The following is a 144,179-nucleotide window of genomic DNA, read 5'->3' on the forward strand; positions in this document are numbered from 1 at the left end:
GAAAAGGCAGACTCCCATGGCTAAGCACTGAGCTGAACTCAAGAAAGCCAGTGACAGAGAGGGAGGACTGATGACCAAAGGCATTAAGACTGGGCTGGTTTAACCCCTAGAAACAGCTGACCTGACAAGGGTTAGCTCTTGAATCCCAGACTGATGCCTGGGAATCCAGCATGGGACTGATCAAGACCTCATGAATGTGGGTGTCAGTGAGGAATCCTAGGAAATCTATTGAGCCTTGGGTATTTATCCTGGGTATACAAATGGACTTTGAGCACCCTTCCAACAATGAGAGATGCACTCTCACCCTGAACTCTTGGGGGAGGGTCTAGGCCCTGCCCTGGATGAAATGACAGACTATGGACACCCCCATGGAGGGCCTCACCCTCCCTGAGGAAATGAGGGGATATGGGGGGGGGATTGGTGGGAGAGCGCGAGAGGAGGGGAGGGAAATGGAGAGGAACCTGTAATTGACATGTGAAGCAGCCTTGTTTCTAATTTAAATTTAAATTAAAAAATAAAAATATATATAAAAAACTGTGGCGAAATAACATAGCCAAATACAAATATAACCATTATTAATACATAACAACAACATAAAGTATTTGGATGTCATTTGATTATAAATGATTACAGTGTATTAAATATATCAGTAGTCACTATGCATGCAAATGGATTACAACAATAATTTAAATACACATAATAGAACTGCACTCAAGAAACTTAGTTGTATGCATCTCCAAAGAGCCACAGGTAAAATATGATGATAAAGTGAAATGGAAAGGTAGAAATGAGATAATAAAAAGATATTAGCCTAGAAATACCTGATATAACAGTGTTAGTATCTAATTAAATCAGATTGAGTTGAAAAACAATATGAGAGGCAAAAAAGATCACTAGTTAATGACTAACGAACTTGGACATACACACCTGCCATAACACTAAATTTTAATACTTCTCTCTTTAACTGACAAATCACATCAATAAAACATTATTTATAAAACCTTGCACCCTGATCTAGGCATAGTGGTGCACCCCTGTAATCCCAGCACTTGAGAAATGAAAAAAGAGGATCAAGAATCCAAGGTCACCCTTGGCTATATTGCAAGTTCAAGACCAACCAGGCATAATGAGATCCTATATGCAAACAAACAAACTCTTGTACTGGTAACTAGAAATCTATACGAATATGGTTATAAAATGGCTGAATTAACTACTTCTTAGTTCTCTGATAAAATACCTGAAAAAACAACTTAAATATTGATTCTGGCTCAGAGTTTCAGGGTTCAGGCTACTATTGTAGGAATGTCATGGTAGCAGCAGTTTGAAGCAGCTGGTCATATTCCATCTGAAGTCAGGAAGCAGAGAGAGATGAATGCTGGTGTTCAACTTATGTTCCTCTTCCAGCACATGGGATGGTGCTGCCTGCATTAAACATTGGTCCCCCTCTTAACTTAAACCTCTGGTAAAAACCCATGTATACACCCAGAGTTGCATTTCCATGGGGATTATGAATCTTGTTGAGTTATCAATCAAGATTAACTATCAAGGCTATTAACAGTTTCAAATAATACATACCATTCAAAAGAATGCAGTCAGACCAAATTCAAGTACACCAAAAATTAATAGGAAAGAGGTTACAGCCTAATACATTTAAACTCTATAAATGCATAACTAATGTATTAACATAAAACTCCTTGTGATAATGCAATATACTTAGAATAATGATAAAAGTGCCACATATCAAAGCACAGAGATGCAAGTAAACTCTTGGTAGCTACAGATTTGGTTTTTTAATGAGAAAACAACAGAATTAAAATGAATAAATTTGGGCTGGAGAGATTGCTCAGTGGTTAAAAGTGCTTGTCACACAATCATTAGATTACAGCACGCACACAACATGTCAGGAACTCTACATACTCATGTAACCCTAGCTCAAAGGAAGACAGAGACAGGAGACCATTTAAGCATGCTGGTTTCTAGCCTGGCCAAGAAAACATGAGCCCCAGGTTCAGGAAGAGGCTGACTAAAAATAAAAATTATAAGAAGAATGTGATAAAAGAGAATTTGATGCCTCCTTCTGACCTCTATGAGCTCATGAGCACTTGTACCAGCACATATATGTCTACATATACACATATACACACATACTCTCTAACAAATAGACAAATATCTAAAAATAATTAAGAAAATTGGTGACTTTAATGGTTCAGAAATTGTACCTCTGTATATGTATCAGAAGTCATCACACCAAGGACCAAGAAAACTGAGTCAGAGGAAGAATAGAGGAGAGCAAGAAAAGAGATACCATAAAGGGAGCCATTATATTAAAGAGAAATCTGGCACTAGGGAAATGTCCAGAGATCTACAAGGATGACACCAACTAGCAATCTAAGCAATAGTGGAGAGGCTATCTTAAATGCCCTTCCCTGATAATGAGACTGATGACTGCCTTATATGCCATCCTAGAGTCTTCATCCAGTAGCTGATGGAAACAAAAGTAGACACCCTCAGCTAAACACTGAACTGAACTCCTTGAATCCAGTTGCAGAAATGAAGGAGTGATGAGCAAAGGGGTCAAGATGTGGCTGGAGAAACCCACAGAAACAGCTGACCTGAACAGGCAGGAGCTCATGGACTGCATGTAGGCTGATAGCTGGGAAACGAGCATAGGACTGTTTCAGATCCCCTGAACGTGGGTGTCAGTTTGGAGGCCTGGGCAATCTATGGGGCCTCTAGTAGTAGATTCGTGTTTATCCCTAGTACACAAATGAACTTTGGGAGCCCACTCCACATAGAGGGATGCTCTCAGCCCAGACACATGGGGAGGGTCTAAGCCGTGCTCCAAATGATATGACAGACTTTGAAGATACACTATGGAAGACCTCACCCTCCTTCCGGAGCAGAAAGTGAATGGTATGGAGGTGAGTGGGGAGCAGGAGAGGTGGAGAGTGAGAGGGAGAGGGAACTGGGATTGACATGTAAAACAAGCTTGTTTCTAATTTATAAGTAAATAAATAAATAAATAAAGCAGAAAAGAACATGGTTACATCATTGTAGCATGATTCACAAGAACTGACGTATGAAAACAACTTAAAAGGTCCTTGACACAGATAGAATGTTACTCTGCCCTAGACAAAGGAAAATCTGCTCTGATTGCAGTATTCATGAATTAAGGTTATTGTGCTAGAAGAAGTAAGACAGTCACAAATTCTAAAAGATAACAAATACTTCATGATTCCACCTGTGCAGTGTATCTACAGTAGTCAAACTCTTAACATACATGAAGTTAAAGGGCTGGAGAAGTGTCTAGGTAGGTAAGAGTACTCCCTGCTCTTCAGAGGATTCAAATGTTTCCCAGAACTCACAAGGGTCACAGTCACAATCAGATGTAGGATCTGGAAATCTGATGCCCTCTTCTGGCCTCGAGGGACACTGCATTCACATGCACAGATACACAGAGAGATAATACACATACACAAATACATGAAAAACAAAATAAACATGAAGTAGAATGCTAGTGGCTAGAGCCTAGGAGAGTGAATAAAATAGGAAATAACCAATGTTATAGTGTTTGTTTTCCAAAGTAAAAAAGTTTTATATATTTTACATACCAACATGTGTACAGTTCACACTACTTTGCTGTACATTTAAAAATTGTTAAGATGACAAATTTGTATATGTATATGTGGTATCTATACATATAGGTATATGTGTGTGCGTGCATGTACACGTGCGTGTGTGTGTGTGTGTGTGTGTGTGTGTGTGTGTGTCAAACAAGCTATGTAGAAAGTAAAAGGAAAATGACAAGGTAATCCTGAAGAAACAGGAAGGGATTTTTATTCAGCTAAAAACCAAAGGAATGAGGAATTAGGTGGAAAGTATCAAAGAACCTCAATGCTCAGATCTTTGAAAAGATTACCAAATAATCTGCTGTAATACAAACCAAAAGTAAACAAGAGTAGATAAACTACAACAGTGGGAATAAAATAAAGTATGCACTTGTAAATTGAGGTGTAAGCAGTCATAACAATTAATTGCCTAAAAGAAATACAGTAGAAAGGGGGATAATTTCCTACAAAGTACAGTTATAAAGAGTAAGATAAACTATGAATTGTTTCAGATTTTGCTGAACTTAGTTATTTAAAGAGTAGTTTTTACCACCATCTCTGTTGACCAAAACTTAATTGAATAAAAAATACACTGAAATTCTTATAAAAGAATTCCAAACTCAAATCCTACTCAATAGAGCTAGTCTAAAGGTTATAAATAATAAAAATAAGATGATGAGCATAAGACATCTGATGTCTAAAACATGTAAGCCAAGAATCTTACACTTAGCTGAATTGTTATTCATTTGTAACATCAAAAAATGAATTCTTAAACATACAAAAACTTATGACAGACCACTTGTTCCATCTCTGAAAATCTCTCCATATTAAAATAAGTTTTAAGATGTCAAATAATGAATTATTGATAATAAGGTAACTATCACATATTGAAAATATAGCCTTTGCAAAAATTTTTCTTTTTTTTTTATTTTAATTTTAAATAGCTTGCTTTACATGTCAATCCCAGTTCCCTCTCCCTCCCCTCCTCCCGCACTCCCCTTCCACCCTCCCTCCCCCCCTATTGCCAAATCCTTCCACATAGGGGATGTCTAGAGTCTATCATTTTACTCTTGGTAGGGTCAAGGCACTCCCCTAAGAGTCCAGGCTGAGAGAGCATCTCTCTTTGTGCTATAGGCACATGAAGACAGATTGTATACCAGGGATAGACACTGATCCACAGCTCAGAGCCCCATAGGTTGTCCAGGCCTTCTCACTGACACTCACATTTAACACTTGTGTCACTATTTATAAGACTAAACATAATTTTAATGTATTTCAGTGAATCTGCAAGATAGTCTATCTTTTATTGAAAGAAAATCTCAGGATCTGAGAGGTTAAACCACTTGCAAAGTATCATATAATAAAGCAGAGATTTAATGCTGGATTTTATCTTTTGGTTTAAAGTTCATGTTGAAATTATTTGCGATACAGGTAATTCTTATACCTATCCTGAGCCACAGGTACTGCAGCATATTTCTAGTAAAGGATGCACAACACTAAAATAGCCAGCACTTTGATCCATCCTGCAGATGACTCTCATTTTCAAAATCCGTCAGCCATCAGCATGACATCACGGATACCTGAAGTGCTTGATGTACATTGTTAATTTTAAAAAAACAAAAAATATAGTCTTTAGGAAACAATGCCATCATGGGACAAAAATGTCTGATTTCATACTTCTCTGCTTCTCCTACCACAGTGTTGACCTCCTCTTCCTTTCTTCCTCTTGCTTCTCTGATATAGTTACTGCTTTCCTTTCTTCAGCTTAGTCTCAAAGTGACAAAAGAGGACAAGAAACAATAGAAATCAGAAAAGATTGCACAAATCTGGATAATAGAGCATCAGAAAACTCATTCACCAATTTTTCTAAGGCCTCTCTCCCCTTCTTTCCCTCTCCTCTGCCTTCCTCTCCCCCTCCTGTTTTCCTCCCTCTCTCTGTCTCTGCAGCATTTTCTCCTCTCCCTCCCCCTTCTTCACTCCTCTCCTTCTCTGTACCTTTCTTTGTTCCTCCTCAGTCACACTTGCTTCTATCAGCATCATGTTTTCTGATTTTTTAAACATAGCTTCTAACTATCTATTAACACAATAACTGGATCCCTGTGAGACCTGGAGGTCAGTGATAGCTATCTCAGTCATCTGACTCTTGTCAAATATTGAAAATCTGCATAACTGTCAACATGTCAACTGTATACGTAGAAGAAATTCACCCATCCACAACTTCAAAAGAGGTAGTATCCCTTGCCAGCATCCTGAGGATCTTCCCTTCATCGTGGACTACAGAAGGATGCCAGATCTGCATTTTCCATAGCAATACCATGTTAAGGATACTTGGCTGGGATTGGGTTGTGTTATAAAAATATGTTTATTATCACTTCAAAGTCTACGTTTTTTTCCTCTGATTCACTCTTTTGCATAAAATTATCACTGCAACATCACGGTTACTATCTACATTGGGCATCATGACTCAATCAGCCCTAATATGATTAAACATGCATGTGCCTTTTTTCTAGAAAAAATTCAAAATGATTGCCATATCAGTAGTGTATATGCAGATAGATTTATTTCACACCTTTTTTATTCTTTTTTTAAACAAAAAAATTATAAAAATTTTTTCACATTACTACAAGCTCCCTCTTCTCCTCCCCTACCCCTACCAACACCCCCAACACCCTCCAATTCCCAACCCTATCCCCCCTCCACCCCCCAGGGAGGATAAGGCCTTCCATGGGGAATTTTCAAAGTCAGTCATGTCATCGCAGGCAGGGCCTAGGCCCTCCCCCATGTGTCCAGGCTGAGAGAGCATCCCAAAGTCCATTTGTATGCCAGGGATCAATACACTTCAGTTGCAATAAAGCTAACCATCATTTTCCATTTCATTAGAGTCTCTTCTTGAGATAAGTTTGCCACTGTTCTTACTTTTGTATGTGTTATTGAAGTATTAATATTTTTGTCCTGAAGAAGTGAAGAAGCATAGTAAATTTTCTGAACTCCCCTTACTTCTTTTTAAAAATTAGGATATCCTTTCTAAATGTTAATTTTAACAGTTTATCATAACCAGACAATTAAAAGTCCACCCCAACTCAAAACTGTAATCCTATTCCAATAAATTTTTGTGCCCTCTCTTGAAAGTCATTAAGCGTTATCAAACGAGTCAGAATATATATCTCTTTGAACACACAGGAAAAATGTTGTTCTGCATTTGGATTTCTGCATTTGGAGGGAATGGTTTTGGTAACCACACATTATTGGTAGTGAGCTCCCAGGTGACTAGTTTCCTAGACCACCACTTACATTAATAACTGACAGTAGGGCCCTCGGGGCTGACCACAGCACTGTGGGAATACACACTGCAACAGAGTGATTTGATACAGTGTGATGTGCTAAAAACATTTCAATCACAAATTCTACAGGAGGTCAGTGCAGCTTTCATGCAGCCAACTGAGAATATTGGGTTATTGCAACCATATCTTTATTCAAAGCCAAGTGAACTCACTTGTTTTTAATAAATACGCTATTTTATCAAACAAATTCTTACACTTTGATTCCTTAGAACAACTTCTGCAATACTTTGTAGGTGAGATTATACATTTGCATAATTGCTTCTTTGAAGTTAAACTGTCAAGGCTGCAAAATTAATTAAACTGATTTTCATTGAACTCTAACCATTATGTAAAACAACCCCTTTCTTCTCACAAAAATATCCCTTTCCTGGAAATGTACTTTCTGGCTATATTTCCTTTGCTAATTGATCCTGGTCATTTAATTAAATAACTTTTATGAAGTTAAAATTATAAAGATTTAATTGACTTTTGCTTAGCTTCCAATTACAACTAATTTGTTTCTATTCAATCTCATTAAATACAATTACAGTCGGACTAATGGTAATTACTCCCAATAGTTCGTTTATTTTAAAATAAGGACCCTGTCCTTGGTTCCTTTCAAATAATTTTTCAATGGGGTTAGATAGGGTCTCTTAATTATATTAGTACAAATGACTTCCTATATGCATCAATAACTTTGGAGTTAAAATTAAGACAGAGCCATGTAACATAGCAAAGTTAGCAAAACCCTGGTTACAGTTCAGTAGCTGTGTAGTTAGCTTCCCAGTACTCATCATTAATATCAATTATAATTAGTAGACAATTACATATTTGCAAATTTTGTTACACTAAATATGAAAATGTATATGAATAAACACAATTTGAAAAAATGGGAGGATATCCATAGCAGTATTTGGAAAATGTGATGTTTTATCAAAAAGTGTTTCTTTCAGGTTTGAGAGCTGGCTTAGCTCTCCTACATTCACATGCCCATTCCTCTAACACACACACACACACACACACACACACACACACACACACACACCATACACTCACACACACACACTTAAAATTAAAAACATAAACAAACAGTGCTTTCCTGGGGCAAATTCTTTTTCATGTTGCTTTTCAGATATCTATTTCCATTTTGATAAATCATTGTAAAGTTTCAAATTAATAGTAATTATCCACTTTAGCAACCAAAAATCACATATATAACAGGCATATGCCTTTAATTCCAGCACTCAGGAGGCAGAGACAGGCAGATCTCTGTGAGTTTGAGGTCAGACTGGTCTACAAAGCAAGTTCTAAGACAGTTGTTATACAGAGATATACTGTCTCCAAAAAAAACAAATAATAGTAATAATAATAAGCAAGGTAGAGCAAAATTTGATAAGGGGGAACAGAAAGTCTGGGCTTATCATGTGATACAATTTCTAAGGAGCTATAAACCTGAGTCTATTATCCCAAAAGGGAAAACAATGACAGACCAAAGTATCAGTACTACTGAAATACAACTGAATGAATCAGTGAGTTTATTGGGTGTTATTTAGAGAAACAAGGATGACTCAAAAGTATCTATATTACCAAAAGCCCACTCCAACATGAATGACAACTCACAAAAGCTAGGACCCTGGAGCTCACTGTGTGACTTGCAAGCAACAAGTCTGAGACTTCTTTACTCAGTAATCCTTACTGCTTTTGTATAACTTGAGGAATAAAGAGACTTGTAAATTTGGCACATTTCAGAAACATCCTGAGACTTCTGAGTTGTTTACTTCCCAAATCATATGGAACATTAAATACTTAAAAATAACTATTGAAAACAAATGGATTAAATCATGATCTGGGTCTGTACTGGAAGAACAAAAGCACATTTTCCAAGACAAATACAACTTCAATCAGTAATTATTAAAATAAAAGGCAGAGGCCGGGCAGTGGTGGCACATACCTTTAATCTCAGCACTCGGGAGGCAGAGGCAGGTGGATCTTTGTGAGTTCGAGGCCGGGCTGGACCGACTGCCTCAAAAACAATACAGAGAAACCCTGTCTCGTAAAAACCAAAAAAAAATAATAATAATAAAATAAAAGGCAGGGAAGATAGTGATGAATGCGGATACCCTTGTCTTGTTCCTGATCTCAGTAGGAATGCTCTGAGGGTTCCCCCATTTATCACGATGATGGCTATTGGTTCATCATATACAGCCTTTATTACATTGAGGTATGTTCTCTCCAACCCTAATCTCTCAAGGATTTTCATCATGCAGGGACATTAGGTTTTGTAAAATGCCTTTTCTATATCAACTAAGATGCTCATAAGATATCCATCCTAAAGCCCATATATGTGGGGAATTGCATTTATTGATTTACATATAGTGAATCATTTCTACATCCCTGGAATGAAGCCAGCTTGGCCATGATGATTCGTTTGGATGTGTTCTTTAATTCAGTTTGCAAGTATTTATTGAAAACCTTTACCTTGCATTCATCAGGTAAATTTTCTTGTTGTCCTTGGATTTTGATCCAGTTTGGGAATCAGAGTAACACCTGCTTGTAAAAACTTTTGAAGTGAAGCAGGGCAGTGGTGATGCATTCCTTTAATCCCAGCACTCGGGAGGCAGAGACAGGTAGATCTCTGTGAGTTCGAGACCAGCCTGATCTACAGAGCAAGTTCCAGGACAACCTCCAAAACAATACAGAGAAACCTTGTCTCGAAAAAAAAGCATTTGGAAGTGCCCTTTCCTTTTCAATTTTGTAGAATAATTTAAAACTATTATTGATAGGCTGGTAGAATTATTTGCTGAATCCATATGGCCCTGAAATTTATTTAGTTATTTTAATATCTGCTTCTACTCTATTGCTTGTTTTAGATAAGCCTAAACTATTATTATATTGTACATGTAGCTTTGATTGCTAATGTGGATAGTCCTTGTTAATCTGAGCCTTTATATGCTTTAAAGGGGAAATAAATATTTAAATATAACCCATCTTTTTAGGTTTTTAGTTTAGTGGAATATAAAAAAATGATGTTTGATACAGGATTTCTTTTTGTGGCTTTGGAGCCTATCGTGGAACTTACTCAGTACAGCAGGCTAGCCTCAAACTCACAGGAATCCACCTGCCTCTGCCTCCTGAGTGCTGGGATTAAAGACATGCACCACCACTGACCAGCTACAATATACATTTTTAAAGTATATTATCATGAATCTCTGAGAATCTCTGAATTTCCAGGGTATCTGTGGTCATATTTCCCCTTTCCATCTCAAATATATTTATTTTATTTGGGTCTACTTTATCTTTTGGTTAATTTGGCAAAAGGTTTGCCAATCTTGTTTATCTTTCCAAAGAATAAACTATTTGTTTCATTAATTCTTTCTGTTTTTTGCATGTCTATCTCATTAATTTTTATGCTGATATTCATTGTTTTTCTCTACCTACTGCTTTGGTGTTGCACATGAACTAACTGTCCTACAAGAAGCTATAATGTGCCAAATAAAGTGGCCAAGTATGAGAAACTTCCCCTCAGTTATTTGGGGGCAAGTTTTATAGACCCCTAAAACCAATGCTATAGCCATTGCTCTTTATTGCCTACCCAAACATGATGGTAAGGCCCCATTACTAAAGCTATAATATATGTTGGTTATAGGACTGGAGAAATAAAATTCATTCTAACCTGTAAAATTCCTCCCTGCTGGCTAAATTTCATACTAAAACAAAACTCTGCTCAGGATGTTGGTAGAGAAAAGTCTTTGTCAACAATCTCACCCAGATGCAAATGCTTTAAGTTATAATGATGACCAGACTAGTAAGATATGCCATAAGTACAGTAGTGGCATGAATTTCATAGGAGTAACCAATTACTTTCTGACTGGATTTAAGGCATGCTACAAAGGAAGTCATGCTACAAAGATGAACAAGAACCTATGACCAGAGTGTTCATAGGCCATAAGGGAAAGCCTAGTACCACTGTGCTAAATGGAATATTATCAAATTGCCTTCTAAATAATTATGCCTACACTCATAGATTAGTACAACTCTCAGTCCTTAACAAGTAACTTTCTTTTTGCAGTGGATGGTGATTAGTACCGACATTCACACTAGTCAAAGTACAGAGAATAAGTGGAGTACTTTGGAGCACTCAGTTACAAATGGGACATCTGTATCTCTTCCTTTCCACATGGTTTCAAGGAACTTTGTGGAAGAGGGGATGGAAAAAATGAAAGAGACCCCTAAATCCAATACTATAGCCATTTAAAGAGAACTAGGGCAAGACATTGTCCCCTGCTTATGACAAAATCACTGCATTCGGGAACTTAGAACAGCACTACTTGCCTGTATCAGACCACACAAAATCAAGCCAGTCATCATTACAGCATGGATAGGGAAGGAATACTTGAGTTTGTGCCCTAGATGAGGAGTTATAAACAATTTACAGCACCTAGGGGAGAATAAACTATCTTTGGGGATGTGGCCCCTTTTAGGTTGCCCATGATTCAGTAGATGGCTCTGAATTCCAGTTTGTATGGGTAATACAATTAGACCCTAGCCAATGGCTTCAGAACCGGATCTCTACATTTTCGTGGTAGTAATCAGTCTATTGGGTGTAATCTCAATGTTAGTGTGTGTGTGCAACATTGTAAGCAGTCTATCTAAATACTCATCATAATGGCCTTAATAAATAATTAATTCTAGTATTTAGCAGTTGGAGACTATTAAACTCTGTTAAATATTTCTGAAGCTTATTCTACCTGAGTGTAAATTTAAAATGCTAATGACTTAAGAGATATAAAGCCTATTTACAACCATCAGTGCTCTGTTATGTCAGAAGACTGTAAGGCTCACACTAAAAACTGGATCATGTAAAATTGCCCTGCTTTTCTTCCCAAGCTGTACTCAAAGAATTAATTGTTCAATTTATAGAAATTTTCACTTTCAAACATTAAAACACCTTCCTATAAATGCAGTTTCTAAAATTACATGTTTCAGATATGTGCAAATACTAATTACATTTTCATTTAACCAAGAATTATGAGTAATAGCAGCTTCACAATCAATTGCAACTCTTGTCTAACATATTTACCTTTTGATCATTTTGGCTTCAATGCAGTCATCAAAAATTTCAAGGAAAAAAACATATAATATAGAATCAACATATAGGATACTCATAAACAATCAAAGGCTTAAAAAGGTAATCTAATAATCTCTGGTACTGCAATAAAAAAGACATCAGGTTTAGCATCCACATTAATGAAAAATCATAATTCTTAACCAGCTGCTGACCTTTGAAGTTATGCTGTTTACAAGCAAGATATAAGCTAATTCATGAATAGAAATGATATTCATATGAACATCTCTGCTAAACTCTACCTGACCTCACTGAGAAAGAAAACAGAAAGAAGTGCTGGTATCAAGATGAGCACTTTCAATATGATGTTTGGATCTCTAAGAGGTAAGAGAGTACAGAACCCCACTATGGTTCTCACTCATCTATATTGATCTCCAAGTAGACCTATAGTGAAGAAAAATAAAGTACTAACAGAGTTTCCATGCATGTATTTTCCTTAGTTTCACAGAGAGATGCACCACACTGCTGCAGGCCCAAATGCTCTCAATGGGATTTCAGATCCTCATGCCATTGATTGTAAGAAGCAAAAGGCAATGGAAAACCACCACTAAAACTACAAATGACACATGGTACCAATAGCTACAAGGACAATATCATAAGTCTGGGCATCAAAGGCTATACTTGAGTCTCCTGATTTCTTTGTGGACTGCAAGTTGATTTCCACCTAACCCCAGGTACAACAAAATAGAGGAACATCTAGACTCACTATAAGCCCAGGATACAGTCTATCATGAAAGGTTCTGCATGAACTGGAATAAAATGAAGCCCTGGAATGGTTCTTTTACCATTTAAATGACAAGTACATGGAAGTAAAGTCCTTGACAATTGACGCAACAATATCAGATAGGAGGAGGCAAGCAAGGACAAGGGAACCACAGTTAAGGCAAGGAAGCAGCATAACTTCTCTCTTCTACCCAGTCTGGTGACAGAACAAGAATTTCATGGATGCCATGACTAAAGCTTACAGTTCAAAGATGTATTTTTAATTGGCAAGTTCAGACTTATAGAGTCCTCATATTAGACTCTCCCAAATAGTATCTATCAGGGTCAGCAAGTAATCAGTTTGGAAATTTCACACACACACACACACACACACACACACACACACACACACGCAAACAAGCATACCAGTGAAGCAACACCCAACTATCTTTCCTATGAGGAAAAAAAGAACAGTGGTGGTATTCTGTAAAGCTTGTGGCCAACAACAAGAAAAGAAGCAGGACATACCTGACACTGGGCTGGTTATTTGGTAGCCTATGGAATCCAGGAGAGGCATACCCTACGATGTTCCAGTTTGCATTGTGTTGCAGTGATATACACCATGACCAAAAGCAACTTGGAGAGAAAAGAGTTATTATTTTTTGGCTTACACTTCAGGCTACAATCCATCATTAAGGGAAGTCAGAGCAACAGCTCAAGGGAGGAACCTGGAAACAGAAATCATAGAGTCATGTTGTTTACTGACTCACTCCCTGGCTCATGTTCAGCTAGCTTTCTTATTCAGCCCAGAAACATCTGCCTAGGAATGGTGCTGCCCACAGTGGAGTGGGTCCTCCCATATCAGTCATCAATCAAGACAGTCTCTCACTTACATGTCCACAGGATGATCTGATCAATGCAATTCTTCAGTTGAGGTGCCCTCATCCTACATGATAAATAGACATTGACAATAAAAACTTAACTAGCACACCCTGTTACAAGGTAACTCCATTTGAACTCATTTTGTATATGTATATGTGCATAATTTAGGAAGAATCTGTAGTAGGATTCCACATGGCATTTTCAAAGGCCTTTAGTGCTTGTTGTCACCTCTCCCTGCCCTTCCATCTACCTACTCTACTTAATCCTTCCTGTTCCATTGTTCTTGTTCCTCCCCAAATCCCTGTTGTACATATGAACTCACAGCAGTTGTGACTACATGCACAAGATATAACATGCTCAAGGCAGCCAAATCACAGCATGGCTAGAGGAGGGCCCCATGAATTCCCATCCCTAGCCAAGGAGCTATTGGCAATCGTTAATCAATAAGCACTTGCTGGGGAAAGGAGAATTAGTTTCTTTAGGAATACAGACCTTGAGAGACTACCTATATTGTAATAGATGGTACCACTGCCGTTTATATACAGATCATTGGGTCTTAAAAGTACACATGAAGTTGGAGGGGTAGTGATAAGGGGAATAAAAGAGGAATTGTAGAGTAGAGGATTTGGTGGATTTGATCAAAGCATATAAGATACATGTATGAAACTCTCAAACAATAAAAAATAATTTTAAAAGGAATGAGTAGTCCTTAAGATCCCTTGCCCTAATGAATAGCATAGATGTCCACTAACGTATAAGTAAGAGTTTATTCTGTAATTCCAGTATTTGAGAATCTGAGGCTGGAAAATTGTCATGATTCTGAAGCCAGATTTGGCTATCTAATAAGTTCCAACCATGTGTGGGTCATAGAGTAATATCCTATCTCAAAACAAGCAAAATTACCAGGAAAAGCACATCTCTCCCACCCACTATTTTAAGTAAAAGCCATTGCAACCTATAAGCTGAAAAGAGAACCCTTACCACACATTAAAGCTTTCTATGCCTTGATCTTAGGACTTCTAAAAACTAGAACTGTGTTTACAAGCCAACTAGTTTATGACATTGTGCTTTAGTAGCCTGTGGCCTGACTGAAGACAGAACACAAGAAGCAAAACACATTACTGTCAAACAACACAAGTCAAAATTGGCACCAATTCATTCTTCAACATGGATTTCAAAGTATAAGCAGCACATTGAACCCTTCACCAGTGGAGGAAATACTTGAGAGAACACTGTAGGTTACATAAAGCCATGAGTATTCTAAAGAGAAAGGGAAATTTAAAACACAGTAGAGGTAGTATTATTGTCCTAGAATATCTGTCTTTGGGGTGTTTAAAGTGTGGGGGTTTGAGTAAGAATGGCTACCATAGGTTCATATATTTTAGTGCTTAGTGTCCAGTTGTTGGAACTGTTTGGGAAGGATTAGGAGATGTGGCCCTGTTAGAGGAGGTGGATCACTGGGAAGAGGGGCTTTGAGGTTCCAAAATCCCAGGCCACTCAGAGTTAGCACTCTCTCTCTCTGCTTCTCTGTCTACCTCATGCTTGTGGATTAGATGTAAGCCCTTAGCCACTGCCCCTGAGCCCTGCCTATTCTACTTCTTTCCATGTTCCCCCTCGATGATGAGCATGAACTCTTAACTCTCTGGAACTGTGATGTGAAACTAAATGCTTTCTTGTATAAGTTGCCTTGGTCATGATGTTTTGTCACAGCAATAAAAAAGCAACTAAGACATCATGAAAGCTGGAAAATACACCATGAGCAGAGACAAGGAGAGCCGTTTGCATATTTTTTACTATGTGAAACAAACATTATTCCCTGCATAGATTCCCAAGAGAGTCAGAAAGCAAATTGCCCTGTAGATATTAGCTTTATGCTTTTCTTCCTGAGTTAGCCTGAGGAGTTTTAGGTAGGCAGATGGATGAAAATGGACTGCGTTTTGTTTTTTGTTTTTCTTTCTTTTTTATTTTTTTATAATTAACCCTGGGAATAGGAATGAGAGTCTTAGAACAATGTAATGGCTCTATGGAGAAAATTCAAATGTGAGTTACCTAGAGATCAATATTTATGGGTGTTGAAGTTAATCCCACTGGAATACTCTGAGGAGCTGGGTAAACTAGGCTTGATCATTTTCCAACTTGGAGATGTATCTATCCAACACTGGCCAAAGACCTAGCTGTGCAGCAATACTCAACCTTGGTTGTTCATTAGCATCATCTGGGAAGCTTTTAAAAACCTAATTCAGGCTGCAAAGCAAACCAATTAAATCATAGTATCTGTAGGTGGGATGCAGAGTGTGGTATAGTTTAATCCAACCTTGGGGATGTCAATTTCATCATTCTGGAGATGCTGCCTGAAAGAGTAAAGTTCTTACACTTTGGATGCAAGTATTTATGAGTACCAGGAAGGAGTAGCAGGGTTTACACACCACAACATCAGGAAGCCTTGAGGTAAGTGAGGAGAGAGTACCTATATGTAGCTAGAATAACCGTTTAATGTGTGTAGAGGACAGACATAGAAGTTTGGTATACTGTCTACACTTCACCCCCAAGTGTAATTTAGAATGTAATTTAGAATGATTTCATTCTAAATGTAACAGAAGTTTAATTGAGAAAAGTTACTACCAAGGAATGTAAATGTTAGCCACCTAGAACCTAACCTATCCATACTTGTCCCTGATGATCCTGGAACTCTTGTTATGTAGATGTTGCTGCATGATCTTTTTAAAAAATTACCCAAGGTTACTTTAAATTTCAGTGTATCTATTGCGGGAAATATATTGTTGCCCTTAATTATCACCTCAATTAATGAGGTCTTTTCAAAATTCTGGCAGGATGTCAGAGAGTGTAGCAAAACAAGTGCATATCACTGTCATGGACTCTAAATTTTCTCTCCACTAAAGTTCCATTGACTTCATATTCTGTACCAACTTTCACATTTCACTTTTTCTCACAAATTGGTCTGAATTTAAAGCTAAGCTGTGAACAACTTTACTGTCCTCTGTAGTGCATAGACACTCCCTGCTTGATGCAAACCATGAAACTGACGAGGCCTGAAAGTGGCTTTCCTAAAACATACAGCAAGTTAATAGGGATGACAGACAGGAAGCTGAGACTAGTGGTGTACATTTGTATCTGCAGTTACTTCCTAGGAAAGTCACAAGTTCAAAGCCTGCCTGGGCCTGACAGAGTGAGTGCAAGATCAACCTGGGGATACAGCTCAGTGGTAGAAGGATTTGCCTCGTGTGTGCCAAGCCCTGAATTCAGTTCCTACAACTACAAAATAGAAGCTTATTGAGTTTTCGTCTTTCATCACTTGGCCAATTCCGCATTCCAGTCTACCTACCTACTAAACAATGTTAGATACTAGGCATCAAAAGCATGCTTATGATGTGAAAGAGACATAACAAATATGTCATTAAAATTATCACTTCCCATATTTTGAATATTCTTTGACTTAAATGAAAAGAAAACTACATGTTGCCATGATGTGTGATGAGAACACTTGAAACAAAATAATTGTATTGTCTATAATTACTTTGAGATTTCAAGTGCTATAAAGGTCATAGTTCACAGCAAAAGAGAAGGATGAGCCTATTTATATTCTGGTGATCTAAGACTACCAACTACTGACGGTCAGCAATGGGGAAAACTCATTCAAGCTTAAGCCTCTACCTGCTCTATTTTAAAACATAATTACAGTTCTCTTTCATGTTTATTTATATTCAAGTAGAAAATGTTGCTTGTTTAATAGTTGCTATTATTGTTGCTTTATGTGTTTATCTTTTTTCTTTGTTGTTGTTGTTGTTGTCATTTTCATTTCCCAGGCAAGAAAGCAAACACTGTAAAAAAACTGCATATCAGGACCCTGTACCATGGCTCTGTGATGACCATAAACTTTGAAACAGATGCTTGTCAAAAGAAATTGTATTTGCTTGTTGGGCTGTAGAATATGTGTTTAATAAGTAATTGAATTTTCTCACTTAAGCTGTAAATCAATTTGTCAGTTTCCTTGTGATTCACTCTGTAAACAAACTTACTTCATGCTAATTAACTTAGCCAGTCTTTTCACTTAAGAAACGTTCTGTGAAAATTTATCCCAACAAACCTACTTACAATCAAGGTTACCTTTAGCAGATCATGGGTCAACCAAAATACACAGCTTTCTTTCATCTAAGAGTAGAGAGTGGGAGCTTAAATTTTGTAAGAGGGTTCATCTTTGCTATTACAGTATTTTTAAGAAGCAAAATCAAGCATCAAAGCTACCAACTTTGTGTGATTTTCTTATTACCAATATTTTATCTCATAATTGTGGAAGTGCTATCAGATTTTCTATGCCATCTGACTTTCATAATCATGCTGTGAGTGAAGAATTTACCAATGCAGAAACTGAGACCCAGTCAACTACATACTGAATGTTGCTCAACTTGAAAGGTAAGGATGACCAAGCAAGTCTACCTTGTTTAGAACTTCAGTCTGAAACTTTGGGATCTCAGGATTCAATGGCACTGATGTCTACCTCTTCATCCCCCATATCCCCCATATCCATCTCCAACCATGGATCCTGCTTTTCAGTCCCTTCACCAAATTCCTGACTCAGAGCACAAAACAAAATAGAAGCTAATTATGTAAACATTATCGACCATTCCTCATGGTCTGGCTCACAAACACTCAGCAGGAATCTGTTGATCATATGTATCTCATTTCTAGGTGCTGATCACCAATCAATGGTCATTAATATCCCTCAATATCAACGGCCTCAACTTGCCTATAAAAAGACACAGACTAGCAGAATGGATACGAAGACAGGACCCTTCCTTCTGCTGCATACAAGAAACACATCTCAACACCAAAGACAGACGTTATCTCAGAGTAAAGGGCTGGGAAAAGATCTTCCAATCAAACGGCCCCAAGAAACAAGCGGGCGTAGCAATCCTAATATCTAACAAATTAGACTTCAAATCAAAATCAATCAAAAGAGATGAAGAAGGGCACTTCATATTCATCAAAGGAAAAATACATCAAGATGAAGTCTCAATTTTAAACATCTATGCCCCAAATACAAAGGCACCTACATTCGTGAAAGAAACATTACTAAAGCTCAAAATGCACATAAAATCTCACACGCTAATAGTAGGAGACTTCAACACTCCGCTCTCACCACTAGACAGGACCTCCAGACAGAAACTTAGCAAAGAAACAAAAGAATTAATAGAAGTTATGACCCAACTGGGTTTAACAGACATCTATAGAACATTCCACCCAAATACAAAGGGATATACCTTCTTCTCAGCACCACATGGAACCTTCTCTAAAATTGACCACATAATAGGAAACATAGCAAATCTCCACAGATACAAAAAAATTGGAATAACCCCCTGCATCTTATCAGACCACCATGCATTAACATTAGAATTCAACAATAACACAAATCGCAGAAACCCTACAAACTCATGGAGATTGAACAATGCACAATTGCACCATCCCTGGGTAAAGGAACAAATAAAAAAAGAAATTAAAGACTTCCTTGATTTCAATGAAAATGAAGACACAACATACACAAACTTATGGGACACTTTGAAAGCAGTGCTGAGAGGAAAGTTTATAGCACTAAGTGCCCACATGAAAAAACTGGAGAACAGTCATACTAGAGAATTAATAGCACAGCTGAATGTTCTAGAACAAAAAGAAGCAAACTCCCCCAGGAGGAGCAGACGCCAGGAAATAATCAAATTGAGGGCTGAAATCAATCAAGTAGAAACCAGGAAAACACTGAGAAGAATCAATGAAACAAAGAGTTGGTTCTTTGAGAAAATCAACAAAATAGACAAACCTCTGTCCAAACTAACCAAAAGACAGAGAGAGAACATGCTAATTAACAAAATCAGGGATGAAAAAGGGGACATAACAACGGGCTCTGAGGAAATCAAGAGAATCATCAGGGCATACTTTGAAAATCTGTACTCCACAAAATTTGAAAATTTAAAGGAAATTTCCTGGATAGATATCACTTGCCAAAACTAAATCAAGAACAGATAAATAATCTAAACAGACCTATAACCCCTAATGAAATAGAAGCAGTCATCAAAAGTCTCCCAAATAAAAAAAGCCCAGGCCCAGATGGCTTCAGTGCAGAATTCTACCAGAAATTCAAAGAAGAGCTCATTCCAATACTCGTCAAAGTATTCCACACAATAGAAGCAGGAGGCTCACTGCCAACCTCTTTCTACGAGGCTACAATTACCTTGATACCCAAGCCACACAAAGACACAACTAAGAAAGAGAACTATAGACCAATTTCCCTCATGAACATTGATGCGAAAATACTCAATAAAATACTTGCAAACCGGATTCAAGAACACATCAGAAAAATCATCCACCATGATCAAGTAGGCTTCATTCCAGGAATGCAGGGATGGTTCAACATTAGAGAATCTATCAATGTAATCCACCATATTAACAATCTGCGAAAGAAAAACCACATGATCATCTCACTAGATGCTGAAAAAAGCCTTTGACAAAATCCAGCACCCCTTCATGATAAAGGTCCTAGAGATATCAGGGATAACAGGAACGTACCTGAATATAATAAAAGCAATATACAGTAAACCAACAGCTAACATCAAACTAAATGGAGAGAAACTCAAAGCAATTCCTCTAAAATCAGGAACAAGACAAGGCTGTCCACTCTCTCCATATCTCTTCAATATTGTACTTGAAGTTCTAGCTACAGCAATAAGACAACAAAAGGAGATAAAGGGGATACAAATAGGAAAAGAAGAAGTCAAACTTTCACTTTTTGCAGATGATATGATAGTTTACATAAGTGACCCAAAAAACTCCGCAAGGTTACTCCTAGAGCTGATAAACACCTTCAGCAATGTGGCAGGATACAAGGTAAACTCAAAAAAATCAGTGGCCCTATTATATACAGAGGATGAAGTGACTGAGAAAGAAATCAGAGAAACATCACCTTTTACAATAGCCAAAAACAGTATCAAATATCTGGGGATAATGTTAACCAAGGAAGTGAAAGACCTGTATATCAAGAACTTTGTGTCTTTGATGAAAGAAATCAAAGAAGATACCAGAAAATGGAAAGATCTCCCATGCTCTTGGATTGGTAGGATCAACATAATAAAAATGGCAATCTTGCCAAAAGCAGTCTATAGATTCAATGCAATCCCTATCAAAATTCCATCACAATTCTTCAAGGACCTGGAAAGAACATTAATCAACTTTATATGGAAAAACAAAAGGCCCAGGATAGCCAAAACATCCCTATACAATAAAGGAACTTCAGGAGGCATCACCATACCTGACTTCAAGCTCTATTATAGAGCTATAGTCCTGAAAACAGCTTGGTATTGGCACAAAAATAGGCATGTAGACCAATGGAACCGAATCGAAAGCCCTAATTTTAACCCACACACCTATGAACACCTGATTTTTGACAAAGAAGCTAAAACTGTACAGTGGAAAAAAGAAAGCATCTTCAACAAATGGTGCTGGCATAACTGGGTACTGGTATGCAGAAGACTGCAGATAGATCCATGTTTATCGCCTTGTACAAAACTTAAGTCCAAATGGATCAAAGATCTCAACATACATCCAGCCACACTGAAACTTTTAGAAGAGAAAGTGGGAGATACTCTTCAACGAGTTGGTACAGGACACCACTTCCTAAACATAACACCAGTGGCACAGGCACTGAGATCGACAATTAACAAATGGGACCTTCTGAAACTAAAAAGCTTCTGTAAGGCAAAGGACACAGTCAAAAAGACAAAAAGGCAGGCCACAGAATGGGAAAAGATATTCACTAACCCTACATCTGACAGAGGGCTAATCTCCAAAATTTATAAAGAACTCAGGAAACAAGTCTCCAAAACACCAAAGGATCCACTAGAAAGGTGGGGTACAGAGCTAAATAGAGAATTCTCAGTAGAGGAGGCTAAAATGGCCAAGAGACACTTAAGAAAGTGCTCAACATCCTTAGCCATCAGGGAAATGCAAATCAAAACAACTCTGAGATACCATCTTACTCCTATCAGAATGGCTAGAATCAATAACACCGAAGACAATTTATGCTGGAGAGGATGTGGAGAGAGAGGAACACTCCTCCACTGCTGGTGGGAATGCCGACTCATACAGCCTCTTTGGAAATCAGTATGGAGATTCCTCAGGAAAATGGGAATTAATCTACCACTAGACCCAGCAATTCCACTCTTAGGCATTTATCCAAATGAGGCAGGTTCATACAACAAGGGCATCTGCTCCACTATGTTCATAGCAGCATTGTTTGTAATAGCCAGAACCTGGAAGCAACCTAGATGCCCCTCAACTGAAGAGTGGATAGAGAAAATGTGGTACATTTACACAATGGAGTATTACTCAGCAGAAAAAAACAATGGAATCTTGAAATTCGCAGGGAAATGGATAGCACTGGAAGAAACCATCCTGAGTGAGGTAACCCAGTCGCAAAAAGACAAACATGGTATGTACTCACTCATATATGGATTTTAGATATGGATCAGGATAGTGCCAGTCTGCACTTCCACAGATAGAGAGTCTGGGAAACAGGAAAGAACCTAAAAGATATGCATATATGCATAGTACCCAAGAGAAGAGGATGGAGACAAGATCCTCTGAATGGATAGGGAACACGGTGAGGGTGGGGGGAGTGGGACCTGGGAAGAATAGAGGGGTAAAGAGGAAGGGAGTTGGTCATGGGGGAACAGGAAGTTGAGGGGGTGGGGGTAGAATAGGGGGAAGAGGGAATCATAGGATCGAAGACAGATCAGGCACCAGAGTGACCTCCAGTGATCTAAAGGTATAACACCAATTGGCCAGCTAAGCAATAGTGGAGGGACCACCTCGAATGCCCATTCCTGATAATGAACTTGATGTCTATAACCATCCGGGAGCCTTCATCCTGTGACTGATGGAAGCAGAGGCAAACACACAATTAATCACTGAACTGAACCCAAGGAACCCAGTGACAGAGAGAGAGGAGTGATGAGCAAATTGGCAAAGAATGGGCTGGCAAAACCAGCAGAGACAGCTGATCTGAACAGGGGAGTGCTCTTGGACCCCAGACCGACAGTGGGGAGGCCAGCATGGGACTGATCTGGACCCCCCAAATGTGAGTGTCAGTGAGAAGGCCTGGGCAACCTATGGGGCCCTGAGCTGTGGATCAGTGTCTATCCCTGGTATGCAAACTGTCTTCATGTGCCTATAGCACAAAGAGAGATGCTCTCTCAGCCTGGACTCTTAGGGGAGTGCCTGGACCCTACCAAGAGTAAAATGACAGACTCTAGATATCCCCTATGTGGAAGGATTTGGCAATAGGGTGGGAGGGGGGGAAGGGGAGTGCGGGAGGATGGGAGGGAGAGGGAACTGGGATTGACATGTAAAACAAGCTATTTAAAATTAAAATAAAAAATGATAAAAAAAAGAAATAATGAACATACATTGGCTTAATTCTCTTATATATTCATACTAATTACGCTTAATATTTGTCTCATTTTTAGTTTGAGTTATGTTCTAGATAAGAAGTAGTTTTGAATTTTGCTACTTTAATACTGTCCTGATTTAAATCCCCTCATTCATGATGTTAGATCCTTGAAAGATCCGTCCAGAAAACTGTTTTACACTAGAATTAAAATGGTTCCCCCAGCTGGGCTGGATGGTGCATGCCTATAATTCTGGCAACTGGGAAGCTGAGGCAGGGACATCATGCATTTGCAGCCAGCCTGTACTATATAGCAGGACCCTGTTCCTAGAAACAAACAAACAAACAAACAAACAAAAAAACAATATGCCTCTTCTTGTCTCAGTGATCCCTCAGACAGAAGTGTGACAAGGCTGTCACAGTGAGGGCCCTTCCTAAGGCCCAGAACCTTGAATTTGGATTAAACAGACAAGGAGACTACCCAAGCTATGCTCACCGCAGGCTCCAGGTTGATTTCCTCTTCAGGATAAATGTAGAAGTCTTTAGTCCATGATTGCTCCTGATCTGTTTCCAAGCTCATTTCTGTTAGGTCTCAGGAAGCACACGTGTCCAGAAATGACAGTCTTGGCTCAGCTTCAGCAGGACTATAGAAGAATTTCTGATGGTTAGATAAAAGCCAGCATTCCTCAGGACATATGGCTCTCCAATGACATATACCTGTGATTGAATATGAAAGTTCATGCTGGTCTCCAGGCTCCCCAAGTCTTTGTTCCCAAGTACTTTGAAAATCTCAGAGCCCTCACGCTAGTCTCCTGGCCCTTCTCACCTCCCACACTCCTCCTGCACTATGCAACCAGAACCTCACTATCTTTATAATGGCAAGTACGTATGCCCCATGCCCCATGCCTGCTAGTCTCCCTTTCAGATAGCCCTAGCCATGTCCATTCTGCTGCTTCTCTCTGCTCTGAACTCTGCCAGATGCCTCTGGATGCTTTTCCTCTCTTCTCTACACTAAAACCTTCCCCCCAGTCATGGAGCAGCTATGTCAGTCTTCCCTTTACTGTGGCCCTCAAATACAAGCTTTTCTGCTTCTAGTTGATTCTTTGAGCCGTGTTGGCATCACCTCTGCCAATCTTTATAAAAATATCCTCTTCTCATTTGGGTTGTCATCAAATGTATCCAACCAAATAATTCTAAGGGACTCGTCTGGAAAACTGTACTAGTCCCTGAGTCTCTCACTTTTTCTTTAGAAAGAAAGCTTCGGGTTCTACAAACATATGGAGTTTGGTCTCTGTTAATTATTATTAGACACTTTTTTATTTTAATCAAGTGTGAACGTATAACATATATGTACCACATATTACTTGACAACAATAGTAAATAACCATGTTTATGTATAAACTATACTGTAGTTTTCATTGCCAGAGTACCTGAATTTACTTAAACAAGACACTTGTAACAGGCAGCAACCTTACACATCTTGGCTTCATTGGGTTTTTTTAATCTCACTCATGAACCCTCACACTCAAGTTGATAGCCTCCTTTTCTTTGATTATCTTTGTTACATACATATATATGTATCTATATATATATATACATATGTGTGTGTGTGTTGTGTACAGATGATACAAGTACAACATCTATGCCCATTCTTCTTTGATTATGCAACACAGGAGTTCATTCCTGGGAGAGGTTAATTCTCTCTCCCTGGCAGTCATTAGCTGCCCACAGTTATTGTCTAAGGATGGGACCACATGAAATTTCCCCTCTTCTGCATTAGCATGTCTATTGATACAGTTACTCTGGTCTTGTTTATGTAGTCATTTCTAGGAGAGGCTGTTTCACAGCAGACTTTCTGGTGTTCTGGCTCTTACACTCTGCCCCCCTTCTTCAATGAGCCATAGACTCAGGAGCTGTGTTGTAGTTGTAACTATTAGGGCTGGGCTCTACCTCTATAGCTTCATTATGTCCATTTGGAGTTTTCTGTGATGGTCTCCATTTGCTGTAAAGAGAAACTTCTCTCATGAATAACTGCATTTAACTGTGGGTATAAAGATAGTTTTTCAAAATCTCATTTTAATGGCTGTTCAATAGATATTTTTAAAGAAGATGTGACAAAGAATGGCAAAGAGAAAGAGAAAGGAGAGAGGAAGGGAGAGAGTATCCAAGTTTGGCGAATTGAAAGGAAGTGGTCTCAAAACTACACAACTGAGAACCAAAGAATGCTGGGAACGGGAAAACTCCTCTCCCTTAGGGTGTGGCATACCAATTGGTTGTTCAACAGCAAAATGTCAACCCTGAAAACATACAAGTAACATATAGACTAAACATATAACCTCAAAAATAAATAAAAAAATAAATAAATAATAAAGGCAAGCATGGGCCTTGGAAAACAATACCATGTGAACGAACACCTTTAGTTAAAAATGAGTTGTGGATGATCATCATAACGACCTTACCCCTGTTAGGTATATGGTATCTCTAAAAGAACAAATTATAGCATAGGTATTTTATGAGAGAATTGAGGAATATTAGTATCTGAAGGAAATTGAAAGACATATACAGAAATACAAAATTAGATATATAAATCCAGAAAAGCTGCTCATAATGCAAGTGAAAAATTGGGCCAAGAAATGAAATCAAGGAAGGGAGTGTGACAAAAGCAGATATGAATAAAATAATTTAATTATTTGAAATTTAATGACATGTGTGGGGTGGAATCTTGCATTTCTATTTAACATTGATTGTCAGTAATGTACACAAAAGAGAAAAGGAGAGTTGAGAACACCATGAATAACCTTCCTGCTTGAATGAAATTTTATCCAGAGCAAAACAAAACTTTCTGTATGTGTTTCCTACTGTGGAAATCTTTCTCTATAATGACTTTATGTGTCCTTTGATTATTTGGCTAGTTAGATTTCCATTACTTAAAATGAGTTTTCCTCTATTTTGCTATTTGCAAACTGAGATCTCTATTACAGACATACATGCTTTCATTAGCAAATCCCCATTAATAGAAGGATTCCATCTCTTGACATTGTGAACCCTCGGTTTTATTGATGCTGCTTTTAGCACGCATCAGCTATATAACTCAGGTCTCTGATTTGCTCATCTGTTTTCATTTTGTGGCATAGCAACTTTACATGTTCAGCCACTGCCAAGCAGAAACATGGATAAGCAATTATCTGTTAAATCAATATCTCCCAGATGCAAGTTATTTAATGTTTTTATTAACCCTTAGAAAGCCATCATTCCTCAGTACCCATATGAAGTAACTATTCAATAAGAAATTCAGCTACTTCACATACACACCATAATTTAAAGATAAAGGGGAAAATGTAAAGCTTTTTTGTGTAAAAAATTCTTTTAAAATTTCTGCATATTAATCTGTGTCATTTACAAAGAAAATTATTCTAAAATCAGGTGCTTAAAATTAATTATTAGAGGTAAATCTAGATAACCAGATGAAATACTATAAGAATCACATATGATTAGTCTCCAAATATAATCAGTACTTCCTTTACTCTACACAATAAGAGAACATAAATATTAAATTGAGAAATAATCTCTCCTTCCTCAAAAATATGCAAACTCTTCTTTCTCACAAGTCCATCCACAAAACCAAGACAAATGAAAAAACTTGCTAATCATAAAACAAGAATAAATTTTAAACTTGATTCTAAATAGCCTTTCGTTGTCATCTAGTTAAGGGAAAATATAATTCTCCCTTTTGCCACTGCAATTCACACTGAACTTATTAAACTGTTTAATTTGTTGTGGATCTTGGAGATTGCTTTGCTTTCTGGCCAATGAAGGTACCATGCAAGAGAAACCAGTCAACAGCACAACACTTCAGTAAGTGTGCTCATATAGCATTTGAGCTTACTGGTCCTATGCAACTGCAAGATGGCTCAGCAGGAAAAGGCTCTTGACTACAAGCCTAACAACCTGAATTTGATACTCAGGACACAAATGGTAAAGGAGAGAAATGAATCCTTCAAGTTCTCATCTTAGCTCTGGTACATGCATAGGCCCACAAACGCATAAACATATTCAAATAAGTAAATAAGTCCTGTTTTTAAAGGCTGTCTTAAAAGTAACTATAGCTATAACACATTGGTAAAGGATAAACATTGCAAAAGGAAACACAGATTTTGAAATCAAAATCATAGAAGGTAGCAGTGAAGCAAAGACGTGGAGAGGCCTTTAAATAAGAAAGAAGCAAAATTGTTACTAAGCATTACTGACAGGAACTAAAATAGAGAATATTCTAAGGGCACTACTAAAAAATTTAGAACAGTAAAATAAATTCAGAAAAAATACAAAATCACTATACCAAAATCAGAGCATTCTACATAATAATAATGAACTGTCTCAAAAGGAAATTAAGAAAATAGTCCTATTTTATGATATAAACAATGAAATTAAATACTTAAACATAAATTTAGCCAAGGAGATAATGACCTCTCTAATGAAAACTACAATACACTTATAACTGATGAGGAAATTAAAGAAAACACAAATAGATATGTTTCTCATGGTCATAGATTGACTCAACAGTGTGAAAATACTAGCCAAAATTACCTACAGATATAATGCAGACTGCATCAAAATTCCAAGGTCATTTTCTCTATAAGAAAACCATCCTTTACCTTTGTAAGGAACCACAAAAGACACAAATAGCCCAAGAAATATTGAACAAAATACAGAATGGAAGGCATAAAATTAATAGATTTCATAATATTTAATACTATGAGTGTAATTTAAATGGCATGATACCAGCATAAAAATAGATTCGTCAATCAATTGAGCAGGATAGAAAAAAAGAGTGGATGGGGGAGATGGTAGGGAGAGTGGGAGGACAGAAGGGAAAGGGAACTGGCATTGGTATGTAAAATAAGATTGTTTTTAATTTAAATAAAAAATTAAAAAAGAAATTACCAATAGTTGACCTTTAACCAAAGAACTAATAATACACAAATGCAAAATGATGGTGTCCTAAATACAGAGAACTATGAAACTGGTTGTGTTCATGGATAGAACTAAAGTCTAATCTAGTAATACATGCAAAAATCAACCAAAACTGGGATAAAGACTTACATATGAGACCTCAACTGTAAATTATTAAGAAAGAAGCAAAAAGCACTGAAGCATTGGCTGTTTTTGTTGTTGTGTTATGCTTTGTTTTGTTTTTGAGACAGAGTTTCATTATGCAACCTTAGATGGACTAGAACTCACTATACAGACCAGGCTGGCCCCAAACTAAGAGATCCCACCTGCCTCTGCCTCTCAAGTACTCTGCTCACAACAGGTTTAGACAATTCTTAGATATGACCCTGTAATCATGGGAGACAGAAGCAAAAATAATTAAATGAGTTCACATCAAACCAAATGCTCTTCAAAGCATAATGAATGATTAAAGTGAACACACAACCCCACAGCGGAAATAGCTACAAATGTATGGCTGATAAGGTGATCATATCTTAAATATATAGGGAAATCAACTCAATAGCAAGGAAAAAATCCGACTTACCCATGAGCCAAGGAAATGAACTTGTATTTCTCCATAAAAGAAGTATAAATGACAAATAGACCATGAAAAAAGTCTCAGCATCACTAGTCATTAGAATAATACAAGTAAAAGCATGAAGTGATATAATCCTGCATCTATTAGAAAGTCTTTATCAAGAAGAAAAACCATAGCAATTATTCAGGGGACTGGGGGAATGGAAATTCTCCTATACAGTTTCTGAAAACATAAATCAATATAGACATTCTGGAAAATGATGAGGAGAGGCTCCTAAAAACCCAAAACAGAATTTCTACATAATGTAGTAATCACATTACTAGATATATATCCGAAGGAGCTGAAACCAATGTGTTGAAGGAGTGCATGCACCCATGTTCACTTCAGGGCTATTTACAACAGGCAGCATGTGAAATTAAATAACATGTACATCTGTGTGTAAACTGCTATAGAAAATGCAACATGTATACATAGTAGGATATACTGATTAGCCATAAAAACAGGGAAATTATGAGACTTGTGACAACACAGATAAATTGGGACATGGCCATTATGGTAAATATAATTATCCAGAAACAGAAAGTCCAATCACCTATGATCTCACTGTTATATGAAATCAAAGTTAAGTTCATAGGAGTAGAAAATGGAATGATACTTACCAGAGTCCATAAAGAGGAAAAGGCAAGAAATTGGGGCTAAAAATCAGGGAAGGGTCCATCAAAGGGGACAGAGTTTCAGATAAGAGACCAGGCTTTGAGATACATTATATATGTGCATACTATAATTACGATATATTACAGATTTCAATATAAACATGAGACAACTCCAAATGTCTTCCTATAAAAATTATAACAGGTAAGCACAATGATGGATATGATGCTCAGTTTGATTTAGGCATTCTATGTTGCGTAAATGTGTCAAAACATCACATTGTATCCCATAAATGTAAATAATTACAATCTACCAATCAGGAACAATGCTGACACTAATTTTTAAAAGACTGTGTTTTCTGCTGGTGTCTGAGATTTTTGCACAACATTGTCTTGATCACTGCCATCTGCAAGTTAAATCTGAATGTCTTGGTCAGGCTCCCAATGTCCTTGTCTTGTCGTCCTTGTCCATCATTCAATCTCTAAGGTCTTCACATCGCATGCTGCATTCCAATTCTACACAAAACAAACAAGAGTCATCTTGTTGAATCCCTAAGAAGTAGACCTCACTCTAGACTCTTCTTTATTGCACATGCTGTTCACTCTACTCACGAGTTCTACCCAAGGGCCTATCCGATGAGTCTTTTTACAATGTACAGAAAGGGAGGCAAATGTGTCCTCCCATCTTACACTGTAACTAATACAGAATCGTATGCCATTGCTAGTGCCTCCCTCTTGCCTAATAAGTAGCCTATAACAGTTTAGCTAATAACCTTGCTATACCCATTTGTTTGTGTGTTATTGCAATTTCTTCCTCATCTGCATAGAAACCTCTGTAGCTGGATTCTCTATTTTCTATTCTCTGAAGTCAAACTCAGTAACTGGAAAAGTAGCTGCAACTAAATGAAGTTTTAAAAGGAGTGAAAGGATAAAATTTGCTAATTCTAAGATAACAACATAATTGTCACCTAAGCAAGTCCTGTTAGCTCATTTAATTACCTTCAAATTGTCTCTCTTCTAGCCTCTTTTCTCCATCCTTTGCAAAATGGAAGGATGTATACTCTTTAAACCTCCCTACCAAGGATCCTAGTCTTAGTGAGACTATGATAAATCAATCTGTTTCAGAAGTAAAAGAGGGGAGACAGAGAGAAGCTAAGTAAGTCACTTAAATAGATTCTGTTTGCTAAGGTCTATTTCTAACGTGCTCCAGTATTAATCTAGACACTGGGAGATCCAGGTAACAAGAATAAAAAACACTAGGACCATGGAAGCAAGTGGAGAAGAGTCTGGGCATGACACCAGACAGTTCCGTGTACAGAGTAGGCTTACAGACAGGTCCTGTAAGATGTGTGAGAGCCGGCCCCAGGGAAACAAGAATGCAAGAGGCATCCTGAGAGCTGCTCAAGCCCCAGTAACAAGTCAGAGAGAGATCTGTCAAGGAGGTGCAAGGGATGTTTTGCATGACACTGGTGCTGCATCTATTATTCAGTTAACACTGGAACTCACAGTCAGGTATTACTGGATGTGACCCTGGCTCTGGTCTATTGCAGCTACACCCATCAAATATTCCCTGGAGACTGGTGTCATAATTTTCTGAGACTCCTCCCAAGTGTGAACCCTGCTTCTTATTCTTGCTGACACATTTGGATCTCCAACTAGATAAGGTCATTGTTGAGCTTAAATCCTACCTCCAAAGTAAAGAACAGATCCCTATCAAAAATAAATTCAGATTCATTGGCATCAAATTCCCTTTAAGGAAACTATGTTGGTGTGAAAAAGTACTGTTTCTAACTAGGTCAACCCAATGGGAAACAAAAGGGAAAATTATGTTTGTTCTAACTTGGTCACCCAAAGGGTTTATCATTTCATAAAAGTTAAAAAGAAGCTTTTATATAAAATTTCAATTAAAAAATAGTATTTCATCAGAAAATTGGGTCTTGTAAAATAGTTTGTGTATTTACTTATAAAATATTCTGCAACATATTCCACATGTATCCCAATTTATTGCATACATTATCCTTACACAGATGTTTTTAGAGAACACTGTCTATTAGCATAATTTTATAATCTTTTTTTTTTTTTTGGTTTTTACGAGACAAGGTTTCTCTGTGTTGTTTTGGAGGCTGTCGGTCCAGCCCAGCCTGGAACTCACAGAGATCCACCTGCCTCTGCCTCCCAAGTGCTGGGATTAAAGGTATGTGCCACCACCGCCCGGCAATTTTATAATCTTAAAAATCACAAATAATGACCTATTAAGATGCTTACCTAAAGGTCAACTGATGTATTGTGCCATATTTATATTTATAAACCAAACACTTAACATTCACTATTTCTACATATCCTCAAATGATACATAGAGTTTATTCATTATCCAGCAATATTTTTCAAAGAAATAAATCAAAAGAAACAAGTTGTACTGGCTACTCAGTCCCAGCACTCAGGAAGCAGAAACAGGCATATCTCTGTGAGTTCCAGGGTAGCCTGGTCTACAGAGTAAGTTCCAGGACAGCTAGAGCTGTTACACAGAGAAACCCTGTCTCAACAAACAAAAACAAAAAAATTAAAAAAGGAGAAAGAAGAGAGGGAGAGGAAAAAAAGAAACAATTTATATTTAAAGACATTTCATAAACTCCAGAAAATTTACCTGATGCACAAAAAGTCACAAAATTCATGTGGGAAACTTATCAACTTGTAATAGAAATTACATTCCATTTTTTCTGCATCAGTATTAAAAATGAAGACATTCCTATGCACGTGTGTGAGTGTTTTTGAGAGTACATATATATGTGTAAGTGTCCTGTATTAGTGTTCGTGTGTATGTGCACACATGTGTATGTGCATATATATATACATATACATATATATATTAGTGTTCACGTGTGTGCATGCATTCATGCATGCATATACCTGTGCATATGGGTTGCAGAAGACAACCAAAAGTATTATGATCAGAAATTCCATTCATTTCCTTTGAGACAGAGACCCTTACATACCTGGAGTTCATCAATGAAGCTGGACTGGCTGACTAATCAGCTCTTCACTTTCCAGATGTATTACAGAAACCCACCACAGGGCCAGGCATTGCATGGGTTCTGGATATATACTCTGGTCCTTCAAGCACTTTTCTGACTGAGCTGTCTCTCTAGCCCCACAATCTTTTATTGAGACAGAATCTCACTCCACACGTGTAGGCAAGCCTAGAGCTCACTACATAGCCCAGGCTGACCTTAAATTCACAGCAATCCTCCTGCCTTAGCCTTCCATGTTCTGGGATTACAGGTGTGCTCCCGTGTTCTCAACTTCTATATTTCCTAACCTAAAACTCAATAACTGTGCAAGGGTTAAATATGTTGATTGTATCTTGAGTGTAGCCAGGAGACTATTTAAATTCTCTTTAAATGAATTGTGAGGGTAAAGGAAAAAAGTTTCTCTGCAAAATAACTAGGATTTCAAAAGCTAGATGATTATTCCATTAGGTCAGAGATCCACAGCTACATTTATCATTTTCATATGTCTCTTTTCATCTGCCAATATAATTGCCTTGTTATTTACCCCTTTTAGACCACAGAATAAAGTTCAGCACACAAATAAAATTCAACACAGCTAAACATATAAAAGTTGTTTTTACAGACGTTCAAGCTCAGAGCCACCCTGTCCCATCCTGTTCTCCTTTAGAAGAGTCTTAGTCGGAGCAAAGAATGGAAATGGGTCATAAGTCTTCTACAATGGAATACCCACAAGACTGTGATCTAGAAGGCACCCACATCCAAAGATCTAATTACTCAGATGTCTGGCATACATGATTACATACATGTCAGGAGTATTGAGATAGCTCACAAAATTTTTCCCAGTGAATTTTAATTCTGGTTGACATGTGGTATGTGAAAAACAAAAAGCTAGAGACTCTCACTGGCTCCCTGCCCTCATCTCCTTAACCTTTCTCTTGCCATGCCTAATGATGCAACCTGGGACACTGGGACTCTGATTCCTGTTGTGATAAAATACCCTGACAATGCCAACTTAAGGGAGAAATGGATTATATTAGCCAACATTCAGGTCATGGTCCATCACACCAGGCAAGTCACTGTGGCATAAACTTGGGGGAGGTGGTCATCCCGAATCCATAATCAAGAAGAAAAGCCGATGAATGCAAGCATGTCAGTGCTGGGCTTGCTTGCTCTAAATGTGGCTACTCATTCAGTCCAGGGCCCAGACCATGAAATGATGCTGCACACATTCAGGGTAGGTCGTCCAACTTCAAGTAACCAGATTATGAAAAATCTCTGACAGGCATGCCTACAGGCCAACCTCATCTCCTGAAGACTCCCTTCCTGTGTTATTGGAGGTTGTTCCACTTAACAGTTGAAACTAACCATCACAGACTCCATGCCCCCACCTATGTTTGTATACAAGTCTGTACACAAGCATATAGGCTTCTGGGAAAGTGAATTGTACATCCATCACTGTGTAGAATTATCCTTGACTATCAAATCTCACTTTGGCCCATTTTGTGGCAGGTGGGAATGTAGAGCCCTTCACAGGGTGGATCAAATTTGCTCAAAGGGAGGCAGCTCCCATTCGGCCAAGAGCCAGCCCGCCCAGAGGCCACCTGCATCCGAGTCCCATTCTACAACCACGGGACAGACAAGGTAAGCATTGGACTGTCTCCAGCCTGCCTTCATGTGCACTGAGCAGAATCACCATAGACATGGGGACTGTGCAAGACGGATCCCATCCCCGTGGGATTCAGCCCTCCCAGAGACTACCCATAGTCCCTTTCTCCACCCACGGGGCTACATAGGCCTGGGCTATTTACAGCCAGTCTTCCGATGATCTGCACACAACTAGCCAAGGCCAGGGTACCACATACGGCAGCTCCCATCCAAGCGGGAGCCAGCCAGCCCTGACTGCCACCTTCCAAGTCCCATTCTCCAGCCATCAGAAGGTGAGGGTCCAGCCTACCTAGAGATTGCCAAGGTCCTGATACCAGGACCGCTTCCACCCAGGCAAGAGGAAAGCCACCAGGGTATTGGATCTGCTCCCACCCACTGGAAAGTAACCCACATACCTACCAGGAGAGAAAGAGACTCCTGCATCCACAGGAAGAAACGATGGGAAGGAGACAATATAAAAACATACTCAGCAACAGAAAAACCAATATGACACCGCCAGAGACTAGAGACTCTACACTCACGAAACCTGAAAAGCCTATTGCAGATGAAGCAGATGAGAAAGACCTTAAAAACAACTTCATGAAAATGATAGAGGCCCTCAAGGAGGATATGAGAAAATCCCTTAGAGAAATGGAAGAAAACACAAACCAAAAAATCCAACAAATGCAAGAAAAGACAAACCAAAAAATCCAACAAATGCAAAAAAAGAGGAAAAGACAAAGCAAAAATTGCAAGAAACAATTCAAACAGTGCAAGGGTTAAAACACAATAAAAAACACAGTCTAAAGGAATGCTGGAAATAGAAAAGCTGGGCAAACGGGCAGGTACTACAGATGCAAGCAAAACCAGCAGAATACAAGAGATAGAAGAGAGACTCTCAGGTGTTGGAGATACACTAGGGGAAATAGATTCATTGACCAAAGAAAAATCTTAAGTCCAACAAATCCCTAACACAAAATATTCAGGGCTAGACCTGGGCTCTGCCACTGAGGCTTCCATCCCAGCGAAGGCGGCAGGAGCTGTAGTTTCCTGATCCACCCAAGGAACAAGGACTAGACTGGCTGCCTGTGCTTGGGGTCTACCTCTGCTTCTTCCATCTCAGCAGCAGGAACCAATGCACCATAGTCTCCTGCTCCACCCGCGGGTCCAGGAAAACCAGGGCCCATTTCCAGGGTGCCTGCCAGTGCTTGGGGGCTGCCACAGCAGCTTCCATCCCAGAGGCAGGAGGCAAGGCACCCCAGCAGCCTAATCTCCGGCTCTATCCAAGGGACTAGGCTGTGTGCCTGTGCTTGGAGTCTACCACTGTGGCTTCCATCCCAGTGTTGGGAACCAAGGCACACTAGTCTCCTGCTCCACCCACGGAACCAGGTAAACCAGGTCCCATTTCCAGACCGCCTGCCTGGACCTAAACTTTGCCACTGGGGCTTCCATCTAGTAGTCAATGGTAGCAGCCAAGGTACCATAGTTCCCTGCTCCACCCATGGAACTAGGACTAGACCGGCTGCAGGTGCTTGGGGACTGCCACTGCAGCTTCCTTCCCAGAGACAGGAGCAAACTCACCACATCACCCTAGTCTCCTGCTCCACCCACATGGCTAAGACTATCAGGGCCTGTCTCTAGGCCACACTCCTGTGCCTGGGGTATACCACTGGAGCTCCAATTCACCCCAGTGGGATCCAAAGCACCCCAGAATCCTACTCCATTTCTCCACCCACAAGACCAGGAAGTGGAGAGCTACCACAACAGTGAACTTGCCTATACCCACTAGAAGGGAAACCCGGTCCACACCCACCAGGAGAGGAAGAGGCACCCTCTGGAACCCACTGCAAGAACAGATGGGAAGGAGACAATATAAAAACACAAGGAGCAACAGAAAAACCAATATGACACCACCAGAGTCCAGAGACCCTATAGAACAAGACTGGAACACCCCAACACAAATGAACAAGAAGTGAATTACATAAAAAACAACTTCATGGAAATGATAGAGGCCCTCAAAGAGGATATGAGAAAATCCCTTAAAGAGATGGAAGAAAAAACAATCCAAAATATTCAAGTAATGGAGCAAAAATTGCAAGAAACAATTCAAACAGTGCAAGGGTTGAAATCTTGAATAGAAAAAATAAAAAAACACAGTCTGAAGGAATGCTGGAAATAGAAAAACTGGGAAAACGGTCAGGAACTACAGATGCAAGCATAAACAACAGAATACAAGAGATGGAAGAGAGAATCTCAGGTGTTGAAGATACACTAGGAGAATTAGATTCATCAACCAAAGAAAACATTGATTCCATCAAATCCCTAAGACAAAATATCCAGGAAATATGGGACACTGTGAAAAGACCAAACCTAAGAACAATAGGTATAGAAGAAGGTGAAGAAACCTTCTGGCCCTCAAAGGGCCAGAAAACATATTCAGCAAAATAATAGAAGAAAACTTTCCCAACCTAAAGAAAACATGCCAATGAAGATGCAAGAAGCTTACAGAACACCAAATATAGTGGACCCCCCAAAAAATCCCCTTGACACGTAATAATCAAGACCCCAAACATACAGAATAAAGAAAGAAAATTAAGAGTTCCAAAGGAAAAAGGCCAAGTAATATACAAATGCAAACCTATCAAAATCACACCTGACTTCTCCATGGAAACTCTGAAAGCCAGAAGGTCCTGAATAGATATTCTACAAACACTAAGAGACCACAGGTGCCAGCCCAGACTGCTATACGCAAAAAAGCTTTCAATCAATATAAATGGACAAAACAAGATATTCCATGACAAAACCAGATTTAAACAATATTTATCCACTAACACAGCCCTATAGAAAGTTTTGGAAGGAAAACTCCAACCCAAGGAAGTTAACTACTACCAGAAAAACATAGGCAATAGATATCCCCAACTTACTAACAGCCAAAAGAAAAAAGAGGTGGAAATCCACATATAATTCTATCACCATCAACCATTCTAAAACAAACAAGATTTAACAATCAATGGTCATTAATTTCCCTCAATATTAATGGTCTTAACTCGCCCATAAAAAGACACAGGCTAACAGAATGGATTCATTTTTTTTTCAATTTTTTTAAATTTTAAATAGCTTGTTTTACATGTCAATCCCAGTTCCCTCACCCTCCCCTCCTCTCACACTCCCCTTTCCACCCACCCTCCCACCCTATTGCCAAATCCTTCCACATAGGGGATATCAGAGTCTGTCATTTTACTCTGAGTAGGGTCCAGGCACTCCCCTAAGAGTCCAGGATGAGAGAGCATCCCTCTTTGTGCTATAGGCACACGAAGACTGTTTGTATATCAGGGATAGACACTGATCCACAGCTCAGGGCCCCATAGGTTGCCCAGGCCTTCTCACTGACTCTCACAGTTGGGGGGGTCCAGATCAGTCCCATGCTGGCCTCCTCACTGTCAGTCTGGGATCCAAGAGCTCTCCCCTGTTCAGATCAGAACAGAATGGATTCAAAGACAGAACCCATCCTTCTGCTGCATACAAGAAACACACCTGAGCCTCAAAGACAAATATTACCTCAGAGTTAAGAGTTGGGAAAAGATTTTCCAATCAAATGGACCCAAGAGACAAGCAGGGGTAGCAATCCTAATATCTAACAAATTAGACTTTTAAAGAAAATCAATCACAAGAGAAGAAGGAGGCCACTTCATACTCATCACAGGAGAAATCAACCAATTGTGAACATCTATGCCCCAAATACAAAGGGATCCACGTTCATAAAAGAAACATTACTAAAACTAAAATCACATATAGAGCCACACACACACTTATAGTGGGAGACTTCAACACCCCACTGTCACCACTAGACAGGGCTACCAGACAGAAACTTCACTAAGAAGCAAAGGAACTAATAGAAGTTATGACCCAATTAGGATTAACAGACATCTATAGAAAATTCCATCCAAATAAAAAAGAATATACCTTCTTCTCGCCATCACCTGGAACCTTCTCAAAAATCGACCACATACTTGACAACATATAAAACCTAAACAGGTACAAAAAATGGAATAACTCCATTTACCTTATCAGATCACCATGCAGTAAAATTAGAATTCAGCAACAACACAAAATGTAGAAACCCTACAAACTCATGGAAACTGAATAATACACCACTTGTTCAAAGAAGAAATAAAAAAAGAAATTAAAGACTTCCTAGAATTCAATGAGAATGGAGACACAACATACCCAAACTTATGGGACACTTTGAAAGCAGTGCTACGGGGGAAGTTCATAGCACTAAGTGCCCACATGAAGAAACTGGTGACTAGTTACACTAGAGGATTAACAGAACAGCTGAAAGCTCTAAAACATAAAGAATCAAACTCACTCAGGAGTAGTAGATGCCAAGAAATGATCAAATTGAGGGCTGAAATCAATAAAGTAGAAACTAGGAAAACAATACAAAGAGTCAATGTAACAAACAGATGGTTATTTGAGAAAATAAACGAGATAGGCAAACCATTATCCAAACTTACAAAACCACAGAGTATGAACATGCAAATTAATAAAATCAGAAATGAAAAGGGAGATATAAAGACAGACACTGTGAAAATCCAGAGAATCATCAGGTCATACTTTGAAAACCTATACTACACAAAATTTAAAGGAAATGGACAATTTTCTGGATAGATATCACTTGCCAAAATTAAATCAAGAACAGATCAGCAATTTAAATAGACCTATAACCCCTATAGAAATAGAAGCAGTCATCAAAAGATGTCTAACTGAAAAAAGCCTGGAGCCAGATGGCCTCAGTACAGAATTCTACCAGAAATTCAAAGAACAGCTTATGCCATTTCTTCTCAAAGTATTCCGTGCAATGGAAGCAAAAGGTCTTTGCCAAACTCTTTCTACAAGACTTCAATACCCTTGATACCCAAGACACACAAAGACACAACTAAGAAAGAGAACTTCAGACCAATATCACCGATGAACAGTGACGCAAAAATACTCAATAAAATACTGGCAAATCAGATCCAAAAACACATCAGAAAACTCATCCACCATGGCCAAGTAGGCTTCATCCCAGGGATGAAGTGATGGTTCAACATATGAAAATCCATCAATGTAACCCACCATATAAACAAACTGAAAAACAAAAATCACATGATCTTCTCACTAGATGCTGCAAAAGCCATTGACAAAATCCAACACTCCTTTATGATAAAGGTCTTGGAGATATCTGGGATAACAGGAACTTACCTTAACATAACAAAAGCTATATACAGCAAACCAACAGCCAACATCAAATTAAATGGACAGAAACTCAACACGATTCCTCTAAAATCAGGAACAAGACAAGGATGTCAAATCTCTCCATACCTTTATAATGTTGTCCTTGAAATTGTAGCTAGAGCAATACAACAAATGGAGATCAAGGGGATTCAAATTAGAAAGGAAGAGGTCAAACTTACACTTTGCAGATGATATGATAGTTTACATAAGTGACCCAAAAGACACTACCAGGGAACTCCTGCAGCTGATGAATACCTTCAGCAAAGTGGCAGGAAACAAAAACAACTCAAGAAAGTCAGTAGCCCTACTGTATACAAATGATAAAAGGGCTGAGAAAGAAATCAGAGAAACATCACCCTTTACAATTGCCGCAAACAACATAAAATACCTTGGGGTAACTCTAACAAGTGAAAGATCTGTATCACAAGAACTTTGAGTCTTTAAAGAAAGAAATTAAAGAAGACACCAGAAAATGGAAAGATCTCCCATGCTCTTGGATAGATAGGATCAATGTAGTAAAAATGGCTATCTTACCAAAAGAAATATACAGATTTAACACAATCCCCATTGCAATCCCAGAAAAATTCTTCACAGACCCTCAAAAAACAATTCTCAACTTTATATGGAAAAACAAAAGACCCAGGATAACCAAAAAAAAAACCCTGTTCAACAAGGCAACATCCAGAGGCAATACCATCTCTGATTTCAAGCTCTATTATAGAGCTATAGTCCTGAAAACAGCTTGGTATTGGCACAAAAATAGACAGGTAGACCAATGGAATTGAATTGAGCACCCTGACATTTAACCCATACGCGTATGAACACCTGATCTTTGAAAAGAAGCTAAAATTACACACTGGAAAAAAGAAAGCATTTTCAACAAATGTTGCTGGCACAACTGGAGGCTGACATGTAGAAGACTGCAGATACATCCATCTCTATTGCCATGCACAAAACTTAAATCCAAATGGATCAAAGACCTCAATATAAATCCAGCCACACTGAACCTGTTAGAAGAGATAGTGGGAGGTACCCTTGAACGAATTGGTACAGGAAACTGCTTCCTGAACATAACACCCGTAGCACAGACAGACACTAAGATCGACAATTAATACATGGGACCTCCTGAAACTGAGAAGCTTCTGTAAGGCAAAGGACACAGTCAGCAAGACAAAAAGGCAACCCACAGATTGGAAAAAGATATTCACTAACCCCACATCTGACAGAGGGCTGATCTCCAAAATTTACAAAGAACTCAAGAAGCAAGTCTCCAAAACACCAAAGGATCAAATCAAAAAGCGGGTTACAGAACTAAATAAAGAATCCTCAGTAAAGGAATCTAAAATGGCTGAGAGACACTTGAGAAAGTGCTCAACATCCCTAGCCATCCGGAAAATGCAAATCAAAACAACTCTGAGATACCATCTTATGCTCATCAGAATGACTAAAATCAAAAACTCCATTAACTATTTATGCTGGAGAGGATGTGGAGAAAGGGGAACACTCCTTCACTGCTGGTGGAAGTGCTGACTCATACACCCACTTTGGAAATCAGTATGGAAATTCCTCAGGAAAATGGGAATCAGTCTACCACAAGACCCAGCAATTCCACCCTTAGGCATATACCCAAAAGATGCACATTCATACAACAAGGAAGTCTGTTCCACTATGTTCATAACAGCATTATTTGTAATAGCCAGAACCAGGAAGCAACCTAGATGCCCCTCAACTGAAGAGTGGATAGAGAAAATGTGGTACATTTACACAATGGAGTACTATTCAGGGGAAAAAATCAATGGAATCTTGAAATTTGCAGGCAAATGGATGGCATTAGAAGAAACAATCCTGAGTGAGCTAACCGAGTCACAAAAAGACAAACATGGTATGTACCCACTCATATATGGATTTTAGACATGAATCAGGGGAGTGCCAGCATACAATCCCACTGCCATAGAGTCTGGGAAACAGAAAATTCATCCAGTGACTGATGGAAGCAGAGGCGAACACCCACAGCTAAACACTGAACTGAATTCCTGGAATCCAGTGACAGAAAGGGAGAACTGATGAGCAAAGGAGTTAAGACTGGGCTTGTTTGACTCACAGAAACAGTTAACCTGAACAAGGGGGAGTTCTTGAACCCCAGGTTGATGGCTGTGTGGAAAGCATGGGACTGATCCAAAACCCCTGAATGTGGGTGTCAGTGAGTAGGCCTAGGTAACCTATGGGGCCTTGGGTAGTATTTATCCCTGGCATACAAATAGACTTTGAGTGCCCATCCCATAATAAGGGATGTTCTCTCAGCCTGGACTCTTGTGGGAAGGCCTAGTCCCTGCCCTGGATGAAATGACAGACTCTGAGGATCCATCATGGAGGGCCTTACCCTCTCTGGGGATCAGAGTGGAGATTGGGTGGGGGACTGGAGGCCCTGGTGGGGATGGCAGGGGAGGAGGGAAGGGAGAGGGAGCTGGGATTGACACGTGAAACAAGTTTGTTTCTAACTTATAAAATAAAATGGAAGAGAAAAAAAGCAAAGGGAGATCTGGACCATCATCCATCACTCTAGGAAACTGTGTCTAAGAAATTCCCTGGCATGGACAAGATTTAGCAGTATGGACATAGAATGGGCATAAATGAGAGTGTTATCCACTTTTGATTGGGTGCTCAGATTAATAACGCCAATGAAGGGGGAAGTATATTGCCAGGTATCACATTTCTACAGTAGTCTGGGAAGGAGATTTTCCCTTCATATCTTTCTGGTGTCACATGGTTTGAGGCACTGATTTCAAGTGCACAATATGCTGCCATTAAAAGCAAAACTGAAATCATAATGGTAACTCCTTCACATCAACCCTGCACATAAGCGCTGGCCCAGCATTCATGGGGCATTCTCACTGGCTATAAATAAAACAGTCATTAGAGCTGACAGGAAATTTCAACAGCAAAGTGTCAATCACTCCCTATCATGATCTGAAGTCTAATTTTTTTCAAAGTGACTAAAGTTGAAAAGGTCCTCCACTGGGTTTTCTTTTTCTCTTTCAGATTCAAGTCTCTAAGATGAAATTCAGTTGTGCTGAGCTACTAGTACCAAGCAAGACTGCATAGCCCGTCTCATTGAATTCTCACTGAGTGGGATGTGATGGGCCTGACAGTGGGGCTGGGGCTCTAAGGACCTTCCCATGGAAGTGTTTCTCAAGAGACGTAGAAGAAAGAAATGATCTGAAGCTCGGCAGCTCTTAGGATACCTTCAAATCTTTCCAAGTCTCAATCATTTCAATGTGCAATCCAATGCAGCAGTTGCCTATCCCATGTGGGTGTTGACCAGTGGATACCTATGGTGAAGTGACAATCCCAAGGAGAAGAGTTAAGTGTAAAACACACTATGCCTTTCCAAGACAATACAAAGGCTGCAATACAATATGGGTACACACCACACACACACACCACACTAAACAAAATATTAGTAGCATTACCTTTACCTATTTCTTGTTTGTATTTTTTTTAATGTGGCTACTCAGAAATTAAATTTTAAATAGTTTCCATTGCGTGTGTGTGTGTGTTCCAAATAACATAAGGAAGAATCTAGAAGATATTTTCAAACCATGCTCATAGCAACATCATTCAAAAGAGAAAATTGGGAACTAGAGAGATAGCTCAGAAGTTAAGAACACTGCATGCTCCTCTAGGGAACCTGAACTCAATTCCCAGCATCCACATCAAGTGTCTCACAACTGCCTGTAACTACATTTCCACAGCACCCAACATCTTCTTCTAGTCCCCAAGGTACCTATTTAAACATGCACAAACCCACACACAGACACATAATTAAAATACATTTTTGAAAAGTGAAAAATCATCTAAATCTTCATCAACTGACGGACTGATTACACAGAATGAAATATTCATGTAATAGAGCCTGACTCTGCCATTAAAAGAATGAAATTCTACCAATGACCAATGTGTGCCACAACAACGTCAGACCTCAACAACACTGTGCTAAGGGAAAGAGGTCAGTCAAAACAGACTACAAATTACATTATTTTCCTTTGTATAAAAGTCCAGAATAGAAAAATCCACCAAGATATAAAATATGTTTGGAGTATGGAAACAGTGAAGAATGATAGCAAAAGATATACAGTTGTGTTTTGAAGCATTTCAAATAGTTCATAGGTGTCTATGATAACTATGAATATCTGTAAATCTACTGAATCACACATTTTAAGTATGTGAGTTGTATGTGAATGTCTTAGTCAGTGTTCTGTTGCTGTGAAGAGACACCATGGCCAAGGCAACTTTCATAAAAGAAAGCATTTAACTGGGGCTGGCTTAGAGTTTCAGAGATTTAGTCCATTGGCATCATAGGAAGAAGCATGACAGCATGCAGTCAATCATAATGCTGGAGTAGGAGCTGAGAGTTCTACACCAAGATCTACAGGCAACCCTAGTGACACACTTTCTCACTTCCAACAAGATCACAACTTCTAATCCCTCTATGTAGTGACACACCTGATAAGTATGCATTCAGATATATGAGGAAATGAGTGGGAAATCCTTATTCAAACTACCACAGTGGGTTATATTTCACTAATGCTTCTCTTTAAAAGTGAGGGTGGGGCTTGAGAGATTGCTCAGCAGTTAAGAACACTGGCTGCTCTCCCAAGGACCCAGGGTTCGATTCTCAGCACCCGCATGGTTGATGATAACCATATACAACTCCAGTTCCAGAGGACTGGACCCTGTCTTCTGACCTCCAAAGGCACTAGGCAGGCATGTGGTACATAGAAATACATATCATCAAAACACCCATACACACAAAATAAAAAAGTGAGAGAAGCCCTCAGAAGAAATAGGTTGAAAGAAGGAGAAGAAAACCCTGGTTCAGGAGGCAAGGCACTCACAAGTAGACAAAAGTGTGCATGGGAGATTCTCCGCCCCCCCTCATAAATAGATGCTCACCAAAGCATGCCGGGTCTTTAAAACGCCATAAAGATGTTCACTGCTGCCATAGTTCAGGAACCCAGTTGCTACCAGGTGAAGGCACTCTGGGTTTGTTCTCTCCACAGAACGGTACACTACTCTACACAGGCATCAGCACACAGTTTCGTTAAGAAGCAGGGTATCTGTAAGAAGCAGTTATGGAAAGGAAATGCACATCAGGAAAAAGAAAGTTCAAAGCCCCTGGTCCTGGTTTGCTTTTGCTAGTGTGTAAAACAATGGTCAAGACCAGCTCGGAGAGGACTTTTTTTTGCTTAGGATTATAGCACATCATAGAAGGAAGCCAAAGTAGGAACTTAAGGCAGGAATTGATGCAGAGACCAAGGAGGAATACTGCCTACTGTTTGCTTCCTGTATCTTGCTCAGCTTCCTTTCCTATAAAACCCAAGCTCACTGGCCTGTGAATGGTACCACCTAAATAGGGTTGAGTCCTGGCCATGTCAAACAGCTGCCAACAAAATGGCCCTGTGAATATGTCCACAGGCCAATTTGATGGGGACAATTCTTCAACTGAGATTCCCTCTTCCTAAGTATGTCTAGGTTTGTGCCATGTTATTATCAAATACCAAAAGTATATCATTGCATTAGACAAATATAATGTAGTATGTAGCTGATCACATTAACAGAGAAAACGCAGATAGTTACTGAGTGAATTTGTGATGAACCATTTTGCTATCTGAATTGCACAGAACATGTTTTACCTGAAACAGGAGATGTTTCTCCTGTAGCAACATCTGCAAAAAGCCAGAAATATGACAAATGCCGTGAAATCAGAGATGCTTCTCAGTGTTCTCTTTTCAGTTTTCCCCAGTGTCTACTCACAGAATGGAATGAAAAGGACAGCTAAGCTGCCTCAGGGAAACGGAACTTGTGACCTCTGAGTCTTGTAACTGGAAGAATGAGGGAAAGGCTGGTGTGCTCTGCCCACGGATGACTGACAGGAATCCAAGGACTCTGCAAAGAACAAAGACATGTGGTCCATCGGCTCTGTGTGCTTCCAAGGGGGCAGACAGTAGGATACACACACACACACACACACACACACACACACACAGGCATGTACGCACACACGCACATCATAACCAGGAAAATGCTACAGCACCTACCTACCGCAGGACTCACAAAAACTTGTCTTCAATTGTGTGAACACTGTTATGTTCACCAGACTCCAAAGGATTGGCCAGGTATTCTAGGGCCTGTGAGGTGACATAATAAGGGTGGCATGCAATTAGAGTGTGTTCTAAACCACAATTTGAGGCATGGGGTGTGATATTTAGGACCTAACCAAGGTAGAATTTATTTATCTTTAGAATGAAGCAAGCAATTTGGGTGGGCAAGTGATTCTATCCTATGAAGGTATCTTGGGATTTGACTCCTTCTATCTCTAGAAGTGAGTCCTGAAGAAAAACAAGAACATGAATGAAAGTATGTTAGAAAAGATTATGACTTATACTAAGATAAACCTATGGCAAACCATTCTCAAGTACGATTGTGCAATTTAAACAATTCATAAATTACTTTGATTAGTGCATATTTTTAATCCATATTAATCCCTGGGTGAGTTAGGGAAACCATTCCCAACAGAAGCTTCTGCTGTTTTTTATCACACATTGACCTGATCCAATGGTTCAGAAGCAGGAAACTCCCTCAAATCTGAGACTACGATCCATCTCTGTCTGCCTATGGCTCTGCACATATCTGGGCATATCACGGATATTCAATGATCATTTAGTCAGTCAATCTTTTCATTCTCACATGTCAAGCTAACCCAGATCCAGGTTGGCAGGGAACAAAAACAAATCATAGCTTTTGAGACAGACAGGTGTTAAGGAAAATCCCAGGAAAAGAGCTGTGTCTGGAAAAAACTGATTAACTGATTACAACCAAAGTGAAATGGAGAGGTTGGGATGTTACAGGTCCACAAACTAATTACCTTATCTCAAGCCAGCCCTCAAAATTGTCATTGTCATTCTCAATTGTCTACCTCTGTATCAGAACTAACATCCTGTGACTAATAGAAAAAAAATTGTATCCTGTTAACTTAGCAGACCACTAGCTTTCATCAGCCCTAAAGCTAATAATGCCTGAGGCCAGGAAAACTTCCCCCATCTTGATGTAAACAACTCTCTGATGTTTCCACCAACATGTTTGAAAAGAGTCTTAATTTGTGGTTTTGTTTTATTATAAAAGGTTAATAAAACTGCTTCTGAATTGAATCTGGAATTTGTGGTAACCTGAATCTGTGTTTTCAAGTCATGGTCACTCAAACATGGCTCTAGAATAAACTGTCTTAATTTCCTTTCAGGTGAGACCTGTCAACACAAGTCTGGATTTGAAGGAGTTCCAGACACATGCCTCAGCGTTTATTTGAATTATTCAAGTTGAATTCTTTTGTGGAAATGTGCGCACTTCATCGTCTAGAAAGAGATAGTGCTTGCCTGGTTCTGTGTAGATTTAAATGGCAATGTGGGAGAATACAGCTCGATGGTAAGAGTGCTTATCTAGCATTGTATAAGACCCTAGGTTCAATATCCAGTACTACAAAAAATTAAACACCTTAAAACAAATAAAATGTGTGGAAGATCTAGCAAAGTTTTGGATCCATAGAATGTTCTGGAACACTGAAGAATGATCCAACAATAATCTTATTGTCATTCCTCAGGTGCTCGCACAGAAAATGAATGTTCAGGGCCCATTTATTCCTGAGTAGAGTAATTCCAGAACTAATTCCAGTACTTGAAACACTTATTTTCATCTCAAAATGAGGCAGGCCAGGGCTGGAGAGTCTGGGCATCTCAGGTTATGAGCTTCTGATAGGAACCAGCTGATGGGGTGCACACAACAGTAAGGCCAAATAATGACACACTGTAGATAGGTTTTGTAAAAAGCTGCTGTCTCCAGACCAGAAAAAAATATTCTGTTAGCATTCTCAAATAGCAGTGGTAAAGTGCATTATGAAACCAGGCATTACTGTTATGATCTATCATTTTTTATATCAGTTTGTCATTTTACTCCTCTATATAGGATATTTCTTTTAACCCATGGCTCGAGCCAAAAGCTTAAGTGTCATTCTTGACTCTCCTTTCTTTCACAATCTATACCCAATCCATCATAAAACTCTGCTGGCCCTATTTCCAAGTCTAACTAGTATCTGGCTTTTCTTTTCACCTCCAGTGTGATAGGGTGGCCACAGTCATCTAGATGTCATAGGGATGAAACATAAGAGGCACTTCTAAATGGTAACATGGTTGCTACTATTGGATGCTATAGTCTATTCTGAGCACAACAGTCAGAAATCACCTTTTTAATACTTCTGTGTCGGACTGGAGAGATGGCTCAGCTGTTAAAGGCTAGGCTCACAACCAAAAATATAAGACTTCCGTGTCACACCAGGGTGACTCTCCAACAGCCAGAGTCCTAAGGACAAATTTGGTATCTACCTGCATCAGACCCTGAGGACACTCCATAATGGTCCTGCTTTAGCCACAAAGGACTTGCTTGTCCAGAAACACAAAGGACACAGCCTTGTCCTGGCAGCCTTTGTTCCTATGAAAATCTCTTTCCTATTCCCTCAACTCCTTCATGTCTTTGCTCGAATGTGTCTTCAGTGAGGACGAGGACAGTTCTGACGTCCTGACCACACTAATTAAAACAAAAGCCCCCCAAACCCCATCAATGCACACAGGTATGCACTCACACATACATGCTGAACCCTCTCTATTCCCCATTCCTGATCTCTATTTCTTCTCAACATCATTCTTATCATCTTCTAACATTCTGTTCAACCTACTTCACCCTCCCTGGCCCTCCTTGCTGAAAGCAAGCAACTTAACGACAGAGATCTTTTTTGTTTCCTCCTTGCCTTCCCCAGAACACCTAAAATTTACTCTGCCACAGTGTTCATCTCAGAGTCCATACTCAGTAAACACTGCACCAAGAAATATGTATTGCCTCACCATTCAAAGAAATGTGCCTATTTGTAGAAAAATGAGTGAATTTCTATATATGCAAAAGCTGGGACTGGGCCACTCAGCTTCCCTCTTTCAGCATTAAGAAGATACAGCATGGATTATAATCATCTGAGTTCTTACGCAGAAGATCCAAAGAGTCTCCTCACATGAGGCATGGATTCCAATTTTCCAGGAAGTTAGACAAAATTAATATGAGGCAAAAATAACAATGAGTCAAAAATGATGTCATTTTCCTATTACAAAATAAACACAGTGAAGTTTTCCATTTTGGTTATAAAAGTCATCACTATGATGCCTATGTTGTTATACCCTCTATGTCTATCACTAAACTGTGCTTTGGTGATCTGTTATTATTTCCATTTATTTTACATGTGTATCTATGAATAAAGTGCTAATATATTTCTACTTAGATTCACCCTTAATCTAAAAACTTTTTTCTCCATAGTCGTGTCCTCAAAGATTAAACAAAAGGAGCCAGCTAAAGACAAGGTTATCAGAAACTGAAAACCACAGCCCAAAGGCTAAGCTGGGCCCATTTCTTTTTTATAAAGATAATTGAAACAGTTGTGTCCATTCATTTAGCCCTTGCCTATGGCTGTTTTTGCACCTCATCAGCAGAGTAGAATAGCTGTGACAGAGACCATATGACCTCAGAACCAAAAATATTTACTATCAGGCTGACCCTGTATTAGGTCATCTAACTTCCTATTGACTTTTCACAAGCCGCTGCTGAATGCTGCATAAGGTCATTTATTGAGCACCAACTATGTGCCAAGTCCCTGTGAATGGTATATTAAGGTAACATTCGCAAACATCAATGATATTTACCAGAGGTCACCACAAACAATTATCACTCTCTCCCCTTCATTTCAGAGAGAAAATAGAAAAAGAGTGTGAGATGAAATTGCTGAGTGGCCGGCAAGCCATTGTCCTTCACCAAAAGAATGCTGCTCAATGCTTAACAATCAAGAAAATAACAGTGTAGACTGAGAACAAGAGAAACAGGGATAAGTAATCCTTTCTTACCCTTACCAAATGAGTGATAATGCATGTGACTGGAGTTGACAGCATCACTACTGCATCACAGCAATGCATGCGACCAAATCTAAAAGTCCTTAGGATTGTCAAGGGGCAGTGTGATTCCAGTTCCAGTCCTCTACCTGTGACATCCAGCACCTGCAGGGGCTGCATTCCAGCATACTTGCCAGGGAGACGACAGCACCAATACAGACCCTGATACATACTACTGCTTCAGCCAGTGCTTTTGAGACATTAACTAAATCTAAATGGTGACCATGACTGGGGCTTCAGGCTGCACTGTCAGATACCCCCCAAATGGACCTTTGTCCCTTCAAGGCTTCCATTCTCTTGCCAAACTTGGAGAGTCACACGTGCCCGAGTGAAGGGTGGCCACCTGTCCTCAATAAACCTAGTAAAAAGAGACAAGCAATGTGGAGAGCAGAAGGGATTTATTCAATGTGATCACATTACGAAGAGAGACAAAGAGGTCCACTGAAACCATCTTTCAGGTTCAGAAGTAAGATCAAAATTCAAATGGAGGAGCTGGACAGTGATGACACATGTCTTTAATCCCAGCACTCAGGAGGCAGAGGCAGGCATATTTCTGTGAGTTTGAGGCCAGCCCGGTCTAGAAAGCAACAGAGAGAAACTGTCTGGAAAAAAAAACCAAATGGAGGGCCAAAGATATGCACTTCTAAATAGACCCATTAAAGTGTTGTCACACCCACCATTGACCCATCACAATCTGGGCTTCAACCTAGTCCTGTAAAGCGATCTCACAAGTTGTTAGAATTGTGTGAAATCTCTTCCCCCTCTACCTGGTGCTCTTTCTTCTCCCAGAATTAGATTCCTGGGGAAACCGCCATTTATGTAGGGTCCATTATTTCCATAGTTCAATCTCAGGTTGAGAGATCCAAAGTGTCTCGTTAAAATGTCTTTATCTCTTTCGGGCCTGTTACATCCCTTCTCCATATTTGGCATGTCGCAAGCTGCATTTCAACAATGAAAAATCCCTGGAAATCAACCAGCATCCCAGGACCCTATCCCATCTCTAGTGTTCTCTTCAACAGAACGGTATTGAGTTAGGTAAGCATGCTTTAAGTTAAATTCAATAACAATCTGTTTATTAAGGATGCATATTAAACCTCCAGAAAATTTTACAAAGCCGTGATCTGATGAGTTTCTGTTCAGTTAAGTTCATAGTATACTGTATGCTTGCTCTAATTTGTTCCCTGCTCTACATTAAAGACCAGGATCAAAAGCAATTTGGGGAGGAAAGGGTTTGTTTGGCTTATACGTACATGCCACATCTATCATCAAGGAAGGAAGTGAAGGCAAGAACTTAAGCAGGAATCTGGAGGCAGGAACTGAACCAGAGACCATGAGGAACACTGCTTAGTGGCTTGCACCCCCACCCATGACTTTGCCAGCCTGCTTTCTCATACAACTCAGGACTGATGGCACCACTACTGTCAGTGAACTGGGCCCTCCTGTGTCAATCATTAGTCAAGAAAACACCCTATATATTTGCTTACAGGTCAATCTGTTAGAGGCATTTTCTCAATTGAAGTTCCTTCAACTTGTGTCAAGTTGACAAAAAACTAACCAGGACAGGGTTATAAACAAAATACGTATGGTTGGCCTATTAAAAAAATTATCTTAGTTGATTTTTATGGTAGTAAAATATGCATATGTGCTGCTTCAATCCTTACAAACACACAGTCGAATAGCATTGAATACATTCATGTTGCTGAGCCACCACCAGCAGAATTTTTCTATCATTCTATATTGAAGCTTTGTGTCTTTTAAATCCACGTCTTCATTCTTTTGTTCCCAATCCCCTGGAATCCACCATTCCCCTTCATATCTTTGTGAGCCAATATATCCAAGTCCCTATAACTGGGATCACAACTCTGTCATTTTGTGGCTAACTTACTTCAATTAGCATAATATAATGTCTCTGAGGTTCATCTGCTTTTTAAATGTATCAGGTAATACACTACTACTTGTATATATTATTGTGGTTTATCTTTTCACCTGTGAATAGACCCTTCATTCATTTCAAAGGCAGATCAATTACTAAGAATTCTACTGTGGACATAGAGTCCACATCTCACTTATAGTCCTTTCTTTTAATTCTCTTGGCTATATATCCAGAAAGAATTGCTTTAACTTGTGGTAATTCCATTTATATTATCTTGAGGAGACTCCATAATGTGGACCTTACATTCCAGAAGCAATGTACATGGGTTCCAACATCTCCCTGTTCTCTTAAACACTATTATTTCTGGTGGTTTTTTTCTCCCTTTTGCAATAGCCAAAAGGACATGAAGTGGCACCTCCTTGTGGATCTGATTTTCCTTACCCTCACAGTTAGTGATACTAAGCACACAGTTTTGAAGTACCCAAAAGAATTCATTTGCTAGGTCAAGGGAAATAAATTGATCAGTTTTCCGGGATAATACTCTACAACAAAATGATTAGATTCATAAGTATTGTGAACATAGAAGAACCCAGAAAATATGAAAAGAATAGATTTATTTAATTTTCTTAATTTCTGTTTTATTTGGGAAAATATTAGGTTCCTATAAAAGTTTTAGGCTAGTAAATGGCTCCCAATACCTTCTAATTATGTGCCCCTAAAATTAGCATATTATATAACCATGGTACATTTATCAAAACAAAGCAATTAGTCACAGTACAACACTTCACTGCTGACTTTTTTTTAAGATTTCTTCAGATTTTCCAATAAAATGCCCTTTTTCTAGTCAAAGATTCCATGCAAATTATATTACATTTTGTTGTCACCTCCCCATCCTCTGTCTTTCTCTGCAATCCTTGATGGTTTTACTCTTTCCTTGTGATGGGTGGTAGTTGTTATTTTGTAGAAAGATTTTCAGATGTAGGTTTGCTGATGTCTGCTCATGCTTTACCTGGATTCAGGGAGCTGTACCACATAGGTAAATTGCTTTTCTCATGGCCTCAAGTCAAGGGTTGCATGATATTATCACAGATCATCACTGTGGTACGACCTTCAATCACACTAAAATAACATCTGCCAGATGTTTCCAGCCCAGACACTATGTTTCCTTTTCCGTACCAGATTCATTAGAAGCAAGTCACACTAAATCTAGCAATCTGTCCTCACAAAGAGGAGAGAGAAGCTCCTGCTGGCAGGAGGCATACTGAATGCTTTGTAAGTGAGTGTTAGATTCACAGTAATTAAATGTTTGGGAGGTTTAACAAATATTCTCTGACCTGTAATGTTTCACCCACAAATTTTAGCTTTCACCTGTGGCTCCTACAAGTATTGCTGAAGTATTTTTATCTTCCCACTACCTTGCTTTAATTTAATGTTTGGAGTCCTTCTTTAAGGAAGATTTGTCAATTTTCCTCCACTCATTTATGAACAGGTCACTTAGTTATATTATTACAACCTCACGGATATTTTTAAATGTCTGTTGATTAAAATAATATTCTATGCATTTATTCCTGTTCACATTGTTGGAACTCTGACCACTGGTAGTTCGTTATGTTGGCTCACATAGGTTGTCACTGTTTTGTCTTATGTTTGACATGTTCTTTTTGCCTTCCACTTTCCTTACTTTCTGGCACCCTAAGATCCTCTAGGTTCACTGAGTATTTTCCCCACCTTAGTTCAAAATCAAGCATTTCTCCAAGAAGTCTGACTTTGAAAAAGCAGCATTTAGAGCTAACTTCTGTGTGTCACCATGAGCAATTCCCAGATTATGCCTATGCTATAATTTACTGTGAACTTTCTATAACTAAGCCATATGTACATCAATACTCAGGCTAATAGGCTGAATGAGGGAGGAAGAGGAACCCATCCACAATGCTCCTGCATTCTTACCCTTGTACTTGCATACTCATCACTGTGGACCCTACAGGCTCTGTGCTAGTTGAATAAAAATGACCCCTATAGGTTCATAGGAAGTGGCACTATTAGGAGGTGTGACCTTGTTAGAGTAGGTGTGACCTTGTTGGAAGTGTATCACTAGCCATTGGGCTTTGAAGTTTATGCCACACACAATGTGGCTGTCACTTCCTGTTGCCGACAGATCTAGATGTAGAGCTCTCAAGCTACTTCTCCAGCACCATGTCTATGTGCATGCCTCCATGCTTCCCACCATGCTGCTAAAGACTAAGCCTTGAACTATGAGCCAGCCTCAATTAAATGTTTCCTTTATAAGAAGAGTTGTCATGGTCATGATGTCTCTTCACAGCAACAAAATCCTAACTAATACAGGCTTTAAATTCCATGATTCTATAACAAAAAGTCAAAAATATTCTTCCAGGAATAATTTACTTTTCATTGGGTGAGATTATTGTTTCGCTTCATCAAAAAATAAATCTAAGCCTTAGAAGACACCAATTTCATTTTCGTGACTCTTCTATGGTTGAAACATTTTCCTTTCATTTTGTTGTCAACTTTAGAATGACATCTTAACTTTTAATCAAATTTCTATATTAAATAATAAAATACAGAGCCAAAACTTCTGCTTACTTATAAGATCTACGTTGTTCCAAAAGTAGGCAGTTATTACCTACTCTGCCTAAGTCACTAGTCGTCAAACAGTTTAAAGATTAGAGGAGTGGTTATTGACAAGAGGGCTTTATCTTCCTCTCAGAGATAATTGACAGATCACAGAAAATGTCTTGTCTGGGACAAGTCCTATGGACAGTACTGGCATCAAACAGGAAGTCTCAGGAGTCTGCTGAGCATCCAGTGATGCTAAATTACCAACCCCAAATCCAGTACCAATGTAAAGACAACTGTACCTAAAGGAACTTCTCCATCTTCCAATGGCCATGCTTGCTTTTAAATAGCAAATATTTCCCTCCAAACTCTTTAAAGAAAACAATGAACATATACCAAAGTTACCTAGCCTGAACTTTTGAAAACATTTAAGTCTTACCATTGAGGAAATCCCTGAAAATACTGTTTCTAGCCTGAATACATTCAACTGTAGTTAAAAGAAGGAAAATACAGGAGAGAAGTTACAGCAGAGATGATGTGGAAATCAACTAGAATATTGTAGTAAAAATCTCACTGAATCCTTTCCTCTTCCTACCCCCACAGGCAGCTATGCTAACCCATATGTCAAAAGCATATAAAAATCCTAGTTGAACAAAAACTCACAATCAATGGTGCTGTCTCTGTGGTCCACATTCCATTTCATTTCCTTGGAGCATCACTACCTTCTTATCCATCCCCAATGTTATTAAAAGAACTTTGATGTCTATTCCTTTCACAGTTCTTGGGGAGAACACCCAAGGAGCAGAGAAGGACATGGGAAAGGAAGGCTAGATGCACAGGGCATATTAAGGCAGTCAGTTGAGTTCCGCAGCTTCATCCTGACATTGGGTTGTTGACACTGAAGATGGAAAACTCACACAAAACATTCTGTCCTCTCCCTTAAGAGCAATAGATTTTGCTGGACAGTAGATTATTTAGCAGTTTGTCCCAATCTATTTTAAGTGGTTCTTCCTTGGAGGCCTATTAACTCAAACCTGGCAAGGATTTTATTACAAATGGAGGTCTTGATGTAGATGGTCATTTCTTCCACAAGATATGCATTCTGCTGCTGAGTTATTTAAAAAAATGAAACTTCCAAACAGCAAGAAAAAGTCCCATACTATAAAATGGGTGTGAGGCAATGAGGAAAGCATCCTAATGTGTCCCCAGATGTTCTCTCTGGGGCCACTCAACTCAGCACTCTGTCCCTGGAGTAATGGGGTATCTCCAAATGTAGCAGTGAAGGGACTGTAGGCTCACATCCCTAATCCCCAACAGAAACATCTTACAGAAGCCAGGATTGCAAGGAAACTTTCAAAAACAGCTGACTCCCACATCCAGATTACTTTGTACTAACAGTGTCTGGTTAAACATCCATAAATCTGCTTTCAGGCTTACTGGATTACAAGAGCCAAGTAGCCAACTATGGTACCAATCCATGCTACTGCTCAGCAAAGTGACACTGCCCTCACACCTTCCCCATGGGAGAATGACTGTGTGGGAAATATTTGCCTCCCTTCCTCCCCCCTTTTCTGAGTTTTGGTTTTCACCCTAAAGCACGATTTGCTACCATGTTCATCTCTGGCAGTTTCACAGCTGGGACCTTCTTTGAATAATAATGACTGAGGATATCAGAGCCCAACACTGTGTCAACTATGTTCTCTAACACTCATAAGCTATGTGAACCTCACTTTCCCATCTGTCTACTGCAAACAATGCCTGTGCCACACTGGATGGAGCTATGGCAATGTGACATAAGTACACAGGAACATTGGACATATAAAAACAACTCAATAAGATGGTAACTACCACCTCTGACATAAATAGTAATAGATATGGACAGATACCCCTTGAGACTCTAGAATGTTATTTTTAAAATGAGAATATTCTTAAAAGTACATAGCTTGATGTATTGCACAGAAGTGAAGTTGTAAATCCAGGGAGTAGCTGATAGTGAGAAAATTCTGTTTGCTAGTTATTTCGGTGAGGGAAGACATTGGAAGGGCTCCCCCTGAGTGAGGCATTGCTGCCTCTACCTGCCTGTTGTCCAGATTAAAGCTTCAGAGATGCATACTGTTCTCCAAGTCATCAGCCCCAAAACCTCTCACCAAGTCTCTCTGCAGCAGGGATCTTTTATCTCTTGCAGTCTCTTATCAGTGTTCAGCACATTACACGAGAGAACGTGTCCACTTAAAGGTGAGAACACAAAAAATGGAAAGTAGGTACGAACCTGCGAGAGGTGACGTGATGGCATGAAAATGGGTGTGTCACCAAAGCATAAGGGTATGGGCATCAGGGATGTGTAAGAGTGTGTAGTAGTCCCACTGAGCAAACAAAACCACTCTTACCTTATTACCACCAAGGCTCAGTGCAGAAAGCCAGGATGCATTCTGACTCGGAGACAGGCCCGAACTACCACAAGTGGACAAAAACCAAACCAACTCTGAGCCCTTGGCCGGTTACCCATTGAAATCACACTTTCAGCGGTGTTGTCATCAAACACCAGATCAGGCCAGACCAGAACCTTTGCAGAGCAGCAACACCTGGTGCCAAAGCAGTGCTTAAACTAGTGGAATTTGACAAGGCTGTGCAAACGACAACTGCAAGGAGGGGTAATTATTATTGAGGAAATGCCTTTTCCTGTAACATGCCCTTAGGAACCCCTCCCAAGTCAACTCAGATGGAGGACAATTTTTTGAGCAAAATCACAGCATTTTACTTAGAAGGCTGAAGAAAATCATTAATTTTGGAGGTCACACAGCTGAGCAATACATTATCTGCACATACACACATACACACACACACACACACACACACACACACACACACACACACCCTTGATTGCCTGAGATAGACAATACTTGTCCAAATAGGGAAAATGGCATTACATCTGCCTGCCTCCTTTGCTCTCTGAACTCTTTTGTCAGGTTCTGTTTAGCATTACAACATAGATATGTTGGCCGCTGAAATGCTTTATCCAACGCTATAGCAAAGAGCTGTTTGATTTGACTTATCATCTACTGAGACAGACATGTTTCACATATATCACCTCTGTGTTTTCTCTGTAGTTCAAACACCTACAATCCCTTAGGCTTATCTTAAGGTCTAGACAAAAGTCACATAACCAATACAGCCATGCAAAATGACAAGCATCTCAGCAATTCCTGGCTTAAGTTGCCATGTGTTACCCTGAAAACCAAGCAGTCCTAGGGCTTTTACATGACAAGGGAACCAGACCCATAATGAGTGGACAGCTACCAAACTTTAGCTGACCCTGGAAAGTCACTAAAAGCCTGCTGTTCGTTAAGCCAACAGATGCTCAGTTGCCTCCTCACTACTGTGTCCTCTTGTGTCAAGCTGGCCAGCCCAGGTAAAGGAAACTCACTGCATCGCTGTGGCCTAGGGATACATTTTATTTCTATGTTTTTCATGGTCTCAGATCCCATCACGCAGGATGCCCTCCATTCCTTAGCATCTTAGTGATGCTCCAGTATCTCCAAATACAACAATACAAAAGAGGAAAGATGTTAGAGACTCATGAATTTAGACAGTCTTAAATAGATTCAGATTGGACGGTAACAGTCTAATTCCTCTGTGCATGTCTGAGCGCCTTAGCTGACTTAACACAAAAACCAGCAACAATGCAAGAACTACCGCTTGTTGAGAATACAGCTGAATGCTGAGATAGGAAGCCATCCCATAAAGGCTGTGTTTTAACTAATCAAACATACGTAAAAAGAAGCAGCCTAGCAACAGTGCTCAGGCAACACAGAACTCAAAGCCTTTTATTAAGTTAAAAGAGCATTGTATTATGCTGAATTGAATTGGTTCACTAATAATAAAAATACGCCATGATTAAGTTTTAATATCCTAACTTAAAAAGCTTCAAAATGTACAAAAAGTACATATGGCTGAAAGTGGCACATTTTAAATCTCTCTCTCTCTCTCTCTCTCTCTCTCTCTCTCTCTCTCTCTCTCACACACACACACACACACACACACACACAAACTGTAGATCCTATGTTCAAAACTGAAATTAGACAGAATAAGATTAATATAATTAATATAGTAGAATAAGTTGAGTGTACTAAACTCCTCGTCTTACCAATAGAAATCTTAGACTCTCTTCTATTCCTTTGATTTATATATAATCACCCATTGTGAAAATAAAATTATCAGCCTATTTCAAAGAATTATTATAGCAATGGGATGATAAAAATATTTACCCAAATGGCCCATTTGAATGCTAAATGATGGAGACGTGCACAATAACTCAGCATATCCTCACATGCTTTGCTGGACCTGTAGTTTAGGTAGGTGTGTGTGTGTGTGTTTTTTAACTTTTACAATCTTTTGGTCTGCTATAATGATTTTATACTGTGCTGTGGAACAGCACCAGATCTATACAATCTGCAAAAGTCTTCAAAATTCCACATGTGTGGGTTGTCACTGCCTCCAATATTTGTTCTTCAAATTGCCCCAAATTCTTTAGCGAGAGAAAACAAATACACCATGTGTTACAGAGCAATGAATGAAAAGTACCTGCGAGGGTACTGTTGAGCTGGCACTCAACACCTCCCATAACTCTGCATCTAAGACTGCTGCAGACAGCTCCACCTTTCAGTCCCCAATCAACACATTAAATATGCATCCTTTTCAGAAATTATTGTCTGTATACCTTATGCGCCTAAATACCGAACCCATTTCACCAGACAGAAATCTTTTCCATGTTTGCAGTGAATGACAAAAACATACAGCTCAATTGATCCATGGATGTACAAATCTAGTGAACACTGGAAATGGCAGGAACCCCAAGTGTGTGGACAGGGACTGTAAAACCTCCTCAGCTGCTAACTTTTCCCTGAAAGTGAGCTCAAGAGATTAGTAGTTGTTTTCCTTTCCTTATTTTTCTTTTCTTTCCTCTTTTGTTGTTGACATTTGAAACATATGTTCCTCCAGACCCACTGCTCCCTCCCATTCCCAACAGTGAATCAGTTCATTGCACGAGTAGAGGAAGAGACATCATGTCACTGATTTATTCTCTACCCACATGTGATTTGCCAGAAAAGTCAAGCTCAGTGAGTTATAATGGTTATTTATTTTGTGTCTCACTACTGTCCGATACAGATGAAAAATAAAGTAAGTAGTACAAGTATTAAAATGAAGAACCCTAGTGAATCAGATATGGTGCTACATGCTTATCATAATCCCAGCTACTTGGGAAGTTGAAATGAGAGAAGTTCAAGTTCAAGGACAGTTGAAGGAACAGTCAAGGCTCCATTTCAAAAAACTGCACCAGTAGAAACAAAAAGGTTGATTTAAGAAACACTTCAGAAAACCAATGCTTTTGTTCATACTGTAAAAAAATATTTCAAATATTAAAAAATCTATTTTCCAAAAATATGTGCATGATAACCCCAATGGTTTTTTTTTTTTGGTTTTTCGAGACAGGGTTTCTCTGTATTGTTTTGGAGGCTGTCCTGGAACTCACTCTGTAGACCAGGCTGGCCTCGAACTCACAGAGATCCGCCTGCCTCTGCCTCCCGTGTGCTGGAATTAAAGGCGTGTGCCACCAACGCCCGGCCAACCCCAATGTTTTTAAGCCTACTAAGTCCTGTAATATCAGGCAGAGAAATGTTATTCTACCCTCTGAAAATTTGTCTTTAAAAATTGTTAAAACCCCATAAAAACATAATTAACTCATATAAAAATCTGTCTCCATAGAGTAGACAAATGCCAGGGTACCCTAGATTCCTTTGACTCATTGTGGAATGATTCCGCCAATAAGGTATCCCCGTGAATATGTTCAATAGCTTTAAAACTTTTAAGTGTTTCTAGTTTGCTTCTTACTATACTAGTAATTCTTTTTTGTTGTTGGAATAAAACACCACAGCCAAAAGTGACTTATAAAAGAAAATGTTTGCTTGGCTTACAGTTCCAGAAGGAGAGTTCATAATGACAGGGGAAGTCACGTAGCTGGTGACTGGAGCAAGAAGCTGGGAGATCACATCTTCAGTTGCAAATAGAGCAAAGAGAGTGGCACTAGATGTGATCAAGACTATCAACTCTCAAGCCTGCCCTCCAGTGATGTACTTCCTCCATCAAGCCAGCATGTCTCCAAGCAGCATTGCTAATAGGAAATCAAGTATTCAAATCATAAGTCTATTGACAACAGTTCTCATAAAAGCCACCACAATTATCTTATAAAAATAACTATGAATACCTCTTAAGTTTCAAGATATATTAATTGAATATGGAGATGGATATGAATTAACAATTTATGGGTCTGTGTTCAGAATTCCAGAAAGAAGGGATAAAAAAATAGAAAGCCAAGTGTGCTTGAGATCCACAGACCCAGTTCTTGGGCCAGAATGACCATTACTTCTGAGATAAGGAAAAACTAAGAACTTCCCCACTGTACGTGCCACCAGGTGGTTAAACTAGAAACTATGGAAGATGCCACATTAAGCTAGTGCTCTTTTCTTTAAGCTTGCTACCACATGGCCCCTAGGACTCTGTAGTTCAGCCATTAAATAATAGAAAACCTCACTAAAAATGTAGAAAGTACTGTTGCCAACAAGACAGCTGACCAAGCCCTTCTCTGCTAATTGATTTTATTATCCTCTCTTCATCCTATGCATCAGATTCATTGGAAGAATTGGAAACTTACAGGGGAAATGTGTTCATGCTCTACTTTTCTTCAACAAAGAGCTATGCATTGTCTTGTATCATTTTTCGTGCTCAAAAATTTATGTTCAGACATGGAGGTGCTAGGTAAAGAAGTACAAGGGACTGATTTAATGATAGACCACAACCTGTTACATGACCTTCACCCAGTCATCTCGGGTACAGACCATTAACTTGACACCACAATTTATGCACCTGTTAGCAAATATCAGTCATCCTAAATCACAGACAGTTTGCAAGTAGTATTTGTAGACTCAATGAACTTGAACTCCTAAGCCACCCTAGAGACAAGACAGATAGGTTGGTCTGTTATGATTGTTATAAATAAAGGGCTTGGATGGGTCTGGGCAGGTGGACAGGTCCTGTGCTGCCTCACCTACTTCACTGGCTGGGAGCAAAGCAGGAATGGTTTGGATAAGAACTTGTGACTTCGCTAATATTTCCACTTCAGCAGCCAGTTCCAAAACTTGTATTCGTAAGTAGAAAAGGCATTTCAGATATCACATGAAACATCAGTCTTTACCTCAAAGAAGATTAGGCATTTTCCTGAGAGATGCATAATAGTGCCCAGGGGCCCCAACTTCTGAGTTCTATCTTGGAGCTTTATAATCTTCAAAACACCATCTTAGAGCTTACAGAGGAAGAGCATTTGCTGATGACCTGGGTTTGGATCCCCAAAACCAATATAAAAACCCAGACATAGCCAGACAAACTTGCACCCCCAGCACTCTAGAGAATCAAGGCAAGATGTCATATGGGTTTTCTGGCCACCAACATAGTTCCAAGCTTAATGAGTTGCTGCCCCAATGGAATTAGGTAGAGAGTAATACAGTTGGACACTCAATTTCCTCCTCACTAAACTCATGTATACAAAATGCACACTAACACACACACACACACATAAAGGTAAATAAAATACAAAAACAAATAAAATAAGCCACTACTCATGTCTCATTCCAAGCAAGGAACTGCCTGACCAAAAGCAGCACAACCCTGTTTTTGCACATGTAATTGCAATTAATCTTTATGTTATTATTAAATTTTTGATAATGTCTTGGTATGACTTGAAATTCTCAGAGATATCTTACTGATGAATATAATTCTGGTTCATTATATCTCATGTGAACAAACTCTTTAGAAGCTAAAATAAAGTTGTATCAAATAGCTGCTAACTTTATTCTTGACAGCGATGTGAATAACAAAACTTTGATTTTTACCCTACATCTTCTTAATTCATGCATGTATATTAAAGTAATACCTTACTGACAGTTAATTCACCAGTTACATATCATTAGGCTTATTTTTATGCCTTTCTGTATTTTCTTACCTTTCCACAAATCAATAAAGTTTGATGTTAAAGTGATAACAACCTTATGAAAGTACAAGTATTTATAGTATTGAATGCTTATAATTATGCGATAGACTCTCAAAAAAAGTTCTAGTTGTCACCATGGTTCAATTCTATAGAAATTCTATAGATCAAAAGGACTCATATAGCAAGAGCTGTGAGATATCTTCAGGTGACAAATAATAAGGAACTTTAATTCATTGATTATAACAAGAAAAACAACTGAAGATTTTCCTGAGATGTCTACAAGTCCCCACAGTGTTCCTGGAAAGCAAGGTCCCTGAATAGCCACAATTCCTCCAAGTTCCTCCATTACCCTCAGTGAGAGCAATAAGAGTGATACACAGAACTACACTAAAAAATGGTTTGACTCCCATATGTTACCCTTTCTTTTTCTTCTTGATAAAGTTAGCCATCAACATAGCTACATAAGCAACTGAAAGACTGTTCAAAACCCCCGTAACTCACAGTTGCTGCTTCTGTCCCTCAGAACGCCACTTGGCAACCAGGACTAATACTTGAACTGAATTGGTCACTGGCTTTGCTTTTTCCCAAACTGACTTTCTTTATCTTCTGGCTTCATATAGACATAACCATAATGTAAATGTCATTAGCAACTAAACATGTGATTATAGAGTTAGCTATAAAGGAAATCAAAATCTTGACATCTTAATGGAAACGCATCATACACTTTGACAAGAAAAATAACTAACATTTAGCAAGTATGTAGTAAATTGGTGGTGATATATATTATTACTTACTCATTTAATCCTGAAAAGATACCAGGAAAGGAAAAACAGGGATATATTCATTTTAAAAGAAGGAAATTGAGACACAAAGAAATCAAGTAATTTTTAATAACTACAGAAGCAAAGAACTGATCAAAAGAAATTTTGGTCTGAAGCTAGCACTCTTGACCACTGAACTAATATGAAATGGTTCTGCGGGATTACAAATATTACCAGTCTAGACAATGAAAAGAGTGAAACTACAACTTGTGACATCACACAGACAGGGGTCCTCCTTCTCATTCTACCACTGACTAACTCATATCCTTACACAAAAATTTTTGTTAAGCAAATCACTTTGCCTCAGTTTGATTTCGTACAACGTGCTCAGCCAGCATGTCTTAAGGCTCCTATACTTGGCACTATAGTTGCACACACTCTCTAATGTAAGTTTTACCCTCCACCATAGAGAAGCATCTAGAATGTTTATAATGAGAAACCCATAAAGAAGAAAGAACACTCCTTGGTTTCCAAGAAGTGTCCAAGCCAAGATTTAGCTGTGGATGGAAGGTTTTGTTGATCTCTAGTGAGCAGTAGTTTCTTCTGCTTTTTTATTATTGGGGTACAGGAAATGCCCTGCTGGCATGTTTTTAAACTCATTTTTTGTTGCCAAAAAAGCAGAAATACAAACAACGCACTGCTTGTAACCCATGCCTCAAGAGATCTGTGAACAAAATGAAGAAACAAAGAGCTGCTGAGGGCTCGCTTGGGCCAGTTCAATGCAAAGCTACTTTGGGGGAATGGAGCAAACAGCAGCAAGTCGTTTCTTCCATGAGAATAGCCAAAGTGCATAATTCCAGTGAAAGCACTCAAATGCACACAGCAGAGACAAAACTAAAAAGAACAAAATAAAATAAAATAATAAAGGAAAACAAAGAAAAAAAGGAAATTTTTAAGGAAAAATCAACTCCTGGGGATAAAAGATACTCTTGTTCAGTTTCGTGCCTACAGATCAGAGATGAAGGCCAAGAAGGCAGGTCCAGTATCACAGGCCAGAAGTTCAATTAACGTTTGCTAGATGAGCAACAGAAAGCCATCAGAAGAATTTTCTAGACAACGACCAAAACTTCTGTTCGGGAAAGACAACTGTTTGCATTGATTCACTCCAGTGTAACCACCCAGCTACACTCAAAAGAGAGGAGCTCTGCCTGAACATTTTTCATCCCCACCTCAGTCTCCTGAGTGCTGGGTTTACAAGAATGACCCAGCATGCCTGTTTTATATCACCCTATTTCAAAAGCCTAAAATTTAATAAAGAAATAATATGATTGTGGCTTTCCGAATTAATAAACTTCTAAATTTAGAGCCGAAAGCATCTTTAAACTCCAGAAGCCAAAAGAAATTAAGTTTCCTAAAAATGTCAGGCTTTGTTCCTTCATTAACCATCCCAAAGATGCTGGTGTGGGGAGTTGATGCTATGTCAATTTGGGCAGGCCATAGCCCCAGTCCAACACCAGTCTTAATATCGTGAAAAGGACACGGAGGGGAGGAGTCTATTATTTAAATCAATGGCTGTCTGTAAAGCAGATGACTCTTCAGAACGTTCACTGGCCTCAGAGAGACACTTGAAGAAACTTAAGAGCAAAGAACATTGAGATTGCCTAAGGAAAATGCAACACTTTCCCCAAGGTGGCTGGTTGTGGCCTTCACCTGTCACATAAGCTCTTTTCTGAGTCTCCAGTTGCTAGCCAGCTCCTCAGTTTGCAAACTGACCGACTAGTCTTGTGAGCCAATCCCTTAAAAAAACATTCCACCCTCCATCTTCTGTTTATATATCTGTTCTTTCAAAATACCTTATATATTTTCTGTTGGCTCCTTTTTCTCCTCTAGAGAACACTGATGTATTCAGTGCCTCAAACAACAAATTTTGTCTAGCTCAAAATTGTGTAGGTTGGTTATTGGAGCTTACTTCATCAAGGTAGTTCTGTCTGAGCCAGGCTTGTTGATCTGAGCCATCTCTCTCATGCATTTGTAGGTAACTGTCACTTTTATTGGAAAGTTAAAAGATGCGAAAGCATACAAAGGAATCTTATTTTCTCATTAAATATAGTTGTTTTCACGTGTGTGTGTGTGTATGTTTTAAAATGTTTTTGGTTTGATATACTTTATAATTGAGTTAATATTTCTAATTTTCTTTCTTTTGTTGTCACTGTTTTCTGTTTGTTTGTTTGTTTTGAAAAATGGCCTCACTCTGCAATCCAGTCTAGACGGGAACTCACTATACAACCCAGGCAAGACTCAAATTCTAGTAAATTCTTCTGCTTCAGTGTTCCAAATTCTGGGGTTGCAGTCATAAGACACAATCCTTTTTTTTTTTGTTAATATAATATAATTTAATTTAAATCTGGAATATTTAACTTTTCAAACAAATTTAAGTTTACAAACTGTCATTTTCTATTTTACATACAAAAGAATCAAAACAGTTTTTAGAGAGGTGTGTTCAAGCCTATAGAAAAGTCAGGGAGCAGGGCAGTCACAGAGGTGGGTTGCTTAGATCCACAGGGAGAAGCCCACCTGGGCACTGCTCCAGATACAAGCAGTGTAATAGGCCTCCCCCGAATCATATACAATTCCTTCCAAAATTTGCTTCTATGGCCCTAAAGTCACAACAGAAATAAACAGAGTAAAGGGCAGAGAGTTGTGCTTTGCTCAGAAGTTGAGAAGTGGTGAGTCCGCATTTTCTTTGTCAGCCTCAGGGCTCAGGTGGATCAGCGGGGAGCCCAGGTCAATCAGCTGCCCAAGCTCAGTCTTTGGAGGTTTCTCTACATCATTTCTACCCATGTCTGGAGTGTTCATTATAAGGTCGATCAGAGGCCAGCTGCTGGGTCCCAAAGCCATGTTCGACTCAGGGGTGCTACTGAAGTCAATGAGAGGGCGGTCAGCTAGGTCTCTGCCTCCTGCTTCAGGAGTGATGGTGAGCTAGTCCAGCTTGATGTCTAGGAGAAGACCCTCACTAGGGCTTGTGTTGTCATCATGAGGCTCTGCTTCACCCTGAGCCGCCTCTGTGGTGGAGCCATGGGAGGGAGGAAAGTCACTCTTCTCTGGAGAAAAGTCAATTGCTTGAGGCACGACAATCTTTGGCTCTATGTTTCTTCTAATTTCCAAGTTTAATTATTCATACAGTCAATTCAGGTCAATATAGCCAGCATGGACAAATACTCTTAAGACTATTTTATTATTTTTAACCACAAAAACAAAAACATGAGTGACTTCCTGCTCAAAAAACTTCAATATGTAGAGACAGATAGTTTCTATCTATCGTGGTGTTGACGTTAAGGACATACATCTAACTACAGGAAGAGGCCAACTTTTACTAGTCAGTTAAAGTCACTATGTCAAGTATATCTATTTGCCATTTTTAAAAAATGAGCCATAATGTATTGTCAAGTCAAGACATAGGAAGCCTTGAGTACTTAACTAGAGTTTTGACTTTTCTCTGGAAGAGAAAATTGTGTCAAAAATTTTGAAGTGGAAAATTGTTTATGCTTTAGCAATACTCTGAGTACAGCCCCATCTATGATGGAAAGAAACAAAAGGCTAAAGCCAGATCAGTTGCTCCTTTTAGCAGAAATTAAAGAGAAAAAGTTAAGGCCTTCTTTGATAGAGAAGCATACAAAAAGAAAAGACTGTTGAGAGAAAGCAGGGCATGACTTGGTGGCTGCAGTAATATGCAAAAATGAGTATCATGGCCTTCCTCCAAAATAGGTCCTGACACTTTCCTCAACCAGGTTCCTGAATTACAATATTGATGACACTCTTCTCAGAGCAAATGGCCTGCTTGATTGTTCATCCTGATATTAGTCTTAGCACATTTACAACTTCTAATACACGGACAAAATAATTACTGTAGAATTATCATATGGTTACAAAAAATTCCTGAGAAAAATTCCTTTTTTTTCTTTTCTGTCCTTATTGTAGAACTCTAACTGAAAGTCTATAATTCTGAGGTAAACAGACAGGACAGAAACAGAATGTCACTCTCCCAACAAAGAAGACAAAATATACTACTAAGAACAAACCCTTCGTGAACTCCCTTCTAAATCCAGCCGTTTTCAACCTATGGGTCATGACATTTCTATTTATATATTACTACTCATAACAGTAGCAAAATTTCAGTTATGAGGTAACAAAAAAATAATTTTTTGTTGGGGGTCACCACAACATGAGGAACTGTATTAAAGGGTCACAGCATTAGGAATGTTGATAACCACTGGTCTAAAACAAATGCACTCATGTTGGAGACCTTGGCTCATTTGCTGTTTGTTTCTAAAATTCATTACTGTGGAGGCAAATCAAGTAAATGAAGTTAGAAAGAGTGGAGAGATACCTTAGTATTTAGTAGCCTTTCCGTGTTCCAATCCCACAAAGATGGTAGAATAAGTGTGGAATGTTCCCAGAGTATATTGGCTGCCACATCACACTTGTATGATGTCTTTTCACCAAAGAAACTAACTGGCAAATTGACATCCCCAAGAGTGAAGCAAAGAGGATGAGTGTTAGATCAGGAACTCTTAGGAACTGCTTGTACAATCTTTATCTTGGCTGTCATCATTGAACTGTGCACTTGGTCCATTTCTACAATCTGCCATCCCCATTTGCCACATGAAGCTCTCATCTCCCTGATGATTTTCTCAATCTCACCATATGCATATTCCTGTAGGAATGTTCTCAAAAGACAAAGTCCAAATATATGGTCAGAATTAAGCCAGAAATTAATCCTATAAATGGTACTAAATTCTAATGCATATTATTGGTTTGTTATGGTTGCTATCTTCAGATGCTATCCATCTGGTTTGTTTATTTCACTAGTCTGTATGTTCTTGGAATATTCTAAAATGAAGCACTTCAATTGAATAAATACTAGAATCACAATAAATAATCCACACAAATTATAGCATAAGTTTATATTTTGTTCTGTCTTCTGAAATTTTATTAATAACATTTTGCTTTAGGAAACTAGTCTTAACTCTCATTTCTACTTATCAGGGTAAGCAGAAGGAATATAAGGGGAATACTGGATATGTTTTAAATATTGTAAAATATGTTGATGAGATTTTTATAATGGCAGAGAACTCGTGATCCTCCTGCCTCTGCCTCCTTCAGCAAATCCTACTGGGGTGCACTACTGAAAACAGACACCCACAGCTAAACACTGAGCCATACTCCTGGAATCCAGCTGTAGAGAGGGGAAGAGAGATGAGTACAGGAGCCAAGACCATACTGGAGAAATCCACCAAAACAGTGAACCTGACCTAGGTGAAGTCACAGAGACCCTAGCTGTAAAGCTGGAGAACCAGCATTGTAACAAACCAAGCCCTCTGAATGTGGGTGGCAGCTAGGAGGCCAGGGCAGTCTACGGGACCTCTAACCATGGAGCCAGTGTTTATCCCTAGTGCACAATGGACTTTGAGAGCCCATTCACTACGAAGGGATACATTGCAGCCCAGATACATGAAAGAGGGTCTAGCCCCTCCCTCAAAGGATATGAAAGACATTGATGATCCCCCATGGAAGGCCTCACTTTCCTTGGGTAGTGAGTAGGGGTGTGGTTGGGGGAATTGTTGGAGGGTGGGAGGGTGGGAGGGAGAGGGAACTGGGACTGATATGTAAAATAAGATTGTTTCTAAAATTTTTTAAATGGCAGAGAAAGTAAACAATAATAAGAATTTTAAACCTAAGTTAAACCAGAAACCTGGTTCAGAAAAGAAAGCACTGAGATCAGTTTGTCACCATTGGGTATCTGCCAACTCAATGAACTTCTATTACAACCTTTACTACACAAAGGGTACACAGGGAGAAATGAAGACCAAGGCTATTCCAGAAGATCCCCAGTCCTCTAAATGGGGCCTCGTGAAGGTTTGGGAAAAGACTACACTGTTTTTTTTTAAGTACCTACCTTTGGTAGATTAGGATGTAAATGAAGCCAAATAAAAACAGATATGTGATCTCTTTCCTCCCCAGGAGTCAGCATGGATGCAAATATCATAGACTAGGCCAGCCAGTATGCTGACTACATCTAGGATGGAGATACTGTTACATCATTGCCATAAAGAAGTTAGTGTTTAACAGTATCATGAGCAATAGCATCAATGGCTATATTTCAGCTGCTAAATTTCCCTTAGATCCCACTTATTTTTAGTATGATTCTCTAGACTTGGGACTAAATCTTCTAAGTGTAATTCTAATGGATATAACTTCCTCTGAGTTATCTACTTAAATTAATGAGAGTTGATATCTATTATTTACAACTAAGTACCTCACTGATAAAAATCTTCCTGAACATTCAGATAATTCTATCTGGGGGAGAAGCCAATCAGTAAAACCTCAATGTAAATAAAAGAAAGTATTCTCAGGTTTAGACCTGGCTCTCAAGGATCTATCCAGGGTCCTGACTTTCACTCTCCACCACAACCACAAATGAAGATTGCGATAACACACTTTCTGCCTTACATCTTCTAAAATTCTCATCGATATGATTATGACTCCCAACCACCATAGTAACCTGTCTTGAATATGCATGGATTCGTCACACCCTAGTTCACATCAAGAAGAAAAATTACATTCATTTTTCTCAAATAGTGAAACTGAAATTCATTCCATAGGTTGAGAGAAAAGGCTGAAAACTCATATACATACTAGATACACACAACTAATATTGTTTGGTAGTATTAATTTTTTTCATAGAGGTCCACTCATCCATTCTTAAACAAATGTATATGAAGCATCTACTAATGATCCCAGTACTTTGCTAAGACAACTATAACTCAAATTATCAAGTTTGCCTTTGTTTTTTAATTTTTATCCATTTCTTTGGCATGTCAAATATCTGTTTTTTGATATTGCCTATTCTATCTGTTGCTTAATTATCCATAGAAACTATTCTTTAGCACACATGTTCATGTTTCATAATCTAGAAACAAAAGTCAGTGGCAACTTTCTACAGCACTCAATATAAAAGAAATGCTTTACCTTCCAAACTTACTGGACATTCTGTAAGATACCAACTACTTTATCTCCTCAAATTCTTTCATAGATTTAAATTTCCCATAGAAACCTCCTATGCCTTCCTTCTAGGTTCAGCCACAGCAAACTTACAAAAAAAACAAAAAAACACAAGTTATGGAAACACATGAACACCCCAAGAACATAAGCTCATGGATTGTTGTCTGGAAAACCTGCACTTGAGGTTTCATCAAAGAACTAAAGGCCATGGTAATAACTGACACCAAAATATTCTTTGCTTCCTGCAAGCCAAGATACATTCTTCCTCCAACTAATCCTGGAGGGTCAAAGCACATAATCCAAGATTTTAATAACATGTGTTGCTAATCGTCAGTAATCATTTGAGGGTTCATCCCTCTTCTATACAATATTGTTTTTTAAACAGTTTTCAATGTCATCACAAAATAAGGGACTTATACAGCATGTGATAATGTCTAGTAAGAAGGACTTTGTGTCACTTTCCTTCAGGCATACCATTTCTTCTCTCTACAAGTATAGTCCTGTGCAGAAGTATGCAGCATATCATCAAGGGAGGCTTTAAATATATACTTACTCATCTGCTTACCACATTGTGCCCAGACCACCTGCCCAGACTTAAATTGATTTCAATGGTCCAGAAAATACCTCTCATAAACAAAAAAATCATTTTCAAACTCTGAGGGGGAAAATACTTAGATTACTTCGCATTCCTTACTATGTGTTTTTTTCAATCATAGAGTCAAAATAAATTAGACAAAAAGCAAAATGAACATAAGAAAGGCAGAAAATCAAAGGTCTAAACTCAGACATGGGAAGTTATTCCACATGACTGACATTCAAGGTGGAATAATTAACCTCAGTTTCATAAAAACTTATCAATTTTCAACATGGATTATGTTTAAAAATAAAAATTCAATAGCATTTTTAAAGCTTTAAGAAGATTCTATCAAGGTCTCTATCTTGTTCAGGAGGTCACACAATTTAAGCATCTCACCCATTTAAAAAAAAAAGTTTTGATTTGTATTTCCCAGATAGCTAAGGATGTTGAGCACTTTCTCAAGTGTCTCTCAGCCATTTTAGACTCCTCTTTGGGAATTCTCTATTTAGTTCTGTAGCCCATTTTTTATTAGATCCTTTGGTGTTTTGGAGACTTGCTTCTTGAGTTCTTTGTATATTTTGGAGATCAACCGTCTGTCAGATGTGGGGTTAGTGAATATCTTTTCCCATTCTGTGGGCTGCCTTTTTGTCTTGCTGACTGTGTCCTTTGCCTTACAGAAGCTTCTCAGTTTCAGGAGGTCCCATTTATTAATTGTTGATCTCACTGTCTGTGCTACTGATGTTATGTTCAGGAAGCTGTCTCCTGTACCAATTCGATCAAGGGTACCACCTACTTTCTCTTCTAAGAGGTTCGGTGTCGCTGGATTTATGTTGAGGTCTTTGATCCATTTGGACTTAAGTTTTGTGCATGGTGATAGACATGGATCTATCCAAATTCTTCTACATGCCAGCATCCAGTTATGCCAGCACCATTTGTTAAAGATGTTTTCTTTTTTATTGTATATTTTTAATTTCTTTGTCAAAGATCATATGTTCATACATGTATGGGTTAATATCAGTGTGCAGCTCAGTGTTTAGCTGTGGGAGTCTGCCTCTGCCTCCATCAGCCACTGAATGAAGGTTCTGTTTACCAGACTCTCTGGCCATAGGATTGTAGGCTGGCATTCCCCAGATCTATGTCTAAAATCCATATATGAGAGATTACATACCATGTTTCTATTTTTGTGACTGGGTTACCTCACTCAGGATGGTTTCTTCTAGTGCCATCCATTTGCCTGCAAATTTCAGGATTCCATTGTTTTTTTTTCTGCTGAATAGTACTCCATTGTGTAAATGTACCACATTTTCTCTATCCACTCTTCAGTTGAGGGGCATCTAGGTTGCTTCCAAGTTATGGCTATTACAAATAATGCTGCTGTGAACACAGTGGAACAGACATCCTTGTTGTATGAATGGGCATTTTTTTATCTGAGGAATCTCCATCCTGATTTCCAAAGTGGCTGTACAAGTTGGCACTCCCACCAGCAGTGGAGGAGTGTTCCCCTTAAATTGTCATTGGTGTTTTTGATTTTAGCCATTCTGACAGGAGTAAGATGGTATGGTGGGAGGGCACGGGAGGAGGGGAGGGAAAGGAAGAGGGACCTGGAATTGACATGTGAAGCAACCTTGTTTCTAATTTAAATTTAAATTTAAAAATAAAATATAAAAACAAGAAAAGAACAGAAAATGGGTGAGAGCTGTTTGCATGGAGTTGTTCGAGAGCAGCAAAAGATAAAATTAAGCAACCAAGTTATGGTGTTAATGAGCATCATTTTGCACATTGCCTCAAGATAATGAGGCCACATTGTTATGGGTGTATGATGGGTAATTAATGCGACTAATTACCAAGAATTTCCAGTGGAAACTGGTTAACTGCCACAAGCTATGCTTTACAAATTGGATGATCCAAGAGTGAAATCTCTCTGGAAACTTTACATTGCTTTCTTGCTAGAAGACACAAACTGGTCTATTTAGAAGTATATTTCTATTATATGGGGAACAAAGTTTTTTTTTACTAAAATAACCACATTTAGTGCATCCACTGGGGCGAAACAAAATGTTTCATAAACTGTCTAGCCTCACATGGTGAGTCTGTTCTCTGCTAATTTGATCCATGCACACACAACTCCAGACTCCTGCCCAGCATTGCCTCCTAATTCTACAAAATCCAAACCTAAAGCCATAAGAAAATTCAGAACAGTCGTATAAGGTTTTGCACTTCAGTAACAGAAGAGATGCTGCCTTGTTAATCTCAAAGGATTGACAGAGCAATTTTGTCACGTTTTCTGAAGAAGAAAAAAAAATCTATACAGATTTAAGGTCGCATTCTGGATTTAATTGAAGTAACCTTTTGTACAATCTTGCTTTAATGAAGTGCAATGAAGTTAAACTCCATGGGGGCCATTAATCTGAAACACTCCATTTAAAAACTACAAGGGGAGTTTTTAATAAACAGTGTGAACTAAGGCCCAGGTGGAAAGGTAATTGAGAGGGAACGTGGTGTCTGGGCCAGATTGTTATTAAACCCTTATCACAGGTAAAGCTGAAACCCCAATGGCAAGCTACCCTGTGATTTATGATGCACTTCTCATCCTAACTATAAAGGAAAAGTTACATTTAATAATGAAAAAATCCCGTGACTAAGCTATAAAATAACTGAGCAATTACTTAGAATAATTTATACAGTGCAATACACTGACCTTGCTTTAAGCATAAAATCTACAAAATAACTGTGGCCATAAAATGGTGAACTACTAAAAGGACCAAAGGCTTCGACTATTTTTATTGTGTGGTGCCTGAGGAGACCATAAATAAGTATCGTGCTCTAATCATAGGACTTAAGAAAATTCATATTTTTTATCTTAAAACAGCTTTATAGAGAAAAGTTTTCTCAGTCTGGCCAACAGTAAATCAAGAATTCTAATGCCCTTAATTTTAAAGGATTACATGTAATTTTGACAATATTCTCTTTTCATTTGTGAATTCTGATTCAGTTTTTTGTTAAACTCCCAGTCCTGGGTCTGCAGAGGGAAAGTGGCAATGATTTCTGTCTTAACTGTTTAAATATTTACTCTTTTGAATTTAAAAATAAAGATGGCAACTGGGCTCTATGGTGGTGGAAATGGCTGAAGTGATCTTCCAAGTCCGTTGAGGCAAGGATGATTTTATTTCTAAGTAAGTAGTGTTCCACCAGCCAGTACTTTACAATCAATGTATCTATTTTCCACAGTGGCTTTCAACAACAAACTCAGCTTCTCCTCCAAACTGGCATCAGGGCAGCATAACCAGGCATGTCCGAGCACTCTCGCCACCTTCAATTCCTCAATCACTGCGCCTGAGCAAACACTTTTCTCTGAATGCCTTGAATTCATGAAATGATTCCAACAGACTGTCTTACAATTGGTTTCAAATTCCATGAAATCCAGTCAGTTTCTGCAAGATTGGAATATCAGTACATTGAAACCCTGGAGAGACAATTTCTGAGGCAGCATTTTCTCTTTTGGCCACAAAACCACTATACTCAGAGGCTTTACCTTACTTCACCTTCACTGAAGTATCTGTTTAGCTCCCAAATGAGAACAAAGTCACAACAATATTGTCCCTGGAGTAACTTTAGTTAATAAAGTAAATCTCCCAGTTAAAAATAATTTCTAAGTACTGCACCTTTCTCACTCCATGAACAAAAGGTATAAAAACAACTACTTCCTAGAAGCAAAAAGGTTGTAAGCTATAGTTTGTCAGGCCATTATTAGTCTCTGAACACATTTAGCAGTGGAGCCTCTTAGCTGAAAGGGACTAAATAAATAAATACTAGATAAAGCAGAAGAAAAGTTGCAGGGTTTCAGGCCATGAAACACGCCCTGTGGACCTCTAGGAGCTGCAGACTCCACTTGGGTAAAGATGGGGGACTGTTAGAAATAAAATACAGTCAACAAAAGGACGTGTGGACTACAGGCAAAATGGGAAGGGCCAAGATGCAGAACACAAGCCCCAGTACTGAGTCCTTTGTCTTATCCCTAAAAAGTAACCTGAGTTTCAGAGTAAGAACATAGCCATGAATAAAAGCCCTGAGACAACCAAATGCATAGATAAAACCTACAAGCCACAGGAAGGAGTAGCCCTGCCCCTTGCAAGTCTGGGAAATTCTCTTAGGAAGGAGACTAACATGTTTACATCTGGTTTTGCTCTTCATGTGAGTCTGCTAAAGCAACATGAAGAGGCTTTAGGGACTAGACCTACAAAGATGAGAGGCTGGAAGAAGCAAGGGCAAGGAAGCCATTGCTTCTGAGAACTGACTTGACAGAGCAAAGAAAAATGACAATTCCACAGCCAACTCTAAAGAAGACTAAGAACCAATATGAGCTACACTGGAGAAATTTAAGACTCAGCAGAGAATCAAGATATAGGTTGAAGGGTACTTGAAAGCCTATTTCAACAATGTAAAGGCTTCCAGAGAGTTGTTCTAGAAGGAAATGATGATTTGTTCTTGTGTGGTAACTAAATGCAATATTCGAGGAGCCTTCAACAAGGAAACATAGGAAGACATGATGGAAAGCACAGCAGGAAGCCAAGCTGTGCATCCTGAATTCTGAGACTGGCAATCTCCCTTAGTTCCCACATCACTGACCTTCGTCTCTTCAGAAGGTTGGAGAACTTGTCTCTAAGTACTCTCTGACTTGCCCCTACAAGAGCTAACAAGTTACTGATGTCGAGGTTTTTCCCAGTGCATCAGCTCAATCATATCACTCTATATTAGAGTCCATATCAGCAACCCATGGCTTCCAACAAGGTGTGTGTATGTGTGTGTGTGTGAGAGAGAGAGAGAGAGAGAGAGACAGAGAGAGAGAGAGAGAGAAAGAGAGAGATGTGTGTGATAAAGAAACAAAATGACAGAGACAGAGACACACAGAGAGTTCCCATCTTTGAGGACACCCATGTAAAAGTTTATTCCCAAGGGTGATGTCTGGTGTCTTCCTTGGTCTCTCTTAATCTCACATATTGAGTAGAGTCTCTTGTTTGAATCTAGAGCTTGCCAGTTCAGCTATTCTAGTTAGCCAGCTTGTTCCAGGGATCTCTTATCTTACCTCCTAGACACGAGGATTAGTGGCAGATACTTCAATTAAGTAAGAAATGTGAACATAAAGTCAGGGTGTGATTAAAGCTTAAAGGTTCTGGAAAACAAATTTATTCAAGATGAAGGTCTCATGTATAGAAATTTTGAGAAATATTTGGACAACTCCAAGGGAGTTTGTGTAAGAACTGGTAACAAAACTACCTAGTAGTAAACAGCTAATAAAAGTTATTACTGTAGGAAAGACAAATCATGTAGGAAAAAAAGCAATCATAATTTGCCATAGGCTTAGCATGGATGGCAGTTACATAAGTCACAATAATGGGAACAATGAATACTGATCTAACTAAAGGCATAACAGGATGGGAAGAATGTTTTGGAGGAGTGGAGAGGAAAGGAAAAGAGAAAAACTTTAACGCCCATAAATAATGCCTAACAGTGATTACTGCTAGGGGACAGAGAGCCACTTTTCTTTGAGGGGTGGCTATTGGCAGGTTGCCATGCCCCAGTGGATGACCCCACAGCCATACACATATGAGCACCATTATTGGATTCAGTAGGTTATTTTAAATCATAAAATAAAAAGACTTGAAGCTAGAAGAGAAGTATATTGGGAAGGAGAGCCAGGAAAGATGAACCAAGGTAACCAGGATAGATATAATTTAGATGCATTATGTACACCTATGAAATTTTCAAAGAGTAATAAAAGTATATACATAACACTTCAGATAAAATTTGGAAGTGAACTGGTATAAGCCAAGGTTATTTAGAAAAAAATTATAATTCCTAAAATTTATTACTTAAGAATTAGCAATAGGTTTGCTTGCTATTTTGAAACACATTATCAAATACCCACCCCCAAAAAGGTGATAAAAGTTTGAATGATCCATTTCTAGGTAAGAGGAGGATGACAATAGCAAAGTATTGTCTTTCATAATACACCTTATAGAATTGTTAATTCTTCCAACTCCTCATAACTTTGTTTGGAAAAGTAAAAAATATGAGAGATAAGAAAGGAGTGAGAAAGAAACATTCCAAACAAAGAAGAGAAGGAGCCTAAAAAATTGCTGTGCAGTAATCCTTCTGTACACTGTGTGAATATATGTTGCTATGATTGGTTTAATAAACAAACTGACTGGCCAATAGCTGAATAGGATAAAGTTAGGTGGGAAAGCCAAACTGAGAATGATGGGATGAAGAAGTGTGGAGTCAAAAGAGTTGCCAACAGAGACAAAGGAATCATGAGATGAGTCTGCGTACTGAGAAAGAGTTAGCCAGTAATAAGTCTGAGCTATTGGCCAAACATTTACAATTAAGCCTCAGAGTAGTTATTTGAGAATGGGCAGTCATGACAGGAAACTTCTGCCTGCAAAAAATCCAGTTGCCTCAAATAAAAAGAACAGTTCACAGAAAGTACTGTTTGCTTGGGACTCGCTTAGCCACTGGCATCCAGAGCCTGCCGTCATGCTGTATTCATTACTAGTTTCATTGCTGTAACAAAGTACCTAACAAGGAAACCAAAGGAACAAAGAGTTTGTTTCATCTTACAGTTCCATGGTACATAGTCCAACATGGCATGCATGGCAGTAGGAGCCAAAGGTGGCTAATCACATTGCATCCCTTCTCAGGAAGCAGAAAATGGCAAATGCACTTGTGCTTAGCTTGCTTTCTCCTTTTGATTCAGTGTGGGGTCCCCGTCCATAAAATAGTACTATCCACACACATAGACATGCCCTGGGATTTGTTTACATGATTCTTTCAAAGCCCATCAAATTGACAATCAAGATTAACCATCACAATTGCTTACCTGATACTTCCTCTATCTACTAAAATCCTCAATTCCCACTGTTAGGAGTCTCACAAAACCACCAAACTACACAACAATAATATATATTCAGAGGACCTAGTACATATTCATACAGGCTGTGTGATTGCCTGTGAGCCCTGCTTAGCTGATTCTGTGGGGTGTGTTCTCCAGGTATCTTTGACCACTCTGGTCCTACAATCTCCCTCCTCCTTCTCCTGGGGTTCCCAAACTTTCCCTAATGTTTGACTATGGTTCTCTATGTCTGCTGCCATCAGTTTCCCAGTCAGATTTTTAACCCTGGATCTCAACAGATCTAACCTTCTAGCATAACATTTCCCAACACCTCTAGGTATAACTTGATACTCTCCAAAAATATGAGGACAAAACTCATGTGCACCTTTAATCCCAACACTCAGGAGGAGACAGAGGAGGGTGTAACCTAAATAATTCCTCCTTTGCCAAACTACCAATTAATTTAATGTGTTGGATGTAGTAACCATAAATTATTAGGCAGGATAGCAGTTATTGTGTCCTCAGAATAACAGGCCCTTAAATTGGCCATCATTGAAGTAACTCATTACATAATACCCAGGTACTATAATAAATCACAGTCTTGTCACTGCCACTACGGGTATCCAGAACTCCTGCCTAAAGTCAACCAGATGAGAAAAATTTTAAATACACTGTATAACTGCTAAGAAAGTCTTCACAGCCCAACCTGACAAATGAGAAATCCTAGGAAAGTACTTCCATCCAGAGTCAAGTGAGATAGGACAATTAATAGTTGTGCTCCTTCATCCTTATAAAATCTGATAAGATTATCTTTTCCTTTATCTTTCTTGCCTTAAAATGATCGTCTATCCAAATATCTTGTCAATTCCGACTAGCCAGAGGGTGGGGGAATAGGGGAGCCAACTAAATCCTGCATTTTTCTCAGACTCCACCTTGACACCACTGGGCTGCCATTGCTCCTCAAGACAGGATGTTGTTTCAGAGTTTACTTGTTGAAATTTCTACGACTGAAAAAAGCTTCTGTAAGTGAAGAAACAAAGTTCTTAAGAAAAAAAAAAGAATATAAGTGTTTGAGTTAGTTTTATATGTGTTGTTACTGTTCAAAAGGAAAATCCAAAGGCTTTCAAAGGCTCATTGGACATCAAATAGTCCATATAAAACTGGCTATGGTGTAAATTAATCAAAATTACATGTTTTAATGTCCCTTCAAATGCATCATTTTATATTTTTAGGTGTCTATTGAACCTTCAGAGTGAGGCAGAGAAAAAGCATAAGAAAGTAAATGATGATGATAAAGTGTGTCCAGGCTTGGAGGAGTCAAGAAGATATTTATATCTTATAAGCATGGTGGAAAGCAGGGAGAAAAATATGTTGTAAAAAATTAATCACAGAACATTCCAGCAGACTTCTGCTATTCATGCATAAGCCACACCTGTCAGAAGAACAGAGACCACCTCTGTGATGAACCAAAGACCAAGATAACCACCGGAAGTTCAGCCCCCAACTTGAATGGAGACTCCCACCAGCTGCCAGAAATTCAGGCACAAATATCAGGAGACCAAGAAGAAACAGAAACCAAGGAACAAAACACCCATACAACAAAGACAAGCTCAGAAATCATCCACGAGACCTATAATTATCCCAAACCCTGATGCCTATATGTCAGTGTAAGAATACAATGAACAATAACCAGGGTAATATTTCATCACAAGAGTCTAGCTATCTTATGACAGCAAGACCAGAATGTTCCAGTGCCACTGGACCTTAAGACCAACTTTATGAAGATGATAGAGGTCCCAAAAGAGGAAATTGGAAAAAAATAACCTTAAAGAAGTCAAAGAAAAGACAAACAAAAGAATTGAAATACAAACAACTGCTGTATCAAGTCAGAAATAAAGAAAGCCTTCCTAGAAGAATGGACAGCATACCCAAGCTTAGGTGACACAATGAAAGCGGTGTTAAGAGGAAAGTCCACAGCACTTTACCGAGTTCACAGTCTCCATAAAGAAATTGCTGAGATCTCATGCTAGCAACTTAACAACACACCTGAAAACTCTAGAACAAAAAGCAAGCAAGCACACACTAGAGGAGTAGATGGTAGGAAACAATCAAACTCAGGGCTGAAATAAAAATAGAAACAAAGAATACAATTCAAGAATCAGTGTAACAGAGTTGGTTCTTTAAGAGAATCGATGAGATAGACAAAACCTTATCCAAACTAACTAAAAAACAGAGAGATAATATCCAAATTAACAAAATAAGAAATGAAAAGGGGGAAACATGACAACAGAAAAAAGGATATCCAAAGAATCATTAAGTCATACTTCAAAAGCCTGTACTTCCCATAATTGGAAAGTCTAAAGGAGATGGACAACTTTCTTCATATATACCATGTATCAAAATTAAATAAAGATAAGATAAACAATGAAAATAGATGGTTAACCCCTAAGGAAGTAAAAGTAGTCATTACAAGTCTCCCAGAAAAAAAACCAGCCCAGGGACAGACTATTTTAGTGCAGACTCCTACCAAACTTTCAAAGAAGGCCTAATATCAATACTCATCAAACTATTCTACAAAATAAAAACAGAAGGAACATTACCAAAGTCATTTAATGAGACCACAGTCACTCTGATACCAAAAGCACATAAAGATTCAACAAAGAAAGAAAATTACAAACCAATTTCCTTTGTGAACTTTGATGCAAAAATACTCAATAAAATACTCACAAACCAAATCAAAGTACACGTCAAAAAGATCATCCACCATGATCAAGTAGGCTTTATCCCAGAGATGCAAGGATATTTCAACATAAGAAATTCTGTCAATGTAATCCACCATATAAACAGACTGAAAGAAAAAAAATCACATGATAATCTCATTTGATGCTGAAAAAGCCTTTGACAAGATAAAAATACCTTTTCATAATAAAAGTCTGGGACAGAGCAGGAATACGAAGGACATACTTAAGCATAATAAAGAAAATTTACAAAAAGCCAACAGACAACATCAAACTAAATGGAGAAAAACTCAAAGAAATTCCACTAAAATCAGGCAAGGCTGTCCATTCTCTCCATATCTATTCAATATAGTACTTAAGTTATAGCTAAAGCAAAAAGACAACAAAAGGCAATCAAGGGAATACAAATTGGAAAAGAGGTAGTCCAAGTATCTCTATTGCAGATGATAAGTATACAAGAGTAACCCCCCAAAATTCTAACAGCGAATTCCTATAGCTAATAAGCACCTTAAGCAAAGTGGCTGATACAAGATTAACTCAAAGCTGGGTGGTGGTGGCACACACATTAAATCCTAGCACTCAGAAGGCAGAGGCAGACAGATCTCTGTTGGTTTGAGGCCAGCCTGGTCTACAAGGTGAGTTCCAGGATAGCTATAACTGTTACACAGAGAAAACCTGTCTCAAAAAAAACAAACAAGATTAACTAAAAAAAATCAGTATCGCCCCTATATGCAAATGACAAATGGGCTGAGAAAGAAATCAGGGAAACAGCACTCTTCACAAAAGCCACAACTAACATAAAATACCTTGAGGTAACTCTAACCAAACAAGTGAAATAGCTATATAATAAAAACTTCAAGTCTTTGTAAAAGGAAATTGAAGAAGATATCAGAAGATGGAAATATCTCTCATTCTCATTGATCAGTAGGATTAACATAGTAAAAGTGACCATCCTATCAAAAGCAAACTACAGATTCAACACAATCCCCACCAAAATTCCAATATAATTCTTTACAGGCCTTGAAAGAACAATACTCACCTTCATATGACCAAAAAAAACTAGGATAGCTAAACAATCCTATACAATAAAAGAACTTCTGGAGGTATAACCATTCCTGATTTCAAGCTGTACTATAGAGCTGTAGTAAAAAAAGAAAATGCATAGTATTGGCATAAGAACAGGCAGGTTGATCAATGGAATTGAATCAAAGACCCAGATGTAAATCCACAAACCCATAGACACCTGATTTTAGATTTTAAAAAAGCCAGAAATATACAATGGAAAGAAGAAAGCATCTTCAAGAAATGGTCACTGGTCTAACAGTATGTAGAAAAATGCAAATAGATCCATTAATCATTACCCTGCACAAAACTCAAATCCAAGTGTATCAAAGACCTCAACATAAAACTGAAAACACTGAACCTGATAGAAGAAGGTGGGGAATAGCCTTGAATGTATTGGCACAGCAGACAATTTTCTGAACCAAGCATAGAAAGGGACTTGAGGGGCCTCACAAAATCAGGGAGCCTACAGGGGCCTGACCCAAGTCTTCTGTATATATGTATTGTTGTTTAACATTTTACTCTTTTACTCTTTAGGGTTTTTTTGAGGGACCCACACCCAGCTCCCAAATAAATCACACATGGAGGCTTATTCTTAGTTATGAATTCCAGGCCTTAGCTTGGCTTGTTGCTAGCCAGCTTGTCTTAAATTAACCTGACTACCTTCTGCCTCTGGGCTATTTCCTTTTCTTCTGTAAATCTTACTTTCACTCTTACCTTGTGGCAGGCTGGGTGGTTGGGTGGCTGGGTGGCTGGCACCTGAAGTCCTCCTCTCCTTGGTCTCTCATTCTCCTCTTTTATCTCTTCTCCTGTTTATTCTCTCTGTCTGCCAGCCCTGCCTGTCCTTGCTCCTGCCTCACTATTGACTGTTCAGCTCTTTATTAGGACCATCAGGTGTTTGAGACAGGCAAAGAATCACACAGCTTTACAAAGTTAAACAAATGCATCATAAACAAAAGTCACACATCTTTATATCATTAAACAAATGTTTCACAGCATAAACAAAACCAACACACCTTAAAATAACATTCTACCACAATGTCTGAGTAGCTTGGTGTTTTTATGTTATTCCTAACAGTGGGAGTGGGGGCTGTCTCTGATTCCTTTACCTGCTTGTGGGACCCTTTTCCTCCTGCTAGGTTGTCTTGTCTAGCCTTGATGTGATGGTGTGTGCCTGGTCTTACTGTGGCATATTATGCCCAGATTAGTTGATGTCCCTGGGAGGCCTGCTCTTTTCTGAGGGGAGACAGTGGATGGGGATGAATCTGGGTGAGAACGAGGAATGCAGGGGAGAGACTAGGGGAAGAAGAGAGAAGAAACTGTGCTCAGTATGTAATATGTGACAGAAGAATTTTTTGGGTTTTTTTGTTTGTTTGGTTGGTTGGTTGGTTTTTTTGGTTTGGTTTGGTTTGGTTTTTTGAGACAAGGTTTCTCTGTATTGTTTGGAGGCTGTCCTGAAACTCACTCCATAGACCAGACTGGCCTCGAACTCACAGAGATCTGGCTGCCTCTGTCTCCACCAATGCCTGGCTGACAGAAGAATTTTTTAAAAGAAATAAAATTGGTACAACCTGAGCACAATCCCTGGGACTCACATGGTGGAAGGAGAGAACCAATTGCCAGTGTTGTCCTATGATCTCCATATGCACTCCTCTCAATAAAAAGAAAATCACAGTAAAAGAGGTGATTATGAAGAAAGAACGCATGATAGTAAAAGGTAGGAGCAATGAAATACTCTTGTTCACTTTGAACCCCATCACACACACATACATTCTCACACCCACACAATCACACTTTTCTTCCTTCCAAGCTCACTTCTGCTTTTTAGCCAGCAAGGGTCCAGTGTGAAAATTAGTTATGGGAAAACATCTAACCTGGAATCCAGAGAACACTAATTCTAGTTCCTGGGCCATAGGTAACTAACTAGATGTGACTTTCAGAATACTGTTTAAATTTCCTTCATTCAGTGTCTGTATTGAAAGGTGGTGGGCCTCTGGGCTTGAGAGAACTTGCCTCCTACAAACAAAAGGAAGATGACTAAAAGAGATGTGAATATAATTTTTTATTAAAAATAGCTATATTTCTTTTTATTTGTAAGCTTTTAATAATAAAGTTTATCAGTTTGTTAAAAATAGATACTTTTAGTTTTTGTAAATGAAAGAGAAAAATAAGAATCAAAATACAAGAAGAAAGGTCAAAGTATTTTTAATTCATCCAGATTCCTGGCCTTGTGAGTGCTCCCAGTAGAGCTCACTGACTGACTCAGGCACTAGTCTATCTATCCTTAACTTTTCTATTTCCAGTAGAAAGAGGCAGGTTAATGCATTAGGTGGATCATTCTGAGAGCATCTGCTACTGATTTGAATTGCCACCATTGTCTCTGCAGCCTTTTCTGCAGGCATATCATCCAGGACCTAGATGTTGCTAACCATTTCCTGCTGTTATGGTGATATTGGGTGGTGATTATAATTACAGTGTTGATTCTGGTGCTGCTGCTGCTGCTGCTGATGATGATGATGATAGTGGTGATAGCAATAAGAACAGCAGTTACAACCAATAACTATGGTAACCAGAAAAAGGGAAAGGGACTGAAAAAATAAAGAATGCGTGAAAGATAACAGAAGCACAATGAAAAAGAACTTCTGAGTTCCAGTAGCCCTGCTAGTCTCTTTGTTTCTTCTGTCTTTCAACAAATGATGATGGCATGCCTTCTCCTAGATTGCTCATAGTGCTGTGAAAACAAACAAGAGTTCACTCCTCCAGGGGATTTGCATGATGGGAATGATGACTGCTGGTGGAGGTATGCCCTGATGTCTAACCGTGATGAAATAAGGAGACATGAGGTTATATAGAAGCTCACAGCGGAATGGTGAGTGATCGTACAAGTCTTCACATCTGTGAGTTACAAATCTGAATGTATTCAATGTCAGCAAGATTACAGAGACAAGCTAACTACTGATGTGTTATGAGAAACAAGACAAGAAATACTGATAGTATAGCTAAGGAGGTAGAGGGACCAACCAGGACTGAGGCATCCAGGATGGAGGCGGAGACTCCATCAGGTAGGGAGCCAGGAGACTACTGCCTACAGTATCCACCAAATACAGCAGCCAGACCGTGCAGCACAGCTACAGAAGATCCCTCTATCATCACTGCCCAGCTTGCTAGCACAGCGTCTTCTCACTCTGACTTCCATCCCTTACAGAGAAGAAGACAGACTGACAGGACTTTGTGTCGACTTCCTCTTCTCAGTGCTGAGATTTTTGTCTGGTTTGAACCTGGGCAGGTCTTGTGAGGGCTGTCACAGTCCAAACAATATGATCAAAATATTGTATGAATATTTTTCAAATAAAAATAAAATTAATGAATGAATGAATTTAAAAAAGAAAAATGTAGGGTTGGGAATGTTAAACAATTTGTCTAACTTCTCACTACCTAAAGACACATGCCTGTCTAAGCCTAAAGCTTTTGCTCTAGCTACCATATGATGTTATCTTTAAATAATAAACATACAGCTCTTCCCAGAGTCCCTGCTCTACAAATGCAGAGTGATAACAAACTGTGCTTTCCTTCCTCAAGAAACTCAGTCAATAGAAGGAATTAAATACATAAGTGTCTGCTAAAATGTGACATGTTTTATCCCCAGTAACATTCTAATACATTCACCGCAGAACTAGAAAAAAATTCCTAAAATTTACGGAAGATCCCAGAGATAGTTAATCCCAATTGTCAGCTTGATGGAATTTAGAATCATGACGGAAACACTGATCAGACAGATATGAAAAATGTACAGTTTGGTGAGGAAAGAGTGTGTTTAACTGGCAGACAAGACAGATTTGAAAGCAGTTATACTTAATTATTGAAGGGATTAGCACCATGGAAGACAAATCTGATATATTTGCACTTCAAGAACACAGTAGGTGTTCTGGGGGTTAGACCTCATCCACTGAAGCCTCTCTGTAGGTGGATTTTCCTGTCTCAACTGCAGGCTCCAAAATAACCACAAAGAGCTTAACATTACAAATGCTCTGCCAATAGCTCAGGCTTGTTACTAACTACCTCTTACAACTTAACCCAGTTCTATTAATCTATGTGCTGCTCTGTGGCTCATGACTTTTACCCCATCCCATTTTGTGTGTCCAACTCGTTTTCTGCCTAGCTGGCAATTCCAGACTCCGCCCTTCTTCCAGCATTCTCCTGGTCTATTTCTCCTACCTAGCCTTGTTCTACTCAGCAATGGTCATTCAGCCTCTTTATTAAACTAATCACATATATATACACATGCACTCCAACTTCCTGGTCTCCCTCTCCACCCACGGGACCAGAACTAGGACCAGGAAGAGAACTACCAGAGTATTGGACTTACTTGCACCCACCAAAAGGGAGCCCTGGTCCCCTACCCAGTAGTCCAGGAAGAGGCTCTTTCTGCACCCACTAGAAGAAGGGATGGGAAGGAGAAAATACAACAACACACTCAGCCACAGTGTAAAAGAATATTCTGGAGAGCTGGAGAGATGGCTCAGTGATTAAGAGCACTGTCTGTTCTTCCAAAGGTCCTGAGTTCAAGTCCCAGCAACCACATGGTGGCACACAATCATCTATAATGAGATCTGCAGACCTCTTCTGGCCTGAAGGCATACATGCAAGCAGAATACTGTATACATAAAAAATAAATAAATCTTAAAAAAAAGAATATTCTGCAGCAGCTGTTTGTCTGATGAAAATACAAAAAAGAAAAAAGAAAAAACTCTGAAAGGAGATTACTTCAACTGAGCAAGTTGCTTGTGAGTTCCCAGTCTCTGGAAAGACACTGGCAGGGGAATTTTAGCCACCAAACCACTACCACCTGTCTACTTGACACCCACACTCATCTCTTTCATTTTTTTTCTAGTTGGGTTTTAATTTTTTTCTTTTATGGAAAATAGATTTTTTTCCTCATATTATATATTCTGATTATGGATTCCACTCCCTCTACTTCTCCCATTTCCTTCCCACCTCCCCACCCACCCAGATCCATACCCTTCCTGTCTCTCATTAGAAAATAAGCAGGCTTCTAGGGGATAATAATATAGAAATAAAATATAAGATAAAACAAAAACCAACAAAATAAACAAAGAGAAGGAAAAAGACCAAGAAATATAGTTGCAGAGACCCACTCATTTGCATAATAAGGAATACAATAAAAACACAAAACTAGAAGACATGATACCTACACAAAGAACCAAAAGAGTTAAAAGAGAGAGATAAGTAAATAAGTAAATAATTAATTTTTTAAGATTTAAAAAAATCCTGACAAGGAACCCCCAAAGACATAGACTCAAGAGAAGTAGCTGTGCCTTACCCTGCCTCATGCTGTCCCTGCCAGGATGAGATGGGCTCTCAGACTGTGTGCTGCAATAAACCTAGCCTTTTTTACATTGCTTTTGTCAAGTATTTTGTCAATGCAATGAAAGGACTAATACAACCTTGAAAATCCTAAGCAGAAAGAACAACTCTGGAGGCATCAGAATACTTGGCCTCAAATTATACTCTAGAGCCATCTTTGGTGAAGACAGCATTGTATTGACACAACAACAAACATGTAAACTGATCATAGAAGAGCCATAAATGAACTCAAATAGCTACAGCCGATAGGTTTATGACAAACATATAAAAATATACATTAGAGGGCTAGTGAAAGACTCAGCTGGTAAAGACTCTTGTCACCAAGACTGACAACCTGAATTTAATCCCTGGGACCCACATTGTGGATGAAGAGAATTGAATGGCACAAATTGTCATCTGACATCCACATGCACACATACACACAAACTAAACAGAAAGAAATATATTAAACATATATACACACAAACATACATTTATATGTATTAAAACATACACATGCACACATACATACAAACTAAACAGACATGTATTGAAACATATGTACACACAAACATACACATACTGGGGGAAAGGACATCCTCTTCAGCTATGATACTGAGCAAACTGGATACCCCTATGCAGAAAAATGAATTATACCTATAGCTCTGACTGTATAAAACTTAATTTAAAAATACCAAAGACCTGTATATAAGACCTGAACTCTTGGAACTGCTAGAGGAAAATGCAGAGAAGAACTTCATTATATAGGTATAGGTAGAACTTTCTAGAAGGGACTCAACATGCAAAGTAACTACAAGAACTGACAAATTAAAAAGCTTTTGGACAGCAAAAGAAACTATCAGGAGAGTGATGAAACAACCCACAGCATAGAGGAAAATCTCTGTCAAGTACACATCAGGCCAAGAGTTAATATCTAGAATGTACAAAGAACTGCAAATATTAAACACCAAAAATCCCACCTCCCATTCAATAAATGGAGTAATAAGCTGAATAGACAGTTCTGAAAAAGAAAAAGCAGAAATGGACAATAAATATTTTTAAGTACTCAGCATCCTTAGCTATTTGGGAAATGAACATTAAAACTATTTTGGTATTCCGTCTCACCCCTGTAAAAATGGATGTGGGAAGAAGAAACCTCTTCCATTGCCTTTTAAAACTTAAACCTTTGAGTGATGAGCAAAGGGGTCAAGACCATGATGGTGAAACCCACAAAGACAGCTGACCAGATAAGGGGGAGCTCTTGAATCCCAGATTGATGCCTGGGAGGCCAACAGGGGACTGATCCAGACTCCATGAATATTGTGCCAGTGAGGAAGCCACAGAAATCACTGGGGCCTTGGGTAGTAGATCAGTGTTTACCATGGTGTATGAATGAGATATGGGAGCCCATTGGAAATAGAGGGATGCTCTCTCAGCCTGGGCACATGGGGAAGGGCCTAGGTCCTGCCCAGGATGAAATGACAGACTTTAGAGATCCCCCCAAGGAGGGCCTCACCCTCCCTGGGGAATGATGTGGGGATTGGGTGGGGGCTGGGGGACTGGTGGAGGGACAAGGAAGGAAGGGTGGAAAAGGGAGCTGGGACTGGCATGTGAAACATTCACGTTTCTAGTTTAAATAAAAATCATATATTGATAAAAATATGTAACAGGAAAAAACATAAACTGTTATATACCAAAGCATCTCAAAAAAAATTTAAAGTTGGCTACCACAGAGCCCAGCAGCCCACTCTGAGGTATACCCAAAAGCTTCTAAATCCTACAGGAGAAATACTGCTAAGAAAGGGAGCCAGCCTAGAGAACCACCAACAGATGAATGGATAAAGAAAGGCAGTGTGAGGAGACAACAGAATTCTCTTCAGCCAAAAAGAAAAGTGAAGTCATGACATTTGTGGGAAAGTGGATGGACCTGGAAATCATTATACTAATCAAAATGAGCCAGACTCAGAAAGACAAATACCACAACTTAATGTGTGCTGTGCTGCGGGGGAATCTAAAACTAGAAAGGGATCACAATAAAGGGAGGAGAGACGATGGGGGTGCCATAGAGTGTTTTGTCCTGACAGTAGAAAGGGATGATTAACAGGAACAAGAGGACCAACGAGGGGGTGCAGGGGGACAGGGAAGACAAGTGGGAGGTGGACTAATAAGAGCAGAGTGTTATGAAAATGCCATAATTAAACCTACGCTTTGTATGTTCATTTGAAAAATTAACAAAAATGCCAGAAAAGCAACAGCATCATGCATTGTGGAAGATGTATGGGTAATGCAGTACTTAGGCAACCAGCAGAAGTATGTCTACAAAATACTATAGAAAATCAAAATGTGCTCTAGTTCAAGTGGCTCCAAGGAAGAATTAGAAAGAATAATCAAGAATAAAATGGCATACGAAAGTCCTAGCATCAACGCATATACGAAGTATAAATAGCTAAAATATATCAAAGAGATATATATATATATAGAGAGAGAGATCAAACTAACAGTGACTCAGTGACTATCTGGGTGCCTGATGGGACCAGTCAAAGTGGGGAGCAGGGGTGGGAAGTGTATATAGAGAGTGGTGAGTCTGATCATATATAAATGGAATTCCATGATGAAATCCATTGATTTTGTATGCTAACTAAAACATTAATTAAAATACAATTCTAAAAATGTGACTTGCTTAAAATAATCCCACAAAAATAAAATATATATTACAACCTGCAACAATCTTACAATACAGAGAAGAGGCAGACGGGGAAGAAAGAGCAAGCTGCAGGTAGAATACAATACTTGAATGAACTTTAAAGAATGGATGGGCTTCAAGTGCACCTTGGATGACAATTGTCTCCCAGTTCACATATGAGGAGGAAAGGTAGGAAAACCCTTGCCAACAAACACATCTTTCCAGGCTGCTGATTTCAAGCACAGCCCAGCTGGAGGCTTGTTTGGAGCCTAAACCCTCTCATCTCAGCTCTGCTCTCTTTGAACAACACCATTACCAACAACAGCACATGGCAGCTAGTTTGGGAATGTCTTTGTCTGAAGCTGCCTGCTTGCGCCTTGTCCTTGGGAAGGCACTCCTTTCTACCAGCTGCTCTAGGAGGGACTGCTCCATGAACCCCAGCTCACCGTTGTTTAGTAATGCTCTCTGGCTTCAAATTCTGCAGAAGCCTGCTGCTTATTTTATTTTATTTTTTGGTTTTTCGAGACAGGGTTTCTCTGTGGCTTTGGAGGCTGTCCTGGAACTAGTTCTTGTAGACCAGGCTGGTCTCAAACTCACAGAGATCCGCCTGCCTCTGCCTCACACCACCAACGCCCAGCTGCTGCTTACTTATTAATGACTGACACTTACCACCTCCCCCAGTTATTACTGGAAGGATGGTGAGTACAATGGTCAGAATCTGCCTCGACTGTGCTAAAGAAGTGAGTTTTGTTTTGTTTCAATGCATCTCTTCTGGTCTCTACATCTCTTCTTGTGCTACATCGTGCTGTCTTAGGAAGCTTTTTTTCTTCCTTTTATAGGAAAGGAAATCTCTACAGAACTATGTTGACCAATAACTTATTCATGGATAGCCATCTCTTTAAGCTGAATAAAAAGAATTGCTGATTGAAAGGCATTTGTGTCATCAAATTCTATTGCTTTGCAATTTTGCCGATAATTTCTTACACTTTTTGAAATTCATTTCATGTATCACAGCCAGATTAATTTCCTATAACTCTGCCTTTATGTAACATCCCTCCCTAAATAGTTCCCTATTGCCATCATATCTCATCTAAATTCCTCCTTATTGCCTTGATAATAACATCCATCAAATGCCTTGAATCTATCCTCAACTCAAACTCTTTGCTATAGTCAGCAAGACTTCTGTTAGGATATATCTTCACGTCATCCTACACCTGCTCACAAATACCCCCTCACACCCCCACCTTCAGACACAGCTCCTTTTGTCAACCCCAAATCTATTAACTCTCTGCTATTGGTCAGGCAAAGTGGAGGACTTGTGAACATTTAAGGCAAGATCTCGTTTCTCAATAGCCTATATCTTAATAATCAAACCGGAACATGAAGATAAATAGTTCCAAGAATATAAAAATTGCTCTAAAAATGGCAGATGTGAGCCTAGTATAGACTCCAAGCTGAGTTTAATGCTTTAAGTGCCCTTTGCCTTCTTTTCTACCTCCATGGCATCCACTTTGGATATCTTATTCTAGTCCCACCTCATCCATAATAAGCCAGGTCTGTCTCCTGCTGGTCCTTTTTTCCCTTAATTTACAGGATACTCAAAATCTGTAATACAGGAACATAAAACCCTGAATGATACACTGCCATGTGCTGTTCTTGATACTTTTATGCGGGTTCCTGAATTATATTGTGTACATGCAGGGCAAGATGGTAGTCTCCTTATTTACCTCACTGTAGGGTAACTGCTATCGACGTTGTGTTTTATCTAACTTATAGTATAAATGCTCATAGATCAGGTTTTTTTTCATTTAGTAAACTCTCAAAAGGTAATAGAATAGTGAGTTAAATGAGATTTTTAGTGGTAAAGGCTTCAATCTTAAATTCTCATGTCTAAAACATGAGTATGTCTCTAATAGAAAGACTCTTGATTTGGTGGTGGTTTTTTAAGTAATCTGCTTCCTTTACTTTTTCAACAATGATATGCAGGGGACCTGCTATGGTCTAAGGCACTGGCATTTTCTTCCCAAGGTGAACAAAACAGATTGTTTTAAATAATTTCTATTCTAGGAATTCTTCGGGCAGGGTGACAAAATCCATGACTTTGTCCTTCAAGGGCTTCCTAGTGTACTGGAGTTCCTGGATATATTCTACAGCGTGTCATTACAGGAATGTTTAACCAAATAGCATATAACTCATCATTTACGGCATTTTGCTTTTACTTATGAGACCTTTGGTGAGAGAATCAATGAAATGGTCACTGTTCAGGTTTAATGGGACAACTAACAGGAGGAAGCTGCAGAAGGAGTCACTGAAATGTGAGTCTCCACACCTGGTCGTTAGTGCCCAATGTGTTTCATCGATTTTCCTGAGAAACATAAGCTGTGGATGTCCACAAGTACTTCTGTCCTTCGTGTTTTATTCCAGTCGCCAGCAACCTCTTTGATAAGTGATACAGAATTTCCATTCACAAATCAAGGAGGGCAGGGTTTCTCTTACAAGAAAATAAACTGTCCATATTTCTCACGCAAGTCAAACTGCCAGCAGCTCCCAAGGAAATCTGGAGAGAGGAAGGAGAGAGGAGAATGAAGGAGAAACAATATAAATCTCTCTCCACCTTGTCACAGACTGATGCCATGTTGCTCAAGAGAATGTGAAGTGTCAAATGAAGTTAGGGCAAAATTTGATAACAATGAGCTTGGGATACAGCTCCATGGTCCAGCACTTGTCTGGCATGCATAAGGTCCAGTAGCAAAAAAATGAAAAGCATAATTCATTTATTGACAACCAAGAAAAATTCATCCTTTTATAGTCCCAGAATACTATTATTTTTAAATAACAAAAAATACAATACAAAAAACATTTGGCCAATGAAATCCCCCCAATACAAGATAAAAAAATATAAGCCAGTGAGTGGCAGGCATTCTTCAGCATTTTGCATTGTTGGGACAAAGGGTCAGATCTCCAGAGAAGTCTTGACAAAGGATTCCGTTGACCTCACAATATATTTTATGTCCCTCCTCAGAATGTTTAATGTTCACAATTATGTGTCAGACCTGAAAGTTTCAGAACACCAAGCAAACTGTCCTCCTGTGAAAGGCAACCTGCAGAATACACTAAAGTGGGACTCTACTGCCCTCTGCTGGAAATATGGCAAAGCTCCGTTTCTGAATTCTGGGTAGAGTTTTGAGATCTACTAGTGTGTGCAGCTGGGGAGCTCTGTCGCACTGTGCACTTTTGGGCACACAGTAGGAGGCTCACACCACGCATACTTGCATAAACCTCATGGAATTTCAGATAATCCAGTTCACAATTTGAGCTTCTTCTAACTAAATTATCATTAAGGTAAAAAGGCAATTTTAAAATATTGTTAATTATTTTTAAGTAGGTCTTAGACACTCAATAAAATATTATCAATATCTATTAATGTTGGCTCATAAGACACTGAGACACCAGAAGAGTAATCCCTGCTTTGCGCAGGACAGCAACATTACAGAAACCAACACTTACATATTTTATTGTTTGTAAATTTGTTTGGAACATTGCTTTAAATGTGCATTCCAAGTATAAATTTCAATGTAGGTGGATTAATTTATAAATCAATTTGTATTTGTGATGATTCCTACGCAATGTCAACTGCCTGCACACTTAAGCTGCATCCTTGCAGAGAAAGGCCTCCTACATTCAAAAGCAGTAAAATTGTTGTGGGCAATTTCCAGCCATAATGACCACACTCCAAAGAGCAACTGATAATCAGCTTCACTCAAACCCAATCCACTTGTAAGATGAGAGGCACCCCAGCTTTGCCCACACACCCTCCCAGCACTCATGTATAGTGTATACAGTGATCTGCATTACAGGCAAGTCTCAGCATGCACATGTGGAAAAGACTGTCCATGCTCTCTCTCTCTCTCTCTCTCTCTCTCTCTCTCTCTCTCTCTCTCTCTCTCTCTCTCTCTCACACACACACACACACACACACACACACACACACACACAGTGGTTCAAGTGGTTCAAGATATAGAACTGTGACCTAAACTTTTCCAGGGTTTCAACATAACTCTTACATAGAGTAATGAAAGCTAAAGAGAAAACATTTACAGCTTCACCCTGGATAGAGCCACTAACATATCCATAACCTTTCACTCCTCTTCATAGTGGACATCTGTAAAATGAGAGTCATATTAGTCCAGCTGAGATTGACACAGGCATTCAAATACGCTATGTATATGTGCAGCTTCTTGGTGGTAAGAATAAAGTATTCAGAGGAGTGTTTTCTCAGTTAGTCTTTTACAATATAGAGCTCCAGTTCTAGATGCAGACAGAACCACCTGCACACCCCAGCGCAACTCCAGAAAAATACAGTACCATCTGCATACCCCTGTGCAACTCCAGAAACACAGTACCATCTGCACACCTCTATGCAACTCCAGGCCCAAATTCCTCAGTTATTCTGAGATCTTCATCAATCTGCTCTATAGTACACTCTCCACAATGTCCCTTACTCCTCATGACCGTGAAGCCTCGTGTGTTCATATATTAGAGGAATAAAACCAAGATAGAAAGAAGAATTGGATTCCTTCTAAGATCTCTTGGGGGAGGGTCTAGGCCGTGCCCTGGATGAAATGACAGACTATGGACACCCCCATGGCGGGCCTTACCCTCCCTGGGGGAAATGAGAGGATATTGGAGGGGTTGGTGGGAGGGCATGGGAGGAGGGGAGCGAAAGGGAGAGGGACCTGGAATTGACATGTGAAGCAACCTTGTTTCTAATTTAAATTTAAAAAGAAAAAAACATATATTGAGAAAAAAAGTGTTCGGAAGATAGAGAAAACTGTGTGCCCATTGCTGTAACAGAAACTGAAAGGCCTTGCTCTGTTCCTTTCCTTCAGAAGCGAACCTTGCCCAGTGGATTCACCCAACAGCCCAGTCCAGGACCCCAGCCCAGTAGGCTCTGCAAGATGTAATGAGGTGTTCATTACAATCACAGCTCTACTCTTCCTAGAGATCTTACATGGTATTGGTAGTTGTGTAATCCCCCAGAGGATGCCCATCAAAGACATCTTCCCTCTTCATCATGAGAGGGATCATTTGCTATCTTGGTGAAAACACACCCACAGTGTCCAATGTATTCTTAAAATTCTGCAGGATTTGTGTTTTGCATTGAGAATATGAACATATTACCAGAAGCTGCAGCTGAGCACATTAAAGTAAAACTAGCTAAATAAATTAAACCACAAAGTCTAAAAAAGAGAACTGCCTTTGGCAGGCTTGTGAAGGGCTGCTGTTTAACCACAGCAATAGTCTATCTCTTGGCACCTTCTGCTCTACATTCCCCTGCTTTGTGTGTGTATATGGGGGTGTTCTGAAATATTGCCAATCCATTCATATTATAAGGTGCTATCTACCTCATTTTACTCTCTTCTGAATTTATAGTACTATTTAAAGCCATGCTAAGATCTATAGTGTAATATTACTACAATTTAGTCCTTACAGACATCCAGCATCTTCAGGATCCCATTGCCCAGAATATATTACAAAGATATTTCACTATAAACTTAGTTGTCTCTCAGAAATGAATACAAACAGCACCTTGTTTGATCTAATTAGAGTAGGATGGAGCTTTCAGCTGCCTCCGAAACTTAATCATGGGTGACCTATCACGAATCGTTTCTTCCTTAGCTGCTTTCCTACAAGTAACCCCACACACCCACACAATTCCTGTCTCCTAATTACTTTTGGTGGTGTGTTTGCTTGTCCTCTGGAGTGATTAGTTTAGCAGAATCCCTGCCTGGAGAATGATTTTTGGATTCACTTGTGTTGATTTATTTACTCACCAATGCCACAGTAGCAGAGCCAACCTTTAGCAACAGAAAACAAATATTATCATCATTATATCTTTGGTGTCAAACATATGCACAAGTGTGGATGAAGATATGTTGCCTTAAGAATTCTGAGAATATTTTATAACATCTTGTGTCCATGTGCCTTCTGAAAAAGATACCAATATAATAAATGGCTCTTTTTAGAAGTAATGTCTTCTTGGAGTAGTGCTATGCAAACCCAGCACATTCAAATTCTAACCAAATACATGTCAAGAAGAAATATCACTGCAGAGGACAATACGAAAGCACTAAGCTAGAATTTCCTTTTATCTACCTGAATTCACATGTATTAGGCATATTGTCTCCTTACACTGTAAACCAGAAGGCATTCCTGCTAAAGAATTTCAAAAACAGCCAAGCCATCTTCCCACATGACTTGTGTGGCATATACATTTAGATATCTGTCTACATTCAACAAAGACTGGTTGTCTAGCTTCTGTTATATCGTCCAAGTAGGAAAATATAAAAGTGTTAATGCAGAAGTTTTTTAGAAGACGCTGACAATACCCCCAACTGGTTTCAGAACATCAAAAGCTCACTGTAGGGGCCTGGAGATATAGCAGTTGTAGAATATCGGCACAGCACTAACAAGGCACTGGGTATGAGTTCCAATCCGACATAAACAGGTACACCTATAATCCGAGAACCAGAGAGATGGGGCAAGAGGACCAAGAAGTCAAAGTTGTGTTAAGCTATTTGCAGTATTTACAGAGTTTGAGGGAATCCTGGTTCGCATGAGATCTCCCCTGCCAAAAAAAATACATACATGTATACATTCATACATACATACAAGATCACATTTGGGGGGAAATGTTCTACATTTCTTTTTTTCCTTTCTTTTTTTTATTCTTGAATAAAAACCAAAACATCCCCTGCACCAAAAAGAGGTCCTTTTAATAAAATTGTCACTGACCACTTTGGGGGACTCCCAAGGAGAATCATTAAAACATGACATTTCAGAGTAGAGCAAATTGGCAAAATAAGGATACAGTTACATTCTGAATCATTTCTCCATAGCATAAGAATCCTGAAAAGTGGACTTCTGGATGGAGTTCCCTGAGAAAGAAAGCTGTCTTTTTTAGTTTTCCTTTTCTTATTTTCAGATCCATCAAGTCTTAAACTTTCAGCAGCAATAAGAAGTTTGACAGGATGGCTGACTCTAAGAAGCAGAATAGATGAGTCATTTTAACATGCTTGCCAAACAAGTATTAATTCCCATCACTATTTTTAAAAACTGACTTAATAAACATTCTCCTGAGGATGGATGGGAAAATTTCTCCTCCAGTAGTGGCACAATCAGAGGGCTAATGCCAGTTGCAAATCTTAGTCTGATCTTTACAGCAGTAGCCTCCAACTCTCTACCCAAGGGGAAAACAGAAAATCTGAAGCAAGAGAACCAGACATTTTTACTGAGATTTGTCATCAAAAAAAGTCTAAGGTCTTAATTAGAAGAGTAGAGTACCTTGTAGATTAACTACCAACTACTTACAATTTTGTACTATCTAGTGATAACTTACAATTTGTGTTTTTATTTAGCTAGAAATAGATACTTCTGTCAATCCCTTCCCAGATCCTTCATAGACTACCTCAATATATTTGCCATTATAAACTTTATTTTTCTGTGACACAAACTAACACCCACTATTTCAAAATTTAAGACAATAGCAATGTATTTCTCAGTTGTAGTGGCATCTCGTTCCACCAATAGATTTGAGATACTGGCCTTAGGTTTTGGCGTTGGTGTGCGGACATGAACCCTTATAAGGAAGAGGGAGGACCTCCCTCTATCTCTTGGGTGGTGGTCTGAGCTTCCTGTAGTGCAGCATCCCGCACCTCAAGAGCCAGAGACTGCGGTAGCTATTTACCTTCATTGTGTGAGTGCTCCCCAAATAAATATCTGTTATTCTTTGATTTGGGCATTTGTGGACTTCCCTAACCTGCCTATACTCAGTCATGCCTGATGGCTGCACTTCTGGGTTATTCAAGAACTCAAGTGACAGATGCACAGCATTCTAACATAGGGTTCCACTGCCAAATTGGGGGGGGGGGGAGAAAACAACCTCCAGCTGCTATTCCATACCTCAACCCAGAATGCACGCAAGTAACAAGGACACTCAGCTGCAGCCGGGACTAATGGCATGGTTTCAACAGAACTAGAATAGAAGCCATGGCATAAGTGAATACATGCACAGTCAGAGAATATTTCTAGAATACCTGGAAAACCTTTCTCTGAAGATCAGAAACATCCTCCTATATTCATTCAAAATCAGGTATACTCCAGCTTTGGAGAGAGTACTGACCAAAAAGAGATCTGCCCTCTCCTATCCACTAAAATTGAAAGCCCTGCTGCCAAGATGGCTCAGTTGGTAAAGGCAATTACTGCAAAAGCCTGGTGGCCTGTAACCTATTCCCAGAACCTATACAAAGGTGGAAGGAAAAAAGAAACTCTAAAAGAATGGTTCTTTGACCTCCACATGCCTATCATGGCAAAAGCACTCACACATATCACACATACACACACACACACACACACACACACACACACACACAATGATGTTAATATAATCCAAAATTTAAAGAATAGAATTGAAAGCCATTAATAAAACTGATGGGTATTTCTAAGGAAAATTAACATTTTTCTTATCAATGAAGTATTGGTGTATGGTGAGAGGGGCTCCCACTTTAGAACAATAATCTAAGTCTAGTTCAAGCCTTTATTACCACTTTAACCCCCCCCCTGTGTTTTAGCGTTTGGTTATTAACAGCAGCCAGGTCTGGTAACACATTCCTTTAGCTCAGAATCCTTGAAGGCCAAGGCAGGAGAATCACAAATTTAAGGTCCAACAGGACTATAAAAAGAGTTCTAGGCTGGAAAGAGCTATACAATGAGGCCATGTCTCAAAAACACAAAGTAGATGGATAGATAGATAGATAGATAGATAGATAGATAGATAGATAGATAGATAGATAGATAGACAGACAGACAGACAGATAGATAGGCAGGCAGGCAGGCAGATATCCAGCCTATTAGGGGACTTGTATATACTGAATTATAACCTTCCCACGTTAATGCTTTCAGAAGATAGTCTAAGTGGGTCTGTTTGATCTTCTCCAAGGGGGAATTTAGATTCCCAGTAGTTGAACTTTAAATATCATCTCCATGCACCTAAGCTAATCTTTTTCTTACCTAATCAGGTGTAGCTTTAGCTGTTGTGTAATGTGACCTCACCTCTATCCCCCCCACAACTGACCTAATGTATATTAGAGTTTGTAAAAACTTGTGCTGAGAGATAATGGTTTCGGTTTAAGTATGCCTACCCACTCAAGCAAATGACTTGGGTAAGTGATTTAAATGTTGCCCATATTGCCCTAAAATTTGATGCCAGTACTGCCACTATTCTGCAACTCTAAATCTGGACCAGTTGCGACTGCTTACATTAATGCACCATGATAGACTGGATCTGGATGACTCCCAGGGTGAATCATATAATGCAATTTTATCTTTACTTAACTTTACTCAGTGAAGCATGCTCACAGTCCCGACTCACCATACAAGAAAGAACATTACTCAAATCCTTCAAGCTATGAGAAATCACATTGAGAAGTATTAGGGTCAGCCAAGGCAGTATAGAGAACAAGGCAGAAACACGGGCAAGGGTCTTTGTCAGGGTTACTACATTAAAGACAGGGTAGACTTAGTTAGCTGGAGTAATTTCAGTGAGAACTGAGTCAGTGTGAACTCCTTAGCTCTGCAGTTCATAGCCTTGGTGTGACTGAGACTCCAGAACAGAGCAGTGGTGGTGCACACCTTTAACCCCAGCATTCAGGAGGCAGAGGCAAGCAGATCCCTGAGTTTGAGGACTGCCTGCTCTACAGAGAAAGTTCCAAGATAGTCAGGGCTACACAGAGAAACCATGTCTCAAGAAAAAAAAAAGACTACAGAATGGCAAACCGGTGACACCCCCCACCCCTTCATCCCCGGTCTCAAACTTCCTGGATTGTTTGGTTTGCAAACGAAAGGCATGCTTGCACATGCTTTCTTCACCATTCCTAGGAACTGGCTAACCCTGAGAGAGGCCAACAGACCACTAAGATGCCCAAACCATTTGAAGCACAGCCTCCCAAAGTCTTAGTCCCATCCAGGTTGCTCTGTCCCACTATAGTATCCCAATCCTTCTCTGTCCCATCCCAAAAGATTGTTCCTTCTAAATTACAGGAAATAACAGTACCAGCACATCTCTGCATGCAAGAACATTTGGTTCCAGAAGGCCTGCTTAAGAGCTGAAGTCACACATCAATCAAATAATCAGGCACATGGAGAGAGACGGTGCCTATGGAGAGAAATGAGACAAAGATACATGCTTGGCTGGGGCTGGTGCATCCAAATACCAATGAAAATTCAGCTACAAGAATTGTCAATTAGTAAAGCCAAACAATGCTTTGTAGGACTACATAAAGATCTTCACAGATGAAGATGGGGAGTGCACACTTTGGGCACACCCCACCACATACTCCTTAGGAAAATGTAGGAGTGAGGGTAGGGATTCTCTCACGTTTCAGATCTAAAAGACATCTGCAGCACCCACTGCAGGAACTATGTGAGAGTCCATCCACAGGCCTCTGCCAAAACACCTAATGGAAATAGCAGTCCAGAAAGGCAATAGAAGTGTCACTCTTAGGGCACTGATAAAGCCCCTTTGCAACTGGAAGATGAGGACAGGAGAAAAAAACGGAGGAAGGAGAAACACACTGGGATCACAAGGACAGCACAGGAGAGGGTGAAACTTACAGGCGAGGGTGAAACCTACGAAGACCACACATCTGAGAACCCGGGACACAGATCAAGACTGAAGCTTGAGCTGGGCTTGGGGCCCACATTCAGAATCCTAGAGCTTAAATGGCAGAAGCAGGAAAAGCAAGATTTTAAAGCCAACCTGGGACACACAGAGGGTTTGTCTCAAGGAGTCAAGACAAACGATTGCTACATTCCATACAAGCACATAAAAGCCTGTTTGTGCGTGTGACATTAAAGTTCAATCAAACTGCCCATGAAACAAAAGGCACCAATGAGAAGGGAAAGGGGTGACAAGTAGGAGAGGGGACCCTGCTGGTAATAGATGCTCAGAGCTTAATAAATACTTGCATTAAAGTGTTCTTATTATTTGGGTACCATGTATTTAATCATAAGATCAGAAAATAAGCCTCCCTCAAACATACTACCACCAATTCCACAAGCTCCAATGTTAGTTAACAAGTCACAATGTAATACTGTTCGAGGAGTTACCAAGGCACACTGAGAAACGATATGAAAGGAAAACCTAACGCTGAGGGTAGAGCAGACTTTAAGAAAAAATCCTGGAAAACCTCACACCCTTACACACAGGTATTGCTAGAGGAATTTAAGGAATGTGGGCACTGAGGGTAACCATAGCAACTACCAATTTTAAACCCCATCCAGTTCCTCACTAGATGAACAGAAATGCCCACACTAAAAGCCTAAAAGAAAAGGGTACTCACTCCCAAGCTTAAAACCTTCCCAGTTCAGTCTTTACTGCCATCCACAAAGTGTCTGATTCTCAAAAAATTACAAGGCACATGAAGAGGTAAGAAAAAAAATGTTCCCAAGAACCAAACAACCTCTGTGACAAGATTCAAATATGATGCCAATATTACAATTATCTGATGAAGAATTTAAAACAGCTATAACATGTTAAAGCCCTTACTAGAAGTGGCAGAGCATGTACAAGATCAGATGTGTAATTACAGCATGAGATAGAAACCATAGGAAATATGCAAGTTCAAATCCCAGAGGTGAAAAAACACAATAGAGATCAAGAATACATTCTAAATTGTCAGTCAGTTTCTTATCACTGTGAGATCAATGCTTGAAGCAAACAAATTAAAGGATGAGAGTTCAGCTTGTGGCTTCAGACATTTTAATCTCTGGTCACTTGGTTTCCTGGTTTCTGGACCTCAATGAAGTGAACGCATGGGCATGTATGGTAGAGAAAGTCACTCACTATGGTTTCTGGGAAGCAAAACCACAGGAAAGATTCAGGAAAAGACATCCTTTCAAAGGCATATCCTTCAGTGACCTACTTCCCCAGCTAGGCCTCCCCTATGAATGGCTCATATGGTATCAACCCTTCAGCAGCTAACTCATTAATGAGATCTTGGTCCTCATGATCCAACCACCTCGTGTTGGCCCCCACCTCTGAACACTGCTGTCAAAGGGACCAAGCATTCAACACAGGAGACCCAAACCATTAGAAACTGTTTCATCATGCTCAATAAAATCCAGAAAAAAAATACAGTGACCTCAATGGAGTCCTGAGGGATAAAACCCAAAGGGGAAAATAGTAACTGTGAGATTAAAACTATGTGGCCCAGTATGTGCGTAATTGGATTATCAGAAGCACAAAACCTGTAAGAACAGGACAAAAGAATGAGCCAAAGAAATAATAGCCAAGAACGTCACAAAATCAATGATAAACACCTGAACTCAAATCCAAGTAGAGCAGAAAACACTGACAGAGACATACGCACCTATGCATTGCACATTTGAACTATCAAAACAGAATTCATGTAATAGGAAAGGAGAACAAAAGGGCTTCTAACCATAAAAGAGAGAACCAGCTGGAGGCCAAGGAGGAAGAGGGAGTTTGGTTGGGGATAGGAACAGAGTATAATGACATATACATATAACAATGCCACAATGAAACATAATACTTTGTACATTAACTTAAAAGGTCATTTTTTAATTGGAATATCCTGAAGGCAGAGCAGAAAACCCTGTTCTAGTTAAGAGAACTGTCCACAAAGTCAAGCGCTGGTTGCTCTTGTTTTACAATACCTTTTCAAAGACGTTTAAGATGAGATGAGATCCAATGGCAGAAATAGCTCTTTTCAGAGCAAACAGTGGGTTTGCTTGTAGCCTTGTAAGATACAGTGTCTTGACAGCAAGGGCTGACACATTTTGTTCGTTATAAAAATCTGAATTCTACATCCTACAACATGATCCATGAAGGCCCATTGACATCAGACTTCCTAAGAGCTGGAGGGAGGTGGGATTGAAGCAAATGTGCCAGCCTTTCTTACTCACCAGACCATGAGAAGTAGTTATTTTTTCTAATTCTAGAGTCTTTTGTCTGTTGCCAGTTTCTGTGAAACAGTGACAGACTAAATTTTTGACTTGCCAGCATGTAAAATTACAGACTATTTATATTTCATTAATTATAAAAGGGGACAAGACAATTTACAGTGTATTTCACATTAGAAATCACATAATACAGAAAACAGAGGCTAATATCATAAAATCGCTGAAGGGAAAAAATCAAACCAGTGTTCTGCTTCTTGCAATATTTTCTATGTTACAGGTACATAATTCAAAACAATAAAGTAGAAATAAAGACTTTCTCAGACAAATAACAACTGAAAGAATTCATTACCAGCTTCAAGAAAGGTATCCAGGGATAAGGAATATGATACCAGACAAAACATGGAATTTCACAAAACCTAGAAGAGAGTTAGAATAAAATAAATGAATACTGGAGTCCTAAGGTACCAATACCTGCCCAGTCGTCTCTCAAGCTGACATTTTGACCCTTTGCCACTTGGATTATGTTAATGTGAGGTAAACCTGACCAATATTCACCTTTTTCTGAGTCAAGGGGAAGATTACATTCTGGTCCCATCAGTTAGGCAAAGATACATGATGGCTTCTACCGACAAAGAGGGAGCAATTGTGACATGTCACTTTTATCCTGAAGCTATGAAAAAAGTTTGCTCTGTCAAGAATATGGTTCTTACATGGAGTCTGTAGACAGACAAGATTAAAGTGTTCTCAGTCACTGATTCCTGATGTAGAGGACAAGGGCAATGGCAGGTTGCCCGGATTCACAAATATTTTGTACATAGTGTGTTAAGCCATTAGGGAAACAATCAACACCAGACATAAACAACTATCTATAGTTTTCCTCCACCTCAAGCACTTTCTGTATTTCCAGAATAATGTAAAGGGAAAGAACATTAGGTGGTAAGGTAGAACAAAGCAAAACCTTGAGAGGGAAAGTACTTAGGAATACTGGTGGTTTTTACTTTGAGGGTAGCCTCAAGGCTGTCTTGCTCTGATGGGCATGAGCATAGCTATGATAACAAGGCCAACCTGTGTAATCTCACTTGTATTCCTCCATCAGGACAACTCTATACTAAAAAGCAAAGTCCTCAATGTGATGAAAATCTTTCCATTTCACAATCAGTTGGAAATGCTGTGGGCCCACAGCCAGAAAGCATTCTTACACTAGATCTTTTTTTTTTTCAGCGCCCTAAATTAACCAGCTGGAATTCCCTTTTATGTGCCAACCTACTCAGTCTTTCTTTTAATGGGAGATCTGCCTCTCATCACAGACATGGAACAGTTCATTTTTTTGACTTCTCTCAAAAAGCAGACTTTCTGGTACATAAGCTCGAGAGGGTAAAGACAGATCCCAGAACACTTGGTTCAGACAGGATATATGGTTGCCGTACACAGAGCAAAGGAGATTTTGGGGTGCCTGCCTTCACTGAGCAAAACTCAATGGTAATATCCAGGGACACCACGTACACAATCAGTCAAGGGAGAAAGAGCTGATACAAATGAAAATTCAAACTGATTAATTCTATCAATGACAAAGAGCTCTGTGTCAGCAGACACAGTGAGCACAGTGCTTTAAAAGATGAAGCTGGGAATTTTCTGGTACCTCTTATTCAGGGAATTATTCCATACCATCTAAAGATCATCCTAAATTTTTAGAAACTTAAAATCAAAAGGCAAATCTGAATTATAGTAATATAAAACTCAGGTAACAGAGACATGAAAAAGGTTTTCATTTATTTTTATTAAAAAACACTTATACATGTATCACATGCCTGGCCCTGAATAAACCTAACTTGTGCAGTAAGTGATAATTTGAGATACCAATTTCCTTTCCTACCTGTACCTCCCCACGTCCCCTGTGCAGCAGCAAGGACTCTCCTCCAGGCTACAGGTTCAAACTATTCATTCCCCTCCCGTACCCGCAACAGCTGTGCTGCCCCAACAAGTTACTGAATCTCTGTGTTTCCGTTTCGTTGTCTACAAAACAGGACTAACAGCACTGGTGGTATGAAAAGTAAAATACAGAAAGTTCAGGACAGCATCTGTATTATGTTTTTAAAGGTTTCGTTTTACCCAGTATCATTTGCTATTCACCTCTGATCTGTTCAGATTGGTAGTTCTTCTTTGTGTTAGAGAGAACGCATTACATTAAAGAAAGCAGAAACATTTTTAAAGTCACTCTGAGGACCCAAGGGGCTCAACATCCTAGCATTCAAAGGGTGGGCAAAGCCAATTGAATGGGGGGCTCCTGGGTCAAAACCCAAAAAAAAGAAAAAAGTAGTTTGCAGTAAATGATAGGGCTGGTGGTACAACACGTGCAAGGCGCTGGATCCAGCCCCCAGCACTGGGAATAGACTTCTAAGAGTTGAGTCTACACATAAATCCTTTGTTGGCACTGGCCAATCACAGCTAGAAAACCAGCCATGGTGGTAGTGCACATGGTACATTTACTATCAGAAATAAGAGCCTTTGCTCTTCCTTCTTGTCCTCAGTGTATCTGAGCTATTTAACTGGCTATAAAGATATTAAGTGAATTTTTTGCTTAAAATATTTTTAACATGGAAAGAGATCTTTTAATCACTCTGAACACTTCTTTCTTTTTTTTCCTCAATATATGTTTTTATTTAAATTAGAAACATGAATGCTTCACATGTCAATCCCAGCTCCCTCTCCCACCCCTCCTCCCTTGTCCCTCCACCAGCCCCTCAACCCCCCACCCAATCCCCACATCATTCCCCAGGGAGGGTGAGGCCCTCCTTGGGGTGATCTCCAGAGTCTGTCATTTCATCCAGGGTAGGACCTAGGCCCTTCCCCATGTGTCCAGACTGAGAGAACATCCCTCTATTTGGAATGGGCTCCCAAAGGTCATTCATACACCATGGTAAACACTGATCTACTACCCAAGGCCCCAGTGATTTCTGTGGCCTCCTCACTGAGACTACATTCATGGAGTCTGGATCAGTCCCCTGTTAGCCTCTCAGCCATCAGTCTGGGATTCAAGAGCTCCCCTTATCTGGTTGGCTGTCTTTGTGGGTTTCTCCATCATGGTCTTGACCCCTTTGCTCATCACTCCTCTATCTCTGTCACTAGGATGAGCACTAGGATAGCTGTATTTGATTCTCTACTTTTGTAAACTGATTTAAAAAACTAATTTGGTCATTCTTAGTTTGTGGTATTTTGCACTTGAGATGGGATATATCAAATCAGTCCATTGTAAAAACATACTCTTCCTCAGAGAGGTCAAAAGTTGTCAGACATCATGCAGGAATAACCTGACCTTGCCACTCCTGTGCCAAACTGGTCATCTCACTAGGAAGCAAGGTAGCTACTTTTGTTTCAATTGCCCATACTTTGGTCCTAGCATCACTTTTTTTCATATTTTAGCATTCTGAAATAACATTAACCTTTCGATCTAGAGCAAAAATAAAACGGTGGCTGTGTGTATAGTTCAGTGGTAAAACTCCTGCCTAGCATTCACAAGGCCATGGATGCAATCCTCTGCACCACAAACAAACAAAAAAGAGACAAACTTGGCATCTGCAAGGTACTGTTGTAATAGCTCTTAAAATTTTCTATTGCAAATGTGCACACGTATATGAAAACATACATATCTTGGAATAGATGACAGAATTTTCAGAAAACAAGAGAGGTTACTGTAACTCTATAAAGGAATGTCATTCAGGCTATCACATTCTGCATATCAGAAATATTGAGCTGTTTACCTTTCAGATACTGATGACCAAGTGGAAGAACAAATTTGCACAAAGTGTTTTTCATTGTGTCCCAAAGTTAGAGCTACCTACTCTCAATGGAGCTAAAGGGGTCCAGAACAAGAGTGTGGAAGCCAAGTGTCATCATGACACTGTACATCATGACATGAACTAAAAACAATCCTGGCGAAACCTTAGACTTTGAGCATGACAAAGGTTTACACAAAAATTTTAAGACATAAGGGAACATACATTATTGTCAGTATAAAAATTGACTATGTTTAACATGCCTTACACTATAAAAACTATGTGTCTTAGTGTTGTGAATTGCTTTTATAATATCAGTTCCATAAACAGTATCACCTGGCACAGTCACTAGAACAGATAAAAGCTCCTCGATTTCAGATGCTAATAGTAATATGGACAACACCTGAGAAACACAGCTCTAAGTTCTTTATAATAATTATCAACTTTGGTTACATTTCCAAATTGGGGGGGCAAGGTGATTCAGTGGGCAGGGGAACTTAGTGTTGACAGTCAGGTAGAAACTAAGGGTGAAAGAGAGAACTGATTGCCAAGAGTTGTTCTCTGAGTCCCATACACGTACCTTGCAGCACACACATGCACACATTAAATAAATCAAGGTAAAAACCAATCTCCAAAACTGAGGCTTAGCTGAAAAGGGGAAGGGGGCTTGAAAACATAGCAATAGAATATTGTTCCAGTATTCTAATGTAATCATAAGAGGCATTTAGTTTTCAGTTCACAATTATTTTCACTTCCCAACTGCAGAATAACTGGTTGGCACACAGATTTTGCTCATCGAAGTCAATTAGTTCATCCACATAGAAAGGAATGTAGGTAGGTAGGTATTTCAGAAACTTAATTCTAGTCCCACCCTACACTGAATCTGCCCTGGAAAAATTGTTGGAGACCCATTTTCATTCGATTTATGTGACAGTTAAGTGTCTCACTCTAACACTGCTTGAAGTTCTGTGGGGGAAAAAAAAGTATCTTCTAGATTGTATTCAACCACAAAAGAAAGTTGTCGGTTGGAGAATTCTGTTCTTAAAATAACAAAATACCTGTGTTTTGAAAGCTAACCTATACTCCTATCCCTTCTTAGATTATGTTTTATTATTCTGTTTTGATTAGAACTCAGTTTCATAGCACCCTTGGGTGCCAGCATGAAGAGTTAGAGTCAAATAAATTTCCGATTTGTGGGCCAGTGAAAGTCTTGGCACCTCCACTGTGACCTCTATTTTCACTCTGGAGTTGTCATTCGCAGGGCTAGAGGTTAAACCAGCATCCAACATTCTATATTATTTTTTCCACCCTGGAGATGTCAACATTTAAAGTCACACAGCAGGTGATTATAAATAAGTACAAATCAGATACAAATGGGGTCATCTTTGATCTCTCCAGTCTGATCTATTCCTTCTTTATCAACAGAGAAGGGATTCAGTATCACCATACACTCACCATTTGCCAGTCGCTAGCTTCTGGAGTTTAGGTTCCTGTGCTGGTAAGTGGGATTAGTTAATCAAATTTAATAAGAAAGACTCTGGCTCTTATTCTCTTCTGCTGATGAAAATTGTTTTACAACCTTGTTGGTTGTTTTTTACTCTTTACTTTTTGGGAGCCTGACACTCAGGCTCTCAAATAAATGCACATGGAGACTTTTGTTTCTTATGAATGCCTGGCCTTAGTTTGGCTTATTTCTAGCCAGCTTCTCTTATCTTAAATTATCCTGTCTACCTTTTGCCTTATGCTTTTACCACTCTCTATTTCTGGTATATCTTTTCTTTCCTTCTTATTTCCTTCTAGCTGTGTGACTAGGTACTGGCCCCTTCTTTTCTTGTTCCTTCATTTCCTCATCCCAGATTTCTCCTTCTATTTAGTCTTTCTGCCTGCAAGCCCTGCCTATTCTTTCTCCTGCCCAGCTATTGGCCATTTTGCTCTTTATTAGACCAATCAGGTATTTTAGGCAGGCAGAGAAACACAGGTTCACAGAGTTAAACAAATGCAGCATAAAAGAGTGTGACACACCTTTTCATCATCAAAACAAATGTTCTCCAGCATAAACAAATGTAACATATCTTAATATTCCACAACAACAAACATAAAAGAAATTTGAGCCATAAGGACATGTGGACAGTGCAAACACCTTTTCTCTAAGGATTAGTCTGAGTCAAATCTACAGGCCTTTGGACCAGAAGAAACTCCACAATTCTTGGAGGCTATTGAGTTGATCCTATGAGTAAAGATGCTTCCACAGAGCTCATTCCCAGACCCATAGAAAGCTGTAAAACAAAGGTCTCTACAGATCTCTTCTCTGACTCCACATATGCTCCCATACACTCACATCATGCACATGTACATGCACACTTACACACACACAGACACACACACATATGTGTGTGTGTGTGTACGTGGGCACTCAATTTTTTAAAACTCTCAAATGTTTGCCTCATAGCATCATATAAAATTAATAAGCACTCATTTAGAAACAATGGACCTTGTAACATATTATATTAAATGATGGTGTAAAAGAGAACAAAATTTAGAATCAGTAGTATAGATATCAGTTGCAGCTGACTAAGTGAGTAACTGTTGCCAAGACATTTGACCTCTTACACTTCAAGTTGAAAACATATAAGACTGAAGGGTAGATGAATGGTGGATTACTTGCCCTGCCCAGTTTGTGCACGGCCTTAGTTCAAGACCCAGTACAAGAAATAAACAAATAGTCGGACAGACAGACAGACAGTATCATTGCCTAGGAACACAAAGCCAAGCAAGTATGATGATATGTGTTATCATGCCAGCACTGGGGAGACAGAAGCAGGGGGATGAAGAACGAAGGCCTAACCTGAGCTGCATAGTAAGGCCTTGTCTCAGAGATGGAGAAAGGGGAAACAGGGGTGGAGAAGAAGGAATATGTGGAGAAAAGAAGGAGGAATGAGACATGTGATAACCACCCAAAGGATTATTTGAGAATTTTGAAAGATAATTTTTATGTAATAAACCCAAAGTTCATAAACACATTTTATTACTACTCTATTTATAGTGGTCGGTTTACTGTCAACTTACTACAAATTAGAATCGCCTGAGTAGGTAGCCAGACCTGAAGAATTCTCTTTATTGCCTTGATTAACATGGCAAGGCCCACCCCCAAATGTGGGCAGCACCTTCAGGTAGCAATCCAGCACCTCCCAAAAGGAATATTTCAAAAAGAATTTTTAATTTATTAATTTATTCGTTTGTTTTTTTACATCCTGGCTGCTGTTTCTCCTCCCTCCTCTCCCCTCAGTCCCGCCCTTTCACCCACCCCCCTCTATTCCCATGCCCCGACCTACTCTTCCTCTGTTTCTGTTCAGGAAAAGTCAGGTCTCCTATGAGTATCAACAAACGTTACAGTAGGACTAAGCACTTCCTCATGTATTAAGGCTGGGCAAGGAGACCCAGTGTGAGGAGTAGGGAGTCTACATGGGACAGACCAAGGCACTCTACATACATGCTACAGCTGTGTAGCTTGGTACTCTCGTGGGACTCCTAACAGTGGGAACAGGGGCTGTCTCGGACTCTCGTACTGTCTTTTGGGACCTTACCCCTCAAAAAGAATTCCGTTCTCTCCCCTTTTGCTCAGTTGGCCCTCCTCCTGAGTCGATTTGACCTATTGGAAAGGCTGCTGGCTCCTTCACTGCTAGAAGGATCAGCATCGCCAAGCTTTCAGCTGGCTCTCAAGGGACTTTTCAGGCTTCCCGACAGCCTGGGACAACTGAGGCACCCAGCTTGTCAGCTTGTAGAATGAGTAACTATGGGTTGCTGCCTCTCCCACCATAAACCCCTGATCCTTCTGGGACTACTCTGCAGTTGAGCTGCTCAGCTTCAAGGATGGAGTGCGAGGTTCTCAGTGTCTTGAGAACACACACACACACACACACACACACACACACACACACACACACACACACACACACATAACCTCGGTTTCTTTCCTGAGATTTGAAGGGAAAAGCCAGCCCCCATAGGTAACTGGTTTGAACACTTGGTCCCCAGCTGGTGACACTGCTTTGGGAGGATGTGGAACCTGTAAGAAGGAAAACTGACTGAAGGAGGTGGGTCACTGGGAGCAGGCCTGAGGTTTCACAAATACTAAGAAGCTGTGTATGCAATCCCCAGTATTTAAATTGTAAGTTTGTGTTGCAGGGAATGCCAGACTAAAGGAAGACATCCCCTTAAAAAGAAGTTCCTCCTACTAAACAGTTACAACAAAATTAGTCCAGCATAGTATGTATGAAACCACAGCTAGGTAGCTTGGTCCAAACTTATGGCTAGAATCCATATTTTGTTGGCTACTTTTAGGAGTACTTGTAGTTCATTGCAAATTTCAAAATACAACATGCCACACATAAATTATACAAAATACAAGTCAGCTTTGTGGTATGTGTGCTGCTAAACCTGTCAAGCTGGACCTCTAGGACAGGAAAGTAGGCTAGCTGCCCAAACCTCACCTACAGAGGTGAGCTCTAAAGTTGCCTGACAAGGTTGTGGTGTCTAGTCCCTGGAAGACTTCAAACAGAAGCTAAATAACCCTCCCCAATAATTGTTGTAGCAGGGAGTTTTATTTTGTTACATAAATGTACATCATCTTTGGCTTTCAAAGCCAGCCTTGATAGCTCAGTGACAAGTTCATGTGACCACCGCTGTAACTAATAAAGTGGATAACACTTGGTAAACCTAACTAAACAGTTCAAGATTCAAGTGAGAAATTTCAGGCTATATAAAATTCTCTAACATGTCCATGGTCTGAGTATAGCTTCTGCCTTAAAGGATTTTTTTTTCAAAAAGCAGTCATTTCAAACTTTGATAACCAATTTAAAAAGATGTAGGATGCAATTATTCTCATCCACTACTAATTTAAAAATTGTGGTGGGAAATTAGGACCCTTCAAAAATAATCTATTTTGGCTCGGTAACTTCAGAGATCATTCTGCCTGACCTTATTCTAGCACTAAGCGAAAGCATGTGCAAGGAATATGCATATACAAAAACTCAAGTGGAAGCTATTTGTACTTGTTAGGATTTCAAAATAACCTTAAGGTTTAAAATTAAAACATCAGATCATGATTACCCATTTAATCTGGTACTGCGCAAATCATTAAAATCCACGTCTGTAAAACTTCATTCACAGAGGGAAATTCACATATTTGATTTCTAAAAGAGACTTAAAATCCATTATGTTGAATGATCTCAACTTTGTTCTATATTAATATTAATATATTAATAGAGAAATCAATATAAATAATTCTTCTACCTTTTTCTTTTTTAATTTTTAATTTTTTAATAAAAGAAACTACTAGACAGTAAAAAGACTTCCCATGCTCATAGATTGGAAGAATGAATGTTGTGGGAAATGGTTTATACACTACATCTAATCACCATCAAACTTCCAACACTGTTTACACAGAAATAGGAAAAAAACTTCAAATTCATATAGTAACACAAAAGACCCCAGAAAACCAAAGCAGTTCTGGACTAAAAGAATGCTTGATATGTCACACTACCCAGTTTCAAGTTGTACTGCAAAGCTGTAGTCAACAAACAAACAAAACACCCAGCACAAAACTGACACAAAAACAGACACTTAACTCAATGGACTAGAATAGAGGATCCAGATATAAACCCACTTTATGTTTTCCTTTTTACACATACATGTACCATGAAAATGAGTGCTCCTTGACCTACGATGATGAAATCACTTTTCAAATACACTGAAAACTGAAAATATCATGAAAACAAAGTATATATATATACTTTAATATATATATATATATATATTAAACCTAACCTACTAAACCTCATGCCTTGACAACACAGTGCCCTATAGTGTGTGTTGGGGATCTTTGTGACCTTAGGCTGACTAGAAGTGGCAGTTGTCCATTGTTGCATTGTGAGAGCCTATTATACTAAACATCACTAGCCAGGGAAGACACTGAAATTCAAAATAGCAATTCTATGGAAGGCAGATTGCTTTTCCACCATTAGATACTCAAAACACACTGTAAATAGAATCACTAAGAGTTGTGGACTGTCTGGGAAAAAAAGTAACAGTGGTAGTGTGATTGTCCTTGAAGGTATGTTTTCCAAAACTCTCTTATTCTTCCACAATGAATAAATATTTATATAATAAGGAACGTCCTGTATGACATTCCTTTTTAAAGCTCTCCAAACAAATTCTACTTAATTCCATAGCCACCCTTTAATTTAATAAATACATTTTGAGGATTAAGTTGGAACAGCACTTGAAAGTGTCCTTTACTATTTCTTACTCGTTTGATTGATTGATTGATTAATTGATTGATTTACTTATTTTACATCCTGATCACAGTTTCCCCTCCCTCCTCTCCTCCCATTCCCTACCCCCATCTTCCTTCCACCTCCTCCCCAATCCACTCCTCCTCTGTTTCTGTTCAGAAAGGGGGCAGCAAAGCATGGCATATCAAGTTGCCATAAGACTAAGCACCTCCCCTTGTTTTTAAGCTAGGCAAGGCAATCCAGTATGAGGAATAGGTACCTGAGAGTCAGCCAAAGAATTAGGTACAGCCCCTTCTCCCTTTTTTTAGGAGTCCCACAAAAAGAACAAGCAACACAGCTGTCACGTATATGTAGAGAGCTTTTGTTAAAGCTGTGTCTTACCATTTTACTGTACAGTCTAAGTCTCAACCTCACAGCTATCCTGCCCCAGTCTCCCAAACGCAAGACTACAGCCATACACCATCATATCTGGTTCTTTTATTAGCTCAGTTGTTACTATTAAAAATTTGAATTGAGGCCGGGCGTTGGTGGCACACAACTTTAATCCCAGCACTCGGGAGGCAGAGGCAGGCAGATTTCTGTGAGTCTGAGGCCAGCCTGGTCTACAGAGTGAATTCCAGGACAAACTCCAAAATAATACAGAGAAAAACCCTGTCTTGAAAAAAATGTAAGTTGATTGAGATAGAAACCTTATGTTGTATATTTTGCTGTGCTATTTAATTTAATATTGCTAACAGATGAATTTCTCTGTTTAATTTTCATTCACCATCTAAAGATTCATATACACATTGTGTAAAATGACACTTGAGGGTCTTGAGAGGTGGTCAGTGATTAAAAGGACTTCCAGCTCTTGCAGAGAACCTTAGTTTAGCTCCAATACCCACAAGTGGCAGCTCACAACTCCCTACAGCTCCAGTTCCAGAGAATCGATGTCTTCTTCTGAACTCCATGGATACCCACATACATAAAAATAATGTTTTTAAAAGATGGTTGATGTCTTGCTTCTCTGTACCCTGTGCCTCATGTGCAATCAATCAATTGACAATATTTTTAAGGAAAAGATGAGGGACCACTGAATGTGATGTCATAAAGTTGGTCTAGCTCAAACTACTTCTATAAAACTTACTTGACTTCTATCATGTCGGCACGTGCTACAACCTTCCAGAACAGGAGAGACACGAACACTGAAATAGTTCCCAAATCCCCAAGTTGGAGTAGTAACAGGAAGCTGTGGAGATTTCCCCAAGCACCACCATGAAAAATCTATTTGGAAAGGACGTTGTCTTTGGCATCCTGAACTGCTCAGAACCACTTCAGGATCAGGAGAGCCCATGTTGGAGCTTCCAGTTATGAGATCTCTGGTCCACATGGCCTATTCCAGCTTGTGGCCTGACTTCTTGCATTCCTTGTGGCCTTGCTTTCCTCCGTATACCAGCTAGGACTTCAGCAGCTGTTTGCTGCTTACACAACACCAACATTGGGTTCACAGGGGCAAGTTACCAAATTACACAGCTTTAGCAAACACATATGGAGAATAAAACATGCAGGGAGATTTGGTTTAGGCTGTAGCCCTCTGATAAACTAACTCTGTGAAATATGTTTCACAGGGTCATTTACAGGGTTAGGAGGTTTGGGAATGAAGTTGCTCCCAGAAAAAAAAAAGCTAAAATAGTTTATAAACTTTATTGAGGTAAAAGGACTCATAAATTCATAAACTTCATGGGATAAAATTAACAAATCAGGTGTTGGTTCGTTTTTTTAACAATAGGACATCCATAAAGTTCTATGATATCTAAAGAAATGTTTTGGATTGAGTCACATCGTTGGAATGAAAAGTTAATGTCATAAACCAACTCCAATAAGAATAAAACACTGGACTGAGTAATAATTTGAGGAAAAATATGTGACATCAGCCAACATATTTTGACTCTATAGGGTTTACCTACGTAATGCGAGCACTTTCTTTAAGCTGGAAAAAGTGACTTAGGGTGTTGTTTATTTTTTTTAAGCAGGAATGGTTTCTATCAGGGCTAGTAATCATTGCTAGGATAAAGATCACACAAAAAATAATAGAAAAAAACTGGCCTTCTCCTGGATGCACCATTGAAAAGTGAAAAGCCAGGCTGCTAAGCCTGCCTGCTATATGCAATTGGTTTTGAAATCCTCATGACCAGAAGTCAGAAACAGTGGATAAAGAACACACTCGGGTATCCAGAGATGTTTCCAAGGTGAAACTAACCCACATGAACAAACAAAAGAGCTACATTAGCTGTATCGAAACCATGTTCCTATAAATTCTCCAGTACTTAAAATGACAGACTGGAAGCAAAGCCACATGTTGCTTGCTCCATTGCCTGTTGTGACGGCTTTTTTAAATCCCTGCCTTCCTAGGAAGTGACCTCATAAGAAAATCTTATAACATTGTCATGCAGGGAAATCCTCATAACACTCAGGTTAATGCGCTTACACTGTAAGAGAACATTTAATAAACGCCAAGTCCTAAGGGGGCTTGATGTTAGCTGGGGCATGGAAGGACTTCTCCCAGTGCACATCTGGGATGTTTTGTGAGCATATTCTGTAGTGGGCCACATGGCTTAATGGTTAAAATACAGGGCTAAAAGTTACAAGGGTTGGGGATCATATAGCAACTAGCTATTGACTGACGAACTGACCCTAGGCAAGTCATGACCCTGCAGTACTTCAACTAGCTTAGCTGTAAAGTTGGGCACAAAGGCTGAGTTTTACCAAATCCAGATGTAGGCCAGCTCTGTTCTGCAACTACCATTTTTAATATGGCTGTCATGTCTCCTTTTTTTTTCACTTACAGAAATGCAATGGTATACTATATGTATTCTACCCCCTCCCCATACACAGACACACACACACACACACACACACACACTAAGGTGTGGGAGGATAAATAAAATTTGAAGACATTGACCCTGGATCAGTCATACCCTAGTGTTCTTCCAACTGACCACACTATGCCAGTCAGAGAAAAAAACAACAACTTGTGTACTCAGCGCCTAAACTCAGAGGAAGTCATAATTAGAATAATTCCCAGGACTGCCTAAGACAGGCTCCTGTTGGTCCAGGAGTCACAGAAGAAGCAGATATCACAGGACATAGACTCCTACACCGCCCCCCCTCTTTGGCTCAACACTTCCTAAGTGTAGGTCCATAACAAAGAGACGGGTGATGGAAACCAGTGTCTGCCTCTTACATGCTACACAAGCTCTTGGAGCTGGCATTTGTTTAGTTCAGTTTCCTGAATTCACCACTGTTTTCCATGTCTCCCAAAAGACATGCTGAAAATTAATCCACTTCTAGGTGCAGAATTCAAGTGGCTGCCCCCTTCTCTTCCCATCCCAGGTGCTGTTATGGAACCAAAAGTTCATTGAGTTTGTGCCCAAGCCTATTTTTGCAAGCTAAGGTTGTAATTACCTAAATTAAGGAACTATTATTGAAATCAGTGAAGAATGCAAAAAAGAGAATTATTGTTCCTATTTTTAAAACCCAAATGGTTGTTTTAAAACAATCCAATAGGGTTGAGTCACATTTTTAAAATAGTTATCAAATTATGTTAAACTCCATGAGGATTCTGCCTTCAAAGTGCTTTGCAAGTTATATTTGAGTTCTCAGTCCATTTGAAAGTAAGGAATAGTTCATTATAGTGGTTCTTTCTGGAAGAAAGATAACTAAGATTACAATCAGCCAGCCAACTAACTATTTTTAAAAGACCTTGGTGGCTAGGATATAATTCCGTGGTATGACACTTCTCTAGTATGTTCAAGGTCCTGGACTTGATGGCATCACCCCCAAAACAAAAAGATTGTGGATTGATGTCAAAAAACTACTGTCAAACAAAGAGATGTGTACATTTTTAAGTTCAGATAATATGTGTGTATAACATGTATCTATATGTGTGTGTACATATATATATATTCACAAGAACCCATGTGCATCTTAAATCTCATATGATTGTGTTCTGATTAACATCTTAAATGTTTCATTGTTTTCTCATCAGCTTTACCACCTTGTCAATTTCCTAATTAGTATTCAAATTAGCAGTGGAAGAGAAGGTCTATGGTTTCCGACTTTGCTTCCATCCAAGTGTCACAAATAGTCAGTGGCCCTCGGAGATCCTACCCCAGCTATGGGTTGAGGTTCTGGGCACGCCCGTTCTTTAGCCTTCCTTGGAGCCAGATGGCAGGGAGTGGCTCCTTGGGGCACCTAAGGCAGCCAGAAAGCAACTCCACTACCAGCACCACCATGTGACTACAGCAGCTCCCCGTGCTCCGCATTCACGCTTCCCTGGCAAAGAAGCACCAAGGCCAAGCACGCCAAGATGCACCACAATCCTCGCTGCAGGGAAAGATGCCCCAACCCATACTCTCTGACCAGATGCCTCTGACTTTCCCTTCACTGACTCAAAGATATCAAGGGCCAGCTGCAACACTCCAGACTGGATGGTTGACTCTTCTATTCCTGGCAGTTGGACCTGCACATTTCATTAGCAAATGTAGTTGGCTCCAGAATCTGAGAGTTTCCCATCTGCACTCTCAACCAGAAATATAAATAAACAAAGGAATCATGTATTTTGCAAATCCTTTTGAAAACTGTTGACTTTTTGGCTGCTGCTGGGTAAATGTTCGTATGTTGTCAATAGCAGCAGAAAGTGACTAGCAATATTTATGTGCTATAAAACGGCCAACACTGCTGGAAAAAGAAAGAATAAGTTTGCTTCCCAATCCTGGGTGACTCTATAGGAACTTTTTAAGACAGTGAGACATGAGCAATTAAGAGTCACTCCTCATGAGACAACCGGAGAGGAAGAAATATTACAGACGGTAACAATAAAGAGACGACTGAAGGTTGAAATCACACTGAGCAGACACTTTTGCCACTGCTATGGAGAAGGAACCCAATAGAATACGGACCCCGTAAATCTGGGAGTGTTCTCATCACACCCTATTTTGCCAGCTCCTGAGGAACATTAATGGATAACTAAGGAACAAAACCGATCTGTCAAAAAGATTGACTCTTCTCCCCCCCCCAACCTCTTTTTTATTTTAAATTAGAAACAAGCTTCTTTTACAGATCCCTCTCCCTCCCCTCCTCCCCTGCCCCCCACTGGCCCCCATCCCATCCCCTTTCTGCTCCGAAGGGAGGGTGAGACCTTCCATGGGGGATCTTGAAAACCTGTCATAGCTGATGGAAGCAGAAGCAAACACCCACAGCTAAACACTGAGCTGAACTCTGGAATCCAGTTGCAGGGAAGAAGGGGCGATGAGCAAAAGATTGACTCTTACAGCCCGTTTCTGGCAGCGCTTTGAGCCTCCAAGCAGTCTGTGGCTGACTCCATGAGGAAATCTAGACCCAGAGAACCACAGATACAACAGCATGAGCCACGATAGCATTGCGCCCAGGATGCAGCGGCATGGGGTGATGGGGTAACTGTTGGAGGTACACAAAATGCTCCTTGACATTTGTTTTCCTGTAGACAAGCCATCGCCTCTGTCCAGCTCTTCTCAAGGAGAAGCTTTAGCCCAGGCGTTTCTTGTGGAGCAAAATCGTTCCACCAGAACCTGGGGCATTTGCCCTGCGGACACTGTTTCACAGTATGTGGTAATAAAACAGGCTTTGGCTCTGTCTTTACAAGGAAGAATTGAGTTTGGTAAATTTTGCTACGCTCCGTATGAAGCCATGCACACCCTTTAAACTGCCTGGAAATTTGATCTATCACACTTCTTTTGTCTATAGTGTTGGTGCTTTTTTAAAGTCCCAAACTGCGATTTAAATGTCTAAATTCAGATAAAAATATCAGGGCACTTCATAAATTTTATGGTGAATTTGAGACCTGTGGGTATCAAATCTCAGCAAAGCCAAGTCTCCCGGCCCACTGTCTACAGGACACCTACACGCAGCTTGTGTATCCTAACACAAAATGCACGTGACAACAGGTTTGCCAATGTATCATAGCAATTCCCCTTGGCCCACACAACCAAATGACTGGATTCTATGCCAGGCACATTTTAGAGCCTTGGGAAATATCAGGTAAGACCACATTATTACATTCTGGATATATTATTTATGTACAGGTAAACATGCACTCAAATTCTCAGATTTTGCTTAGTTTGTATAACTTCTGGGAGCTGGAAAGATGGCTCAGTGGTTAAGAGCACTAGCTGCTCTTCCAGTGGACCTGGGTTCAATTCCCATCACCCACATAGCAGTTCACAACTGTCTGTAACTCCAGTTCTGGGGGATCCAATGCCCTCATACAGACAACACACTCTGGGCCTCCACCTCAGAAAGGAAATCTATAATGGACACCTGACAACATTGCAGGTACTGAGGTCAGTGAACTACAAACCACACTTGTTGAAACAGAGAGAGATGATATCCCAGGCTCCTCTAACACCTCAGACTGAAACATCTAACATACTTGTCTTTCCCCAGCAACTAGAACAGTAGATTTTCAGGTCACACATCTTTCTATGTCAGTGTAAACCAACCAGGCTGACATATTTCCTGAGAATTCCTATTAGCTTCAGAGTTATAAATTTGATTATGGAATTTCCTCAACAGCCACATTCACAGATGTAAACTGTGATGGTCACATGATCTGTTCTTTAAATTTGGGAAATATAAAATACTCAGTCATTTATTTCTAAGAGGCAATTGTTGCCCAAACAATTTATGATGCACACTTTACCTGCAGGTTTTATAAAATCTGTACTATAAAAATGAAAGTATCATTGTAAATATTATTGCTTATTGCCAGTTACTGGGGTTGGTGTTGTCATAAGTCATGCTGGTTGGAATTCTGTTTATTTCCTTGTACTATAACCAGTAACAAATTATATGCACATTATAGAGTATATGTATATTATATGTATACATATACATATTATTTATTATATGTTTATATAGCTATATGGACATTATAGAGTTTCCATAGTGATGTGAGCTCAGAGGCACCTGTATGAAGTTTTTCAAAAGAACAATAATAAGTTTTACTAGATGTGACAAACCCTATAAAAGTTAAATAATGTCACACTTTATAAGCATTTCATTTAATACAACTGAACACATGGAGGGCATTGGGGATGGTATTTAATTTTTTCCATATGTAGGTTTAATGCCACACAAAAGTTTCAGTCCCAGATTGCTAATTTTCCACCATGTGGGAGCCATTTAGTTGTACTTTTTAAAACACTTACCAAATTACAGAGTCAAGTTTCAGAGGCAGCAGTGTCTGAGTTAGGTTTAAGGAATAGGGTATCCTTCTGACTTAGTGCTAGATCTCATGGAGAAACAGTAAATCCTGGCCATGTTTTTATGACAGCACTCACTGGTTTCTATAGGGATGAAAATTCGAGTTTGTAAAACCATATGCTAATTTAATTCTAAAAATAGATTTGGATGATACTTCTCCTCCCAAACACTGACCAATTTTAGCCAACTCTGAAAACAAAGGCCATTGCCTGAGTCAATCCTTTCACAGTTATCTATAGACTTCCAAAGCAATCGCAAAACAGGGAATTTGAATAGGTGATCCATTGTCCTAATTGTTTAATCTTGAAAAGTGGCTTAGCTGTGTCATTTAATCTTCTCTATGTTTACAGATTTTTTACCTTTATTGAGTCAACGGTATTTGCTTTTTTCAAATCACAAAAAGGGACAGTTGTCAAGACAACAGGGTCAGAGGAAAAACACTTCCCTGTGCCATCTAAAGTTTATCTTCTATAATCAAACACAAGGAACTCAGAACTTCTAGGCTAGAAAAAGTCAAATCCTCTCCTTTGATTCACTTTTATGTTATTTTTGACAAGCTTTAAGTAACTAAACCAACCTCGTGTGGAAAGTCTTCAGAAGAGACAGTATCTCCTTGGCAGGGTGTTTGGGTTGGCAGGAGAAGTTGCAGATCGTTCATGACCTGCGACACTCTCTAATGTGATAAATGCAAGAGAATGTGCTGTGAAAACTGTAAAGCCCCATCCAAATGGAAGTGATTGTCATTACCTGGAACTATTAGCCAGATCCTACATCTGGGTCCTATGGTCAGAAACAAAGATACCACATTGTACACCTACTTTATGATTCATTTCTATCGCCTCCAGAATACTCAAATGAAATGAAGTGCTCTTTCAAAATCACCAGCTCCTAAGAAAACAAATTTTATCTCCCAGACCAATTGCAGTTAATTCCCTGGAGTTCAAATGGTTTGGGAGCCAAGTCTATTTCACACATAACTGAATACTCTGGACAACTTAGCCAGGAAAGCTCAAAACATATACATAGGGTTTTCCAAGGAGCCTCATAACGCAGTGTGGGCAACAGGCATAATGATCCAATTTTCAGGCTTGCAAAATTAGCAGGAGCAGTCATCCCCAACAGTAGGAAGAAGGGAGACTACAGGACGAGAAAGTCTGCCTGCCAGGATTCTGGAAGTCTCCATCATCCTTATGCCAGAGCCTGTAATGGAATAAAAAGCCATCTATACTTTCAGGCAAGCAGATAAAACAGAGCCTTCTCACTTTCTATGACTAACTGAACCTTTCTCGCAAATCCCAACCATACTCCTCCAGAGGAGCTGAGGAAACACACTTTTAACTTTGCATTTGATGATCTTACTGACTTGCAGATCAAATATGTATTAACTGGCTCTGTGTCTTTGAAGTAACTTCAATTTTTCAACTGCCTGTAGTGGTAGCCTATGAAGACAGATGTTAAGGGAAGAACTTTGGATCTGCAGAGGTCCCTTGAATCTTTACTATTTCTATTGTAAAGCCATCAGCATTCCAGGTTCACTAACACATGCCTGATGAAGCTGTGATTTATAGTCTTTTCTCAGTGTGTGACATTTGTCCTACCACATACACCCTCTAGTTTCTTCCATGGCCTCCATATGACTTCTGGAAGATTAGTTACTCTGTGGCATGTATAGTAGGGTCACTGCCATTACCACGATGTCCACTAAAAGCCCAATCTTAGTTACTAACAACAATAGTGACCACTGATTTCCCCAAGATGGCATTTAGGGACCCAGTGCTAACTCAGACTGCCTCTTGCCAAACTATACTACTTTTACACTGACATCATTATCATGTTATGGAAGCATTGCCCTGTACTTTGGTCTCCCTGCCAAAGTCAGAAAGGAAAACAAGGCAGAGTTAATGAATGACTCCTATGGGAGTCAGCCCATAGTGGGCTTACCTCTGTTTTGCCTGCCTCTCTCTCCTTTAGCTTTCTGTGAGCCATCAGTCATGAAGCAAAGGCTCTCTACTTCTATAAGCGTGGGTTTTTCTTTGTTTTTAAGATTTATTTATTATTATGTACAGTGTTTTGTCTACATAGTGTTCTCCCTAAACATATGCCTGCATGCCATAAGAGGGCACCAAATGTCAATATAGATGGTTGTGAGTCACCATGTGGTTGCTGGGAATTGTACTCAGGTCCTCTGAAAGAGCAGCCAGTGCTCTTAACCTCTGAGCCATCTCTCCAGCACCCTAGCATGGGTTTTTCTAATGTCATATTTTTCTGTTCCCCATGCCATGGCTTAAAATAAAACTTTGTCATCAAATAAGGTGACAGATGTGTTAATGAAATCTAACATAATTTTGAAAATGCATCACTGTCTCTCCAAACACTAACATTTGGGACTTATAGTAAACCTAGAAGTCTTATTGTGTATAACAACTTAGCCAGGCAAGGTTGGGCTTATTTATATTCTTGGGACAAAACAAATTGGACATGAAGATTAAGAATACATAACTAAATGAAAACAGTATGAGCAGTATGAGGAGGGACCCAGCAAATGGAAGAAATGAGGATGCCCAGTTTCAAATGTTACACCAATAATTCCAAGAATCAGCTAGTTCTTGCTTTGGCTTTGTGATTCACTCTGAGTTATTGGGTCTTCTCTCTGACTATGCTTGATTTACATTAAAAAACAATTCTCATGCAAAAAGAGACAAATGACACCCTTCTCTGTAGTACTCACGTTGAAATCTCTTCTATTTTGTAAAACCATTTCAGTCATGGAGTCCAGTTGCACAAAAACAGTCCCATAACTGATTTTGAATGTCTTTCTGTATCTTCTGTTGGGTCCTTAGACACTTGTATAACGAGACAATTTCTCTACCTGTGCCTGCTCCCTACTCCAATCAATGAAGTTATAATTTGGATGACCCTCTTTGGCCAAGCATATGCACAAAACCAAATACAATTAAAGACTGAAGAAGGCCAAAGGACAGGCTCCTGTCTGATCTTCTGGTAAGCATAAATCACATATGATATGAAGAGAAGTCCTGGAGTGGGGGGGGAAATGGTACCATGTTGTCTTTGCTTGGAGATACATGGCTCATGGACCTGAATGGATTCAGTCACATTGATTACCAGCTTGGATCTCCTCTTTTTTTGCAATCTGTACCAGAATCTTCTGAGATAACTCATTCCTTTATACTAGGCCTTACTCTAGTGGGGTCTGGTGATACATTCACTTTAGTAATGTCCTATAATGGCACTTAAGAAGATGATAAGATGCATTTAGACCCTAGTACCAGTTGGTGTGTGGCTCATGAGCTTGGACAAGTTTAGGACTAGTCTGTGTCGGTAGTCTGGATTATCTTTATTCCAACAGATTGGGCAAGCCCAAGTATTATTTAGCCTTTATTTATCTCATCCCATATACCCTTCTATCTTTATAACAAGAGAGAACCTAGTCAACCTCCTAGCACTTGACTTGGTGTGTGAGGTGGTGGGGTTATTACAAACAAGAAAGAGGAAGCTCCTGTTGTCTGAACCCCAGTATTGGGCTAGGGTCCTTGGTTGACATTCTTTGATGCATTAGGGCACAAGTGGAAAAATTGGGTATGAAATAATATCAACTTAGCAATTTTCAATTGCAGTTTTTCTCAGATGTGTCTTCTTATGATACTGGGCCACCAGATGAGCCAATGTTACATTAGAAACTAGTTTCCTAAATTCTATCAACTTCTGTTTTCCTTAATTTCCACATTCATTTGGGGCTCATTCATCTTCTTCCTTGGTGTAGTGGGGGTGGTAATCCTAGTGCCAGAAAAATCTTAGAAACCAGAGCTCAGTGTGGACGTGTTGACCCTGTCCCTTTGGAAGCTTCCCTTCCTGTTTGATCAGTCAACCAGTTTCCTTTACAAACCAAATCAATTCCATTCCTGTGTCCTTTTCAAGACACACTGCTACTGGGCATGGCTTCCAGACTGCCTCTAGCAATTAGAAGATTTCTTTTTATTTCTTTTCCCCATGCTGTGAGTAGGCCCCTTTTCATATGAATGGCCCCTGAGACATACAAGGTATCGAAGGCATGCTTTGAATCTAGAGCACTGACTGCTCATCCCTCAGCATGCTTTAAGATTTGACTGAGTATCCAGAGTTACATCTGTTGTGCTGACCAAACTTGTGGCAGAGTCTTTGCTCCCACCTTGTCTCTGTGGTTATTGCATATCTAGACTTGTGTTTTCCTTCTTGAACAAAACTGCTTCCATCCATGAACAGTTCTAACTCAGCATTTTGGAGAGGTATGGCTGCCGGGTTTAGTCTGCACACATATATGTCACATATAGCCTCTTCATAGTCATGGCCAACAGGCCCTACTTCAGTAGACAGGAATGTGGCTGGATTCAGTATGCACACAGTCTCAAGGCAGAGCTGTGGGTTTTTCACAGAGTAGTAGGCAGTATGATCCCAATACCAGTTGGCCATTTATGTCCTTGGCTATTGAAGAGTGTGGCAACAGCATGAGGGACAATTTTTTTTTCAAATGTAGTCTTGTCTGTTTCCTGATCAAAGTCACTGTGGCTGCCAGGACTCAAGAGGCTTGGTAGACCTCCAGCTGCTACCAGACCTTTTCTAGCATTTTGGACACTATACTACAACTCACTACTTTTCATGAGCAAAGTTTAAAGTCTTGGCTGACACCAAGCAGCCCTGGCACCAGGACACTGGTTAAAAGTTGTTTTATTCTCTGAAGGCTTTTTCTTGTTTAGGCCCTTAGTCCAGATAAGCCTTTCCTGGCCCTGCTGTGACTACATATAATAGCTTAGCTATTCTTGAAATACTCTGTAAATCCTGCTACCCCAAGAAATTCTTGGATGTTCTTGGTGTTTGGCCAGAGTCTTGCACAGATGGCGTCTTTCCTGTCATGTCCAAGTGCCCAGTGCCCTTTAGAGATGACAAAATCATGGAACTTGACTTTTTCCATGCTAATTTGAGCCCTCTTGCAAGACTCCTTGTCACATTTGATAGACAGTAATGTCAGCAAGACTTTGGTCCCATCCCTATAGGTAGGGCTAGAAGGGTATAATTTAAAGTCTCTCTGGAAAAGGTCAGAAAGTCATTATTAACCAATGCCTTGATGAATAAGTTAGGCAAATTTTTGAAATCTTTGTTGAAGCCTGTTCCAGGTTAACTGTGTTTTTCCTTCCCTGCATGTGTGGGTCCTCCCACAAGTAGTGGAAGGCAAGTAGTGACTGGCTTGTTGAAGACAGTCATAGGCAGAGGAGAGCATCCTTGAGCTCAGGGCAGGTAAGCCAGCTCACTTGTGTAGGCAAAAGACTTAAGAGAAAACAAAGATACAAGACAACTGGTAACTATTTATACATCTTGACGGGGGGGGGGGACAGGACGGGGGGGACTCTTTCAAGGATTCCAGAATCCTTGTATCCAGTAGTCACTGAATGCTGTCCCAAATTCTCAAGTGTAATTCTCAGGGCACTGGATATTGTTTCCATCATACAGGAACAGAACTGATATCAGGTTCACCATAATAGGTCCATGATTTCTGACCAAGCCCATGGGCCCCTTTTCAGCCCTACATGATCATGTTTTGAATGCATATGCTTATTCCCCTACTGATGGGAGGTTGTGGACTTTTTCAAAGGTTGACAAGAGGCATGCCTTTGATGGTTATACTAACATGTGCTCTCTCTCTCTCTCTCTGTTTGTCTATCTCTGTCTCTGTCTGTCTCCCCCATCTCTCTCTCTCCATCTCCCTCTCCATCCCTCTCCCTCTCTCTCCGTGACTCTCCTCACTCCCTCTTTCTTTCTCTGAATTCTTTATGATACACAATGATATAAACAGCCTCAACCACATACTTCTACAGCCAGGAACAGAATGACTCCTTCATAACTTCCCTGCCATGATATAATAAAAATCTGAGGCAAAATAACCATTTCCTCTCTTAAATTCTTTCTGTTTGGTACTTTATCATAACAATGAAAAAAGTAACTAACATTGTCCACATTGCATATACATTTCGTAGCACAAATTCACATTTATGTGGTGGATCACACCCATAATATAATTTTAGCCCTCAGTAAAAGAAATACGTAAAAGACAGACAACATTAGTAAATGATAGCATCTTACCACATGACTTAAATATCTTCTTGCTGGTAAAGATAAAACACTTCCTAGTAATATCTCATCAATGTGTTTAATCACTTACTATATTCAAAAGATAACAGGAATGGAGGAGATTTCTAATCTTTGATAAAACTGTTCTAATTGCAAGTAAATTTGCTTCCTTTAGATTTACAAGAAATTTCCTCTAAATGCATGACACTACCCTTGGATCTTTGCTACCCAATAAACAGTTCTAACTTCCCACTTCTATTCTTCATTAGTGAGATACAAAATATATCTTGCCAAACAGATTCACTTTGAAGGTGGTTGCCATCCTCAGGACACTTTTATAAAGGCTTTGATGTGTAAAAAGGCCAAAATGAAATTAATTTTCACAGGGAATCTTCCGACTGAGCCTGCTTTAATACTAGTGATGTTCCATGGAAAAGTAGCCTTCATATGAAGCAACCTTGTCTTCCCTAAAGTGGATTATCCTGGACATGGTCATGCCAGTCACCAAGAGAACCAAGGGGCTCATAAAAGTTTAGGATCACCTACTACTTCCAGCAATATCTCTGTGACAGTCAGACATAACAAGCTGGAAATGATTATTTCATATACTGAAGTTAAGAGGGTAATAGACAAAAAAAAAAAGAATGTAGAGACCAGGTATGAAAGAGCTATAGGCAAAATAAAAAGACATAATTGAAGTTCCGTTATATTAGCAAAAGTGTGATTAACAATCATGTAATCTTTACAGCATAACTGGCCTTCTCTTATGTATGCCATGCCATGTATTCTGTTCCATGTGACCCTCGGAACTTTTTTTTTTTTTTTTGGTTTTTACGAGACAGGGTTTCTCTGTATTGTTTTGGAGGCTGTCGGTCCAGCCTGGCCTCGAACTCACAGCGATCCTCGTGCCTCTGCCTCCCGAGTGCTGGGATTAAAGGCGTGCGCCACCTCCGCCCGGCGACCCTCGGAACTTTTAATACTAATTTTATATATTCCCCATACAGCTTTGAGAGAACCCCTGAAGAGAAATTATTTTTTTCCTGTTTCAAAAGGAAGAAAGCTGAAGCCAAAGATCTCGGATTCCAAGCTCTGAACCTATTTGCTATTGAGGCACCATCTTAGGGTTTCTATTGCTGTGATAAAACACAGTGACCAAGAGCAACATGGTGAGGAAACAGTTTGTTCTTGCTTACAACTTTCAGATCATTCTCCATCACTTTGGGAAGCCAACGTGGGAACTGAGGGCAGGATCCTGGAGGCAGGCACCATAGAGGAGTGCTACAAACTGACTTTCTCCTCATAGTCTGCTCAGTCTGCTTTATTACAGCGCCCAGGACCAGCAGTCCGGGTGTGGTACCACCCACAGTAAGCTGGGCCCTCCCACATAAATCATTAACCAAGAAAATGCACTACAGACTTGCATACTAGCCAATCTGGTGGGGGCCTTTTCTCAGTTGAAATGTCCTTCCCAAATGACTTTGTCCTTTGTCAAGGTGACATTAAAAAGTAGCCAGCACAGGCATCTTCTAAACTAAACATCAGCAATTTCAGCAGCAAGGTAAATTTGCATACCTACTGACTTTTCCTTTGTACTCGGTTTTGTCATTAAAACAGTACTAAAAACATTATGCAAAAAGACATGCTGGAAAAAATTAAAATGGCAGTTATGTGGGCAGTATGACTTAGACATCTTCCCCTGCTGAAATTGTTTTTTCTTTGATTTTTGAAATTATAATTACATCATTTCTCCATTCCCTTTCCGATCTCCAGACCTCCCATATACCCCCTCCCTGCTCTTTTTTAAATTTGTTTGAAGAGATTGACAATGTATTTAATTTGTTATATCCAAACTATTACTGTTTTCTCATGTAATTGATATATTTTATATTTTTCATTCATTTCTACCACGTCATCAACATCCTTACTTTTCCCATGTGCAGCACATAGGACGGCCTCTTGTCACGGGTTCCCTACCCTTCTTCCAGTTGTGTAGTACAGCCTGTCTGACTTCACCTCACCTGTCAAGTGGGATCACACTATCCATGGGAGTGAATCAGTGAAGAGACGCAAGCACAGGGCATTACTGTTAATCAGCTTCTCTATCAAGTTCACCCAATGGGAAGAAACACACTTCATAGAAACCTTTATGAATTAGTGAAAACCAGCAGTAAGTGATCTAGAAATGTCATTTAGCCTTTTCAGGATACATAGCCTCTTTTCTTTACTAATTGCTATCACACACACACACACACACACACACACACACACACACATATGTATGTCCAAAGATAAACTGCTCATTCTATATAATGCTATTCATATGCATATGTTTTGAATGGAGGCCAGAGGAAAATCTTCAGATGTTGGTATTCACCCACCTTTCCACCTTCTGTGAAACAGTGTCTTGACCATGCCACCTAAGTGTTGTGGCATATTTGTATATTGAATGAAGATATATTGTTGCAATTGGTTTAATAAAGAGCTGAATGCCCAATAGCCAGGCAGGAAGAGGTTAGGCAGGATTCCAGGGGACAGAGAGTAGTCTGGGAAGAAGAGAGGCAGAGAGATGCCAATGAGACTCTAAAGAAGTCAGACATATGGTACCTCTGATCTCAGAGGCAAAGCGTAGATTTAAAAATATGGGTTAATTAAAAAATGCATCGTCCCCCAAAGAAGGTGAAAGGGAAAAGATCTCCTGAACAAATTGGGAGCACGGAGGGAGAGGGGAGGGAGGGAGGAAAAAGAGAAGGGGAGAAGAGGAGGGGAAGGAGAATAAGAGGGATTAGGAAGACTGAAACAGGGGAGGAATAGAGGAGAACAAGAAAAGAGATACCTTAATAGAGGGATTCAGTATAGGTTTAAAGAAAAATCTAGCACTAGGGAAATGTTCAGAGATCCACAAAGGGGACCCCAACTAAGAATCTAGGCAGTAGTAGAGAGGCTGCCTTTGATGACCTTCCCCTATAATGAGATTGATAACTACCTTATATGCCATCCTAGAGCCTTCATCCAGTAGCTGGTGGAAGCAGAAGCAGGCACCTATAGCTAAGCACTGAGCCACACTCCTGGAATCCAGTTGTAGAGAGGGAGGAGGGATGGGCAGAGGAGTCAAGACCGTGCTGGAGAAACCCACAGAACCAGCTGACCTGACCTAGTGAGAGCTTTATGACTGGGGAACCAGCATTGGACTGAAACAAACCCTCTGAATGTGGGTGCCAATAAGGAGGACTGGGTAGTCTATGGGACCTCTAACAGTGGACCAGGTGTTCATCCTTGGTTCACAAATGGAATTTGGGAGCCCATTCCCTATGGAGGGATACTATTTCAGCCCATGGAGGAGGGCCTAGGCCTTCCCCCAAATGATGTGACAGACTTTGAGGATCCCCATGGAAAGCCTCACCATCCTTGGGGAGCAGGTGGGGGTGGGCTGGAGGGTTGGTAGGGGTCATGCAAGGATGGAAAGGAGAGGGAAGGGGGGTGGGTTGATATGTAAAATTATTGTCTCTAAATAAAAAATGGGTTAATTAAATTGTAAGAGTTATCTGGAAAAACACCTAAGCTAAGGCCAAGAGTTCATAATTAATAATAAGTCTCAATGTTGTTATTTTTGAGCTAGTGGCCCAAAGAAAAATCCATCTACACCTAAACCAGGATAGCTGGCCTGAACTCCAGAAGGGTCTCCTGTTGTCACTTCTTGCCAGAAGCAAACACTGGGGTTACAGATACCATTATGCTTTTACATGAGGTCTCTGGATCCTAACTCGGGTCATAAGACTTGCATGTCAAGCAACTTCACCTATTAAGCCATCTCCCCAACCTCCCAAATAATATATTTTAAAAACAAATATGATCGTATACAAGATACCTTTGCAGGTAAAACTGTCTTCTATAGGGCCTGATGACCAAATCCTGAGACCCACACGATGAAAGGAGAGAACTGAATGGTTCCTTCAAGTTGTCCTCTGACCCCTACACACCTACACACACACACACACACACACACACACACACACACACACACACACACACACCACAAACAAATGTGACTAAACAAATATAAATATCAAAAAGCATAGTAACATTTCCAGAAAAATACCCTTATGAGATAAAATGGCTTTTGTAGACTTACTAGAGGAGAATTGTTAAATTAAAAAATACAGGATGGTATGAGGCCTGAGTTCTCAAATCTTTCACAAGAGACATGAAGCAAAAATTTACCAACCACTTCCCAGAGACCACAATTACATTTGGTGATAAGATTAAGGGAGGTAACTTAATCATTCATTTTATTACAAATACCGGCACCACAATCTGGATAATATATTTTTAGAGGGGGGATAATGTACTTTTAATTTCTAAATTAATCTTAGCAAACAACCCAGATCCCCCTGTGGTCTGCAACTTGGATTTATACTAATGGTCTAGAGGACAGCTGCCACCTAGGCAAATGAGGGCAAAATGCAGAGAAGGAATAGGGTCCAAAACTAGCCATATAACAACACATCAGGACACCAAATGTGATTGATTTTGCTTGAATCAAGGCAATCTAAACACACCATCAAGATCCAAAAGTGCTTTAAAATATGGTCTTCCTGAAATGATCCAGTTTTCCAGTAAGGTGGAAACAAATTCATCAAGTCTGTCTTGCAGGAGCCACGCCGTGTGGCATGACCAGTTCTTCTCCTGTTAACCAATGTCACTGCATGGATTTAACTTTTGCACATTCAAGTCCCCAGACTCTGTATCCTCAATATAGACATTTCACATTTTACTTGTCACCCTTTATTCTCTAAAAGAAAAAAAACGGAATCAGCTGCGCAAGAAATAGTAAAATTCTGAGAGAAAAAACTAGAAGCATTGTTTTGGATAAAGAACTGGCAACATTTACAGCAAATTGCTGTGGTATAAATTCAGCCCTGTACCAGAACCTTCTCATAGATCACGGGGTAGATGGCGGGTGAAGTTGATGGGATATTGATTCCAGCAAGAAAATAAAGGGCTATAAAACAAAAGATGATTAACATGAAATCGTTGAGTGAAGTGAACCCTTAATAGACCAGGAGTTGTTAAATAAAACAGCGAGTAACGGGACTGTGCTCTCAGATCACTTACAGCTGAAACCTTCCCACCATCTATTAAAATTCTCCTGTGTGTTTTTACTTTCCTGCATATTATCAATCCATATTCACCCACTGAAAAGCATCTGAAATTAACATGTGGGGAAAGTCACTATATCTGGGACATATCATCAGTCAGAGAAAAAGCAACCCGAAAGCACTGGCAATCGGGACCTCACACACCTATAAATACTGTCAGAAAATAAAATGTTTTTATTTCTTTCATTTCACAAAATTCCCACTAATGTTTCACTGCATGCCATGTGCATCTTGTTCTTAATAGATGCTGCTGCGATGCAGTTTTATGGGTTGATTTGTTGCTTAAAATACACAGTACTCAACAAACAGATATATTGCTAAAATATGCAAGTAAATTCCTAGAATCAAGTAGTTTTCTTTTGTCAAGAGTCATTCTACCACAGTAACACATTCCTTCTCCCATACTCCATCCATGCAAATATATACTCCTACCCGGCTGCCACCATTACTGTCACCATATTGAATTTAACTAAATATTATCAACAAACAGGCATTCTTTCCCCCCCAGAAAACCAGACATCCCTGGAACACAAGTTGCCTTGTGTAAAACCACTCCATTTTTTAAAAAGGCAACATGCCTACTTTGGGATCAGAGCTTTTTAAGAAAATTAGCTGTCTCCAGTCAACCACACAGGATCAGTGGATGAAGGAGCAACCTTGGCTTTTGAACACAACGCTCATGATCTCAATTGAACAAGTTCACTTTCCTTTTGATGGAAAAACATGTTTTCCCTAGACTCCAAAGGCCCTGTGAATCATTCAGATGAAAGGGTAAGACATGAACATATTAAAATAAGGTCTGCAATCAGTGTCTTGCCCTGGTAGAGAGCTTCACTGAAGCATTTATAAATGTGAAGTCGCCTCTGTGATGTTTCAGATCATTGATGAATTACGTCATATGCCAATGGCTAACAACAACATACAATAACAAGATTTTATTCTAAAAAAGACTAGTCATAAAGCCCAAGAAGATCTGAGAATTTTATGTAATTTCCCCATTGTATGAGGGTTTTTTTCTCCCTCTGGAAAAAATGGTATGAAACAATAAATCCAAGTTTCAGTCTACATGTAGACCTAAGGGTTTTTTGTTGTTATTTTAACTTAAGTTTGCCAGACTTCGCAAATAAAAAAAATAGAATGCCTAGTTAAATTTGAATTTCCAAAAACAATAAATAATATTTTGCTATACATATGCTGCATACACTAGTTGGTACATACATATATATGTGAAAATTATTCATTGCTTGAAATTCAAATTTAATTGATTTCCTGTGTTTTATTTAGCAATCTTATCTTAATTATATTCCCTAATGATTTACATTTTATTCTAAAATTTACTCCATTATTGAAGGAAATAAAACAGCTTCTAGGGATAGAATTGCTGGAAGAAGTGAAATGGTTGGTATACATGGAACTCTTTTTTTAACTTCTTAGGTAAAATATCAGCAGTTCTAAATGAATCATAACAGAGAAGAGGAAGAGAAAAATCAGAATCACTGAGGGATATCTTCCCTTAATTGAAACCTCTGTGATGTGCTGACATTATGTAGGACTTTCCCGTCTTTATTTTTATAGTGGAAGTCAGTGGTTATGAGCCCAAGTTTGAGAGCTAGACTAACCTAAGTTTGAACTACGACTCTGCCACTTGCTATCTATATGATCTTAGACCAGGTACTTAACCTTCCCTCGGCCTCCTCTTTTTCATATTTCAGATGAAAGTGATAAGGATAGGATTAGAGCTAACTAAGCCCTTTTGTTTTCACCACACCCAGTCACCAAAAACAAAGGTGGTCACAGAAGATCTTCCCTGGATCCCCGCAAGCCCAGTGGGATACAAGTGCAAAGCCCATCATTGGCAGAAAATCCCACTCTGTGTTGTATTTCTTCTGATTAACCACAGAAGTTGGGACTCCAGGAAACGAAGCTTCCTTCAGAGCCTGTTTCTCTCCTACTCTTCCTCACACTGGCTCTTTATAGACTCTCTCTCTCCCTCTCTCTCTGAGCAGAATCACCCCCCCCCATTCACAAACAGAAGCAGCGAGCCCATTCAGTTCACAAGTTTGGTGCTATTTCTACAATTCCATCCTCAAAATTGCTGTGCGCTCAGATGCAAGTGTCACATGCCTAAAATGGTACCATGAAATCTGGTTTTATGCTTGGAAGTCAACATATGCCACACCTCGTCTCCCTGTTACTTTTTATCCACATAAGCCAAATGACAGATTTCAACATCGCCCCTTCCACACTTATAGGGAAAGAACTGTGTGGTTGGAGAGAAGGCTCCCACGTTGCTCTAGGACACTCATTTGGTCTGCATGGGCAAGCCTCTCTAATCATATACCCTCTAGGCTTACATTGCATCTTCTGGTTTATTACCTTATTGGAGGAAATGGGACAGCTGCTTCTCTGAAAGAGGTGCCGGGAAAGCACCATTTGTAAAATGTGTTTCATTTCAAAGCCTGTGGCTTGCAGGCAACATGAATTTAGAAGGAGTAACTTAGACGGCAATTTCAAACACATACTGAATCCGAAGTCTCTGGGATGGGTTTCTCCCTTGCTAGCATGCTTGAGGAAGTGAAAGATCACTTGTAACATTCTTGGTGGCCTACAGGGACAGCAGATGCCAGTACCCTTAGAACTGGTACCAGCTGCAGGGGCTTTGCCTCCCAGTGACCTGATACCACAGGGACTTTTTTTGCAGCTGGTCACTTGCAAATGTTTTACTGACTCTTAGAACTATGCTACTGGCTAACAGGCAGATAGATGAGGGAAAACCCTGTTGAGTCTTCTTAGAGGAAATGTTTCAGAAGAATCAAGGGTCTTTTTTTTCCTAAAGCACTCCCCTGACAAACTTCTTAGAAGATAACAGACCTACAGGGAACAGATCAGATGTCTTTTATTTGCACTACATTCCTGGGATGCTGTTTTACACACACCCTGACCCCTGATGCTTAATTAGACAGAGTTGATAAGGAGCTAGACAGTAGATAAGTCATGTGCAACTCTGCATAGCGCCTGCCCTCTTTTTTCTTACATATTCCCGATGAAGATGCTGCTGCCTGGGCCTCCCACTATCCGTTACTGAGCAGGAAACGGGAAGAATAAGAATGGATGGTGACAATTGTTACCCTCTCACATCCTATGGTCTTTCATCTACAAGATTAAACTATCTCTCCTTTAACTGCTCAAGAGACGATGTGGGTAATAATGTATGACTTTTAATTCTCAGCTGTTTGGATTTCCTTCAAAAGACAAGATCAAAAATACTGAGATTAGCATGCTAGGAAGTCAGTTGGCAAATCCTGAGTTCCTCCTATTTGCTGGGCACTGTCATGAGCAGCATGTATGGGGCTATCAGCAGATGCTTGGAGTGCCTCTCCACACAGAACTCGTCAAAATATGTTAACAAGTTAAACCACCTGGTGATTCTGTCATTTTGTATAATTAAGAATAAAAATGCTTAATATGTAAGAACATTTTTTGCATAGTGTGTAATGCCTTTTAATTTAGTGCCTACATACTAAGAGAACATTTCCAGAGATGAGTGGTGACACCTCTTAAACATGATAAAACTCCCCTTACATCAGCTATAAATAAGTAGAGGTAGGTAGAAAAAGGCCCATTTCAGTAATACCAATGAGCAACAGCCCTGTACCTATTTGCTCATAAATACAGATCTGATATGAAAAAAAAATGGTAAACTCTCCAGAGAGATGATATACACCTAGACTGCTCCATAACAGACTTGGAGGAGCTGGAGAGGTGACTCAGCAGATAAGAGTACTGGCTGCTCTTCTAGGGGGCCCCACATGGCAACATCAGTACCTGCAGTCCGGGAGGATCAGATGCCCACTTCCAACCTCTAAAGGGCGTCAGGCACGCACGTGGTGCACAAAGAGAAGCAGACAGGTTTGGGCATGATGTGCTGTGTTTTGTAAGGCCAGTACAATAAGAGAAATGTTGAGGATAACAAAGAAATTTCCTAGAACTGACCATAATTACAGAGCCACCAGTTCTCTTAATTGATGACATGGAGACAAGGGCAGGACTACTCTTCAAAGAAGGGCACTGTCTGTGAAGTAACCACTTCCCATCTTCCTCTTTTCTGATTCCTTCTCAAGCAAATTTGTTCCTCTAGATTACCAGCTCCCAGTCTAACGTGTACACTAAACACTTATAATAGCAAGTATATAGTATATGGCTTTCCCCACTCCAATAATAAGTACTCCAACTCTCCAGACATCAACAAGGTATATAACAGTTCAAGCCAATTCTACCACTAACTACCCAAAATTTGAAAAGACATCACAGGCCATGGGCCCAGTCCCACAAAGCTGCCTTCTACTTCAGATGTCCACTGCAAATCTGGCTACCCATACCTCCAACTGAACAGCTGTAAAGCAAGGGTTCTCACAAATCCATTTGCCAGACCTCAGGACAACAGTTGGTAAACAATTCTAGTTTATTATAAAGGATATTACAAAGGACAAGAATGAACAATCAGATGAAGAGGCATATACAGCAAGGTCTAAGAAGCATCCAGAACAGAAGAACTTCCCCATGCAGTAGGTGTTGTCTCCCATTCATGAATGCATACATCAAGCTGAATGTTCTCAAAGCCCCGTTTTTTGTGTAAGTGTGATTGATTTTAATTATTAAGCCTTGGTGGTTAGCTCAACTTCTAGCCACTCGCACCCTGCAAGCGTTATGGACTGGAGGTAGTAATTATATGGTTAGTTCCTCTGTCAGTCAACCGCTACCTTGAGTTCTAGGAGTTCAAAACAGACATCTAAGCATAAATGCAGGTGTAGCTGAGAATGGTTTATCATGAATAACAAAAGATATTACTCTCACCCCTACCAGTCAAGAAATTACAAGGATTTTATATCCGTGTTAAGAAACATGGATAAAAGACAAACACATATTTATTTTTATGTCACATATCACCAATATTCAGCACTATAGCTAATTCAAGGTAAGATGCCATCAACTGAGTCTATCATTAATGGGCACAGAGCATCAGGATACCAAAAGTCAATGAACAGAGACTCCATATTTAGCTTATTAGGGGATGCAAGGGCCCTAGGACCTGAAGAATTGGCTTTGACTTTTATCCCATGCTAACAACTTTCAATCATTTATTCATTAAGTTGGGCACAGGAGATGAAACACCAACTAAGACACAGTGTTCACAGTCTTTGCCCTGCTCTATGTATCAAAAACTACAAGGTCAGGACTGGATACATCTGACAGTCTGCCAAGCAGACAACAGGTCTTAGCAATTGAGCCTGCCTAAAATAGAGTAGACAATGGCTAGATTCCTTCTTTAACTCACAAACTACTGAGTGCCTACTATGCACCACACGCTAGACAATGGTCAGAGAGGCAGCAAAGAGGCCTCCCAGAGTAGTCTGTAACCAATTAGTTTGTAAATCCCACATCCGGTCCGATCTGCATGAAAGTGTCTCGCAGTATTGTTCAACATTTGTCCTGCATTAGCAGTCGCCAGCCGCATATCCACCACATCCGTACATTCTGCCACCTGCACGTCAGGAAAAAAAAGTTGTTCTCACTCAGCCCCTTAAATCAAATTAAACCTCAGACATTTGGTTCTCCAGCATCTGCCGCAATCAAATTGCGACAGGGATTGCACTTCTTTCTGCGTCCATCTGTCACGCTACCCAGCTGTCCGACACACCTTCTCACTCCCACAGGCCAGCCATCCAGGACTCCACATGGGTGCAGATCTTGCTCTCACTTTCCCTTCTGTCTTCCACGGCATCAAAATTTTGTCCGAAGTCACAGTGAGTTAATTTAAATGCAATTAAGGCACTTGGTCTGACCTTCCGGTCATATGTTTGCGTTTGTCAAGCACATTCTCAGTAAGGAGACCTATTACAGCTGGTCCGTAAATTTTACCCATTTACCATACCACTAACAACCAATAAGAATTCAGAATGAGGCCTAGCAGAGAAAGTAATGGAAAGAGACGGAGATGACAGAGTTAGAGATCTGGAGCTGGATGTAGCTCCAGAAGCGGGCGATACAGGTTGGTCGCTGTTCCATCACTTCCTAATGTTGCCTGGGGGCACCATCTGTGCTCAGTTTCTCATCCTTGAAGTGGGATGCAAAACAACTAACTCTATAATTAGTACAAATATTAATTATGGTGACACATGCTCAAAACAATGCCCAATACATAGTAAGAACACAACAAATGTCAGCTGTGGGGTTAGCTATCAATGACTAAATCATTTGTGAAGTCCAATACAAAAGGAAAATGCAGTCACAACTGCAGAACCTCAAATCAAGTTGTGGGTTCTTCTAAGCATGGAGCCTTGTAGGAGTAGCCAGGTCACAGTCACAAAACCAAGCCAAGCCTGACTCTCAGGATGGTGGCAAAAAAAAATGTATTCTTACCCTCGACACCAAGGATTCTTCTGGGTAATCATTAAGAAACCATCCTGACAATCCGTTTTTGTTTGCCTGGGAGATTGGGCATGGGTGAGAAAAATCAGTGGTACTTGCCGAAAGCACAAATAAAATCTAATAGCACACGCACACACAAATCCTAAAGAAGGTTTTGCAAGTGAATCACTTGAACGACTTTCTGATGGAAAATCTGAAACAAAATTAATGAGCTATTTCATGAAAGCTGTTCTACAGAGGCAGGCCCTGACAATAAATCTGCAAAGTCACTCACTCCCAACTGCTGGAAACAGAAGCTTTGTGTAAGTAAAAGAGTAGTTGGAATAAGAGAGTGCACTTCATATAAAGTTTAGATTTCTTCTGAGATTTAAAAAAAGACTATACTGTAGATTCATTTATTTTAAAAGCCATATCCTTTACTGTTTAATTTTGTGGTTTAAATTGCCTGTCAACCCATAAGAAAATAGAGCCTAGATCTAGAGCTGAATAAACCAATTTTACATTCATAGGCAATTATAATTTCTAAATCTTTTTTTAGTCGGTTTGTTTTCAAGCTCTTTTTATTTATCACTGACAATCAATTCTCAGCAATTTACTATACAAATATTATCAAGTGCCTCCCATTTATTCTGTAGATCTAAATTCTGATGAAATAAGACTGCATGATCAATGCAAATAGCGTTCTTCATCCCCTCCCAGATCCCCGACTGTAAATCATGATATGACAGTATCTATCCAGAGGCTGAATAACGGGTACCAGTCCACACTGCTTAGTACCAGATCACTAAATCTTCATAAATCATATTCCCTTTCCCCCCACACTTCACATCTCTGTGAAAACACATTTATTTTCCAAATCCATCATTCCTAGCGCTGTTCATTTTCAACCTTAATTTCCTGGCCTATCTATTTGCTCAGGTACCTTTTTTTTTCTTTTTGGAGATGGGATTTGTCTGAACACTGCTTTGAAGGCATAGATTTCTTCAGCATTCTCCTCATCTGCTACATAACCTCTGAGGAAAGGTTAATTTATCCCTATATATCCTTGAGTTTCAAATCTCTCTGCCTATCCTATAAGCTTAAAATCACATCAAGGTAATTTCAGATCACTTGAACTCTGCCTCTGGCCCATAGCCTTTCACGTGCTCTGATTTTTATTGGCAATAACAGTCTTATATTCATTTTCAGGCCTCGGAAATAAAAGTTACTAACTTGAGTTTGATTTTGGTTTTGTTTCTGCTTTCTGGTTAAGCCTTTCATAATTTCAGAAAGCTACCTTTAAAACAACTGTCAGTGAAGGATGATTTTTAAATTTCTGGAAACACACTTTGAGTTCAATTGATAGCAGAATTACAATGGCCTGTTATCTTCAAAAATCTTCTGAGCAAGCTATTTATATTGACAAGCCATTCTAAGGAACAAAAACTTTAATTAACAATGTTCTTTAGACAACTAAAAGTATACCCCTTGCCATTTATTTAACTTCCTGGGCATATTCTATTGGATGGTAAGATGAATTGTAACTAGAGAAAGGCTTTTAAGTTCTCCCTTCTGTACGGCTACTCTGAGACATGGACTCTGAGGCCCACCAGAAGAACTGAGATCTGTCCCCCATATTGGTTCCAACACTACCCCCTTTCGTGAAGCACTGAAACAATGGCTGTGGAAAGGCCACAAGCTGAGTGCCAGATCACAGCTAACAGTACAGTGAATGCTGGTTCCTAGCCATGCACTCTAAGAGCACAGGACATAAAGAACGGAGACAATAAGTCAAGAATGATGTCCCATATCTCCTCTCATTGCCAAATGCACACAGGTCCTCCTCAGAGGAAAAGAAAAGAGGACTTTTGGATTAGAGTTGTCACATGGACATCCTCTAGCAGCTGTGGATCCACTGAGGACTTAGCCACGTGCAATTTACCCTCAGCACCTAGCATGGCAATCCACATGAGGCTGCCTGGACAACTCAAAATGGATACGGAATCAGTTGATCTTGTCAAAAAGATGGATATGGTCTACTAGCATTGTCTGGAGTATAAAGACCCTACTTGGATTTTATCAACAAGAGAGATAAAGAGGACACAGTTGGGCAGAAATGACAGTAAGAGATTGCTGGCATCTGAGGGACTCATATGGGTATTATTTTTTTTCAAAAAAAAAAAGAAAGAAAGAAAGTAGCCAGCAAGAATATTGGGAAGTACTGAAACTTATTTTCTCAACTTTTCAGTTTTTAATTTCCCTATAGGTAGACCACTTTAGGTATACCCAAAGCATCAAAGTTGACAAAAGTGCCCTGGGAAATCCCAGTACTACCAGTAGTCACAAAATGATGGAACTTTAAAAGTTCAAACAGTTGCAGCCACAGGAGTTGTTACATCATCGTGTATGAGAAAGGTTGGGATGTTCTTTGGAGAAAATACCCTTTTCAGTTCTGCATTGACCTTAACCTCTAGACATCTCACTCTAATAATAACCCACAGCATAGAAGCAGGGACCATGCCGGGCAGTGGTGGTGCACGCCTTTAATCCCAGCACTCAGGAGGCAGAGGCAGGCGGATCTCTGTGAGTTCGAGGCCAGGCTGGACCAACAGCCTCCAAAACAATACAGAGAAACCCTGTCGTGTAAATACCAAAAAGAAGAAGAAGAAGAAGAAGAAGAAGAAGAAGAAGAAGAAGAAGAAGAAGAAGAAGAAGAAGAAGAAGAAGAAGAAGAAGAAGAAGAAGAAGAAGAAGAAGAAGAAGAAGAAGAAGAAGAATCAGGGACCATGTTAGAGCTGGCTTAGAGAAGACACCAACCAGAGACAGTTTTCAAACTATTTGCAAAGTAAAAGAATCAGTTGGCATTTTGTGGGATGCACTCAATGAAATACTCCTTCCTTAAAAAAATTTTGATAAACTCTGCAATGCAATGCTTTACCCTTAGCTCATGTTTCGTGATTCCTTTCATATAAATTTCAAATACAAGCAAAATGAGTCTGCAGTGACAGAAACCAAATCAATTATTTCCTGAGCTGGCAATGACTGAGGAGGTGAGGGTGACTGATGAGGAACAAGAGTAAGGTTTATGGAGTGACAAGCATGTTACATATCTTGGTTAAGGTAACACAAACATTTGTTAAAATTGACAGCCTGAAATGAATGCATTTTATTTTACATAAATTCTACCTCCATTAAGTTGATAAAAAGAAACTGTCTTGGGCTATGGAGATAACACAGACAAATGGTGAAGTGTTGGTTGCACAATCATGAATACCTCAGCTGGGTCCCCAGAACCCACACTTAAAAGCTGGGAGTGGAGTGGAACTAGAAAACTATGTCTGATGAAAGCCCAGACACAAACAAGTGTTTGAATAAACAAGTTGGTATGGTGTAGAACACTGTACTTGTAATTCTAAAACTGGTGGGGGGAGAGATAGGCAAACCCAGGAGGCTTGCTGGCCATGGCCAGGCCCACCTTAATCATGAGTCCCCAACCAGTGAGAGACTCTATAATAGCCTCCAGGAAAGAAAAACAAGGTAAATGGGGCATGATGAGGGATCATACCTGAGGTCTTCTTCTGACCTCACCATGAACATGAACATGTACACACAGAGAGAGAGAGAGAGAGAGAGAGAGAGAGACAGAGACAGAGAGAGAGACAGAGACAGAGACAGAGAGAGACAGAGACAGAGACAGAGACAGAGACAGAGACAGAGAGAATCTCAAGAACCTTCCTCCTGCCACAGAGATGAGTTTTCAGGGACAATCTAAAAGCAAATAGTACTAAAAGGCCCCCTGTCTCCAAGTAGGAAAGTTTTGTCTGTTGTGTTTGGCTTTCTCATATGAGCCTAGGACATGGGTTCTAGTGCTGGTTCACTGCTACCTGGAGGCATTGCTTCCAGCAGGTCAAGGAACTTCTCCTGATATTCACTGCTTCTGCTTTGTCAGACTTCTCTCTTTTTTCATCTTCTTGTAGCCCCCTAAAGTTCTTAGAGGAAATTCTTGTGAATTCTTTCTCATTTTATAGATCTCCCGTAGTTTAGGGTCTGTTGCTAGATCTTTGTTCATTTCTTTTGGAAGTTGTCATGGTTTCCTGAGTTCTGTAAACCATTAATACTTTTATTGGTTTCTCTTTAGCAGAGAAGGGCTAGACCCTCACTACTTACTCAAGCCTGTGATTCTGAAGGGCCTAACTGGCAAGAACCATGGTCAAATAGAGCTTTTTTTCAGTTTATGTAGAAGTCTGGGAAACTTACTACCCTTGCTCTGAGTTCAGATGGGACAGTTAGCTGGTCTCTGCTATCTTGTGAGACTATTGTCTTGGTCTGCATCCAAGTGTTGCTACTAAATGGATGCTACAGTCCCCTCAAATCAGATTATAGTCCAGAGTGTGTCTGATCAAATGGTCCACCTATCTGAGTTCATCAGGTGAATAGGTTTTCAAAATGGTTCTGAGCTTAAGTGGAGCTGGTGACCAGAATGGATGAGATCAGCTACTATGCTCAATAAAAATTCACCATTAAAAATTACCTCCCCAGTACATGATTGGTCACAAGATCTGGAGAGATTAAACAAATACTGAACAGGAAGATTCCTCTTTAGACTAGCTTTCAAAATGCTGAAAAATGCTATGATAGATAGATAGATAGATAGATAGATAGATAGATAGATAGACAGATAGATTGATTATAAATAGATTAATGATAGACAGATAGATGATAAAAGATAGATGACAAATACAGAGAGACAGATAATAGATATAGAGATGATAGTTACAGATATAGATATGTGTGTATCATCAACAGTCTTACCTAGCTGTGAACCCTGTGAGCTACACTAATGATTGCCCTAAAAAGATACATTCATGGGTACAATAATATCACCAATAGGCATAACCAACTGATTTATTATTAGGTTCAATGCTGAACCACAGAAGAAAACTCATACCTGCTATTTTTTTTAAAAAAGGGTTCACTAACAAGTGTCATCAGACTAAAAACCTATTTGGAAGATATTTTTTTTATTTTCCAGTTTAAATTTAGATAAGAAACAAGGTTGCTTCACAAGTCAGTTCCAGGTCCCTCTCCCTTTCCCTCCCCTCCTCCCGTGCCCTCCCCCCCAATCCCCCCCCATTATCCCCTCATTCCCCTGGTATTATTAAACTAGCGAAGAACTCTTAGGCTCCAAGGGTAAACCTATTACTGTTACTTTGTTAAATGGAAATGCTGTCAGACTTCTCTCAAAATTCTTCTCTCTATCCCATAGATTACTGCAGCTCTGAGACCTAATCAAAAAAGTTCATGTGCAGAGAATGGCTGTGGAGTTATCAGCTACAAATTGAATATCAATTGAATATCTGTATCACACTGTTTACCCCCAAAATTTAGAGACCACCACCAAAGAAGGGGTATAAAAATTTTAACAAAGGAATAAGTGAGAATCAGAGTAAAAAAAAAAAGTCTTCTGGGCATGAACCTACCATGGCCTAGGTTGCCTGCACAAGACCTATACAAGATCAAACCAATCAGCATTCCAGCATGGACCTCAAGCTGAATGAGTGGAAACTCTGCTGTGATATCTCTAGTCCTTTCTCTTTTTCTCAGATGTACTGCAGTGATCATCTCCTGCCTTCAGCATTATTCCAAGAAGGGCCTGAAGTTGGTCCTTTAGATGGACCACCTAGAGATTCAAACCAGATAGAATTTCCCAGAGAATTCTGAATGAGACATGCTTGGCTTTGCAGGTGTTATCTACTGTTAGCTAGGACCTCTGACTGCACCCTACTGCTGGCAAGTAAACACAGACAGCTACCATCAAGATCTTCTGTTCTTTCTGGTCCCTGTAGGCTCTGTCTCTATGCTTTCATATACTTTACCAAGGAGATCTAACCACCATCCCCCACCCTGAGATCTCCATGAAGTAAAAATAGTATGCACTTCCCAAAGTGTCTCAGAACACCAGAGAAGGTAGATATGCGTGCACCTGCGGTTTTCTTCCCCCGCCCCCGTAGAAACTTCAGTCCCTAGGGAAGTATTTTCTCCATAGCTTCATACCAACTTAGAAACTGATCAGCAATCCAACGAGGGCTATTTTCTCATGTCATTTTCATATATTTTCTATTCCAGTCTTTGTCCCACACTGGCAACTCAGGGTTACTTCCAAGTTTCAAACGTCTTACCAAAATATTCCTAAAAGTGAGTAGCTACCAGCTGAAGTTTTCGTGGGAATGAATGAAGTGTGGAATCTGGCTGGTATCATTCTGTATCACAAGCATAAACTGTGGTTGATGCAAATGTAATATCTAATGATCCCTGCATTTGGAAAACATGTAACACCATTAGCCCATCAGTGTTCTACAGACATAAAGACCATACGCAGTCTTCCTTAAGGAATGGGTTATAGTGCATTTCAGCAAAGACACTTGCAGTTTTCCTCTGTGCTTTTGCCTCCTAAGTGAGATAAGTTGGAGTGGGTAGTTTTAAAGTGGAGAGACTAATGCCAAATGTAGCAACCGTTTCTTCTGTTATACTCTCTCCTGATTCCTTGGGTCTTGGAGCTGCAATCCTTTGTGACACATTTCGATTTATAGACCAGCTCTTCATGATTTAACTTTCTCAGGGCACAAGTACAGAGAAAGCAGTCAGGAAATATGCATAATTTAGAAGATGAATTTGCAGTCTGCTCTAAGGGTCAATCAGCTGGCCTTCTGCCAAACCAAGGCAGGTGGAGAATTCCATGGTGTGGGTCTGAGGAGCCATATGCTAGAAAAAAAAAGTTTGAGAACTGTTATGTGGAAAAATCATAGATAATCTTAAAAGTTATTTGCAATTAAACACAAAGTGACAAGAAGTTTATGTTAACTAGTTTCAGGCACATGGTTTATAATTTTGTCAGTATGTGCTTCTACTACCTTAGAAGGAGCAGACTACTGAATATGAACACTGAATCCACTTAGTCATCGAATGTCCAAATATCACTGGTTATGAGCAACTGGCAAAAGAAAAATGATTGCACTGATATAAGCATTTTAAATGTATGCCTTTCAAAATGTGACTCTGAGCTGAGGAGTGATTGACAGTTGATGACCTTTGGAAGAGGGAAACCCAGGTTTTATTTAAGAGCATGGGCCCTAGTGGTAGGTCAACCCTCCTCCAGTTGATGGCCCCCAAACCCACGAGTACGTGGGCAGCACAAATTGGAGCCAGTGAGCTATCTTTGAAAAATGAGGACACAAAGTTGGGAGGAGTGTGTAGTGGATGTAGATCTGGAAGGGGTTAGGAGTAGTAATGGGAATGAATATGATCAAAATACATT

At 39.5% G+C, this 144,179-nt stretch overlaps 1 long non-coding RNA gene across 2 annotated transcripts; it reads right to left on the reverse strand.

Annotated features, from left to right (window-relative positions):
• Positions 1–28,010: 28,010 nt before the first annotated feature.
• Positions 28,011–107,427, reverse strand: LOC110340302. Of its 2 annotated transcripts, XR_002382085.1 has the most exons (6): positions 107,062–107,427; positions 45,293–45,382; positions 45,009–45,140; positions 44,888–44,920; positions 44,148–44,311; positions 28,011–29,781 (listed from the first exon to the last, which is right to left on the reverse strand). It is a non-coding gene; the product is annotated as an uncharacterized LOC110340302 (long non-coding RNA). The 2 variants fall into 2 exon arrangements; XR_002382084.2 differs by lacking the exon at positions 44,888–44,920 and having other exon boundaries at positions 107,062–107,422.
• Positions 107,428–144,179: the final 36,752 nt, after the last annotated feature.

Source organism: Mesocricetus auratus, unplaced genomic scaffold (genome assembly GCF_017639785.1).
Source record: "Mesocricetus auratus isolate SY011 unplaced genomic scaffold, BCM_Maur_2.0 Super-Scaffold_100026, whole genome shotgun sequence".
NCBI classification, from domain to species: domain Eukaryota; kingdom Metazoa; phylum Chordata; class Mammalia; order Rodentia; family Cricetidae; genus Mesocricetus; species Mesocricetus auratus.